The sequence below is a fragment of the Ranitomeya variabilis genome, chromosome 3, assembly GCF_051348905.1.
Source record: "Ranitomeya variabilis isolate aRanVar5 chromosome 3, aRanVar5.hap1, whole genome shotgun sequence".
Classification (NCBI taxonomy): Eukaryota; Metazoa; Chordata; class Amphibia; order Anura; family Dendrobatidae; genus Ranitomeya; species Ranitomeya variabilis.
In genome coordinates, this window is record NC_135234.1 from 232,562,282 (window position 1) to 232,684,177 (window position 121,896).

The 121,896-nt window shown below is 46.1% G+C and overlaps 1 protein-coding gene across 2 annotated transcripts; it reads right to left on the reverse strand.

Annotated features, from left to right (window-relative positions):
- Window positions 1-30,656: 30,656 nt before the first annotated feature.
- Window positions 30,657-100,580, reverse strand: LOC143815709 (glutathione S-transferase Mu 4-like). 2 transcript variants are annotated; one of them, XM_077295233.1, is made up of 8 exons: window positions 100,320-100,580; window positions 100,164-100,239; window positions 41,815-41,879; window positions 41,633-41,714; window positions 36,313-36,413; window positions 34,256-34,351; window positions 34,019-34,129; window positions 30,657-30,909 (listed from the first exon to the last, which is right to left on the reverse strand). In XM_077295233.1, exons 1-8 carry the CDS (start codon window positions 100,350-100,352, stop codon window positions 30,820-30,822), a joined length of 654 nt encoding a protein of 217 aa, XP_077151348.1. In that variant the 5' UTR covers window positions 100,353-100,580; the 3' UTR covers window positions 30,657-30,819. The 2 variants fall into 2 exon arrangements, with proteins under 2 accessions (XP_077151348.1, XP_077151350.1); XM_077295235.1 differs by having other exon boundaries at window positions 41,815-41,873; window positions 100,320-100,491.
- Between the last annotated feature and the right edge of the window lie 21,316 nt (window positions 100,581-121,896).

Genomic DNA, 121,896 nt, shown 5'->3' on the forward strand with positions numbered 1-121,896 from the left:
CCCCAACAGCCCCGCACAGACCCGGAAGACCCCCGACAGCCCCACACAGACCCTTCAGACCCGTGACAGCCTGGACAGACCCGGCAGACCCCACCTCACAGACTCCCGGACAGCCCCGCACAGACCCGGCAGACCCGTGACAGCCCCAGCAGACCCCCGACAGCCCCGCACAGACCCCTGACAGCCTCGGACAGACCCTGCAGACCCCCAACAGCCCCGCACAGACCCGGCAGACCCCAGAAAGCCCCGCACAGACCCCTGACAGCCCCGAACAGACCCAGCAGACCCCCGACAGACTCGGCAGACCCCCGACAGACTCGGCAGACCCCCCGACAGCACTGCACAGACCCCTGACAGCCCTGGACAGACCCAGCAGACCCCCAAAAGCCACGCACAAACCTGGCAGACCCCTGACAGCCCTGGACAGACCCTGCAGACCCCCGACAGCCATGCATAGACTCGGCAAACCCCAACAGCCCCACACAGACCCGACAGCCCCGCACAGACCCAGCAGACCCCCAAAAGCCCTGCACAGACCCGGCAGACCCCTGGCAGATCCCCATCAGACCTGCACAGACCAGGCAGACCCCCAACAGCCCCACAAAGACTCCCGGACAGCCCTGCACAGACCCGGCAGACCCCCGGCAGCCCTACACAGACCCGGTAGACCCACAATAGCCCCGCACAGACCCCTGACAGCCCCGGCAGACCCCCGACAGCCCCGCACAGACCTGGCAGACCCCCGTCAGCCTGGACAGCCCCGCTGACCCCACACACACACATACACGCAGACCCCGCCCGCACACACATACACGCACACAGTCACCGCCCACACACTTCCCTCCTCCTGATCTGCAGTGTTTCCCCCGCAGCTAAACCGCAGATCTTTTTTACATCTGCAGTTTTGCTGCGGATGTGCCCGACTCAATCCAAGTCTATGGGTGCAGAAACGCTGCAGATCCGCCAAAAGAATTGACATGCTGCGGATAAAACAACGCTGCGTTCCCATGCTTTTTTTTCTGCAGCATGTGCACAGTGGATTTGGTTTTCCATAGGTTAACATGCCACTGTACACCTCATGGAAAACTGCTGCAGATCAGCAGCATCAAAAACGCTGCGGATCTGCAGGAAAATCCGCAACGTGTGCACATACCGTTAGAGACCGAGTGCCCAAACTACAATCCAAAACCCACATATTTTTCGCAAAGAGCACTGAATACTGAGGTTTTAGATTAGAAAAACAACTCGTACATTAGCGCGCTATAGCGTCAATATCAAAGAGCTTGTAAGCGCTGCACTCCAAGCCTAAGATACTAGCCACCAATTGTAGTGAAGGTCTGTTCTTGAGAATGGAGAGAATTTTTAATTAACAGAAAAATTGCAAAGTTTTCTGTTTTTACAACCTCTTTGCAATTGTAACCCTTTATCATGATGAGAACAAACCCTTTAAGGCTGCTGTCACACTAGCAGTATTTGGTCAGTATTTTGCATCAGTATTTGTAAGCCAAAACCAGGAGTGGAACAAATAGAGGAAAAGTATAATAGAAACATATGCACCACTTCTGCATTTATCACCCTCCCTGATTTTGGCTTACAAATACTGATGTAAAATACTGACCAAATACTGCTAGTGTGACGGCAGCCTTAGGCAGGGATATCAAACTCAAATACACAGAGGGCCAAAGTTGAAAGCTTGCAGATAGTTGTAGGCCAACCTTGATATTTGTTAAAAAAAATGTCTACAATTCAGGAAGTTTTTCCTTATCAAATAAAACAATAAACTTTTGGCATTATAGTGGAATAATATATGTTATGTAACAGCACTAAAAAGCAAATGGCCCAATGGCCTAATTTAAATATGTAATAACATAACATGATAAAAAACCTTGAATAAAACAGATAATAAAGTACGATGCACACAAAAGTGCTCCCAAACACAGTATGATACCCCCACAGTGAACTCCTCCACACGCACATTATGATGACCCTACTGTACCCCCCTCCCTCAGTTCCCCCAACAAAGAATGGTGACCCTATCACAATATGATTCTCCAACTGTAATCACCAGATAGCCCTCCATACAGTATAACAGGCACATAAAGTCCTCCATACAGTACAATGGCTCCACATAGATCTCCACAAAGTTTAATGGCTCCACATAGTTCTGCATAAAGTGTAATGGGCTCGCATACTGCTCCATACTGTATAATGGCCCCACACGCTGCTCGATACTGTATAATGGCCCCACATGATGCGCCATACTGTATAATGGCCCAACATAGCGTTTCATACTGTATAATATGCTCACATAGTGCTCCATACAGTATAATGGCCTCACGTAAAAAATAAATAAATACCGTATATACTCGTGTATAAGCAGAGTCACCTAATTTTGACACAAAAATCTGGGAAAACTTATTGACGCGAGTATAAGCCGAGTATACATTGTCCCCTAATCCCTATTCTGGAATGCATGGTTCCTCATCCCCATTCTTGTCTGTGGAGCACCTCCAAGGGCTGTGGGGTACTCGGGCCGGGTCAGACAGTTCTTAAGGGGGTTGTTGTCATGGCAGCAGTGACCTGGTCCGTGGCCCTGGGCGTCCAATAGAAGTGAAATTGTAATTAAAGGGAAAAATAAAGTTTATGGGAGATTTGTTCGTGACCACCTGTGGTACTCGGCAATAAAGGTGTTAGCCAACGCTGCTTCAGAGTTCGCTGGGGCTGATGGTGATGCAGCAGAGTTGGTACAGCTCTCCACAGGTCAACTGTATGTATAAGTGATGAGATGACGGTGGTTGTGGTAGGCCGGGCAGGTGTTGTAGGAATAACGCAAGGACACAGTAAAGTGCAGTTTCCACTTTACTCAGTTCTCCAGTCCACAAACGCCAGCCGGATGCTGTGTTCTCCTGGTCAGTGGTCCAGCAAACTCCCAGGTAAATTGGGATGCACCTTTCCAGGACTTCTTTCATCTGTTTTTCTCTGGCCGTCTCACTACACTGGCTTCCACTTCTCCAGCCCAGCACCTTACCCACAGTGTCCCAAGCCAGCAGCCATGAACCTGGTGGGGCGAGGTCCTTTCAGTCCCCTGGATTCTATACAGCTGCCTTTTTGGTGAAGTATGTGTGGATGTGGCTGTGACTCTTGCAAAAGCCACAGCCTCTGGTTTCTTAGCTGCACTTGAAGTATTCCACTAAGTTGGGGCCGGTCCCCTGACTGGGACCTGGTCCCTCCACGTCTGGATACGGGCCCCACGGGTGGCTTCTGCACTACCCGTGCTCCTATGACCCTTTCTGTCCTCCCGGGGCTTCCTTCTGTCTCCCTTTCAATTCTCTCTTCAGGCTGTCAGGAGCTGCAGACCCTCATGTCTGCTCAGCTCCACTTCTCCTCTCAGACTCCTCTCTGCACTGTTCTTCTCATCTTCTAAGCTGCTTCCTTTTTCCTACCTACCCCTCCCACTCCCACCACTTATTCCTATCCAGCCTGGGATGAGGCCTTCCTCCCTAAGGTGCGCCCAGGTGCCCCGACTGAACAGGTGTGTGTTGGATGTGAGTGTTAGAGTCCTGGGTAGTGCTCCCTCCTTACCTGAGAGTGGGATACCACACCTCTGGATGAGCTGCAGTACCTCTGTGGCGACTGGAGCCCAGGCTACATCTGCATGGCTCCTTATCCCCATCCTTGTCTGCATGGCTCCTCATCCCTGTCCTGGTATGCATGGCTTCTCATACCTATCCTTGGATGCATGGTTACTCTGTAGGGGGTATGCTATATCAAGGTTATACCTTTGCATTTCCCTCTTGTCCCGGTGCTGAACATTATCAATGTTGTTCTATTTGTTCACGTATATTGGTACTGCTACATGATTTAGTGTATCGCCACTCTTATACAATGGTACTGCTACACTGTTTGGTGTATTACCGTGTCTTGTTATATATATATATATATATATATATATATATATATATATATATATATATATATATATATATACATATATATATACATATACACACACACACACACACACACACACACACACACACACACACACACACACACAGTATGTGTTATACGGTTGTATTGTTGATATGTATAGAGTAGGGAAAGCGTAGTCAATTATGGCCACTAGTCAATTATGGCCTCTAGATGGGGGAACTATAGTACTCATAGTGTAAGTAGATTGTTAATTGTAGGAGGGGCTGCTGTGTGGTGGTAAGCTAGGAACGTTCCCTTAGAGAAGCAAAAGGGCCTAGGCGCCCGAAGCGTCCACATGGGCACTAAGCCTAGGACACTGCAGCAGCCACGCAACGTTTGAAAAGAGAACCCAGCCATTCAGAGTCCTATAGGGACAGAAGGGCAGCGTACAGCTGCAGAGTTACAGCAGCTTGAAGTGGAGGAAAGGAAGCGGTCCGGGAAAGTACAGGGCGCAGATGATTCAAGTTGTGGCAGATCATTGCATGGACAGATGGTCTCAGATCTGGGGTGAAACGGATGAGGGAAACCTCAGAAATAGTGAATCTGGACAAGGAGAAAGCTGTGGTACCGCCTAAAACATTATTACCCCGTAATGTACTGAAGGATGTGGAACTGAGTACAGGGAAGATGCAGGATGTGTACTGTATGGAGCCTGATGTTTATGCTGATTCTGATAAGAATGTGCTGCAAAGTGTATCAAGTAAAGTTCTTCGTTTTGCATTTGAAATGGACTGTGTTTCAATTCTTGTGAAGTTGATTACAGAAAGTCCCCAGCACCGCAGAGAAGTCCCTGACGGTGTGGTGAGAGAAGACACAGGTATGCTGACTGAAGAATGTTATTTTTCTGTGAGGGGAGGCCAGGACACATGGTCCTGGCTCAACCTTACACTTAGCGTAGTCGGCAGGATAAGACTGCCTCGCAATGCAAAGGAACCGCGAAGAAAGAAGATGATGATGATTTGAGTCCACTGTTGTGACCAGAGAGAACAGCGATGAAGATTTTGAGGATGCTTTTGAAATGCTGGAAGTGACTAACAAACTGGACTTGTCTTATATTGTGAAAGAGACTGACAGTGTGGTGGCCAAGATGGCAGCCATGAAGATGGCCAGAAATGGCATTGAAGAAGACGACAACAGGGACCCCTCCTTCGTGGGCATAACAGTGCAGACATGGTGCCAAAATACACCTGTCGATATTCCCTGGTCCACCCCTGGTGGGTGCAGATGAAGAAAAGAAGACCTCACCCTCCCCTACAGAATTTGAGTAAATGGGTGGTGTTGACAGAAGCGTTCCCACATGGAAACGGTTGGAGCCTTGAAGGAAAACCCGGGTGCAGCTGCGCGGCGCTATTGTGTGATCTTGGACCATCAGCGATGGGGCACTCCTACACCCTTAGCTGTCGAGGCATACGCCGCATGGAGTGGAAATGGTGGCAGGAAGATGCAAGAACTCAGCCAGGTAGACTGTGGGAAGAAATTGTGGAGGACTCCACATACCCACACCCAGAGTTGTCTCGGGTGCAGAGTCGGCGGCCGGCAGAGTCATCTTCATCCCAGAGGCCAGAACATCATGCTGAGCCAGCGTCGCGACATCAGAAGGAGGCATCCTGTCATCCAGAACCTATGTTGTTGACTCAGCGGGGATTGGAACTGGCGTCCACCCTGGAAGAACCGCTGCCGGAAGCCAAGAGCGGGCCTGAGCTTTATCTACCAGCTGACTGGACAGGCGCATCCGCAGAAGGATCCAGCGGTCCCGGGATGGTCACACACATCGGTCCAGTTCCTAAGTGGGTGAGTGCTTCTCAGCCCCTGACTCCGGAGGCATGGTCTCACTCACGATCCCCTGTTGCAGAGGCAGTCGTCCGGCTGTGCGTCCCAGAAGGGAGATCCGTACCACCTCCCTGTCCCGCAGAGGCCCAACCTGTCTCCATTGCAGCCATGTCCCTGGGTGCCTCCCATTTTCCTCCACCAGTGGTGGGCCCTTTTCCCACTCCCAGGCAGGCTGCCTGGTTGGTAGATGTCATTAAGCAGAGGGAGGAGGTCTGGGCCGAGCTGCGACAACCTGAAGGGGGCACTTTGGCTGGCCGACGTACCCATGGCTGGTTGGTGTATACCGACATAGAAGAGGGGTATGGCTTTATTCGGGAAGAAGGGACTGACACCAAGATATAAGTATGTAAATGTGGCGTCAGTCAAGTTTGGCAAACCATTTCAGGAAGGAGACCGGATGTCCTTCTTCAAGGAGGACTGTCCTCGAGGGTACTACGCGATCGCAGTCACTCTCTGCAGCTAGGACAACCTGGGACTTTTTCTGGGCCCGGCGTCAGCAGCACCTACCACTCGGGCTACCACCCTTCCATGACAGAGCATGACCTCTGCAGCTGCAGAGTCAACCTCAGCCCGAAACCGGGCATGCGATTCAGCCACTAATGCAACGGTCCGGGATGTGCGCCGTTATTGAAAAAATTGAACTGTTTAGCGTTCCTGCGGGCAATGGAGCCCTGGAGCACCCCATGAGATGGGTGTAGTACGGCCGGACGGCCTAAGTGAACTATCACTGAATTTTTTTGTTTTTTATGTTTGGGTGTTTTTGTTGCGCCCTTTCTGCTGGAAAGCAGGAACTTGCCATGGGACGGAGCTCTGACTTATGTGTGACTGCAGCAATGGACTGTTTACAGGACAGGCAGTGCACCTGGCATTAAAGTGAAATGCTCAATGTGAAGAGGGGGACACATTCCACCTTAAGGACTGTTGACCTAATGCGTAGGTCTTCTCTTTGTGAACCGTACTTTCTTCAAGGGAAGGGGGAGTTCATCCCCAAATACTTCAGACCCCATGCATGGGTCATGCTGCACAATTTCTGTGTTAACTCACTAAAAAGACTGCATATTGGTAAACTGCACCTGGAGGACTGCGAACCAGGAATTATGTTCTGGCAACACAGACTGCGCTGTGCCATTTTTTCTGGACTTCACTCACTGTGAGTCACCCCTAGTAATATTAAGACTACCGCATGTTACCTCCCTGCGTGGAGTATAAGTTGTAAAAATAAAGGTTTACGTGGTACGGGGATGACCAAATTAAAGGGAAGGGGGAATGTAGGGGGGATGATATATTAAGGTTATACCTTTGCCTTTCCCTCTTGTCCCGAGCCGTATATTATCAATGTTGGTCTATTTGTTCACTTATGTTGGTATTGCTACATGACTTAGTGTATTGCCACTCTTATACAATGGTACTGCTACACTGTTAGGTGTATTATCGTGTCTTGTTAAATATATATATGTTATACAGTTGTATTGTTGCTATGTACAGAGAAGGGAAAGCGTAGTATCCAATTATGGCCACTAGATGGGGAACTATAGTGCTCATAGTATAAGTAGATGGTTAATCGTAGGAGGGGCTGCTGTGTGGTAAGCTAGGAATGTGTATGGTCTCCATAAGAAAAGCATTAAAAAAACCCATCCTATTTACTGTCCCTACGCACCCTCGCAGCATCTTGTTCCGATGCCAGCACCATCTGCAGCTGAGCGATCAAGTGTCCCCGCTCATTAAGGTAATGAATATTCACCTCTCTCCACGCCTATGGGAGTGAAGGGAGGTGAATATTCTTTACCTTATTGAGTGGGCACCTGTGATAGACTGGGCAGCTGCAGAAGCTGGCGTCTGCGACTGAAACCGTGCGCGCTATAAGAGAAATGAAAACTCACTGCAAGTGCAGTGAACATTCATTTCTCTTTAGCAGCGGGCACAGGAGTTAGCTTGCAGCTGCCGGCCCCTGCCTCCTGTGACCCGCTGCTCTGCCGCTCCCCCTGCCATCTTCTAGTCCTGAGATGGCACGCGTGCTCACCAGTAGGGCTCTGCATGCCATAGGATCGCTGCCATTGTTCTATATAATCTGGGTCCTGGCTAGCACTCATTGTCAGAGTGATCCTTTGCTAATGGCTGGAGGTTGTTGGTGGTTGTTATTGGAGGTGTTTGGTGGGTTTATCTGTGACTGCTGCTAGGTTTTGAGTATGTGATAATTCCCTTTCTTCTCCAACTTTGGTTTAACCCATCCTCCACTCCCTGGTGCATTCCTCTGTTATATGTGTGAGTATATTTGTATGTTTGTTATTTTTTGTCACCCCTGTTCGTATTACCTTGTTAGTCTGTCTGGTGTACTACAGTACACTACTACTCCCCTCTTCCCTGGGTGGGGGAAAGGTAGACTGAGGGCAGATTCAGGAGCTAAAGCAAGGTAAGTGGCCGTGGGCGAGCTAGGGCGCTCCTAGCGTTAGCGACAGGTAAGCAGCCCCTTGTCCCGGGACACCCAACAACAGAGCCGTGACACCAGACCAGGCACCTTCAATTGATTCAGAAACTCCCCATATTAATATCAAACCCCAGACCGAACCCCATAGATATATTCAGACCTGGTAAATATAGAGCCGGTTGGAAAAAAAAAAAAGGAGATGTTATGTGGTGATGAGCGAATATACTCATTACTCGAGATTTCTCGAGCATGCTCGGGGGTCCTCCGAGTATTTTTTAGTGCTCGGAGATTTAGTTTTTTTTGCCGCAGCTGAATGATTTACATCGGTTAGCCAGCATAAGTACATGTGGGGATTCCCTAGCAACCAGGCTCGAGAAATCTTGAGTAACGAGTATATTCGCTCATCACTAATGTTATGCAATGGAATTTCATTCATTCTTTTTTTTTTGGCACGTTTTATGGGGTCACACTGGTTTAGTATTATGGCATACTTAAATCTTTCTGTATCCTTAAGGCTATTTGTGCATTGGTGTTCATTTGTGTTTAGTATAGTTGAGCAACAAGATTTATTTTACTTACAAAAGCAGCATATACTGTTACGTATGTATGACTAGTTCACACGACTCAAGTTTCAGCACTCTATGCACATGATTACATGGTCCTCACCAAAAAGCTTAAACCTTCTGGGTAAACTTCACAATGAAATATCCACTTTTTTGTGTGAATTTTGTTGTATGTTTAAAGGGGCTGTCCGGTCTAAGGCTACGTACCCATGATAGCCTGTTGTTTGATGTTTCAGGTTTTCTGCAGTATTTCTGTGCGCATTAAAGGGAACCTGTCACCTGAATTTGGCGGGACCAGTTTTGGGTCATATGGGCGGGGTTTCGGGTGTTTGATTCACCCTTTCCTTACCCGCTGGCTGCATGCTGGCCGCAATATTGGATTGAAGTTCATTCTCTGTCCTCTGGAGTACACGCCTGCGCAAGGCAATATTGTGATGTCCGGGGAGGCGGGGACGGAACTCCGCCCCCGCCTCCCCGGACATCACAATGGGGCAGCGGATGCGTTAAAAAACTGCATCCGCTGCCCCAGTTGTGTTTTTTTTTCACTGCATGCGTCGGTACGTCGGCACGTCGCATTGCGATGTGCGTCGTACGACGCTAGTGTGAAAGTAGCCTAAGACTGCTGCATGTGTGTTTTTTACCTTCGAATTTTATTCTAAGTAAAAAAAAAAGCACAGTGGGCAAGGGTAACAGGAGAAATTGGACCCCAAAAGTTGTTGTACAATTTGTCCTGAGTACGCCGATACCCCATATGTGGGGGTAAACCACTATAACATGGGGCATCATGTTATAGTGTAAGAGCACCGATCTGACACTTTACAGAGCACTGTGTCAGATCAGCGATCTGACATGCAGTGCTCCAGGCTTGCCAGCGCTTGCTCTGAGCAGGCGCTGGTAAGCCACCTCCCTTCAGGACCCGGATGCAGCCGAGGCCGAGGCCATTTTGGATCCGGGCCCTGGAGGGAGGAGACGCACGGTACAACGTGAGCACATCGTGCTGTACCGAGGGTCCATAGCTCCCAACCGTCCCTCATTCTGCGGGACTGTCCCGATTTTCAGGCTTTGCCCCACGGTCCTGCATGGGACTCTGCTTCTCCCGCAGAAAGAAGCAGCTGACACGCCCCCTTGCACGAGGCCATGCCCCTTCCCTTGCAGTCTGTTTATCTTCCAGTGTGCACGGTACAGCTCAGAGGGAGAGAGAGGGGACATGTTTGAGGTACGTGTCACGAAGGGTGTGTGTGTGTGCTGAAATCTTTGCCTTTGTAAGCAGAGCTGCTGGGAGTGGGACACATCTACAGCCGGGAGCCCCGCCTGTACACTGGCATCTAACACCAGGGCTCTTACCTGCCGGACACAGCCTGGGCGTCAATGTAAGCAGCAGTGGCGCTAATGCCTGGCTTATCCTGCGTGGAATGACTGGGGCTGAGCATGGTGGGATGGCCTCTGACAGCCTCCTCTGTTACTGGCCTCTGCTGCTGTGATTGCAGATCGACGTATCAGGTATGGAGAAGTCTGCAGTTAGCCATGTGTGTATGAGGTGTATGGAGCGGAGCCGTGTGTATGAGGCGTATGGAGCGGAGCCGTGTGTGTATGAGGTGTATGGAACAGAGCCCTGTGTGTATGAGGTGTATGGAGCAGAGCTGAATTTGCACAGAGCGGAGCAGTGTGTGTATGAGGTGTATGCAGAAGAGCTCAATGTGTACGAGGTGTATGGAGCAGAGCTAAATGTGTACGAGGTTTATGAAACGGAGCTGAATGTGTACGAGGTGTATGGAGCTGAGCCGTGTATGTATGAGGTGTATGGAGCGGAGCTAAATGTGTACGAGGTGTATGGAGTGGAGCTGTGTGTACGAGGTGTATGGAGCGGAGCTGAATGTGTACGAGGTGTATGGAGCGGAGCTGAATGTGTACGAGGTGTACGGAGCAGAGCCGTGTGTGTATGAGGTGTATGGAGTGGAGCCGTGTGTACAGAGCGGAGCCGTGTGTGCAAAGTTTATGGAGCGCAGCCGCGTGTGTAGGAGTAGCTATGTGTGGTCATTATACGGTACGAAGTATCATGTGCGGCCAATATACAGTACAGAGCATCATGTGCGGTCATTATACAGTATGGAGCATCATGTGCAGCCAATATACAGTATGGAGCATGTGTGGCCATTATACAGTATGGAGGCATCATGTGTGGCCATTATACAGTATGGAGGCATCATGTGCGGTCATTATACAGTATGGAGCATCATGTGTGGCCATTATACAGTATGGAGCATCATGTGCGGTCATTATACAGTATGGAGCATCATTTGTGGCCATTATACAGTATGGAGCATCATGTGTGGCCATTATACAGTATGGAGCATCATGTGCGGCCATTATACAGTATGGAGCATCATGTGTGGCCATTATACAGTATGGAGCATCATGTGCGGTCATTATACAGTATGGAGTCAAATAAGGCAGCACACTGTAGCGCTAAAATATGCAAACATGAAATTCGAAAGTTGAACTGCATTACTGCACTAGAAATACGAAAAATTGAGCGCGTTTAGCGCATAAAATGGCCAATTCATGTGTACCTGGCCGCCACACCAGGGCATCTCTCGTATACCAGGTCCTAGACTTTCCTTTCCTCGCTGAGAATAAATGTCTTCATCTGAATGGGTACCTGTGAAACCTCTTCTTTGACTAAATTTCTCTCTCTCTGTGGAGGGGTAATAGACCTGCTGCGAGTAAAACACCTGTGGCTAAGAGGCAGAGTGCTCGGTCAGGCGGCTAGTGAATACAAATTACAAATTTCAAAAAACTGACCGTCACATCCAAACATAGATCAAGTGTAAACAGGTGCTGAACCTAGAGTCACCAACTCGTACACAGTCAAATAAATAAGGCAGCACACTGTAGCGCTAAACTATGCAAACATGAAATTCGAAAGTTGAACTGCATTACTGCACTAGAAATACGAAAAAACAAGAGCGTTTAGCGCATAAAATTGCCAATTCATGTGTACCTGGCAGCCACACCAGGGCATCTCATATACCAGGTCCTAGACTTTCCTTTCCTCGCTGACAATAAATGTGTGAAACCTCTTCTTAAGGTACCTTCACACTAAACGATATCGCTAGCGATCCGTGACGTTGCAGCGTCCTGGCTAGCGATATCGTTTAGTTTGACACGCAGCAGCGATCAGGATCCTGCTGTGATATCGCTGGTCGTTGAACAAAGTTCAGAACTTTATTTGGTCGTCAGATCGGCGTGTATCGTCGTGTTTGACACCAAAAGCAACGATACCAGCGATGTTTTACACTGGTAACCAGGGTAAACATCGGGTTACTAAGCGCAGGGCCACGCTTAGTAACCCGATGTTTACCCTGGTTACCAGTATAAAATGTAAAAAAAACAAACTACATACTCACCTTCGCGTCCCCCGGCGTCCGCTTCCCACACTGACTGAGCGCCGTAAAGTGAAAGTGAAAGCACAGCACAGCGGTGACGTCACCGCTCTGCTGTTAGGGCCGGCGCTCAGTCAGTGCAGGAAGCAGACGCCGGGGGACGCGAATGTAAGTATGTACTGTTTGTTTTTTTTACATTTTACGCTGGTAACCAGGGTAAACATCGGGTTACTAAGCGCGGCCCTGCGCTTAGTAACCCGATGTTTACCCTGGTTACCCGGGGACCTCGGCATCGTGGTCGCTGGAGAGCGGTCTGTGTGACAGCTCTCCAGCGATCAAACAGCGACGCTGCAGCGATCGGCATCGTTGTCGCTATCGCTGCAGCGTCGCTTAATGTGAAGGTACCTTTAGACTAAATTTCTCTCTCTCTGTGGAGGGGTAATAGACCTGCTGCGATTAAAACACCTGTGGCTAAGAGGCAGAGTGCTCAGTCAGAAGGCTAGTGAATACAAATTTCAAAAAACATCCTGTCACATCAAAACATAGATCAAGTTTGAACAGGTGATGAACCTAGAGTCACCAACTCATACACAGTCAAATAAATAAGGCAGCACACTGTAGTGCTAAAATATGCAAACATGAAATTCGAAAGTTGAACTGCATTACTGCACTAGAAATACGAAAAAAAGAAAGCGTTTAGCGCATAAAATGGCCAATTCATGTATACCTGGCAGCCACATCAGGGCATCTCGTATACCAAGTCCTACACTTTCCTAGAGAGGGGCCATGGATATTGGCCCCCCTGGCTACAAACACCAGCCCGCAGCCGCCCCAGAAATGGTGCATCTGTAAGATGCGCCAATTCCAGCACTTAGCCCCTCTCTTCCCACTCCCAAGTAGCAGTGGGATATGGGGTAATAAGGGGTTAATGTCACCTTGCTATTGTAAGGTGACATTAAGCCTGGTTAATAATGGAGAGGTGTCAATAAGATGCCTATCCATTACTAATCCTATAGTAGTGAAAGGGATAACAAAAAAATTAAAGACACAACCAGAACAAAGTATTTTAATATTCTTAATTTCACCATACTTGCCATACTCGATCACCTGCAAAAAAATGCAAATAATAAACCAACCATATACTACCTGCCCGCCGTAGTCCAATTAATAACGAATGTCCCATGACGATCTCCCCTATAGAACAGTGACATCGGGTGAGGTCACTGTTCTATAGGCCTCCAATGACACAGTGACAGGAGACAATGGCTCCTGCAGTGCATCACTGAAGAGGTTACCTCAGTTCAGGGTCTCACTTTATGGCAAAGCTGCGTGGGAATTTTCCCACACAGCAGTGCCAGAAGTGAGACTAGGGACTATTTTCTCACAGGGGCGTAGGAATACATTGTGGGGAATACAGTGCGGAAGGATACCTTCCATCATTGTATTCCTGGAGCCCCTGGAGAGCGGTCACATCAGCTGATGCTGCTGCTCTCCACGGGAGGTCATCGTGAGACATTCGTTTTAATTGGATATCTGCGTATCAGGAAGTATAGTGTTTGTTTATTATTTTAATATTTTTACAGGTGACACTGGTTTCAGGGGATCAAGGTGATGGTGAGTATGTACTCTGTTATATGTACTGTATGTCTATGTATGTACTGTATGTCTATGTATGTTGTATGTACTGTATGTATGTGTTGTATGTCGCATGGTGTAAGTTGCATGTCACATGTCGCATGGTGTATGTCTGTATGTATGTCGTCTGTCTGTTGTGTGTCTATGTATGTCTGTATGTTGTATGTATGTCTGTATGTATGTCTGTCTGTCTGTACACTGTGTTCCAAATTATTATGCAAATAATATTTCCTCATATTTTCTCTAAATTACCTATCTGAACTGCAGTCATTGTTATTTTCCAGTCATCTACTATTCTAGTATAATTGCAATGTTTTGGAACAAACTGCCTATGAAAACAGTATCTTTAAAAAAAATAAAATAAATAAAACACTCAAAATGCATGTTCCCAATTATTATGCACAGCAGAGTTTAACCTTTTTTTCTTATTTTGAACAAAAAAATGGTCAATTGTGAAGTTATAATCATTATCAGCTTATTACAAAATGAAAATCTAACAGGTTTCAAGTGAAAACTTTATTCTAGGTGATATTACATTTGCACATAGGACCCCTTGTTCGAAAGAAGCTTCTGAACTCTCTCGTCCATTGAATTTGTCAGTTTTTGGATGGTTTCTGCTTCAATTGTTTTGCATGTGGACAGAATACCCTCCCAGAGCTGTTGCTTAGATGTGAACTGCCTCCCGCCATCATAGACACTCCTTTTGATGATGCTCCAGAGGTTCTCAATGGGGTTGAGGTCAGTGGAAGATGGTGGCCACACCATAAGTTTGTCCTCTTATGCCCACAGCAGCCAGAGATGCAGATGTGTTTTTTCCAGCATGAGACGGTGCATTATCATACATGAAAATGATCTTGCTGCGGAAAGAACGGTTCTTCCTCTTGAACCATGGCAGGAAGTTTTGTTTTAGAAACTCCACATAGATTATGGAGTTCATCTTTACCCCTTCAGGGATCATAAAGGGGCCGACAATCTCTCTCCCCATGATTCCAGCCCAAAACATTACTCCACCTCCTCCTTGTTGGCGCCTTAGCCGTGTTTTCATGGGGTGTCCATCAACCAGCCATCCTCCACTCCATCCATCTGGACCATCGAGCGTTGCACGGCACTCATCGGTGAACAAAACAGTCTGGAAGTCAGTCTTCATGTATCATTTGGCCCACTGGAGCCGTTTCTGCTTGTGTGCAGAGGATAGAGGTGGTCGACAGGATGGCTTACGCACAGCTGCAAACCTCTGAAGGACCCTGCATCTTGTTGTTCTGGGGATGTTGGAGGCACCAGCAGCTTCAAAAAACTTGTCTGCTGAAGTGTCTTGGCAATGCTGATTGTAGTCATACCTTGACCTAAATACTCCACAATTTGTTACTTCTCAGCAGCCGACACATCCTTTTTCTTTCCCATTTTGGCAAAAAATGTAGGCTGCTTAAAGGGACTCTGTCACCTGAATTTGGAGGGAACAATTTTCAGTCATATGGGCGGGGTTTTCGATTCACCCTTTCCTTACCCGCTGGCTGCATGCTGGCTGCAATATTGGATTGAAGTTCATTCTCTGTCCTCCGTAGTACATGCCTACACAAGGCAATCTTGCCTTACGCAGGCCTGTACTATGGAGGACAGAGAATGAACTTCAATCCAATATTGCAGCCAGCGGGTAAGGAAAGGGTGAATCAAACACCCGAAAACCCCGCCCATATGACTGAAAATTGTTCCCTCCAAATTCAGGTGACAGAGTCCCTTTAATAATGTGGAACAGCCTTCTTAAGTAGTCTTGCCTTTATTTAGACGCACCTGCCAAACTAATTTGCACAGGTATCTGCAATTGCTTTCAGTGTTAGGCCAGTCTCACACGTCCAGATAATTCCGGTACCGGAGTTATTCGTGTCCGTGTGCTCACGTGGCACACGTGCGGCAGCCGTGTGCCGCCCGAGGACCACACGGACCGTGCAGGAGAGACAGCGCTACACTAAGAGCTGTCCCCCCTGCGTGTGGTGCTGAAGGCGGCATTCATCTCTTCTCCCCTGCAGGAGAGAAGAGATGAAAGATCAAGTTTTTGTTCTTTTTTGCTAAAAATAAAGTTTGCTGGTGACCTCCCACCACCCATGCCCAGTGCGCCGCCCGGCCGCTTGCAGAGAAATACTCACCCAGCTCCCGCGATGTCTCCACTCTCCTCTCAGCGCCGGCAGCCTGTCCTGTGTGAGCGGTCACGTGGTGCCGCTCATTACAGGGATGAATATGCGGCTCCACCCCTATGGAAGGTGGAGCCGCATATTCATCACTGTAATGAGCGGCACCACGTGACCGCTCAGACAGGACAAGCTGCGGCGCTGAGAGGAGGCATCGCGGGAGCTGGGTGAGTATTTTAATGCCAGCGGGCGGGCGCACAGGGGGTAGGAGGTGACCAACTTTAATTTTAAACACAAAAAAACCCAAAAACCTGGATTTTTCATTCCTTCTCTCCAGCGAACGCTGCTGGGGAGAAGGAATGAATGCCGGCTTCAGCACCACACGCAGGGGGGACAGCGCTTAACTCTAGCGCTGTCTCCTGCAACGTCCGTGTGGTCCTCAGTCGGCACACGGGCGGCATACGGACAGCATCCATGTGCGGTACGTGTTTACATGGACCCATTGACTTTAATGGGTCCGTGTGATCCGTGCGCTCCCACGAACACTGACATGTCTCCGTGTTTTGCAAGCGGACACACGGTCCGTGAAAACACGCTGACATGTGCAGAGACGCATTGATTTTAATGTGTCTACATGAGTCAGTGTCTCCGGTACGTGAGGAAACTGTCACCACACGTACCGGAGCCACTGATGTGTGAAACAGGCCTTATAAAGAGCCCTGACCCACATCACCATCAATGAGTTTAAATGACAAAAAAATTTCTAAAATTATCACTCCTAAACTCATTGTGCATAATAATTTAGAACACAGTGTATGTCTGTATGTATGTTGTATGTATGTCTATGTATGTATGTATGTATGTATGTATGTATGTATGTATGTATGTATGTATGTATGTATGTATGTATGTATGTATGTATGTATGCTGTATGTCTGTATGTATGTCTGGGTTTTGTTTTTGTTTTTTACATTCAACACATTAGCCGGACGATGGGACTACTATCCCATCATTGGCTAATGTGTCACTCACTGTCACTGTAGCAGGCATAGCCCGATGGGACGTTTAGTCCCATCGGACGATGCCTCCACAGAGACACACACACCAATGACCCCCCCACCCGAAGCAGACCCCAGCACGGCCAGCGGATCCACTGCACACACCCGCAGACCCCAGCACCGCCCGCACATCCTGGTGCAGCCACGCAGACCCCCTCGCACCCGCACATCCCAGCGCAGCCACGCAGACCCCCTCGCGCCCGCACATCCCAGCGAAGCCCCGCCCATCCCAGCAACCCCCAGCACCGCCCACAGGCCAGTCACTCTTGAAGAGTGATCGCTGTCTGTGGAGGCTGGGTCACTTCTACTGATGACATCACGTCAATTTCCAGAGTCTGGAAATTGACGTGACGTCGGTGGAAATTAGCGGCGGATGCAGCCTGGGGGGTCACGTGACCCGGACTCAGCTGCCGGCATAGCGCCGCTCACAGGCAAAAAAAGGCAACACAAGGTATTTACAAAATTTATTAGGGGCCCCGGGGGGATACATTGGGGTTAATTGAAAGTAGTGGACAACCCCTTTAATTTAAAAAAATCATGTTTTAAATTATCTAGCTGGAATCTATTTATATTTGACAGCTCCTTTATTTTCTATAACAAATACAGGTTGTGAATCTACTCTAACCTATTTAAAAAAATGTAAAATCTCCAATACTCTTTTTGGCCTGTTTCACACGTCAGTGGCTCCGGTACGTGTGGTGAGTTTTCTCACGTACCGGAGACACTGACTCACGTAGACACATTAAAATTGTGTCTCTGCACATGTCAGCATGTTTTCACGGACCATGTGTCCGTTTGAAGAACACGGAGACATGTCAGTGTTCGTGGGAGCGCACGGATCATACGGACCCATTAAAGTCAATGGGTGCGTGTCAACACGTACCGCACACGGATGCCGTCCGTGTGCCGACTGAGGACCACACGGACCGTGCAAGAGACAGCGCTAGAGTTAAGCGCTGTCCCCCCTACGTGTGGTGCTGAAGCCGGCATTCATTCCTTCTCCCCAGCAGCGTTCGCTGGAGAGAAGGAATGAAAAATCAAGTTGTTTTTTTTTTTGTGTTATGTTTCTGGTGACCTCCCGCCTCCCACCCCCTGTGCGCCCGCCCGCTGGCATTAAAATACTCACCCAGCTCCCGCGATGCTTCCTCTCAGCGGCAGCAGCTTGTCCTGTGTGAGCGGTCACGTGGTACTGCTCATTACAGTGATGAATATGCGGCTCCACCTCCCTCCTTAACTCTAGCGCTGTCTCATGCACAGTCCGTGTGGTCCTCAGTCGGCACACGGGCTGCACACGGCTGCCGCACGTGTGCCACACTTATGTGCCACGTGAGCACACGGATAACTCCGGTACAGATTTTTCCGGTACCAGAATTATCTGGACGTTTGAGACTGGCCTTTAGGTATATTTTTATTTATTTTTCTTTAAGATAATGTGTCATATACATTTTTTAAACTAATTGAAACCAGATTGTGATTTTTTTTTTTTTTATAATCTATATTTCTGATTTCAGATTATTATATTCTGTTTTCTGTACATTTATGGAAGCTGCCTGTTGAGAGATATGGACATATGCATTTCTGACCAGCCACTCTGTTAATTTTAGGGGGCGGTTAGAGTTTCAGGGCTCTTGTTTTCATGATCAGTGGGAGCTCTACTTCTGTGACCCCTCACTGATCACAAAATTGGGGCCCCCCTAAATCTAATAGACCGCTGAAATGAGCAAAGCAGCTGATTGGGCATGCATGCAGCTGCTCAATTGTAAGGGCCAGCTCACACAGAAAATTTTCAAACAGAATTTTGGTACGAACAGGTCCTTTCTAGGCACAGCCATGGCTAAAACCCACTGTTCCACAATTCTCATACCTGTCTCTCATAGAGATGAATGGGAAGCATGAAGGAAGCAGCCGCTGTGAATATTCAGCAGAATGTCAGCATGGCTCTCAGTGCCAAACTTCTGCTTGAAGATCCGCTATGTGAACCAGCCCTAATACTTATCCTATATTTTGTGTATAGGTGCTTAAGTACTAGGTTACTAGAATATCCCCTTTAAGACAGGCAATTGTACCTTATTGCAGGGAGGCAAACAGGCAGCAGAGAGTAGGGTTGAACTTAGTAGTACTTAGCAGTTTGCAGACAGGCAGCAGACAGTGATGGCCTCCAATTTCACACTGCACAAGCAGGGAGGGGGGTACAAGAAGAGTAGCAGGTGGGTGGGCTAGCTGCAGGACGAATAGGAGGTCGGATAGGGAAATGGGAGCTTGAACATGCAAGTGGCGAGTGAGTGGGTGTGTGCACCTCCTCACTTTCGGGTCCTCAACTCCTGCATATATATTGCCGCAAGGGCCCGGGCGGCGCCAGCAGCTTAGAATCAGAGGGGTGGTCGGCAGCATCTGAGGTCATTAATATCAGATGGTGCCGTTCCCCTCTGCTGCGACCATACAATGTAAGTAGCTGAGGCTGTGAGGGACTGGTGACCTGGGGCTTAATAAAGCAAAGTAATTAGCCTAGGCCCCAACTTGCCAATCTGTCAGGCTATTTATACAGTGGCTCATGTCTGCTGACTCAGTGGAGTCTGCACAGCGTGTCTAAGGCTATGTGCACACGCTGCGGAATGGTGTGCGGATTTTTCCGCACTGATTTTGATAAATCCACAGGGCTAAAACACTGCATTTTTCCTGCAGATTTAGGGTATGTGCACACGTCCGGATTTCTTGCAGAAATTTCCTGAAGAAAACCGGAAATTTTCTGCAAGAAATTTGCGTTTTTTTAGCATTCTGCAAGCGTAATTAGCTTGCAGAATGCTAAAGTTTTCCAAGCGATCTGTAGCATCGCTTGGAAAACTGACTGACAAGTTGGTCACACTTGTCAAACATACTGTTTGACAAGTGTGACCAACTTGTTACTATAGATAGAATGTTTAAAAATAATAAAAACAATAAAAAATGGTTATACTCACCCAGACGATCTCCTCAGCGGCGTCCGTTCCTATAGATGCCGGTGTGGTTCAGGACCTGTGATGACGTCGCGGCTTGTGATTGGTCGCGTGAGTCACATGAGCGGTCACGCGACCAATCACAAGACAGTGACGTCATCACAGGTCCTGAACCACACCATCTATAGGAACCGAAGAGAGCATGCACCGGAGAGGCGGGAACGCTTCGGGGTCCATCAAAGGGTGAGTATAGGACTATTTTTTATTTTAATTCTTTTTTTTTGACCAATTATATGGTGCCCAGTCCGTGGAGGAGAGTCTCCTCTCCTCCACCCTGGGTACCAACCGCACATAATCTGCTTACTTCCCGCATGGTGTGCACAGCCCCGTGCGGGAAGTAAGCAGATCAATGCACTCCTAGGTGTGCGGAATCCCCGCAATTCCGCATTTTTAATGAACATGTTGCTTTTTTTTCCGCGATGCGATTTTTTCGCGGAAAAAAATCGCAACATTTGCACAAAAAATGCGGAATACCCTGTAAATAATAGGAGGCATATGTAAGCGTTTTTTTCACATTTTTATAGCGAAAAAACCTCGAAAAAAACGCGAAAAATCCTGAACGTGTGCACATGGCCTTACAGCGGTTTTTGTGCAGATTTTACTGCGGTTTTCTATTATGGAGCAGGTGTAAAACTGCTGCGGAATCCGCACAAAGAATTGACATGCTGCGGAAAATAAACCGCTGCGTTTCCGCACGGTTTTTTCCACATGTGCACAGCGGTTTTTATTTTCCATAGGTTTACATGGTACTGTACACCACATGGAAAACTGCTGCGGATCCACAGCATCAAAAACGCTGCGGAACTGCAGTAAAAACAGCAACGTGTGCACATGGCCTTAGGCCCCTTTCACACATCAGTTTTTTGTCAGTCACAATCCATTGTGAAAAACTGTTGCAACGGATCCGTTTTTTTGGATGGATCCGACTAGCTGATCTGGCTATTTGGATCGGAGCATGCCCAGTTTAAAAAAAATATGGAATCCGTCATTTGACGGATCCGGCGCCATAGGCTTCCATTCTAGCAAACGACAGACGGCGAGCTGTCCATTTTTTTCGATGGACACAAAAAACTTCGTCCGTTGTCACCGGCCGCCAGACAAACAATTTTCGATGGATCCGGTGAACGACGGATGAAACGTAAGGCCATCCGTCGCATTCCATCACTAATACAAGTCTATGAGAAAAAAACAGATCCAGTTGCCGGATCCGTTTTTTTTTTTTTAATTTGACGGATTGCGACTGATGGCAAAAAACGGATGTGTGAAAGGGGCCTTACCCAGTACGGTCCCCCACTCTTGCTTCTGCTGAATGGGTCCCATACAACAGTAATGGCAGTACTGCTCTGATGGCAGCCCTGAGGGCAGCTCAAACTATAATTTGTCTTTTCCTTCAAGAGTAGAGAGACAAGGAAACAAAGAAAGTTGTGATATAATCTTATGTGATAATAGGCCTCATGGTGCTATGTGAAAGTACACACGAATATATAACAAAGGTGAGTAAAGTGCAATTTATTATTGCCGATTTCTATAGTGTACATGCTTGTGTGGGTATCTAATGTCTAGGACAAAGGTGAGAACGAGTGTTAACCCCTTTACAAGCTTGGACATATCCATAGGTCCAGATCGGTCGGTTCTTTGGACTGTACGCTCTCGTTCGCTGCCAGGTGTCAGTTGATTCTGACAAATTACACCGGGCACTCAATGCCAAGAGCGGTGCCTGAACGGATCCCGGCATTTTAACCCCCTAGATGCTGTGATCGATTTTTGATCACAGCATTTAGAAGGCAGACAGAGGGAGAGAGCCCCCTCTGCCCTACGATCGGCACCTCTGTGACGTCATCTAACTAAATTGTGTCTGCAGAACGGACAGCTTATAAAGCACTGCAATGCTCGTGAATTGCAATGCTTTCTAACAACGATAACACTGCAAAAAGTGAAAGTCCCATAATGGGACTAAGGCTACTTTCACACTAGCGTTGTACGACGCACGTTGCAATGCGACGTGCCGACGCATACTGTGCAAAAAAACCCCCACACAACGGGGCAGCGGATGCAGTTTTACAACGCATCCGCTGCCCCATTGTGTTGTCTGGGGAGGCGGAGGCGGAGTTCCGGCCGCGCATGCGCGGTCGGAAATGGCGGACACGACGCACAAAAAAAGTTACATGTAACGTTTTTTGTGCCGACGGTCCGCCACAACACGATGCATCCGTCTCACGACGGATGCAACGTGTGGCAATCCATCGCTAATGCAAGTCTATGGAGAAAAAAAAACGCATCCTGCAAGCAATTTTGCAGGATGCGTTTTTTCTCCAAAACGATGCATTGCGACGTGCGTCGTACGACGCTAGTGTGAAAGCAGCCTAAGAAATTTTTTTTTTTTAAAGTTGTAAAAATATTTTTGACAATAATTAAAAATATATTGTACCCATAAATAAATATTTTAATGAAAAAAAACAAACTTAAAAGTACACATTCTTGGCATCGCCACATCCAGAACATGACCTATAAGGGTATGTATACACATTGCAGATCCGCAGCGTTTTTGGAAGCGCGGAATTGCACCGACCGAATCCGCAAAGTAGTGCACAAACAATGTTAATCAACGGGAATTACAGAATTGTTCACATGCTGCAGAGAAATCTGCGGGGATTCGCAGTGTTTTATTTTCCGCAGCATGTCAATTCTTTTTGCGATTCTGCAGTGTTTCTGCACCCATTGACTACCACTGAGTCCGTCAAATCCGCAGCAAAACGCAAGCTTTTTTACACCTGCGTGCCAAAAACGCTGCAGATAGGGAGGAGGAAGAGTGTGTGGGCGGAGACCATGTGTGTGTGTGCGGAGATGTGCGTGTCTGTCTGTGGGTCTACGTGCATCTGCGGGTCTATGTACGCAGGCCCCGTCTGATGGAATTCAGTCAGTTTTCCATTACTTACTTATATACCATTTGTTCTGACTTGGACACCCCGCCCTTCACTATGCTGGGATTTTAATTACATCCTATCACACTTTGTTCCGACCTACCTATATATATAGGCTTTACCAAGACATTAGCCAGAGGTAAGTGTTCACACTAGGCAGTTAGGTCAGGGACCCATCCGATCCATGAGATTACCTTGATGCTGGTGGATGAGCTCACAATTTTTGGCCAAATTTTGTGCTAAGCATCTCATGTGTTTTCTCATAAAATTTCAAAAGCCATTATGCTATTCACACTTTTCATGGATTTCACAGTGACCTTTTTAGTACAATTTAGTGCAACCTTTTTCTTTAGCACACAGGTCCTGCCAGCACACGGTGGTGCCGCCTCTGCAGGTGGACATCTTCCCACCCACTCTATAGCTGTTCACATAAAACCAACCCATGTATGCAATTTGAACTTAACCCTCAGAACAAAGTGCTGAAGATAAATTCTCTGGTTTCACATCACTGACGCCATTACGCGCAGTGACACACATCTCCCCACATATACCGTGCCAGTGACCCAATCACTACATATGTATTTTGACAGGGTCACTGGCGCAGTATGTGAATGGAGATGTCACAAAGGTTATTATCCTGTGTTATGTGAAAGCCATAAGTTTACCTCTAGCCTGATATGTGCGGAGTATAAATCAGACATTCCCAAGGTTTGGCTTTCATGGTGAGTAGTTTAGAGATGGGAGGGACGCCTATTCACCTTATCTCCACCTCAAGGGTGTGGTTGGAGGAAGTTAAATGTTCAGTCAGTGTTTTTTTCCTGCGGTCTGTGTTTTGGAGGAAGGAAACCTCCAGGCTGAGCTCCAGAGAAAGCAGTTGGGCATGTTTGTCCCAAAAAGCGGGAGCCATACTGGGAAGGACTTTATTTTCATTTGTGCCAGAAAGGCTGTGTTTTGTTACTATAATAAACCACCCTGAGACTCCAAACTAAAAGTGTTCCTGTGTCTACCTCAGGGAGCAGCTAAAAGTGAACAGACCTTCCATAATGGTGTTTCACATGCGGGCAACGTTCCAGGAACGCAGGGAGCAGCTGTGGACAAATCATATGTCCTGGGGGGAAGGCGGCTACAGGAATGGAACAACAGTTGGACAACATGGAGGAGCTAATCAAGCACCTGATCCTGAGTCAACAGCAGTAACACCAACTGCATTGAGAGCAGCAGCACCAAGAGCAACAATTTCATGAGCAGCAGCAGGTACAGCAGGAGACTAAAACTCCTAATGCAGCAGATTCAACAACAGAAAAGGCAGATGGAACTCCTGGTGGGAGATGTCAGCAGCAGAGAAGCCACCCCTCCCTAACATCAAGGTGATGACTCTTACATCTGGAAAGCGGTAAGATGAGCCATTCAAAAGATGACCCCAGGGGATGATATAGAGGTGTTTTTGAATGGATTGCAGAGCGGGAGAGGCTGCCCACTATCTAACTGGAGAACCCCAGAAAGCCTATTATGACTTGGCCTTACAGGATGCCTGGGAATACGCCAAGTTAAAAATGGAGAATAACTTCTTTTGGTTGCCGCAACATTGTATTAAAATGCAATAACGGGTGATCAAAAGATCGTATCTGCACCAAAATGGTATCTTTACAAAAAAAAAAAAAAAAAAAAAAAAAAAATGTATCTCGGTACGCAAAAATAAGCCCTCCCCCAACCTGATATCATGAAAAATTGAGATGCTACAGGTTTTTTTTTTTTTTTTTTTTTTTATAAACACAAACTTTGGTATTTTTTTTTCACTGCTTAGATAAAATAAACCTAGACATGCATTGTGTCTATGAACTCAATGACCTGGAGAATCATAATGGCAGGTCTGTGTTAGCATTTAGTGAACATAGTAAAAAAAGCAAAAAAAAAAAAAACAAAACATTTTTGAATTGCACTTTTTTGCAATTTCATCACACTTGAAAACTTTTTCCCCTTTTCCAGTACACTATATGGTAAAATCAATGGTGTTGTTCAAAAGTAAAACTTAACCCGCAAAAAACAAGCCCACACATAGCCATATTGATGAAAAAAAACAAACAAACAAAAAAAAACAAACAAAAAAAAAAACTGTATAGCACCCCCCCCCCCCAAACAGTGGTTTAACCATATGGGGCATCTGCATATTCAGGAGAAATAGCACAACATACTCTGTGGTTCATTTACTTGTGAAAAAAAATAAATAAATTGGTTCTGAAGTAAAAAGGTAAAAAAAAAAAAAAAAAAAATTCATTTATTTCTTCCACATTGATTCAGTTCCTGTGAAGCATGTAAAGGGTTAAATAACTTCTTGAATGTGGTTTTGAGCACCTTGAGGGGTGCAGTTTTTAGAATGGTGTCATTTTGGCCATTTTCTATCATGTACACCCCTCAAAGTGACTTTAAATGTGAGATGGTCCCTAAAAAATAAAAAAATTATAATAATGTAAATTGTTGTAAAACTGATAAATCGCTGGTCAACTTTTAACCCTCAACTTCATAAAAAAAGAAAAAACTGTGCTGATGTAAAGTAGACATATTGAAATTGTTAATTAACTATTTTGTGACTTCTCTGATTTAATTGCATAAAAATTCAAAATTAGAATATTGCAAAATTTAAAAAAATTGCCATATTTTTTTTTTTTTCATAAATAAACGCAAGTATTATCAAAGAAAAATGATAATTACTTACGGGTAATTTGATTTTCCAGAACCATGACAGCACCGCATTAATTCCCGCCCTATCTTGGTGATGGTTGTGTGATTCACAAAAAAAAAAAGTTTAAAAAAATATATATATATATATATATATATATATATATATATATATATATATATATATATATATATATATATATATATATATATATATATATATATTTTTTTTTTTTAAACTTTTTTTTTTTGTGAATCACACAACCATCACCAAGATAGGGCGGGAATTAATGCGGTGCTGTCATGGTTCTGGAAAATCAAATTACCCGTAAGTAATTATCATTTTTTCCCTTCACCATGACAGCACCGCACGTGAGAGGAGAGAATAGAAGACTCCTAGGGTGGGACAACAGCAGATAATACCTTTCTCCCGAAAGACAAGTTTGGTAGACCTAAGTCTAGCCTATAATGTCGGAAGAAGGTAGAGGGTGAAGACCATACTGCCGCTCTACAAATCTGTTCCCCCGAGGCGTTTGCCCTTTCTGCCCAGGATGTGGCAATAGCACGCGTGGAGTGGGCCGTAACACCCTGTGGGGGAACTTGGCCAGAAGAGGAATATGAAAGTGAAACAGCCGTACACAACCACCGTGCAATAGTTGCCTTTTTTTGGCCTTTTTTCCCGTTTGTCCCCTGGAAGGTGACAAAAAGGGCTGATGACTGACGCCAAGATTTTGTGGCTTCTATGTATTGAAGCAGGCAGCATCTATCATCAAGACAATGGAAGGTTTGCTCTCCCTGGGATTTTGGTTGAGGACAGAACGAGGGTAAAATAATTTCCTGGTCCCTATGAAATTCGGTTTTGATAACTACTTTGTCACCCTGGAAGGTAGTGTAAGGGGTGGTTTACCGAAATAGCTTGCAGCTCGCAGGTACGTCGGGCTGAAGTTAAGGCAACCAGGAGGAGTTTTTAAGGTTAAGGATTTTATCGAAATGGAATAGAGAGGCTCAAAGGGGGAAACAGTTAGAGCATTTAAAACTAAATTTAGATCCCAGGGAGCCACCTTAGGTAATAATTTTAAGGGTCTAGATGTGCAGGAGGCTCGGATGAACCTATAGACCCAAGGGTGGTCAGCAAGTTTCTGATCAAACAGCGCACCCAGGGGGAGACTTGCACCTTTAAGGTGCTAGTAGATAGCCCCCTTTCCAACCCTTTTTGGAGAAATTCCAGAATTTCTTTTACCGGGACTTCTTGGCTCGTCGGACAATTGTCGCCCCGAGAATTACCAAAAAATTTGGCAAAAATTCCTGGATTTCTCTGAGGTGACCTTTTTTCTGCTAGCGAGCAATGTGGTCAAAGGGTTTGAGAATCCTTTTGCTAATAGAAGCCCCCTCTCAAGTTCCAGGCGGTGAGATGTAGCCTGTGTACTTGGGGATGTTGAACTGGTCCCTGGTGTAGGAGATCCGAGGCATCCGGGAGGATCCACAGGTCCGAGATAGACATGCGTCTGAGCCACGTGAACCATGCCCTTTTCGGCCAAAAGGGAGCTATGAGGATCACTCGTGCCTTGTCTTCCCGAATTTTCTTGAGGCCTGTCGGGATTAATGGTATTGGGGGAAATGCGTACGCTAGATGGAAGTTCCACCGGTATAGAAACGCATCCACTCCCTCCGGGTGTTCTCTTGGGTTCAGAGAATAGAACTTCTTCACCTTCCAATTTTCTTTTGTGGCGAACAAGTCTATCTCCGGAATGCCCCAGCTGGCACATATTTTCCCAAATACTCCCTGGTTCAGGGACCACTCCCCTTGATGTAATATGTGACGGCTTAGGAAGTCGGCCACTTGATTCTCTGACCCTTTTAAGTATGTTCCGGTTAGTGAAAGGTTGTTTTCGGCCCATATAAAAAAGTTCTTTGGCTTCTGCCATAAGGGATGGTGATCTTGTGCCCCCTTGGCGATTTATATAGGCCATCGTTGTGTTGTTGTCAGACAACACCACCACGTCTTCCTCGTATCCTTTCTTCTATATGAAGTGCTTGCCTTACCGCCGACAATTCTTTTAGATTGGAGGATGCTGCTGTCAATGGGGCCCCCCCATTGACCCTGTAGGACCTGATCCTCCAAGTGTGCTCCCCATCCCCATGGACTAGCATCGGTAGTAAGGACTACTGAATTCTGTACGGACCACGGCACTGCGTTGCTTAAATTTTCTGTTCTTAGCCACCATTCTAGTGAGTCCTGAACCTTTGGAGATAGAAGAATTTTCCGATTCAGATTGCATGGATTCCTCACTTGTTCGGCTAGTATCTGCCATTGTAATTCTCGTGTGTGGCTTTGTGCCCACCGTGTTGCTGGAATTGTTGCCGTTAGAACTCCTAAGAGCGACATTGCATTCCGTAGAGAGATGGTCCGTTGTAGCTGGAACAGTTGTACTTTCTGTTGAATAGATTGAATTTTCCTCTGTGGGAGGAAACACTCCTGTTTGACTCAATCTAATAGGATTCCGAGGAATTCTTGAGACTGTTGGGATAAGTCTTGATTTTTTTCGGGTTTATTATCCATCCTAATTTGGTCTACACCTCCAATACTCTTGCGACCGTTTTCTCGCAATTTTCTTTGTTGTTTGCCATTACCAAAAAATCGTCCAAATAAGGTACCAGCATTATGTCTTTTTTCCTGATGAAGGACGCCACTTAGGAAATAATTTTTGTAAACACGCGGGGCGCTATAGCCACCCCAAAGGGAAGACATTGATACTGTAGATGGGTGGGGTTTTTTGCAAGGTTTACCACTAATCTCAGGTATTGCTGGTGTCGGACAGCGATTGGCACATGGTAGTAAGCATCTGTAAGATCGATCACTGCCATGTAACACTTCGGGTCTAGTGTTTTTAACCGCCGTTCTTAGGGTCTCCATTTTGAATTTCTCTATTTGAATATAATGGTTTAAAGCCTTCAGGCTGAATATCACTCTCAGCGAGCCATCTGGTTTTGGTGTTAGAAACAAGGTGCTGTAGAACCCTTTTCTTATCTCTTGATGAGGTACCTTTACTAATACCTCCTTTTGTATGAGATGAACTTCTCTTTCTAGTGTGGCCTGATTTTTTTTGGCCACTTGGGTCATTATTACACGATTTGGTGGGAGGCTGGAGAACTTGAGTCTTAGACCCTCTGACAATAAGTTGGTTATCCATTGAGAAGCCGGCAGTGCTGCCCAGAGGTGGACAAACCATCGGAGTCTTCCCCCCACTGGAATTTTGGCGTCATGATGTTTCAGCTGCTCCTTAACTGTAGATTTGACTTCCTCCCGTATTATTGTTTTAATATTCTGTAATAAGGAAGAAGATTCTTCTGCAACCGTTTTGTCAATACAGGCCTGGCAGATTTTCTTGCTGTATAGCCTAGGGAGTGATTCCTGTGGACAGACCCTACTTTTTTGTTTGGAGGTGGCTTTCCTTCCCTAAATGACACAGTGTACAGCAGAGGTGTCAAACTGCATTCCTCGAGGGCCGCCAACAGGTCATGTTTTCAGGAGCTCCTTGTATTGCACAGGTGATAATTTAATCACCTGCACAGAATGATTCCAGCACCTTGTGGAATGCCAAGGAAATCCAGAAAACATGACCTGTTGGCGGCCCTCGAGGAATGCAGTTTGACACCTCTGGTGCACAGGGTATCAGTATGTGTGGTTTGCCTTACAAAGGCACTCACCCCTCCAGGACCCCGGATACCGCGGTAGCTTGTGTCTCCTCAGACATTCTGGGCGCAGGCATCATCAGTGTCTCTGGATCCATCGCTGGTTCGGTCATCTTAGCAGGCAGATCGCTTGCTGTAACGGACCAGCAATACCTTTGGTTGCTGTATTATATAGAAGGAGCGGTGTGCGCGCCTCTGGAACAACTTCTGCCCGGAAGTGTCCAGCACACCGGCTCACTCGGCGTGTGACGTCACTTCCGTGCGACCGGAAGTCATCATCCTTCACTTCGGTGGCCAGCGTCAGTGAAGGACACGCCCCTTATCCCCGGACCAGCCTCCTGCACAGAGCGGTCGCCGGGGAGTCTAGCGAGGGGGAAAGGCGGCGCGGACACAGCAGCCTCTTCACCCGGATAGCACCGCATGCAATGCCGCCGAGTATGGCTGGCCCCCCCCCCGCGGACCTCGGCCTCCGGACTGGAATCATCAGAGGGGGATCCCTCCGGAGGTAGGAGCTCTGCGACAGGCGTCCACCTGCAGGAACAGGAAATCAAACTGTGGAGAGAGGGGCCGCCCCATTCTTTTATCTCTGCTGCAGGTTTCCTGTTCCTGGGGGTGGATGCCAACTCTCACGTGCGGTGCTGTCATGGTGAAGGGAACATTTTACCACTAACACGAAGTACAGTATGTCACAAAAAAAAAAAAAAAACACCTCAGAATCAGCAGGATCCGTTAAAGCGTTCCAGAGTTATAACGTCAAAGTGACAGTGGTCAGAATTTTAAAAATTGGCCTGGTCATTAAGCTGCAAATTGGCTTCGTCACTAAGGGTTTAATTAAGCACAGTAAATCAAGGTGTTAACATTCGTAGATTATGCAAATTGTCTCTTCAGAGAGGACATACTCTAGTGCCACATAATGGATGTAGCAATCCTACAAGTCAATGTTGACCCTTTAACGAGCTTTGTCACATGACTTAGGATAATAGCCAAACCAGAATCTCAATTTGCAGACACTGTTTCGGGGTGCTGCCCCTCGTCAGTGCAAAGTGGAGATCCGGTTTGGCTGTGTGAGGCGTCCGACCGATATCCAAGAAGTATTGTTTTTCCTTGTGGAGATTCACATGCCAAGATGAGGAGACTTAAAGCCGCAATGCTCCTCTGGGAAATATGCGAATTACACAAATTGTCTCTTCAGAGAGGAAGAGAACCAGAACTCCATTGCCACCTATTGGAACTAGCAATCCTACATTTGTACAACACAACATAAGACTTTCCACATATACTCTTCTCACACCTTAAAAGTGAATAGATTGGCAAAGATCTTTTTCCATAGGCCTTCTCTCCATTTCTGCATATATTGGGAGTCTCATCATAATAATTTACACTATTGCCAACAACATGTGTTTATTGCTCATGAGGTTTACACTACAGGTAAATATGAAAAATCAAACATTTTAGAATTTCAATGTGCATAATGAAACCAGCAGGCTGTAAAAAAACACCAACAATTTTGCATCTTTTCTGGCGAAACTGCTTTGATGAATTGGGGCTTATTTGTTGGCCCATGAAGCCATTATGCCGTTAATACGGTTTCTATTAAACCGAGGTGTTTTCATGTATGCAGCAATCGCCGGCAGAGCCTGAAAGAAGGGAGAAAAAAAAGGAAGTTATTTTACTCACTTTATATAGGGTGATTCACTTGCTACTTTACCCAGAAAAATAGCTGTAACTTCATAAACAATCGTACTGAAATTTTAAATGTATACACCCTTGGTTCATGAGAAATGTCCATCGTTTGCATGCAAGCACGTGCTGTTCCATATTGTTGAATGTAAAGTCAAAAAGAAAAAAAAAATCCACCTCCAGTGACAAACCAATAAAGTTGTTGTAAGCAAAAAAATGTTTTTATATTATCAAATATATTAAAAAAATTACAAAATATAGTAAAAGAGATAGCCACTCTGCTGTTGACGTCCGAGACTGGGACGGCTCCGTGCGATTCCACTCTACAAGACGAGGTGCATCATGATGTGGTGAGCTGACTTTCCATTTCCCCTTCCCTTATACAGAGAAGGAAATTATTATTTGATCCCTTGCTGATTTTGTAAGTTTGCCCACTTAAAGACATTAACTGTCTATAATTTTAAGGGTAGGTTAATTTTAACATTGAGAGATAGAATATCAAAAATAAAATCCAGAAAATCACATTGTATAAAATAAATAAATTTATTTGCATTTTGCAGTGAGAAATAAGGATTTGATCCCTCTGGCAAACAAGACTTCATACTTGGTGGCAAAACCCTTGTTGGCAAGCACAGCAGTCAGATTTTTTTGTAGTTGATGATGAGGTTTTCGCACATGTCAGGAGGAATTTTGGTCCACTTCTCCTTGCAGATCATCTCTAAATCATTAACATTTTGAGGCTTTTGCTTAGCGACTCAGAGCTTCAACTCCCTCCATAAGTTTTCTATGGGATTAAGGTCAGGAGAGTGGCTAGGCCACTCCATGACCTTAATGTGCTTCTTTTTGAGCCACTCCTTTGTTGCCTTGGCTGTATGGTTTGAGTAATTGTCTTGCTGGAAGATCCAGCCACGACCCATTTTTAATGTCCTGGCGGAGGGAAGGAGGTTGTCACTCAGGATTTTACAGTACATGGCTCCATCTATTCTCCCATTGATGCGGTGAAGTAGTCCTGTGCCCTTAGCAGAGAAGCACCCCCCAAAAAAAATGTTTCCACCTCCATGCTTGACAGTGGGAATGGTGTTCTTTGGGTCATAAGCAGTATTTCTTCCTCCAAACACGGTGAGTTGAGTTAATGCCAAAGACCTCAATTTTTATCTCATCTGACCACAGCACCTTCTTCCAATCACTCACAGAATCATCCAGGTGTTCATTGGCAAACTTCAGACGGGCCTGCACATGTGCCTTCTTGAGCAGGGGGCACTGCAGGCAGGATTTTAGACCTTTACAGCATATTGTGTTACCAATGGTTTTCTTGGTGACTGTGGTCCTAGCTGCCTTGAGATTAACAAGTTACCCCCGTGTAGTTTTAGGCACATCTTTCACCTTCCTCATGATCAAGGATACCCCCCACAAGGTGAGATTTTGCATGGTGCCCCAGATCGATGTCGATTGACAGCCATTTTGTATTTCTTCCATTTTCTTACTATTGAACCAACAGTTGTCTCCTTCTCACTCAGCGTCTTACTTATGTTTTTGTAGCCCATTCCAGTTTTGTGCAGGTCTGTGATCTTGTCCCCGACATCCTTATAAAGCTCTTTGGTCTTGCCCATGTTGTAGAGGTTAGAGTCTGACTGATTGAGTCAGTGGACAGGAGTCTTTTATAAAAGGTGACTATTAGTGATGAGCGAATACACTCGTTACTCGAGATTTCCCGAGCACACTCAGGTGACCTCCGAGTATTTTTTAGTGCTCGGAGATTTAGTTTTTAGCACCACAGCTGAATGATTTACATCTGTTAGCCAGCATAAATACATGTGGGGGTTGCTAGGGAATCCCCACATGTACTTATGCTGGCTAACATGTAAATCATTCAGCTGCGGCAATAAAAACTAAGTCTCCGAGCACTAAAAAATACTCGGAGGTCACCCGAGCATGCTCGAGAAATCTCGAGTAACGAGTATATTCGCTCATCACTAGTGACTATGTAAGGCTAAGTGCACATTAGCGTTCCCGGGCTTTGCGGAGGGCTGCGTACGTCCTCCGCTAAGCCCCGCCTACTTCCACATACATCCTGCGTACCCATCTTTAACATTGGGTACGGAGGACATGCGTTTTATGCGGACGGTGGGCGTGTCAAAACGACGCATCCGCCTATATCCGCATATCCTGCGTACCCAATGTTAAAGACAGGCATGCAGAAGTATGCGGAGAGCGATTTCACCCGCGGCTGATAGGGACACATGTCAGCTGTTCAAAACAGCTGACATGTGCCAGGAAAAACATGGGCTCAGCGCCGGAGCCCACATCATAAGGGAGGAACACGACATGCACAGTACATGTACGGCGTATGTCGTGAAGGGGTTAAAAGTAACAAAAGACTGAATATCCACAGCAAGTCATTTTGACATTGCTATGAATCATGTTCATCCCCGTAGTGTTTTTCTGATTTGTTTTATGTTGAATCCAACTGAAAGACTGTGTACAGAAACAGGAGATTTCAGATGACAGATCAGAAGTGATATTTTTAGTCAGTGTCACCACAAAACTACAGTACAATCACAGTAGATAGCCAGAAACTCAAGGGACATTTCCCTTATGTTATCACACTTCTGTCAAACATTCCAGCATTGATCCTCCATAGGTGGATTAAAACCTCAAACAGTGGCATCAAGTCTGTGTCTTCAAATGAGAAGGAAAAAAAGTGAGCACTCGTGCCCAATTAAGAGTTTTTAGACTGAAAAATATTGACATTGTACCTTTACCTTCCGCTGTACAATTGCAAGTTGTGTGAACAGTGGATTGGACAAGTAAAAAATAATTTAAGAATACTGTGTAAAGCGGCGTGCTGTTCCTGCAAATTGTTCTACGATCTCCGACTGTCACATACTTTCAAAGGAAGAAAAAATAAATGTTCCTTGCACTAAAAAGACAGACATTTGTAAACTCCATGAAGCAAATAAGATTTTGTACTTGACAAAAGTGTAAGAATTGTCCCTAGCAGAAAAAAGGATCAATGTTTGGCTGCCCGCCAGTTCTGTAATTTAGAGGCATAAATACAAAATGTACCTCAAATCTTGCATGGAAGTCCTGCAGGTTCTTGAACTTTTGCAGGCAGGTAGGATCCAATATATTGTGCTGATCCAGGACATCATACATGAGAAAGTCAACAAAAGTAATCTTTGGGGTAGATGCAAATGCAGTAAATGTAAATCGTGATGTATAAATTAATCAGCAAGACAGAAGTATACACCATATAGGCATGCAATCATCTATACTACCCAAGAAATGACCTAATAGATTTACCTTGTCCCCAAGAAACCAGTGTCTTTCCCCAAAAAACTTAGAATATCTTGCCAATACAGTCGGGAGCTTCTCAAGGTATGGTCCCTTCAGCTCTTCCTGAAATATTGAAAGTCAAAAGATTATTTATACATTTTAAAATCAGCAGCCAAGCCCGTAGTCTAGGCAAAGTGATGTGTACCAAGATGCATTACTGGTTCATATTTACACCATTCATACTATAAAACTCAGGATTTAGGCCGGGGTCAGACTACTGTATAACACGGCAAAGTGCTATGTGATAAAACATCCTATAGCACTCTGCCCAGTGTTATACTATGGGGCAGCTCAAATCTGAGATTATGTTCTCATACCGATTCCACATGAGAACAAGCACAGCATGCTGCAATTGTCAGCGAGGCTCTGCTCACTCGCACCCATACAAGTCTATGGAAACATGTGAATCATGCGACTGCAATCTGATGTCATCACCGTGATGTCCGATATATGCAGAGTCAGACCATGGAGGATTGAGATATTACTTTCTCCATCCACAGTGCGAATTTCCTGCGGATTTACCAAAATCAGTGCGGAAAAACCCACACAACATGTGCACATACCCATATAGGTTCTCTAATCAGCCAAACGGTTTTTAGCTGTGCTAACATACTTGCACAAGGGTTTTCAAGGGTATTCTAACCATCCATTAGCCTTCTTACACAGTTAGCAAACACAAAGTATCATAAGAACACTGGAGTGATGGTTGTTGGAAATGGGCCTCTATACACCTATGAAGATATTGCATTACAAACCAGACATTTGCAGCTAGATGTATAGAGTATTTCTGAATCATTTAATGTTAGCTTCATTGGATTGGAAAAAACTGCTTTTCTTTAAAAAATAAGGAAATTTCTAAGTGACCCTAAACTTTTGAATGGTAGTGTAAGCATATGCTGGTTTATTATTTTTGATTGCTTGCAGAAGACGTGAGCGTCAGGGATTAGGTGTTCGGTGACTATGTAAAAGTTGTGGGTTTTTTTTTTTTTTAAACTCACACACAAGCACCAGATGATGAGACTATGCTCCCATAATCGGCTCAAGCTGTCACGGCTATATGTGACAAAGCACGTAGCCGGATTGGCAGTAGTAGTCCCATCAAACGATGCCCACACACATCTCCCTTTGACAAATGGCAGCGTTTTAATCAGCAAACCTTTTTACACCTGTGTTTTTGCTGCGGATTTGATCGACTCAATGGGTGCAGAAACGCTGCAGATCAGCAAAAAAAAAAAAAACTTGACATGCTGCGAAAAATAAAACGCTGCGAATAAGGACGGAAATTTCCGGATCATGTGCACAACACTTCAGGAATGTCATTTATTAACATTGCATTTTTGGAGCATTTCCACGCGCAAAAAGGCAACAAATCCACATAGTGTGCACACAGCCTTACTTTTCCAATCACATTATTCCATTATGCGCAAGCTATTGTGTACATATTGAAATTTTCATTTTTTAAATTGACATTTGGGCTAGGCATACAAATTATCAATACCTAGCCAATCCACACTCACAAAAATCCTTAACTAAATATCAAACATTTTCCTTTTCATAATGAAACTGCATGCACAGCAATTCCTTATTCAGTATATACCGATTATCCTTATTTTACCATAGTTGCTGTGTGCTCACATATGCAAGAGCTGGACTTAGAGCCTCTGAGAAGCCAAGTCATGCTTTTGACATGCTATCAGTTTTAAGGCCAGGTTCACATTGCATTAAAGCAGCCCGTTCAACGCATAGCGTTGACGGGCTGCGTTAATGCTATAGCATACAGATGCTGCAGCCCGTCACTGAATGACGGCTCATCGCTAGCGCATGTCGATTATGGCATGCGTTGACGATGCGCCCGGGTTAATGGCAGAGTTAACAGACTGCGTAACACTGCGGTGTAACGCAGTCCGTCTAACGGACTGCCATAACGCAATGTGAATCCAGCCTAAGATTTCACAGACCAGGACTCCATTCCTTTACACTATCCAAAAAACCCAATGCAAGATTCCTCTGGAGGTTTTACTTACAAACTTGGGGTTGTACGAAATAGCAATAAGCCGCATCCGAAAATCCATGGCTTCATTTTCTAGCATTGACTCAATGTTCTTTTCACTCTCGGAATTAGCACCTGCAAGACACAGTAATCACAGATGGCTCCTACTGTGCTCAAGTGAAAGTTAATTTTATTTTTATGGTGCCAACAAATTCCACAGCACTTTACAATTTAGGGTATGTGTCCACGTTCAGGAAACGCTAAGTTTTTGACGCAGCGTTGAGCAGCATGCATAAAAAACGCAGCGTCCAGATGTTACAGCATAGTGGAGGGGATTTCATGAAATCCTGTCTCCACTATGCAGTAAAAGACGCATGCGGCACACCCGAGAAAACTCACATGCGGCGCGTCTTAAGAATGCAGCATGTCCTTACATTGCAGAAAAAACTCAAGGACAACGCAGGTGACCTGCCAGTGACATCAGGTGCAGATTTGGTCAGGATTTTACCTGCATAAAATCCTGACCAAATCCTGAAGCAATCCTGAACGTGGACACATACCCTTAGAGGGGACATGTAGAGACAAAGACATCACAAAGTAACACATACTGTAGCTTTTACAGTTACACAAGATACAATCTGTAAGGAAATAGGGGGAACACAATAGGTAAGAAGTGCTTGTCATGTATTGTCCAGTCATCGTTCTAAATAGGATTTTTGAAATAAGCTGCATGAGCCGTCAGCCAGTATCTGCCCAAGTACAGTTACCAAGTGATACTGGGTACATGGAAGATGTGGAGACAGATGAGTAGGTTGGACCAGATTCTGAAGAAAATTTAGAAAGAAGGAAAAAGGAAAGCATTAAAATTAGTGAAGTGAGGTGATCGGTTTGTCTAGAGATGCTTTTTTAACTCCTTCGTGACCCAGCCTATTTTTACCTTAATGACCTGGCCGTTTTTTGCAATTCTGACCAGTGTCCCTTTATGAGGTAATAACTCAGGAACGCTTCAACGGATCCTAGCGGTTCTGAGATTGTTTTTTTGTGACATATTGGGCTTCATGTTAGTGGTATATTTAGGTCGATAATTTGTGTTTGTGAAAAAAAAATGGAAATTTGGCTGAAATTTTGAAAATTTTGCAATTTTTAATTTTTATTCTGTTAAACAAGAGAGTTATGTGCCAAAATAGTTAATAAACAACATTACCCAAATGTCTACTTTACATCAGCACAATTTTGAAAACAAAATTTTTTTTTGCTAGGAAGTTAAGGGTTAAAATTTGACCAGCGATTTCTCATTTTTGCAACAAAATTTACAAAACCATTTTTTTTTTTTTTAGGGACCACCTCACATTTGAATTCAGTTTGAGGGGTCTATATGGCTGAAAATACCCAAAAGTGACACCAGTCTAAAAACTGCACCCCTCAAGGTACTCAAAACCACATTCAAGAAGTTTATTAACCCTTCAGGTGCTTCACAGCAGCAGAAGCAACATTGAAGGAAAAAATGAACATTAACTTTTTAGTCACAAAAATGATCTTTTAGCAACAATTTTTTTATTTTCTCAAGGGTAAAAAGAGAAACTGGACCCCAAAAGTTATTGTACAATTTGTCCTGAGTACGCCGATACCCCATATGTTGGGGGAACCACTGTTTGTGCACACGGCAAGGCTCGGAAGGGAAGGAGCGCCATTTTACTTTTGAATGAAAAATTAGCTCCAATCGTTAGCGGACACCATGTTGCGTTTGGAGAGCCCCTGTGTACCTAAACATTGGAGCTCCCCCACGTGACCCCATTTTGGAAACTAGACCTCCCATGGAACTAATCTAGATGTGCGGTGACCACTTTAAACCCCCAAGCGCTTCACAGAAGTTTATAACGCAGAGCTGTGAAAATAAAAAATCATTTTTCTTTCCTCAAATTATTTTTTAGCCCACAATTTTTTATTTTCACAAGAGTAACAGGAGAAATTGGACCCCAAAAGTTGTTGTCCAGTTTGTCCTGAGTACAGTGATACCCCATATGTGGGGGTAAACCACTGTTTGGGCACACGTAGGGGCTCGGAAAGGAAGTAGTGACTTTTGAAATGCAGACTTTGATGGAATGGTCTGCGGGTGTCACGTTGCGTTTGCAGAGCCCCTGATGTGCCTAAACAGTAGAAACTCCACACAAGTGACCCCATTTTGGAAACTAGACCCCCCACGGAACTTATCTAGATATGTGGTGAGCACTTTGAACCCCCAAGTGCTTCACAGAAGTTTACAACGCAGAGCCGTGAAAATAAAAAAATCATTTTTCTTTCCTCAAAAATGATGTTTTAGCAAGCAATTTTTTATTTTCACAAGGGTAACAGGAGAAATTGGACCCCAATAATTGTTGCCCAGTTTGTCCTGAGTATGCTGTTACCCCATATGTGGGGGTAAACCACTGCTTGGGCGCACGTCGGGGCTCGGAAGGGAGGGAGAGCACCATTTGACTTTTTGAATGCAAGATTGGCTGGAATCAATGGTGGTGCCATGTTGCGTTTGGAGACGCCTGATGTGCCTAAAAAGTGGAAACCCCTCAATTCTAACTCCAACCCTAACCCCAACACACCCCTAACCCTAACCACAAGCCTAATCTTAACCCCATTTCCAACCCAGGCCCTAATTCCAACCCTAACCCTAAGGCTATGTACCCACGTTGCGGATTCGTTTGAGATTTTTCCGCACCATTTTTGAAAAATCCGCAGGTAAAAGGCAGTGTTTTTTGTGCGGATTTCAGCTGCGGATTCCTATTGAAGAACAGGTGTAAAACGCTGCAGAATCCGCACAAAGAATTGACATGCTGTGGAAAATACAACACAGCGTTTCCGCGTGGTATTTTCCGCACCATGGGCACAGCGGATTTGGTTTTCCATAGGTTTACATGGCACTGTAAACCTGATGAAACACTGCAACCAATCCACAGCGGCTAATCCGCTGCGGATCCGCAGTCAAATCAGCACCGTGTGCACATAGCCCAATTCTAACCCTAACCCTAGTTCTAACCCTAATTCTAACCCTAGCCCTAATGCAGAAAAAAAAATAATATTTTTTCTTTATTTTATTATTGTCCCTACCTATGGGGGTGATAAAAGGGGGGGTTCATTTACGATTTTTTTTTTATTTTGATCACTGTGATAAGTTTTATCACAGTGATCAAAATGTACTTGGAGCGAATCTGCCGGCCAAAACGGCGGGCGCACTGCACATGCGCCAGCCATTTTGGAAGATGGCGGCGACCATGGAGAAGACGGACGGACACCGGGAGGCTCGGTAAGCATGAGTGGGTGGGATCGGAGCACGGTGGGAGCAGACAGGACGGGGGGGGGGGGGGTTTACGGGACAGAACGGAGGACTGGGGAGGAGATAGGTGGCGGGAGGCACAACAGGGATTGTAATATTTCACCACTTTTCATAGGTGAACTATTACAAATTGCTCCGATTGGCTGTTGAAAGTGAAACAGCCAATCAGAGCAATCGTAGCTAAGGGCTGAAGTACCACTCCCCCTGTCCCTGCAGATCAGGTGAAATTGGAGTAAACCCTTTCACCCGATCTGCAGGGACGCGATCATTCTGTGACACAGCATATGTGTCACGGGTCGGATTGGCACCGACTTTCATGATGCATACGCTGTGTCACAGGTCGGGAAGGGGTTAAAGCATGCTTAAAAAAAATCTGGGGGCTAGGAAGTAGTCTGATCACCTGGAGTAGTGCATTCCAGAAAATTGGTGCAGCACAAGAGAAGACTTTGAGACGTAGGTGCGAGGTTTGGTTTATGAAGGATGTTAGATTATTTGCAGAACTGAGAGCCTAGGTAGGGTGATAAGGTACCTTCACACGAAGAGACGCTGCAGCGATAGCGACAACGATGCCGATCGCTGCAGCGTCGCTGTTTGATCGCTGGGGAGCTGTCACACAGACCGCTCTCCAGCGACCAACGATGCCGAGGCCCCCGGGTAACCAGGGTAAACATCGGGTTGCTAAGCGCAACAAACAGTACATACTCACCTGCGCGTCCCCCAGCGTCTGCTTCCTGACACTGACTGAGCTCCGGCCCTAACAGCACAGCGGTGACGTCACCGCTGTGCTTTCACTTTCACTTTAGGGCCGGCGCTCAAGTGTCAGGAAGCAGAGGCTGGGGAACGCACAGGTGAGCATGTACTGTTTGTTTTTTTTACTTTTACGCTGGTAACCAGGGTAAACATCGGGTTACTAAGCGCGGCCCTGTGCTTGTTAACCCAATGTTTACCCTGGTTACCAGTGTAAAACATCGCTGGTATCGTTGCTTTTGCTTTCAAACACAACGATACACAGCGATCGGACGACCAAATAAAGTTCTGGACTTTATTCAGCGACCAGCGACATCACAGCAGGATCCTGATCGCTGCTGCGTGTCAAACGAAACGATATCGCTAGCGAGGACGCTGCAACGTCACGGATCGCTAGCGATGTCGTTTCGTGTGAAGGTACCTATAGACAGATGAGGGAGAAGATATAAGGTGGTACATAACTGTGGAGGGCTTTGTGGGCAAGAGTGCAAAGTTTATATTGTGTTGTGTAGCAAATTGGAATTCAGTCTAAAAGGCATTGATGTAGCAGCTGGATAGAAATAAGATTCTTGCAGCCACAGAGGACAGATTGGAGAGGATAAAGTTTGGTTAGAGGGGAATATAGGTAGGTTTGTAGAAGAGGGAGGGGGTATTACAAGTTCAGTTTTAGATAAAAATGGGACATTATGTTAGAGATTGCGGAATGACAATCCCTGTATTTTGTAATGTCTTCAGGAGAATGTATAATTGGGAGTTGACGTCATCACAGAGGCACCCCACATGCCAATATTATGCCACCAATTAAACAAAAATCACTGACTGGTGGACAAAAACAATATACGGTATATAAAATATAACTTGATGTCTATCAACATTTCATCCTGATAATCAGGCATAGATTTTCTAGTAGATAGAAAAAAAAAAAAAAAATTATATGTGAAAACACATAGTAAGAAGAAGTGCCAGCAAAGATACAGTGAAGAGCAACAGAGGAGAACGGAGTCTGAGGGCGATAAGAGGGGAACATAGTGAAGAAAAGCTGGAGATCCAGTGCGTCAAGTGTGACAGTTGATACCATGCACCTGAATAGAAAATGCTCAGCTAATGTTTATCACTGTTGTGCGTTTTTAAATAATAAAGTTTAATAACGTTCTTAACCTAAACAGGGAGAAAAGAAAAACCCACAAGCAAAAGATATTGAGCAAACTAGGAACTCTGAACTTTTGCTTTTTGTTTCAAGAGATTTTAGTCTACATTTAATAAACTAGAAGTCCATACTCACACAATCCATGTTTGCGGGCAATGTAGCGCATAATAGTGTTACTCTGTGTCAGCTTAATGTCTCCATCAAAAAGGTAAGGCAGCTGTGTAATACAAAATTTCTGTTACTATTCCCATTAAATAAATCCCCAATTACCAAGTTGCACTTAGAAATAATGATATCCCTTCCATAAGTTCACATACATTTGGAAAGTCCAAGCCCAGATTATCTTTCTCATCAAGCCATTGACTCTTGTCATAGTCTGGGGCTGTATGGGGAAAACAGAGCATTAGCTTCAAGACAAAGACCAAAGTAGGTGGCAGATACATTACATAAACTATGTAAGGCCAGACTATGCTTGAATCACAGCCATGTGGTCATTAAAAAAAAGAAAAAAAACACCACACACCACACAGTTTATGCAAAAAGTGCATTCAGCGGACCAGGAATATCGGCTATAAAATCTAATGCAAATTAATTCCCAATGGTGCAAACTTCAGTTTTTCAGACAAGTCCTGTAGGTAAAACCAAAAATCACAAAATAAAAGGCCAACAGCAAAAGGAAACTGCGATGTCTAAGTGGTTTCATAGAAAGAAGTACTGTAGTTCAATCTGCTTCCACAGTAGGATCTCAGTAGATCACTGGGAGCTATGGAGATTCAGTGCCAGACCGAGGTCCCAAGAACATGACGTGTACATGTGTCCATTAGGCCCTTTGCACATTAAAAAGCACTCTTAAAAGGCTATGTTCGCACATTGGGATTTTGCTGCACTTTTCTCTGCAGGCAAAGCCTGCTCTCTTGGCAGTAAAGAAGCTGTGGTTTTGGCTGAGTTTTGCAGAATCCCAAAAGTTCAGCTTTCCTTCCACCGCAGAAGCAGGGCCGTGGAGTCAGTAAGCCAAACCACCGACTCCAGCTCCTTAATTTCCTTGACTTCCGACTCAGACTCCACAGCACTCCCTCACTATTGAGCATGTACATAAAGTGCAGCACAGATTCATCTACTAAAACTCTTAGCTCCTTAGATTAGGAACAGAACATTTCATAACTTACCCAAATTTTCAAAAAAAGTAGTTCAGCACACACTGCATGATAATATATACATACACTTTTTTTTTTTTTTTTAAATATATAGTCAGTTAGGCAATTTTATACCGACTCCACCAAAATAGATAAGACTCCACAGCCCTGCACAGAAGCATGAACAATGCAAGGTTTGAAGTCACCAATGACATACATGAAACCATAACACCATTTTAGAAAAAAAATTAGCAATCTGATAAAATTATTTAGTGGGGGAAAAAAAATAAATAAAGTGAGACTATTCTAAACAAAAAAGAGTTCATGAAAGAATGCATAATTAGATATTTAACAGCGTGGGAGTTGAATTGCTCAAAAATAAATAACAAAAGACATTGGCAGAGCACTGACTTTGTAGGACACCGTTTAGTTTACACACATCACTAATTTAATTAAACTGAACTAATCCTAATCGCCATTCTCAGGCAAGGACACCAAGACATTATGGTTTAAACATGTGTGAGGGATAAAAAAAAAAAAAAAAAATTAATATCATTAAAATAAATGTGTTTCACAGACTGCTGTACCTGCGTTCTTCCACTAAAAACGTGGCAAAACATGCTACCTGTGTTTTAGCACTTCCTCATTGCTTTCTATGGGTGGGGGTGTGGGGGAAAGCCACACATGCCACTGAACGAGCACAGGATTAAATTGGTACGAATGCAATTAGATTTTTAATTGGAGCGCCTCAATATTTAAAATTGCAAGCGGGTGAGAACCAGATAATGCTGTCCACAATTACCGGGGCAGGATTTAAAGGGAACCTGTCACCCCCAAAATCGAAGGTGAGCTAAGCCCACCAGCATCAGGCGCTTATCTACAGCATTCTGGAATGCTGTAGATAAGCCCCTGATGTATCCTGAAAGATGAGAAAAATCGTAGTTACTTACCGATAACGGTATTTCTCTGATCCCATGATGGCACCACGGAGAGAAAAGTCCGCCCCCAGGGACAGGAAACCTACAGGTGAAAAAGGGCGTACCTCTCTCCCACATCAGTTGGATTACAGAGCCTTATACAGAACTTCAGCTGCAACTCAATATTTGTACAAATTAACTTAACCAATTTAACTTAACAGAGGCACCGTGACTAAAGCTAATCATTAATATATTATAATGTGCACACCTGTGTGTGAAAAGGGAGGGAATATACGGGTGCCATCATGGGATCAGAGAAATACCGTTATCGGTAAGTAACTACGATTTTCTCTATCCCCATGATGGCACCACGGAGAGATTTGCATAGATAGTAATTCTTAGGGAGGGACCATTGCCTCTAGAACCCTTCGCCCAAAGGTAGGATCAGAGGAGGTCAAGTCTAGACGGTAATGTTTGAAAAATGTAGACTGGGAAGACCAAGTGGCCGCTCTACATATCTGTTGTATCGAAGCGCCAGCTCTCTGCCCAAGATGATGCCACTGCTCTGGTCGAATGAGCCCTTATATTCTCCGGGATGGCTGTCCCGCAGGATGAGTAGGATAGGGCGATGGCGTCTCTTATCCATCTCGCTAGCGTGGCTTTCGATGCTTTGTCCCTTCCGTGGACCCTGGAAGCAGACAAACAGAGCCCTATCCTTTCTGCACTCCCTAGTGGCTGATAGAAATTGGACCAGACATCTTTTTACATCTAGGGTGTGTAGTGTTTTTTCCCCCTCATTTTTAGGGCTGGGACAAAAGGAGGGCAAAGATATCTCTTGCGTTCTATGAAATTGTGACGCTATTTTAGGGAGGTAAGCCGGGTCAGTTTTAAGAATGACTCTGTCGTCGAGGATTTGAGTAAAGGGTGGACACGCAGATAATGCTTGTATATCGCTGACACGACGAGCCGAGGTTAGGGCCACTAGGAGTGTGGTTTTTAGAGATAAGATCTTTAACGGTACCTCTGCCAGGGGCTCAAAGGGAGGTTTGGTTAGGGCATTTAAAACAAGGTTTAGATCCCAAGGAGGAGAATTGTGGAGGGGAATAGGTCTGGACCTACTTGAGGCTTTAATAAATCTCATGACCCAGCGATCTCTGGCCAAATCATAATTATACAAAGCTCCCAAGGCTGCTACCTGAACCTTTAGAGTGCTTGTAGCTAGACCTTTTTCCAATCCCTTCTGTAGGAACTCAAGAATTTTCCCTATTGGGATTTCCCCGGATGGGTCTGCGCCAGATACTGACATGAATTTTTTCCACACTTTCCCATATATTTTGGTGGTTACGAGTTTCCTACTCTAATAGGGTGGACACTAGATTGGGTGAAAATCCTTTATCACTTAGAAGCTTCCTCTCAAAAGCCAAGCTGTCATGTGTAGGCTCTTTATATTGGGGTGGAAAACTGGTCCCTGGGATAACAGGTTCGGAGTGTCTGGTAGGACCCAGGGGCTTGATATGGACATTTTTCTTAGCCAAGAAAACCATATTCTGCAGGGCCAGAATGGAGCTATTACTATCACTGTTGCTCCCTCCTCCCGAATTTTCCTCAGCACTAAGGGGATAAGAGATATCGGAGGGAACGCGTAGGCGAGGCGATAGTTCCAGGGAATTGTTAGGGCGTCTAGAGCTACTGGGCCCCCCCGGGGGTCGATTGAGCAGAATGTTTTCACTTTGTGGTTTTGACTGTTCGCGAAAAGGTCTATTTCTGGCAGTCCCCAGAGTTTTACAATTTGACTGAATATCGACTGATTTAGCTCCCACTCCCCCTGTTTTAAGCATGTCCTGCTCAAGAAGTCTGCAGTTTGATTCTCTGAGCCTTTCAAGTGGAGAGCTGTCAAGGACTTTAGACTGTGTTCTGCTATGTGGAAGATGGATTGGGTTACCTCCATCAATGCTCGACACCTGGTACCCCCTTGGTGGTTTAGATATGCAACCACTACCTGGTTGTCCGAAAAGACTTTTACGTGATGGGAGTGAAGGAGATTTAGAAAGTGCGTTAGAGCTAATTTCACCGCTAACAGTTCTTTCATGTTTGAAGAAGCTAGCTCTTGACTTTTGCTCCAATTCCCCTGTGCCACTTGATCGTCTATATGTGCTCCCCACCCCCAGGGGCTTGCATCCGTCGTTAGGATTTTTTCCGTCGGAAGTGCCCAAGGAACCCCCTTGGTTAAATTCACTGGGTCTGCCCACCAAACTAGGGAGTGTATCGTGCTCTGTGAGATACTTAATTGCCCATCTAAATTTCCGTGCAGAGATATGCTTGAATCTAAAGTCTCCCATTGTAGGTCCCGGGAATGACATTGTGCCCACTGCACAGCCGGGATACAGGCAGTCATAGAGCCCAGCAGGGACACAGCTTTTCTCAGGGTAGTGACTGGGGATACCGTCAACTGTAACACTGCCTGTGTCATTTTTTGAATCTTCCCCTGAGGAAGATAACACTTCTGCGTGATCGAGTCTAGGACTATTCCTAGGTACTCCTGTACTTGGGACGGCACTATTTTGGATTTGGGTATGTTCAGCAGCCAACCTAGACTCGACAGTAAAGCCATGACCAAATCCAACTGTTGTTTGCACTGTTGGAATGAGGTCCCTACCACAAGGAGGTCGTCCAGATAGGGAACTATTAGGACATTCTGTTCCCGTATGTGGGCCATCACTTCTTACATTATTTTAGTGAATACCCGAGATGCGATGGCTATCCCGAAAGGGAGAGCCCGAAATTGGTAGTGTTTTACTTCCCCCTGGATATTCACTGCCAGTCTGAGATATTTTTGATGATCTTTGTGGATGGGCACATGGTAATATGCGTCTCGTAAGTCTAGAACAGTCATGAAACACGAGGGAAAGAGTATTTTCACGCAAGATTTTATTGTCTCCATTTTGAAGTGTTGAATCTCTAGGAAACTGTTTAATCTTTTGAGATTTATGATCGCTCTGTACGATCCGTCCGGTTTCCTGTGGAGGAAGAGGGGAGAGTAGAAGCCCGTGCCTCTTTCCTGGTATGGGACTTCTTGCAACACTCCCTTCTGGATTAAGTTCAGAATTTCCTCCTGGAGAGCTGACTGTTCGTGTGACTGTTTCTGAGGTGTTACCATGAAGGAATTGCCGGGAGGAATACGGAATTTGAGTCTGAGACCTTCTCGAATTATACCTAATATCCAGGGACTGTTTGAAATTTTTTCCCAGGCTGGAAGAAACTCGGCTAGTCTCCCTCCGACCCGGGGAGTACCTTCATTGTGATTTTTTACTATCCGGAGGGGGGGGGGGGGGGGGGGGGTTTGTTGAACAGGAAGCCTCTGTTCTTATTCCTTCTGTCTTCCCATCCATCTTTGTTTCCTTTAGGGGGTTTTCTCCGCATGAATTTTTTGTTCCGAAAGGAACGCCTATAAGACTGGTTGGGGAACCCGGGAAAGGATTTGTTCTTATCCCCCACTTTTTCGAGGATGTCGTCCAATGTTGACCCAAACAGGAATTCACCTTCGCAAGGTATTGAGCAGAGTTTGGTCTTCGTTTGAAAGTCCCCCGGCCAGCACTTTAGCCACAGGGCACGTCTCGCGGCGTTTGAGAAAGACGCGGACCTGGCTGCTAATCTAGCCGAATCTACCGATGCGTCGGCCAAGAAGGCTGCCGCACCTTTCATCACAGACACTGAGTTTTGTATTGTCTCTCTTGAGACTTTTCCTTTTAATTGGGAATCCAAGTGCTCGAGCCATACCATTAGGGCACGGGCTGTACAAGTGGCCGCGATGGCTGGTCTTAGACCGCCTCCTGCTGCTTCCCAGGAATTTTTTAAGAAAGCGTCAGCTTTTTTGTCCATCGGGTCCTTTAGGGTACCCATGTCCTCGAAAGGCAGGGCGAATTTTTTAGAGGCCTTTGCTATGGCCACATCCAATTTTGGTGCCTTGCTCCAGGATGAGCAGGCTGGGTCATCAAACGGGTATTTTCTCTTGGGGCCAAGAGAACTTTTTTGTCTGTTTTTTTCCATTCTTTTTTGATCAAAGAGAGAATTTTCTCGTTTATCGGGAATACTCTTTTCTTTTGTTCCAATCCACTGAACATTATATCTTGTGCCGTTCTTTTAGGGCGTTCATCCACCAGACCCATGGTTGACCTGACGGCTTTTACCAGCGCGTCTGTCTCTTCGATAGGGAAGCAACTGCGTCCCCCTTCTGAGGATAGCGAAGAGGTCTCGGATGTTGAGGAATTGCTAGAATCAGATGTTTCACTTTCTGACTCGTCTACACTAGATTCAGGAGATTTGTGACTTCGTTTTTTCTTTGAAGTTTTAATGCCTTTGAGGGCACTCCACCTGACTTTTTATTAGCAATTTTAGGTCCGAGGCAAACGCCGGGGATTCCTCCTGAATTGTTTTCTCTATGCAAGAGCCGCATAGCTTTTTCTCCCAGGAGGAAGGTAGCTCTTCTGGGCATATAGCACACACTTTGTGCTTCGATTTGCCTGTACATTTTCTTCCCTAGGAGAAAGAGTAACCCCGTATTACATCAGTACTTTCACGTAGATCACTCACCCGCTGTGAATAAGAGATACTGTCTCTGGCCTGGGGACTATATCCACTGGATTCGTCACCGGTCGTGTAGTTTTCCCAGAGACCCGGCTGCGTTGCGACCCTGAGCGTCCACTGCTGCTGCGCTGCTGAGAGGAAGTATTTCTCTTGCGCTGTTGCTGTGAGCGCTGGTGCCGCTGTACCTGCACTTGCTGAGGAGAGAATTGTGCACTCTCCTGTGCATCTTGCTGCTCCTTGTCACTCAGTGGCCTCCACACTGCGTTTAGTGAAGAGGAGGTTTAATCCACACATTCCCTCTGGAAGTGCTCCTTTTTAAAATTCCCGCCGTCGGAAGTGGCGATCTGCGCATGCGCACGCACTACTTCCGGTCCCGACCACGGGCGCCCTATAGGGAAGATATAATCCGGGACGCCCGCGCGCGCGCTCTAACGTTCCGCCTGCCGTCTCTGCCCGCACTGTGCTTCCGGTTAGGCGGCCGGCGTTACAGCGGTCCCATGTGTGCCCCGCTTCTGCGCCTGGGACTTTATGGTAGCGTAGCCACCGCTACCTCCATGTACCGTCAGCGGTACGGAGGCTGTATCGGTGACCGCCGTCACCTGCCTCCTTCCCCTTTTTTTTTTTTTTTCGTGGGGAAGGCAGGCTCGATCCTTCCTTCACTGCCTCCCCCCACCACACTCACCCATAGGGCCCGCCAACCCCAGCGGTGGTGCTTCAGGGCCGGAAAAAAAGGGAGGTGAGGGGGGGGGGGGGGGTATGGGAGAAAAAACCTGCTGGACCCAGCCGTAACAGGGCGCCCCGTCAGGAACCGACCGGACCAGCCCCCTGGAATCCCACGAAGAATCCTTCAGGTACGTGCTGTAGGTTCCCCGTCAGGGACAGGAAACCAACTGATGTGGGAGAGAGGTACGCCCTTTTTCACCTGTAGGTTTCCTGTCCCTGGGGGTGGACCCCTCTCTCCGTGGTGCCATCATGGGGATAGAGAAAAGGTTAGATTATACTCACCCAGGGGCGGTCCCGGTCTGGTTCTGGTCTGATGGGCGTCGCGGTCCGGCGCCTCCTATCTTCATCAGATGATGTCCTCTTCTTGTCTTCACGCTGCGGCGCAGGCGTACTTTGTCTGCCCTGTTGAGGTCAGAGCAAAGTACTGCAGTGTGCAGGCGCCGGAAAGGTCAGAGAGGCCCGACACACTGCAGTACTTTGCTCTGCCCTCAACAGGGCAGACAAAGTACGCCTGAGCGTGAAGACAAGAAGAGGAAGTCATCCTATGAAGATGGGAGGCCCCAAACTGCGACGCCCATCGGATAAGACCGCCCCCCAGGTGAGTATAATCTAACCTGTTTTTCTCATCTTTCAGGATACATCAGGAGCTTATCTACAGCATTACAGAATGCTGTATATAAGCCCCTGATGCTGGTGGGCTTAGCTCATCTTCGATTTTGGGGGTGACAGGTTCCCTTTAAGTGGGAATGTGTAAATCTGTCAAATAAATAATTAATTGAAGAAATGTAAAGCAAGTTATTATCAATGGTATGAAATATATAAAAAAAAAAAAAAAGTTGATCTTGTTAACTTTTCTAGAGTGACTAAGGAAGCTGCTGCTGTCATTTTTCGTGATAACCTAGTGTAGTGCAAGCTCACATTGTGACTGCAGTAATAGTGGGCTGTATCTTCTCGCATGTATCTTGAAGGTGAGGAGTGATATCAGAGTGTCTGCAAATGTTGGGGATCACTGCAGTTCCATTTTATTGGAGACAGCAATGTGTAAAAGAAAAAAAAAAATATATAATATGAAACCAGCTCACCTGCTAGGCTTGTGCTCTGGGGAAGCTCGGATACCGTGCAGTCATCACGTAAATAGTAGAGCAAAAACAAGAAAAGAATCCAGCTTCCAAAAATAATCCAATTTATTGAGAGTTAAATGCAAAGTCCAAAAAACGTGGTGAACAAGAGAGTGAGTAGCAGCAGGCTACGCGTTTCGAACAGTGTGTTCTTTTTCAAAGCTGCTCCATATGCATCACAGCAGGATTAAATACCAGCCGTAACCAATCAGAATGATTGGGACTCACATTTGACACATATATGTCCACAAAAAAAATAAGAAAAACATAATATACAAAGTACAAATACACAAGAGACAGATAAAAATATACAAAAGTGATGACCTAATAGTAAAACGTAATTTCTTTGCGAGCATTTAAGCCCGCAGGATAGCAGGCATTAAGACAGAAAATTCAGTAAACTTCATGCATCATTAATCATTTTTTTGAAGTCTCCTCCTATAGCCAATATCACAAATCTCTCAATGCTGGTAATCCAAAGACAGTCCATGTTCCACTAATGACAAATAACAAAATGCTGAAAGCATATAACATAAAACAAAAACTCCCATAGAAATACAAAAAAAAAAAACCCCAAGAGGAAAAAAAAAATAAAAAAAAACTAATAGTGAAACATAATTTCTTTGCGAGCATTTAAGCCCGCAGGATGGCAAGTGTTCAGACAGAACATCCAATAAGCTTCACGCGTCATTAAACGTCTTTTGAAGTCTCCTCCTCTGGCTGACATCGCAAGTCTTTCAATGCCAATGATCCGAAGAAAGTCCGTCTTCCCCTGATGACAGGTAACAAAATGCTTAGAGGCGTATGACATGGAGCGAATGCTATTAGTAGAAAGAAGAATATCAGTGATATGTTCTGAAATACGAGTTTTAAGCATGCGAATAGTGCATCCTATGTAACTCCGATTGCATTTGATACATGTAATCATACTACATTTTTACTATTGCAGTTAATAAACTGCTGTATTTTAAATTCTTGTCTAGTGCTACTGTCATAAAAGGAATGTGCGATAACAGAATGCGCACATGTTCGGCATTTGGCAGCTCCACAATGATAGAAGCCAGTATGATGCAACCAGGTACGAGAAGTATTGCCAGGATTAAAGAAGCTTGGAGAAAGAATGTCAGATAAAGTGGTGGCTTTTTTTGCGACCACTTGACAGCCTGACGCCAATATAGTAGATAAAGTCTCATCTTCATATAGAATTGGGATGTTTTTTAGTATAAGAGACTTGATACTACTAAATTGGGGACTATATTTGATGGAACAAAATATTTTTCGATTTTCATTACCATTTATTGCGTCCCTGGACAAACATATCGCTTCGCTTTTTACACTTTACAATGCTTCTTGCTCTATCAAGAGACCAGTTAGAGTAACCCCTCTTTTCTAGTCTATCACAACATGAATCGATCTCTTGTTTAAGAATATCAGCGTTGTTACAATTTCTGGTAATCCTGGTTAATTCGCCAACCGGTATGGATTTAATAGTATGTCTCGGATGACTACTAGAGGCATGCAAGACGCTATTGCCTGACAATGGTTTACAGTATGTAGAGGTAACAATAGCATTACCCACAATACCACGTAAATTCAAGTCCAAAAACGAAATCACATGAGAATCAGCCTTATAGGTGAAGCGAAGATTAAATTAATTGGAATTGAGATAATTTAGAAATTCTGGCATGGCAGATACATCACCACTCCAAATGAGGAGTAAGTCGTCGATGTACCTACCATACCAGAAAATGTCCAACAAAAACGGATTATCATTGGAGTACAAAAACAGCTCCTCCCAGTATGACATCACCAAATTAGCTACGGACGGCGAATGTTTACCTCCCATAGAGACTCCTTTACATTGAAGAAAAAACTGTTGGTCAAAGGAAAAATAGTTGTGAGTCATCAAGAAAAATACAGCATGCATGATATAATTGCATAAGTCATCAGTGTATTCACTATATTTATGCAAGTGAAATTCCAATGCTGAGATAATGACACTTTGCGGAATGCATGTATAAAGAGAAATGACGTCACAGTCCATCCAACGAAAATTCTCATTCCATGTAACATTGGATAATTGCTGCAAAACATCTTTTGAGTCTCTAAGAAATCCTGGGACTCTTACAACCAAAGGCTGCAACAGCGAATCTACCCATTGACTCAGATGTTCGACAAGGGAGCCCATCCCAGATATAATGGGGCGCATTGGAGGAGGTGTAATACCCTTATGAACCTTAGGTAACCCATACATAGTGGGTATTACAGGGTAGTCAACTTTCAAATACTTCATTTGCGATTTAGTTAACCCCTTCCCGACATGTGACGTAATAGTACGTCACATGTCGGGACCCCCGCTTTGATGTGCGCTCCGGCGGTGAGCGCACATCAAAGTCGCGACATGTCAGCTGTTTTTTACAGCTGACATGTGCGCGCAATAGCGGCGGGTGAAATCGCGATCACCCGCCGCTATTAACTAGTTAAATGCCGCTGTCAAACTCAGACAGCGGCATTTAACTACCGCATCCGGCCGTGCGGCCGGATATGAGCGCATCGCCGACCCCTGTCACATGATCGGGGGTCGGCGATGCTTGTGCATTGTAACCATAGAGGTCCTGGAGACCTCTATGGTTACTGATTGCCGGTGGCTGTGAGCGCCCCCCTGTGGTCGGCGCTCACAGCACACCTGCATTTTAGCTACATAACAGCGATCTGATGATCGCTGTTATGTAGCAGAGCCGATCGGGCTGTGCCTGCTTCTAGCCTCCCATGGAGGCTATAGAAGCATGGTAAAAGTTAAAAAAAAAAGTAAAAAAAAATGTGAAAAAAATAAAAAAAATATAAAAGTTTAAATCACCCCCCTTTCGCCCCAATCAAAATAAATCAATAAAAAAAAAGCCCAACCTACACATATTTGGTATCGCCGTGTTCAGAATCGCCCGATCTATCAATAAAAAAAAAGCATTAACCTGATCGCTAAACGGCGTAATGAAAAAAAAAATCGAAACGCCAGATTTACGTTTTTTTGGTCGCCACGACATTGCATTAAAATGCAATAACGGGCGATCAAAAGAACGTATCTGCACCGAAATGCTATCATTAAAAATGCCAGCTCGGCACGCAAAAAATAAGCCCTCACCCGACCCCAGATCACGAAAAATGGAGACGCTACGGGTATCGGAAAATGGCGCAATTTTATTTATTTATTTTTTTGCAAAGTTTGGAATTTTTTTTCACCACTTAGGTAAAAAAGAACCTAGTCATGTTTGGTGTCTATGAACTCGTACTGACCTGGAGAATCATAATGGCAGGTCAGTTTTAGCATTTAGTGAACCTAGCAAAATAGGCAAGCAAAAAACAAGTGTGGGATTGCACTTTTTTTGCAATTTCACTGCACTTGGAATTTTTTTCCCGTTTTCTAGTACACGACATGGTAAAACCAATGATGTCGTTCAAAAGTACAACTCGTCCCGCAAAAAATGAGCCCTCACATGGCCAAATTGACAGAAAAATAAAAAAGTTATGGCTCTGGGAAGGAGGGGAGCGAAAAACGAAAACGGAAAAAGCTCCGGGGGTGAAGGGGTTAATATACCTAAGGCAATACCTTCATCCACTAAGCAAAATAGTTCTTTTTTTGAAGGAAGCTGTAGGATCCGAAGACAATTTTTTGTATGTTGTACTATCATCCAATAAACGATTCATTTGTTCCTTATACATAGAAGTGTCCATAACAACAATTAGGCCACCCTTGTCTGCCTTTTTTATGGTAATCTTTCTTATTTTTTAATTCTTGGAGAGCTTTTCGCTGCTTTACATTCAGATTTCCATTATAGATTTTTTTCTTGAACAGATATATCCAAGGATTTCAATTCACGTTCCATAACAGCTTGAAATTTATCCATACAATCAACTCTAGATTGAATTGGGTAGAATAGAGAATTTTTTGTATGAAATTGTTTAGCCTGATTTACATCTTTATCAATGGACACATTAGGTATGTTTAGATCATTTAAATTTTTCAGTGCACATTGTTCATTAAATGTGAGATCATAATATTCATTCTGAACAACAGAAACATCTTCAGTAATAGTAGATTCACGTTCAAAAAAATGTCTTTTAACTGAGATTACGAATGAATCTGTTTATGTCCAATAATGTGTGAAATAAATCAAAACGTTGATCTGGTGCATATTTAAGTCCCAAAGAGAGAACTTGCAATTGCTCTACTGTAAGGTCAAAACTAGACATATTAAAAACATTAGAATAATCACCTTTGAAAAAGTGAGGTTATTTTCGGTTCCCTGAAAAATGCCCACACGGAAAATTGCCAATTACAGCATCACAAAAGCTTCAGATCTATGATATTTCAGGTGCAAGGTGAGGATGTTCACATAATATGTGATCAACTTGTGATTTACAGTTGACCTAGTGCAAAACTGCAAAAATGATGATCTGTGGTTTGCAGCAGTCTGTCATTCTCAGCAATAGATAGATCTAGTCTGCTCTCTTCTCTCACTGATTCTGCCTTACTCCCACCAGCCCAGAACAGCAGCACATGCAGAACCAGCAGCAGTATGATCCAGAGGAGCCATCACTGCTATCAGTGTTCACAAAAGTATCACCGCTGCTGGCAGAGATATTTGGTCCTGGAAGCCCAGAAGGCACAGCAAAAAGGTGAGATTCTGTCACTTGTACCACTGTGTTCTTGCTGAGAATGTATGATATGCTTTTGCAGTGGAGTCCGATGGGCCCCAGTGTGAAATTTGGCCCTTCCCCCCACACACGTTGGTCAGATGTATGGGCCCCTGTAGTGTTCTAAATTCTATAAACACGTATGAATTGCCCCCCCTCCCCCTTCATTATGTAGTAATGTCCCCCATACTGGTATATATGCCCATCATCCTGGTGAATATGTCTGCATCCTGGTATATGTCCTAATGCTGGTATATATGGTCCCCATCCTAGTATGTATGGTCCACATGATCTCCATCCTGGTATTAACGCCCCCTTTCTGGTATATATGTCCCTATCCTGGTTTACATGGTTCCCAATCCTAGTGTATATTATGTGTCCCCGTTCTGACCCTAATGCATAATTAAACACAATAAGGGTATGTGCACACGATGCAGATTTAGTGCAGAATTGGTGCAGAACTGCAGCAGATTTTTCTGCTGCAGAACTGCACTGTGATTTACGGTACAATGTAAATCAATGTGAAAAAAAGAGCTGTGCACACGGTGCAGAAAAATCTGCGCAGAAACGCTGCAGATTTCAAAGAAGTGCATGTCACTACTTTTGTGCGTTTCTGCAGCGTTTCTGTGTAGGGGACAGGGACCTGGTGAGCTGTGTAGACGGGTGGAACCATTGTTGCCGGGAGTCGGGGTTCCGGGGGACGGATTTGAGGGGTGCATGGGAAGCCAGGCTCATGTGACAGGAGGCAGAGTGACGCAGGGAGAGGAGAGGATAAAAAGCAAAACGCGCGAAAGCAGGGGCAGAGAAGCGCGGGAAATCTCTGAGGAGAGGAAACTGCAGCGCAGTTGCTGTGAGTGTGCAGGCCGCAGTGAGACTTGCAGGAAGCAGGGGGAAAACGTGCAACAGACACTGCGGGCAATTACTGGAGCCCCCAAAAAGAGACGCATTCGTCGTCAGCGACCCCCCAGGCAGAGGGGTAGTGCTGACCAGCTCAGGGACAGTATTACCGCGCTCCCTGAGAACACCTTGCCAGAGAGTGCTACAGACTCGCATGGTTTCATCTCAGCTGTGACTGATACTGATTATTCTCCTAATCCTCCTCAAAAAGACTCTTCTCTGGACTGGGAGGCTGTTACCTCGGATCAACGTCCGCCTGCAGGAGGGAACGCAGCACCGCAAAAGACATTCTGGACTCGACTCTACGCCTGGGCCCGTCGCCAGAAGACACCTCCTTCCTCCGCCATCAGGACTACGGCGTTGTCGGAGCCTCACCGTCAGGACTACATCGCTGAACCAGCACTGATAAGTGACCGTTGTTGACTTTATCTTAGTAGGGAGTCACTAGTGAGGCGCTGCCGCGTTCTACGGGTGTAGTTCAGGGCGGCCATATAATAATTGGGACTTACTGCGAGATTGTGTTCTTGTATATAAGTTCCCTGCGTGGAAAACGTTTGTTATCTTTTTGGTTGGAAGTTAAAAAGAAAGTTAAAAACGCTATTTGCTTTCTGGCTCCTATTTGTCCCTGCATCCTTCTTTACCTGCGGTCTCTACATCTGCACCCCTCCATTAATAGAAATCTGCAGTGGTAAAATCTGCACAAAAACTGCACAAACAACGCACTAAAAACGCACTAAAAACGCACCTGCGGATTCTGCCAGGAGATGCAGATTTAGTGCAGAAAATTCTGCACATTTCATACGTGTGCACATAGCCATATATACACTAGGATTGGGGACAATGTAAACCAGGATAGGGACATATATACCAGAAAGGGGGCATTAATACCAGGATGGAGATCATGTGGACCATACATACTAGGATGGGGACCATATATACCAGCATTAGGACATATACCAGGATGCAGACATATTCACCAGGATAAGGGCATATATACCCTTATGTATGTATGTATGTATGGGGGACATTACTACATAATGAAGGGGGAGGGGGGCAATTCATACATCTTTATAGAATTTAGAACACTACAGAGGCCCATACATCTGACCAACGTGTGTGTGTGGGGGGGGAAGGGCCAAATTTCGCACTGGGGCCCATCGGACTCCACTGCAAAAGCATATCATACATTCTCAGCAAGAACACAAAGTGGTACAAGTGACAGAATCTCACCTTTTTGCTGTGCCTTCTGGGCTTCCAGGACCAAATATCTCTGCCAGCAGCAGTGATACTTTTGTGAGCACTGATAGCAGTGATGGCTCCTCTGGATCATACTGCTGCTGGTTCTGCATGTGCTGCTGTTCTGGGCTGGTGGGAGTAAGGCAGAATCAGTGAGAGAAGAGAGCAGACTAGATCTATCTATTGCTGAGAATGACAGACTGCTGCAAACCACAGATCATCATTTTTGCAGTTTTGCACTAGGTCAACTGTAAATCACAAGTTGATCACATATTATGTGAACATCCTCACCTTGCACCTGAAATATCATAGATCTGAAGCTTTTGTGATGCTGTAATTGGCAATTTTCCGTGTGGGCAATTTTCCGTGTGGGCATTTTTCAGGGAACCGAAAATAACCTCACTTTTTCAAAGGTGATTATTCTAATGTTTTTAATATGTCTAGTTTTGACCTTACAGTAGAGCAATTGCAAGTTCTCTCTTTGGGACTTAAATATGCACCAGATCAACGTTTTGATTTATTTCACACATTATTGGACAAACAGATTCATTCGTAATCTCAGTTAAAAGACATTTTTTTGAACGTGAATCTACTATTACTGAAGATGTTTCTGTTGTTCAGAATGAATATTATGATCTCACATTAAGGCTACGTTCACACGATCAGGATTTCCATCCTTTTTTTTTCCTGCCCGTTTTTGGAAAACGGCAGCTAAATTCCGCAGTGAATTTGAGCTGCGTTTTCTGATCCTTTTTCTTCAGCGTTTTCCACTGCGGGTTTCCAATAGCAGTTTCCTATTGGAGCTGCTGGAAAACCGGTGCGGAATCCGCTGAAAGAATTGACATGCTACTTCTTTTTTCCGCTGGAAAATCCGCGCGGATTTTCCAGCGGAAAAACGGATCGTTAGCACAGCGGTTTTGGTTTTCCATTGGGTTACATTGTACTGTAACCAACATGGAAAACTGATCCGGATCCGCAGCTGAAAATCCGCTACGGATCCGGATCAAAATCCGGATCGTGTGAACGTAGCCTTAATGAACAATGTGCATTGAAAAATTTAAATGATCTAAACATACCTAATGTGTCCATTGATAAAGATGTAAATCAGGCTAAACAATTTCATACAAAAAATTCTCTATTCTACCCAATTCAATCTAGAGTTGATTGTATGGATAAATTTCAAGCTGTTATGGAACGTGAATTGAAATCCTTGGATATATCTGTTCAAGAAAAAAATCTATAATGGAAATCTGAATGTAAAGCAGCGAAAAGCTCTCCAAGAATTAAAAAATAAGAAAGATTACCATAAAAAAGGCAGACAAGGGTGGCCTAATTGTTGTTATGGACACTTCTATGTATAAGGAACAAATGAATCGTTTATTGGATGATAGTACAACATACAAAAAATTGTCTTCGGATCCTACAGCTTCCTTCAAAAAAAGAACTATTTTGCTTAGTGGATGAAGGTATTGCCTTAGGTATATTAACTAAATCGCAAATGAAGTATTTGAAAGTTGACTACCCTGTAATACCCACTATGTATGGGTTACCTAAGGTTCATAAGGGTATTACACCTCCTCCAATGCGCCCCATTATATCTGGGATGGGCTCCCTTGTCGAACATCTGAGTCAATGGGTAGATTCGCTGTTGCAGCCTTTGGTTGTAAGAGTCCCAGGATTTCTTAGAGACTCAAAAGATGTTTTGCAGCAATTATCCAATGTTACATGGAATGAGAATTTTCGTTGGATGGACTGTGACGTCATTTCTCTTTATACATGCATTCCGCAAAGTGTCATTATCTCAGCATTGGAATTTCACTTGCATAAATATAGTGAATACACTGATGACTTATGCAATTATATCATGCATGCTGTATTTTTCTTGATGACTCACAACTATTTTTCCTTTGACCAACAGTTTTTTCTTCAATGTAAAGGAGTCTCTATGGGAGGTAAACATTCGCCGTCCGTAGCTAATTTGGTGATGTCATACTGGGAGGAGCTGTTTTTGTACTCCAATGATAATCCGTTTTTGTTGGACATTTTCTGGTATGGTAGGTACATCGACGACTTACTCCTCATTTGGAGTGGTGATGTATCTGCCATGCCAGAATTTCTAAATTATCTCAATTCCAATTAATTTAATCTTCGCTTCACCTATAAGGCTGATTCTCATGTGATTTCGTTTTTGGACTTGAATTTACGTGGTATTGTGGGTAATGCTATTGTTACCTCTACATACTGTAAACCATTGTCAGGCAATAGCGTCTTGCATGCCTCTAGTAGTCATCCGAGACATACTATTAAATCCATACCGGTTGGCGAATTAACCAGGATTACCAGAAATTGTAACAACGCTGATATTCTTAAACAAGAGATCGATTCATGTTGTGATAGACTAGAAAAGAGGGGTTACTCTAACTGGTCTCTTGATAGAGCAAGAAGCATTGTAATGTGTAAAAAGCGAAGCGATATGTTTGTCCAGGGACGCAATAAATGGTAATGAAAATCGAAAAATATTTTGTTCCATCAAATATAGTCCCCAATTTAGTAGTATCAAGTCTCTTATACTAAAAAACATCCCAATTCTATATGAAGATGAGACTTTATCTACTATATTGGCGTCAGGCTGTCAAGTGGTCGCAAAAAAAGCCACCACTTTATCTGACATTCTTTCTCCAAGCTTCTTTAATCCTGGCAATACTTCTCGTACCTGGTTGCATCATACTGGCTTCTATCATTGTGGAGCTGCCAAATGCCGAACATGTGCGCATTCTGTTATCGCACATTCCTTTTATGACAGTAGCACTAGACAAGAATTTAAAATACAGCAGTTTATTAACTGCAATAGTAAAAATGTAGTATGATTACATGTATCAAATGCAATCGGAGTTACATAGGATGCACTATTCGCATGCTTAAAACTCGTATTTCAGAACATATCACTGATATTCTTCTTTCTACTAATAGCATTCGCTCCATGTCATACGCCTCTAAGCATTTTGTTACCTGTCATCAGGGGAAGACGGACTTTCTTCGGATCATTGGCATTGAAAGACTTGCGATGTCAGCCAGAGGAGGAGACTTCAAAAGACGTTTAATGACGCGTGAAGCTTATTGGATGTTCTGTCTGAACACTTGCCATCCTGCGGGCTTAAATGCTCGCAAAGAAATTATGTTTCACTATTATTATTTTTTTATTTTTTTTTTCCTCTTGGGGTTTTTTTTTTGTATTTTTATGGGAGTTTTTGTATTACCGTATATACTCGAGTATAAGCCGAGATTTTCAGCCCAAATTTTTGGGCTGAAAGTGCCCCCTCGGCTTATACTCGAGTCACGGTCGGCGGTGGGGTCGGCGGGTGAGGGGGAGAGGGCGCTGATGCATACTCACCTGCTCCTGGCGCTCCCCCTGCCCGTCCCACGGTCTCCGGGTGCCGCAGCCTCTTCCCCTGTTCAGCGGTCACATGGGACCGCTCATTAGAGAAATGAATAGGCTGCTCCACCTCCCATAGGGGCGGAGCCGCCTATTCATTTCTCTAATGAAGCGGTGCCGGTGACCGTAGAGGAAGAGGCTGCGGCACCGAAGACCAGCTGTCCGGGGGAAGGAGCGGCACGCTGGGAGCAGGTAAGTATCGCATATTCACCTGTCCGCGTTCCACCCGCCGGGCGCTGTCTCCATCTTCCCGGCGTCTCTCTCTCTCCTCACTGACTGTGCAGGTCAGAGGGTGCGATGACGCATATAGTGTGCGCGCCGCCCTCTGCCTGATCAGTCAGTGCAGGGAGACGCCGGGAAGATGGCGCCGAGGAGCTGCAAGAGAGGTGAGCATGTGTTTTATTATTTTTATTGCAGCAGCAGCACAGCTATGGGGCAATAATGGACGGTGCAGAGCACTATATGGCACAGCTATGGGGCAATAATGGTGCAGAGCACTGTATGGCACAGCTATGGGGCAATAATGGACGGTGCGGAGCACTATATGGCACAGCTATGGGGCAATAATGGACGGTGCAGAGCACTATATGGCAGAGCTATGGGGCAATGGTGCAGAGCACTGTATGGCACAGCTATGGGGCAACGGTGCAGAGCACTATATGGCACAGCTATGGGGCAGTAATGGTGCAGAGCACTATATGGCACAGCTATGGGGCAATAATGGTGCAGAGCACTATATGGCACAGCTATGGGGCAATAATGGTGCAGAGCATTGTATGGCACAGCTATGGGGCAATAATGGTGCAGAGCACTATATGGCACAGCTATGGGGCAATAATGGACGGTGCAGAGCACTATATGGCACAGCTATGGGGCAATAATGGTGCAGAGCACTATATGGCACAGCTATGGGGCAATAATGGTGCAGAGCACTGTATGGCACAGCTATGGGGCAATAATGGTGCAGAGCACTATATGGCACAGCTATGGGGCAGTAATGGTGCAGAGCACTATATGGCACAACTATGGGGCAGTAATGGTGCAGAGCACTATATGGCACAGCTATGGGGCAATAATGGTGCAGAGCACTATATGGCACAGCTATGGGGCAATAATGGTGCAGAGCACTATATGGCACAGCTATGGGGCAATAATGGTGCAGAGCACTATATGGCACAGCTACGGGGCAATAATGGTGCAGAGCATTGTATGGCACAGCTATGGGGCAATAATGGTGCAGAGCATTGTATGGCACAGCTATGGGGCAATAATGGTGCAGAGCACTATATGGCACAGCTATGGGGCAGTAATGGTGCAGAGCACTATATGGCACAGCTATGGGGCAATAATGGTGCAGAGCACTATATGGCACAGCTATGGGGCAATAATGGTGCAGAGCATTGTATGGCACAGCTATGGGGCAATAATGGTGCAGAGCACTATATGGCACAGCTATGGGGCAATAATGGTGCAGAGCACTATATGGCACAGCTATGGGGCAATAATGGTGCAGAGCACTATATGGCACAGCTACGGGGCAATAATGGTGCAGAGCATTGTATGGCACAGCTATGGGGCAATAATGGTGCAGAGCACTATATGGCACAGCTATGGGGCAGTAATGGTGCAGAGCACTATGGCACAGCTATGGGGCAATAATGGTGCAGAGCACTATATGACACAGCTATGGGGCAGTAATGGTGCAGAGCATTGTATGGCACAGCTATGGGGCAATAATGGTGCAGAGCACTGTATGGCACAGCTATGGGGCAACGGTGCAGAGCACTATATGGCACAGCTATGGGGCAGTAATGGTGCAGAGCACTATATGGCACAGCTATGGGGCAACGGTGCAGAGCACTATATGGCACAGCTATGGGGCAGTAATGGTGCAGAGCACTATATGGCACAGCTATGGGGCAATAATGGTGCAGAGCACTATATGGCACAGCTATGGGGCAATAATGGTGCAGAGCACTATATGACACAGCTATGGGGCAGTAATAGTGCAGAGCATTGTATGGCACAGCTATGGGGCAATAATGGTGCAGAGCACTGTATGGCACAGCTATGGGGCAACGGTGCAGAGCACTATATGGCACAGCTATGGGGCAGTAATGGTGCAGAGCACTATATGGCACAGCTATGGGGCAGTAATGGTGCAGAGCACTATATGGCACAGCTATTGGGCAACGGTGCAGAGCACTATATGGCACAGCTATGGGGCAACGGTGCAGAGCACTATATGGCACAGCTATGGGGCAGTAATGGTGCAGAGCACTATATGGCACAGCTATGGGGCAGTAATGGTGCAGAGCACTATATGGCACAGCTATGGGGCAATAATGGTGCAGAGCACTATGGCACAGCTATGGGGCAATAATGGTGCAGAGCACTATATGACACAGCTATGGGGCAGTAATGGTGCAGAGCACTGTATGGCACAGCTATGGGGCAATAATGGTGCAGAGCACTATATGGCACAGCTATGGGGCAATAATGGTGCAGAGCACTGTATGGCACAGCTATGGGGCAATAATGGACGGTGCAGAGCACTATATGGCACAGCTATGGGGCAATAATGGTGCAGAGCACTGTATGGCACAGCTATGGGGCAATAATGGTGCAGAGCACTATATGGCACAGCTATGGGGCAATAATGGTGCAGAGCACTGTATGGCACAGCTATGGGGCAATAATGGTGCAGAGCACTGTATGGCACAGCTATGGGGCAATAATGGTGCAGAGCACTATATGGCACAGCTATGGGGCAATAATGGACGGTGCAGAGCACTATATGGCACAGCTATGGGGCAATAATGGTGCAGAGCACTATATGGCACAGCTATGGGGCAATAATGGTGCAGAGCACTGTATGGCACAGCTATGGGGCAATAATGGTGCAGAGCACTGTATGGCACAGCTATGGGGCAATAATGGACGGTGCAGAGCACTATATGGCACAGCTATGGGGCAATAATGGTGCAGAGCACTGTATGCCACAGCTATGGGGCAATAATGGACGGTGCGGAGCACTATATGGCACAGCTATGGGGCAATAATGGTGCAGAGCACTGTATGGCACAGCTATGGGACAATAATGGTGCAGAGCACTATATGGCACAGCTATGGGGCAATAATGAACGGTGCAGAGCACTATATGGCACAGCTATGGGGCAATAATGGTGCAGAGCACTATATGGCACAGCTATGGGGCCATAATGAACAGTATGGAGCATCTATTTTTATTTTTGAAATTCACCGGTAGCTGCTGCATTTTCCACCCTAGGCTTATACTCGAGTCAATAAGTTTTCCCAGTTTTTTGTGGCAAAATTAGGGGGGTCGGCTTATACTCGGGTCGGCTTATACTCGAGTATATACGGTATGTTATATGCTTTCAGCATTTTGTTATTTGTCATTAGTGGAACATGGACTGTCTTTGGATTACCAGCATTGAGAGATTTGTGATATTGGCTATAGGAGGAGACTTCAAAAAAATGATTAATGATGCCTGAAGTTTACTGAATTTTCTGTCTTAATACCTGCTATCCTGCGGGCTTAAATGCTCGCAAAGAAATTACGTTTTACTATTAGGTCATCACTTTTGTATATTTTTATCTGTCTCTTGTGTATTTGTACTTTGTATATTATGTTTTTCTTATTTTTTTTGTGGACATATATGTGTCAAATGTGAGTCCCAATCATTCTGATTGGTTATGGCTGGTATTTAATCCTGCTGTGATGCATATGGAGCAGCTTTGAAAAAGAACACACTTCGAAACGCGTAGCCTGCTGCTCAACTCACTCTCTTGTTCACCACGTTTTTTGGACTTTGCATTTAACGCTCAATAAATTGGATTATTTTTGGAAGCTGGATTCTTTTCTTGTTTTTGCTCTAGCAATGTGTATAACTTGTGTTTTTTTTTTCCATTTAACTCCTTTGTGACGGAACTAATTTTGACCAGGCCATATTTTTTTTTCCCCCCACATCTGACCAGAGTCACTTTCTGAGGGAATAACTCTGGAACGCTTCCACAGATCCCAGTGATTCTGATATTGTATTTTTGTAACATTGTACTACGTGCTAGTGGTAAATTTTGGTGGATAGCATTTGCTTATATTTATTTATGGAAAAAAAAACAAACAAAAGAAAACAAAACAAAAAAACACACGAATAAGGCTTCTTTCACACTTCAGTTGTTTGGCGTCAGTCTGCTCCGACAGTGACGGTCGACGGATCCGTCACAATTGTTGAGAAAACTGTTCTAACGGATCCGTTATTTTGACGGATCCGTTACTTGGGGGTTGTCTGGGAAAAGTATCTACTTTTTGGAGCATGCGCAATTGAAAAAGCGGATTGGGGCGACGGATCCGCCGAAATGACGGTCGCGACGGATCCGTTGCCCATAGGCGCCCATTCTATGGAATGGCGGACGCGACGGATCCGTCGAACCGCCATTTCGGCGCAGACAAAAAAACGTTATAATGTCAGTCTGTCTAGATGACGTCCGCCAAATCTCGACGGATCCGTCACATGGCGGATGGAACGGACGACCATCCGCCACAATCCGTCGCTAATGCAAGTCTATGGGAAAATAGCGGATCCGCAAAAAAAAAAAAAAAAATTGGCGGATGCGCTATTTGAGGAAAATGGCGGTTTCAGACTGACGCCAAAAGACTGAAGTGTGAAAGAGGCCTTAGACAATTGAAAATGTTGCAATTTTCAAACTTTAAATTTGTACGCCCTTAATAAAATTATACCACACAAAATAAACATTTGCCACATGTCTACTTTACATTTGCATCATTTTTTAAACAATTTTTTGTTATGACGTTTTAAGGGTTCAACGTTTAATCAGCAATTTCTAATTTTTCCAACAAAATCTACAAAACCAGATTTTATTTTTGTTTTTAAAAAGGGACCACATTACATATGAAGTGACTTTGAAGGGCCTATGACAGAAAATACCCAAAAGTGATACCATTCTAAAAACTGCACCCCTCAAAACCACATTTAAGTTTATTAACACTTCAGGTGCTTTACAGGAATTAATGGAATATGGAAGAAACACTGGTATTACTTATCAGTAATGTGTTTTTTCGTATCCATGACGGCACCACAAGAGAGGGGATCCGACCTTCAAGGACTGGAAACCTTCAAGATAAAAAGGGCAGCTCCTCTCTCCGCATCAGTTGTTTTACAGAGCACAAGAGGAACTCCGCAGATGTGTGAACACACAAAATGACATTCATAACTATATTTAATCTTAACTATCCACACCCAAGGGAGTGTCTAATAATGAACATTCACCAAACGAAAAAGAGTGATCAAAATAGGGAGGGAATATAAGGGTGCCGTCATTGGCTACGAAAAGACAAATTACAGGTAAGTAATGCCCGTGTTTTTCAGTCACCCATGACAGCACCATGAGAGAATTTCAGAGACTTCTATTCTTAGGGAGGGACCATTGCCTCCTCTGACCTCACATTCTGGAGCAGGTTTCTACAGGCTGACAGGTCCAGCCTATAGTGTTTGAAGAAGGTAGACTGAGAGGACCATGTGGCCTCCTTACACATCTGGTCGATGGAGGCATCCGCTCTTTCCGTCCAGGACGTCGCAACGGCTCTCGTGGAATGGGTCTTCAGACCTTCAGGAATGGCCCTACCTGCACTGACGTAGGCTAATTTAATGTCCTCCCTAACCCACCTTGCTATAGTCTGCTTAGACACTCCTCGACCCCTGAAAGGATACAAACAAGGCCCTTTGCTTTCTCCAGGGCTCTGTCACTTCTAGATAACACAGAAAGCACCTCCTAGCATCTAAGGTACCGTTTATACTCAAGTATAAGCCGAGATTTTCAGCCCCCCCCAAAAAAAATGGGCTGAAAGTGCCCCTCTCGGCTTATACTCGAGTCATGGTCGGCAGGGGAGGGGGCGTCAGCGACGGTCACATACTCACCTGCTCCTGACTCGGTCCCTGCATGTCCCATGGTCTCCGGCAGCTTCTTTCCCTGTTCAGCGGTCACTTGGTACCGCTCATTAGGATATGGACTCCACTCCCATAGGGGTGGAGCCGCATATTCATTACTGTAATGAGCGGTACCAGTGACCGCTGAACAGAGGAAGAAGCTGCCGCACCCGGAGACCATCTGTCCAGGAGAGGCTGCCAGGGACCGCGCCGAAGCAGGTATTTCATTCACCTTTCCTCGCTCCACCGTCGCTTCGTCTTCAGTGACTGTTCAGGTCAGAGGGCGCGATGACGTATTAGTGTGCGCGACGCCCTCTGCCTGAACAGTCAGTGCGGAGAGATGGGACGCTGAGGAGCAGGGACGAGAGGCGAGTGTTTTTTTTTTGTTTTTTTTTAAATTGCAGCAGCATTATATGTGGCACATTGTTATATGGAGCATCTATGGGGCCATAATGAACTGTATGGAGCATTATATGTGGCACATTGTTATATGGAGCATCTATGGGGCCATAATGAACTGTATGGAGCATTATATGTGGCACATTGTTATATGGAGCATCTATGGGGCCATAATGAACTGTATGGAGCATTATATGTGGCACATTGTTATATGGAGCATCTATGGGGCCATAATCAGCATTTGTGCAGCATTACATGGGCCATATATCCGTATGGAGCATCTTATGGGGTCATAATCAGCATTTGTGCAGCATTATATGGGACATATTTTAATATGGAGCATCTTATAGGGCCCATCATGAACTGTGTGGAGCATTATACGGGGTTCTTGATTCCATATGGATATTCAAAAACACTTAACCTACTGAGGTCTCAATTAATTTTACTTTTATTGGTATCCATTTTGATTTTTTGACATTAACCGGAAGCTGATGCATTTTCCACCCTAGGCTTATACTTGATAAGTTTTCCCAGTTTTTTGTTGCAAAATTGGGGGGCGGGGGGTTTATATTAGAGTATATACGATATGTGGTCTTTCCTCCTGGTTGCTTGGGTTAGGACAGAAGGAAGGCAACCCTATTTCATAAGTTCTATGAAAGTTTTGTAACCATCTTAGGGAGGTAAGCCGGTCTATCCTTAACACTGCATGAAAGACCAGTCTCACACGTCCAGATATTTACGGTACCAGAAGAAACGGTCCCGGAGCTATCCGTGTCCGCGTGTGCACGTAGGCCGTCCGTGTATTTAAACAATTTGTTCAATTTTAACTCTATGACTTAAAAAAAAAAAAAAAAAAAGCACACGGATGGCATCCGTGTGCGGTACGTGTTTACACGCACCCATTGACTTTAATGGGTCCGTGCGCTCCCACGAACACTGACATGTCTCCGTGTTTTGCACACGGACACACGGTCCGGGAAAACACGCTGACATCTGCAGAGACACATTTATTTTAATGTGTCTACGTGTGTCACTGTCTCTGGTACGTGAGGAAACTCACCACACGTGCCGGAGCCACTGACATGTGAAACCGGCCTAATGAGGTATGCTGACAAAGCCTGCAAATCACCTATCCTATGGGCTTAAGCGAGAGCTACCAGTAGGGCTGTTTTTAATGAGATCACCTTTTCCGAGACCGAGGCTAATGGTTTAAAAGGGCTTTCTGCTAATGCTGACAACACCAAATTAAGGTCCCAAGGAGGAGGGCTAGGAGATGGAACTGAGCTGGATCTACCACAGGCCCTAATGAACCTGGCCACCCATCTATTGCTTGCCAGGTCACAGTTGTATCAGGACCCCCAAGGCTGAAACTTGTACCTTAAGGGTGCTAACTGCCAGGCCAAGCTCCAGTCCCTTCTGAAGGAACTCCAGTACAGTAACTAACAGGACTTACCCATCCCGTACTGCCCCCGCAAAAGGATAGGAATTTTCTCCAGATCTCCCATAGTTTCTGGTGGTCACTGGCTTTCTGCTAAGTAGGGTGGAGATTACCCGAGCCGAGAATCCCTTCTCAAAAGTGACCTCTCAAATTCCAGGCTGTTAAATGCAGCCCGGACATCTGAGGATGAAGAAAAGGCCCCTGGGATAGGAGATCCTGATCTTCCGAAAGGACCCACGGATCCGATTCGGACATCGCCTTCAGCCAGTAAAAGCAAGGCCTCTTTGGCCAAAACTGAGCCATCAGGATCACTGTGGCCCCATCTTCCCTGATCTTCCTCAAAACTGACAGGGTGAGACATATCGGTGGAAAGGCATAATGCAGCCCTGGTGCCCATTTTATCCTGAAAGCGTCTACCATATAAGGCCTGTCTGTTGGGTTCAAAGAACAGAACTTCTGGACTTTGTTGTCCTTTGAGGCAAAGAGGTCTATCTGGGGACGCCCCCACATTGCCACAATCTGATCGAATACCGACTCCTTCCGGGACCATTCTCCCCATTTCAGCTGACAGCGGCTTAGGAAGTCTGCTCTTATGTTTTCTGTTCCTCTGATACGCAGGGCCGATAATGAGAGATGTCTTTCTGCCAATAGAAATATCTGTTTCGCTACTGCCATTAAAGGACGGGAACGAGTACCCTTCTGATTGTCAGACAGCACTCACATGGTGGCCCTGTAGATGAGGTAACAGCCCCTCTAATACTCTTTCTACAGCCAAGAGCTCCCAATTATTTGAGGACAGTATCCTCTCTTGCCTTGACCAGGCTCCTTGCAGCCAGAGGGCGTCTATGTGGGCTCCCCACTCCCTGTTGCCAGAATTTGTTGTAACTACCTTGGATACCATATTCACCAGGGTACTCAGAGCTGAATTGATCTCTAACCACCATCTTAGGAACAGGATAACTGTCTCTGGGAGTGTTAACTTCCCATCCAAGTGACCCAGCAAGGCTAGTTAGTTTTCCAGAACATACCACTGAAGATCTTGTGTGGAACTGGGCCCATTTGACTGCTGACATACAGGCAGTTAGAGACTTCAACAGTGACATTGCTCTCCTGAGGATCATTCTTCGATTTGCCACTGATGACAAGATCAGACTTTTGATGTTCCTTTCTTTTTCTTCTGGAAGGCGACATTCCTGTCTCACTGAGTATTATCAAGCCTAAAAAGACCCGTGTTGTCACTGGCTCTAACCTGGATTTTTGTAGGTTTAGATGCCACCCCAGAGTCTCTAAAGTGTCTGACTATCCTGACTTGTTCCTGACAGTGGAGAAGAGAATCCCCCAGAATCAGAAAATCGTCCAGATATGGTATTACTAAAATGTCCTTATCCTGGAAATGAGCAGCGACTTCCGAGATTAGCTTCGTAAATATCCAGGGTCTATTCCTAGTCCAAAAGGGGAGGGCCCTGTACTGGATGTGCCTTACTTGTGATCGTATCTATACCGCCACTCTGAGGAATCTCTGATCTTACTCGTGGATGGGAATATGATAAATAGGCGTCCTTGAGGTCCAGGACCGCCATGTAACAGTGTGGGAAGAGAACCTTCACTGCAGTCCTCACTGACTCCATCTTGAATGACGGGACCATCAAAAATTTGTTTAGGGCCTTCCAAGTTTATAATGGTTCCCCATGACGCATTTGTTTTTTTTAATTCAGAAACAGGGGGGAATAGAACTCCATTTTCTTTATCCTAGTGGAATCTCTTTCAGTACATTTTTTTTCTTTTAGAGACGGTATCTCTTTCTCCAGGACCAGCTGTTTGACAAGAAAGTTGCACGGGGGTCTCTACATATCTGTGTTGGTGGAGTGTGGATTTTTCATTTTAGGTCTGATCCTACAGTCTAGAGGATTCAGGCATTGGAAGGAATTCTTTCCCAGGCCGAGAGGCAGTAACAGATCCTCCTTCCCACCTGGGAAAAAGTAACAGGGGGGGGGGTGTTTCTTGGTCTCCCGGGCAGGTTTTCCAAAGTAGAAACCTCTTCCCCCTCTGGTCTGCTTGTCTGGCTTGTCCCGGTCTCTGTATGACTGTCTGGTGGACCTGAAACCCCTCTGAAAGGATGGAAAGGGGGGCCTAGGAAGACCCTTCTTATCTCCAGCTTTCTCTAGGTTGTCATCAAGAGCTGGCCCGAACAAGAATTTTCCTTCGCAGGTTCGCAGGGGAGAGATCAGAGTTTGACGCTGGCATACATGTCCTCTGGTCAACACTTTAGCCAGACCGCCTGGCGACCTGCATTGGCCAGTGCCACTGATCTGACAGCCACCTTTGCCGAGTCCACCGAAGCATCTGCCAGAAATGCTGCTGCTGCCGCCTTGATGGTAGGGACAGCCGCTAGGATGGTCTCTCTTGGGACTCGGTGTTCCAGCTGGTCCTCAAGGTTATCTAGCCAGACTTTCAAGGACCTAGCCGTGCATGTGGCTGCAATGGCTGTTGTCAAGCCTTCCACAGAGAATTCCCAAGCTGCCTTAAGGAAACTGTTTTCCAGTCCAGTGGTTCTTTTAACGATCCCAGGTCTTCAAACGGGAGAGAAAACTTCCTTGAAAACCTTCGATATTGCTACATCCAATTTTTTGGGCTTTATCCCAGGAGAAGGATGCTTCCTCATCAAATGGATATTTCCTTTTAAGGGACCTGAGACCTTGTACCTTTCTGTCCGGCCTTTCCCCATTCTCTTTTTATGAGACTCTGAAATTGTTCATTCACGAGAAAGGTTCCGCGTTTCTTTTTCTTTAGGCCCCCAAATATAAGGTCCTGAGCAGATCTTTTAGTTTTTTCATCCACTAACCCCATTGTGAACCATACTGCCTTTATTAATTTATCAGTTCCCGCAACTGGAAAACCGCCTCTCCTATGAACTGCTCTTTGACGACTGTCTGATCAGAGTCTCTCAGCTCTGACCCTGTAGGCTCCTCTGGTGTTGAAAGGGATGGACTGGACCTCTTTCACCATACTGCCACTAACTGCCGGGCGCCCCAGCACGCCAACCGACTTTTCGCACTTCAGATCGTATTAAGGACCTTAGACTGGCCGAAAAACTAGGGGATTTTTCAGATATTGTTAGTTCTATACAGTCCTTACAATCTTTGTCCAGGCCGTCTCAAATTGCTGTCCATAAAGGGGGCATTCCCTTTTCAATTTAGTCCTGCACTTCCCAGGGATCCCTACTCTCCATCCTGCCAATGAGAGAGAGCGGAAGAGAGACAGCATTAGAGAAAAAAAAATAAATTTAATATATAAAACTGAATGTGTGTATGTGTGTATGTATGTATGTATGTATGTATGTATGTCCGGGATTGGCATCTGAACCGTCGCAGCTACAGCCACAAAATTTTGCACAGTCACACGTCTGGACCCCGAGAGCGTCATAGGCTATGTTGTGAGGTGAAATTTTAACCCCGCGCTTTCCAATTCACCAAACAATTTTGCCCCTATCTACATAATGGGGAAAAAATGAAAGGAAAAGTGTTGGAGGCAAATTAACAGCTGCCAGATGTGAACAAGGGGGACTTAAAGAATGACAGCGATGGCGCCAAAGAGTATATACTGTACAGTTGCTAAGGTGGGGCCCCAACATGGGATAATCACCACACCACCACGGGGATATGAACACACACACAAAATGCGCCACACACTACCACGTGCTCGAACACATACCACCCTCAGCGCACATTTCACCACACATACACCAACCTCGCCACATAAAAGTCGAAACACAAAAGTCGCCGCTCAAAACTCGCCACGCGCAAAACTCTCCACATGCAAAACTCGCCACACGTGCAAAACTCACCTCATGGAAAACTCGCCACACGCAAAACTTGCACACGCAGAAAAATTGCCACATGCACAAAAGTTGCAACACATGCAAAAGTTGCCTCACACAAAACTTGCACATACTTAAAATGCACCACACAAAACTCGCCACGCGCAAAACTCGCCATGCGCAAAACTTGCTGCACACAACTTGCTACACTAACCTGTCACATGCAACTCGACACACAAAAAGTTGCTACACGCATGTCGCCACACAAAACTCATCTCACAAAAGTCCCTACATGCATGTCGCCACACGCAACTCAACACACACAACTTGACACACGAAACTCGCCCTAAAACACACACAAGTCTGGTATTATCCTTCAAAAATAAAAATCTGATTAATAAGCAGACAAACTACAAGAGCAACAAATGTACCATATAGGAATCCGGCAGCTGTCAGTCACATGACCAGTCTATTATGTGTATGTGTGAGCTAATATATACTGCCAGGGGGTGGGCTTACTGTTGGCTGGGGATTTATCAGGCTGCCATTTTAGCTTACAAATACTGAGGTAAAAATACTGACCAAATAACGTGTGAACGAGGGCTAATACAGGAGGAGATGACATACAGCTATATACTATATACAGGAGGAGATGACACAGGTATATACTATTTACAGGGGAGATGACACACAGGTATATACTATATACAGGAGGAGATGACACAGATATATACTATATATAGGTGAGATGACACAGGTATATACTATATACAGGAGATTACATACAGGTATATCTAATATATAAAGCTAAATGTGTGTATGTATGTATGTATGTATGTGTGTATGTCCGGGATTGGCATCTGCACCGTCGCAGCTACAGCCACAAAATTTTGCACAGTCACACGTCTGGACCCCGAGAGCGTCATAGGCTATGTTGTGAGGTGAAATTTTAACCCCGCGCGTTCCAATTCACCAAACAATTTTGCCCCTATCTACATAATGGGGAAAAAGTGAAGGGAAAAGTGTTGGAGGAAAATTGACAGCTGCCAGATGTGAACAATGAGGACTTAAAGAATGAGAGCGATGGCGCCAAAGAGTATATACCGTACAGTTGCTAAGGTGGGGCCCCGACATGGGATACTCACCACACACGGGGATATGAACACAAACACAAAATGCGCCACACACTACCACGTGCTTGAACACATATACGACCCTCAGCACACATTTCACCACACACACACCAACCTCGCCACATAAAAGTCGAAACACAAAAGTCACCACTCAAAACTTGCAATGCGCAAAACTCGCTACATGCAAAACTCGCCATATGCAAAACTAGGCTCACGCAAAACTCGCCACACGTGCAAAACTCACCTCATGGAAAACTCACCTCATGCAAAACTTGCACACAGAAAAATTGCCACATGTACAAAAGTTGCACCACATGCAAAAGTTGCCTCACACAAAACTTGCACATACTCAAAACGCACCACACAAAACTCGCCACGCGCAAAACTCGCCATGCACAAATCTTGCTGCACACAACTTGCTACACTAACCTGTCACATGCAACTCGACACACAAAATGTTGCTACACGCATGTCGCCACACAAAACTCATCTCACAAAAGTCGCTACATGCATGTCGCCACACGCAACTCAAAACACACAACTTGACACATGAAACTCGCCCTAAAACACACACAAGTCTGGTATTGTCCTTCAAAAATAAAAATCTGATTAATAAGCAGACAAACTACAAGAGCAACAAATGTACCATATAGGAAATACGGCAGCTGTCAGTCACATGACCTGTCTATTATGTGTATGTGTGAGCTAATATATACTGCCAGGGGGGAGGGCTTCCTGTTGGCTGGGGATTTATCAGGCTGCCAATAGCAACCAATCACAGCTCAGCTTCTATTTTGCTACAGTTAATTAACCTGAGCTCTGATTGGTTAATATAGGCAACAAAGACATTCTCAGTATAACAAAGCTAATATATGTTGTGAAATTCTTCTATTAGCTTAGTTTTTGCCTTTTAATAATTACATTTCTATCTATTTGTTTTGTGGTTTTTGTGTGCAGAATAAATTTTTGTTAACACATTCTATTTTGCTAACAGCAGTCATTAACCCGGGCGAAGCCGGGTAGTACAGCTAGTAAATAATAGAATTAGTCTTGCCGGTAATTCGTTTTCTAGGAACCTTCCATGACAGTCACCTTGGAGGATGATTCCCCGCCCTAATGGGGGACAGGAAACACAAAAAGGTTAAATAACCTTCCCCTTCCTGCTATCTGCAGTGTTTTTTCTGGACACACAAGCATGAATAGTTACCACTAAAGTGCAGGAACCATCCAATAAAACTATCAGATAAAGAGGGAAATTAGTGCTGTCGTGAAGGTTCCTAGAAACCGATGGTCTGCCCGTGTGCTGACCAAGTGGCCCCCACTGCTGCTGCAATGCGGCTGCTGGGGTTCTTGCTTCCTCCTGTCATGAGGACGTGATGGGCACTTTTTGTCCTGCTTCTAGAGCAACTCCTATTGCGCTGGCTGCAGCAGCTCAGCTGACAGCCTCCATTTCGCCAGCCCTTGCCTGCCAGCGATACTCTTTCACACCGCATGGGAACTGCCAGCCAGCATGCCCAATTCCGGTACCACCCCCTCATTCTAGATGACATCCGGCGTGCTCCTTGACCTCACGCGTCACCAGAACGCTACTCCCGGTACGCGCTCTCTGACCCTGCGCGTCGTCAGAACGTGACTTCCGGTACACGCATTCACCTGACGGAGGAAACCCGTGAGTTCAATGCTGCTGCACTCTTACCTCCCCAGCCCGCAGATGCCCCTGGGCTGGATACACCGATGTCCAGCCTCTAACCGTTCAGGGAGGGCAGGATATCCTGGCCTCAGTGGCGCTACCGGCACCTTGGCGGCGGCCGCAGCAGACCCTCGTCGGCCAAACCCGACCGCCCCAGGCATCCTCTTCCATTTCTTCCACCCGGCCACCAATGCGTTTCCGGGTGGCATGGCAGAAAGCCTCCTCTTTCTCACTCAGGGAGGGCACGCAAGTGTGGCCTCTGAGGCACTACCGGCACCTGGTGATGGCCGCAGCAGACCCATGTCTGCCAATCCTCATCCAGCCCAGGCATCCTCTTCCATCTTCTTATCCTGAGGGTTCCCCATCTAGGACAGGAAACCAACTGATGTGGAGAGAGGAGCCGCCTTTTTATCTTGAAGGTTTCCTGTCCTTGAAGGGCGGATCCCCTCTCTCATGGTGACCTCATGGGTGACTGGAAAAAAAAATAAACTACATTTTACACCCCGCCCCCCCCCCCCCCAAACACACACACCCACACACAGAAACTTTTACTTTAGCCCCATGCTTTTTTTTTTTCCACAAGTTTAACAGGAGAAAATTAACCCCAAAATATGTAGTGCAATTTCTCATGAGTGTGCAGATTCCAAGATTTATAGATTAAAACCAACTTTAACCCCCGGAGTTTTTTTCCCCATTTTTCGCTACCCTTCTTTCCAGAGCCATAACTTTTTTATTTTGTCCATCAATAAGGCCATGTAAGGGCTTATTTTTTGCAGGACGAGTTGTACTTTTGAACGACACCATTGGTTTTCCCATGTCGTGTAACAGAAAACAGGAAAAAAAATTCCAAGTGCGATGAAATTGTAAAAAAAAGTGCAATGCCACACTTGCTTTTTTGTTTGGCTTTTTTGCTAGCTTCACTAAATGCTAAAACTGACTTGCTATTATGATTCTCCAGGTCATTACGAGTTCATAGACACCAAACATGTCTAGGTTCTCTTTTATCTAAGTCAGAGGTGTCAAACTGCATTCCTCGAGGGCCGCCAACAGGTCATGTTTTCAGGATTTCCTTAGCATTCCACAAGGTGCTGGAATCATTCTGTGCAGGTGATTAAATTATCACCTGTGCAATACAAGGAAATCCTGAAAACATGACCTGTTGGCGGCCCTCGAGGAATGCAGTTTGACACCTCTGATCTAAGTGGTAAAAAAAAAAAAATCCAAAGTTTGCTTAACCCCTTCCCGACCCATGACGCCACGTAGGCGTCATGAAAGTCGGTGCCAATCTGACCCATGACGCCTATGTGGCGTCATGGAATGATCGCGTCCCTGCAGATCGGGTGAAAGGGTTAACTCCAATTTCACCCGATCTGCAGGGACAGGGGGGGTTGTACTTTAGCCCAACGATGGCTCTGATTGGCTGTTGAAAGTGCAACAGCCAATCAGAGCAATTTGCAATATTTCACCTAAGAAAATGGTGAAATATTGCAATCCAGCCATGGCCGATGCTGCAATATCATCGGCCATGGCTGGAAATCCAGATCTGCTAGATCTGGCTAGAGTTGGGATCAGGGTTAGGGGTGTGTTGGGGTTAGTGTTGGAGTTAGAATTGAGGGGTTTCCACTGTTTAGGCACATCAGGGGTCTCCAAACGCAACATGGCACCACCATTGATTCCAGCCAATCTTGCGTTCAAAAAGTCAAATGGTGCTCCCTCCCTTCCGAGCCCCGACGTGCGCCCAAACAGTGGCATACTCAGGACAAACTGGGCAACAATTATTGGGGTCCAATTTCTCCTGTTACCCTTGCGAAAATAAAAAATTGCTTGCTAAAACAATTTTAGAGGAATGAAAAATTTTTTATTTTCACGGCTCTGCGTTATAAACTTCTGTGAAGCACTTGGGGGTTCAAAGTGCTCACCACACATCTAGATAAGTTCCTTGGGGGGTCTAGTTTCCAAAATGGGCTCACTTGTGGGGGAGCTCCAATGTTTAGGCACACGGGGGCTCTCCAAACGCGACATGGTGTCCGCTAAAGATTGGAGCCAATTTTTCATTCAAAAAGTCAAATGGCGCTCCTTCCCTTCCGAGTCCTGCCGTGCGCCCAAACAGTGGTTTACACCCACATATGAGGTATCAGCGTACTCAGGACAAATTGGACAACAACGTTCGTGGTCCAGTTTCTCCTTTTACCCTTGGGAAAATAAAAAAATTGTTGCTAAAAGATTTTTGTGACTAAAAAGTTAAATGTTCATTTTTTCTTCCATGTTGCTTCTGCTGCTGTGAAACACCTGAAGGGTTAATAAACTTCTTGAATGTGGTTTTGAGCACCTTGAGGGGTGCAGTTTTTAGAATGGAGTCACTTTTGGGTATTTTCAGCCATATAGAACCCTCAAACTGACTTCAAATGTGAGGTGGTCCCTAAAAAAAAAAAAATGGTTTGTAAATTTTGTTGTAAAAATGAGAAATCGCTGGTCAAATTTTAACCCTTAATTTCCTAGCAAAAAAAAAATTTGTTTCCAAAATTGTGCTGATGTAAAGTAGAAACAGGGTGGCGCTCATAGCAATCAGTCACTAACAACCAGAGAGGTCTTCAGGAGACCTCAAGTTGTTATGACAATGCACAGCTGACCACCGATCACATGATGGGGGTCAGCGGTGCGCGTACTTCCGGCCGCACGGCTTGTTAAATGCCGCTGTCAGAGTTTGACAGCAGCATTTAACTAGTTAATGGGTGCGGGCAGATCGCGATTCCGCTCACGCCCATTGCGGGCACATGTCAGCTGTTGAAAACAGCTGACATGTCACGGCTTTGAGGTGGGCTCACCGCCGGAGCCCACCTCAAAGCGGGGGATTCTGCCAGCTGACGTACTATTCCGTCAGCTGGCAGAAAGGGGTTAAAATTCCTGTATTTTTTGGATTATGAAATGTACTTTTCCCAAAAAAATTATGGGGGAATAGCTGGATTAATTACGGTAATGCTCTTTTAATGAGTCCATGACAGCACCCACTGGAGAGATAGGGATCTGCCCCAAGGAACAGGAAACCTACAGAGACATAAAAGGGGGCGGTCCCCCTCTCCTCCTCAGTTTAATTTCAGAGTACCCGGAGGACTGCCAGTGTTAGTCAACCATTACAATGTATCATCAGAATATAAACTTCATAGAAGTAATTACATTGGTTTTTATTAGGGAGGGATGTGACTGGGTGCTGTCATGGACTCATTAAAAGAGCATTACCGTAAGTAATCCGGCTATTTACCCTTCACCATGACAGCACCCACTGGAGAGATTTCCAGAGACCAACACCTAGGGGGGGACCACCGTGCTGAGGATAGTCCTGCCAAAGTGTAGGTCAGAGTCGGAAGACAGGTCAAGCCTGTAGTGATTATAGAAAGTGGAAGGAGCCAACCAAGTTGCAGCCTTACATATATCCTCGATTGGCACGTTCCCTTTTTCGGCCCAGGAAGAAGCCATGGCTCTGGTGGAATGTGCTTTGATACCCTCCGGAGGTTCTTCATTTTTCATGGAATAGGCCAACCGGATAGCGTCTCTTATCCACCTGGATAATGTTGCTCTTGTGACTCCATATCCTTTCTTTTTGCCCTGGAAGGATATGAACAGAGCCCTACTCTGCCTCCAACTACTAGTTTTCTCAATATATTGCAAAACTACTTTCCTGACGTCTAGAGTATGAAATTTTTGTTCTTCAGGAGTAGAGGGGTCTTTAAAGAAAGTAGGAAGATGTATCTCTTGTGACCTGTGGAACTTCCCTGCTACCTTAGGAAGGTATAAGGGGTCTGGTTTTAAGATTAGTCTGTCATGAAATGTGAGAAGGTAAGGTTGATCTATCGACAAGGCCTGAATGTCGCTGACTCTTCTAGCCGATGTTAAGGCTACCAAGAAGGCTGTTTTTAGTGACAAGTGTTTCAAAGATGCTGTGTCTATAGGCTCAAACGGAGATTCTGTTAGAGAGTCTAAGACTAGATTTAGATCCCAAGGAGCTACCCTAGGTATGTGGACAGGAGTAACTCGTTCACAGGCCGTGATGAAACGGGATACCCATTTATTACCAGCAATATTATGGCCATAGAGGGCACCCAGAGTGGACACCTGGACCTTTAGTGTGTTAACCGACAGACCTAACTCTTTCCCTTTCTGTAGAAATTCTAGTATAGATTTAATTGGGACTTCAGAGGGGTTTGAACTAGTATGGAACTGAAGAAACTTCTTCCATATTTTGGTGTAAATTTTTGATGTAGATGGTTTCCTGCTAAGCAGGAGTGTATCAATTAGGCCTTTTGAAAAACCCCTGGAATTTAATATCTGCCTTTCAAATTCCAGGCCGTCAGGTGGAGGCTGTCCACCTGAGGGTGGAAGAAAGGTCCCTGAGAGAGAAGGTTTGGGATTGAGGGAAGGACCCAAGGATCCGTCACCGACATTGACCGCAGGCACGAGAACCATGGTCTCTTGGGCCAGAATGGTGCTATCAGTATTATCCTGGCCTGCTCTTCCCTGATCTTCCGTATTACTTGTGGAAGCAGAATTATCGGAGGGAAAGCATACGCTAGCTTGAATTGCCAGGGTGTTTGAAGAGCATCTAGAATGTCCGGGTGATCTGCACGGGACCGAGATGCGAATTTCTGGACTTGTTTGTTCTGTTCTGTAGCGAACAGGTCTATTTGGGGCTTGCCCCATAACAATGTTATTTTGTGGAAAATGTGAGGATTGAGACACCATTCTCCTTGATGAAGAGTGTGTCGACTTAGAAAGTCTGCTTGTTGATTGTTCTCTCCTTTGATGTGGACTGCCGAGAGGGACAACAGATGCTTTTCGGCCAGGATTAAGGTACTGTTTGCGGAAGACATTAGAGCGTCTGATCTTGTGCCGCCTTGTTTAAATACGCCACTGTCGTAGTGTTGTCTGAACAGATTCTGACGTGGCTTACTCGTAGCTGTGGGAGAAATTGACGCAGTGCATAGTTTACCGCATTCAATTCTTTCAGGTTTGATGAATATAAATCCTCATTTTTATCCCAGGTTCCCTGGCAGAATCTATCTCCCATGTGTGCGCCCCACCCGTGGGGACTAGCATCCGTAGTTATCGTGTGGGATGGTGATATTACCCAAGGGACACCCCCTGCTAGGTTGTTTTTATCTAGCCACCACACTAAGGAGGATAAGACTTTCTCGGATAAAGTTATTTTTGATTCAAGGTGCCCCAGAAATTTTCTCTATTCCCGAAGTATCTGGTGTTGCAACGTTCGGGTATGAAGTTGTGCCCACTGAACGGCTGGAGTACAGGAGGAAAGGGATCCTAGCAAGGACATTCCTGCCCTCAGGGACATTTGAGGTTTGTGAATGGCCGCCACTACTTTACCCTCTATAAGAGATATTTTTTCTTGGGGAAGTAGACATTTTTGTTTTATGGAATCTAGATTGAACCCTAAAAATGTCTGAAGAGAAAGTGGGATGAGTCTGGATTTTTTATAGTTGACGATCCAGCCCAGGTTTTCTAAGGACGAGACAGTGTCAGCTAATCGTTCCGCACACTGAAGGGACGAATTCCCTACAACTAAAAAATCATCTAAGTAGGGAATGATTAAGGTGTCTCTCTGGCGAAGGTAGGCCATTACTTCTAACATTACCTTCGTGAAGATCCTAGGTGCCGTGGAGAGACCAAAGGGCATGGCTGTATACTGGAAATGATGAATCTCCCCCTCAAGAGTTACTGCCACTCTTAAGTATTTTTGATACCTGCTATGGATAGGGAGATGGTAGTAGGCATCTTTTAAATCAATGCCGCCCATTTTACAATTTGGAAAAAGGAGCTTAATGGCCGATCTAATAGACTCCATTTTAAAGTATAATTTTTAATAAACGTATTGAGTTTTCTAAGATTTATAATTGTTCGAAATGAACCATCGGGTTTAGGGATTAAAAAATAATGGAGAGTAGAACCCTCTACCCTCTTGTCCCTTTGGCACCCTAACTAAAACATTTTTATCTATGAGACTTCGAATTTCCAGTTCAAGGGCCTTCTGTTGCACTGGTGAGGAAAGGGCTGTTAAAATAAAAGAGTCATGGGGAATTTGGAGGAATTCTATCTTCATTCCTTCCTTAATAATATTTAGCACCCAGGAACTTGACATGATTTTTCGCCATTGGGGAAAGAAAAATTTTAACCTACCCCCTACTGGGGTGTCTGGTGTTTTAGAATTTATTGTCCCTACGGAAGGGGGGGCCTTTAAACATAGTGCCACCCTGTTTTCCCTCTCTTGTGGCCCATCGTGACGATCTTTCATTTTGTGTTCTTTTCCCGAACGGCCTCTTCCTAAAGGTCTTCCTATAGAAAGGAATTGAGGGGGTGAGGGAAGGCTTTTTTCCTCTCCTTCGCTTTTTTGAGGATCTAGTCTAATGCTTTCCCAAACAAAAACTCACCCTCACATGGAATAGCACAGATCTTAGCCTTTGACTGCGTATCCCCCTTCCAGCTCTTCATCCATAACGCACGTCTGGCATTGTTAATCAGACCCGCTGATCTTGCTGCAAGGAGAAGACAGTCAGCTGAAGCATCGGCCATGAATGCTGCTGCACCTCTAATTAGTGGTATCGCATCCCGCAATTTTTGTCTGGAGACCCCCTGTTCGATCTGTTGATCCAGCTGATCAATCCAAACAAGCATGGATCTAGCTGTGCACGTGCTGGCAATTGATGGCTTAAATATGCCCGTGGAAGCTTCCCATGATCGTTTTAGTGACGATTCTGCCTTCCGATCTAGAGGATCAGAAAGTAGGCCCGCATCCTCGACTGGTAGAGCTGACTGTTTTGAAGTAGAGGCGACTGCAGCGTCCACCTTAGGAATTTTAGTCCATGAAATTAACTCCTCATCATTAAAGGGGTACTTCCTTTTGGAGGCTGATGAGAGAAAACCTCTCTGGTCCTGTTTCTCCCACTCCCTTTTTATCAGTGCCTTAACCGCAGGAATTATTGGGAATGCTCTTCTCTTCCTCTCTGCCAATCCTGCAAACATGATGTCTTGTGCAGTTTGGTCGTCTTTTGCATCCTCACAACCTATTGTATTCCTGATGGATTTTACTAGGTTGTCCACCCCATCAAGGGGAAAACAAGCTCGACCCTCAATGTCCGATTGTGTCGAGGAAGAGGATGACGCCTGCGAGGAGTCTGAGTGGATAACGCCTTCCTCCTCGGACTCAGAGCCGGATACTGCCTTTTCTTTACCGGATTTTTTAGGGGGGGTACTGGTTTGTGAGATGGCCTGTAATTCTTCTCTAATTATGGCCCATATATCTGTGACCGACATAGATGGACTCTGCATTGTTTCAGTCATACATTGATTGCAGAGTTTTTTGGGGTGGGAATCTGGGAGAGGCTCGTCACATAACGCACACTGTTTGTGTTTAGATTTTTGTCTCCTTTTGGCCTGGGTGAATAAGACATTTGTGGAAAAGAGTGTCAGCCTTATAGGCAGAGGGGAATTACTCACCCAGTGAAGCTGTACGGTACCGAAATAGGAGGTTGCGACTTTCTGGATCTTGAATCCTTGGTCTCGCTCCTGTGGCTGGCATCTGAGGACCTTCTGCTGGCTGGCTCACCTGCTGGGTCCACTGTTTTGCCTGGGGACGACATGTTGCATCGCCTGTGCGTTTGAAACTATCCCCTTTTTATAGGCCAAGATCCGGTCAGCTTTTCTTTTTTTTTTTTTCCCATACCCCACAGCGGTGTACTGCGCATGCGCGAAACCGCGCTTTCCCTCACCGCTGTGTGGGTGACCCGGAGGTGCTCACCCGCCCCGGGGCAGTATGGGGATTTTTTTTCACCGCTACCACGCACGCGCGGCCACCATCTTGCCCGGCCTGCGCTATGGAGCGGTGAGCCGGCTGCCGCTGCAGCTGTGCCTCAGATCCCGGACCTCATACCTGCCGGTCCGCGTCTGGAGCTCCTTCAGGGCCGCACCTCTGCCGCGTTGCCTCGTGGAACTGAGCGGCCTCCCCGGACCAGGCGTTCCACATGCCGGCCAGACGAGGGGGGAGCCGTCTAGCGGAGTCTCCCCCGACGCTGCTTCTGGACTGCATCCCCTGCCGTTCTCGCGGAAACCGCACAGGCGGATGCTTCTTGCCCAGGTATGCTGTAGCTCGGAGAATCCAGAGATCCTGTCCCCTGGGAACAGGAAACCTAAACTGAGGAGGAGAGGGGGACCGCCCCCTTTTATGTCTCTGTAGGTTTCCTGTTCCTTGGGGCGGATCCCTATCTCTCCAGTGGGTGCTGTCATGGCGAAGGGTAAAAGTGCGGGTACGTCTAAGGCTATGTGCCCAAGTTGCAGAAATGCTGCGGAAGTGTCCGCAGCATTTCCGCAACTCCCTGCCGCGGGTAAAACGCATGCGGAATTAGCATGTGTTTTCCCGCAAAGCACAAGCGTTTTTAGCTTGCAGAAAGCTTGCGCTTTTCCAAGCGATTTGAAGCATCACTTGGAAAAGTGATTGACAGGTTGGTTACACTTGGCAAGCATAGAGCTTTACAAGTGTGACCAACTTTTTACTATTGATGCGGTCTATGTTAAAAAAAAAAAAACACACATTCTCGCCTTCCGAATGCCCCCAATCTCCTCAGCGGAACTCCCGGTACGTTCCGTTCCCAGGGATGCTTCACACGAGGGACCTGTGTGACGTCACCGCTGAGAGCCAGAAGGACTCCGGGGGGGGGGGGGTTGTCATCAGAAGGTGAGTATATCGAGTATATCCCTATTTTTTCTTTTACAGGAATATGGTAGCCAGGGCCTTGGAGGAGAGTCTCCTCTCCTCCAGACCCGGGTACCATCTGCACATGAAGCGCTCACTTTACGCATGGTGGGCATAGCCACATGCATAAAGTGAGCGTTTCAATGCAATCTTATGGCGGCGGAATCGCCGCGATTCCTCAGAAATAATGAACATGCTGCGGATTTTACCGCTATTCAATACTGCAGCGGGAAAATCTGCAGCATGGGCACAGCAACTGCGGAATCCCATAGGATTGCATGGGAATGTGTTATTGTAAGCGTTTCCGCTGCAGCAGAAACGCATAAAAAAAAAAAATGCAACATGGGCACGCAGCCTTATAATTCAAATCTACCTTACCGGCTGCAATGGCGCGGGGTCCCAGGGGCAAGAGTGGGGAGATCCTGCAGGCTTCTGCCAACATTTTGCGAAAGCCCGAAGCCCTCGCACTTCCAGTTTACGTTGCGGAAAACTCTGAGAAAATGGCTGCCGGGGCAGCAGATGCGAGATCTCGGCCTCAAGATCTTGTCGTTGAGATCTCCATCTGTGCATGCACCACCCCTTGCGGACATTTTCCCGGAGTCCAATGCAATATAAACCATGGAAGTGGGGGGCTCTGGGCTTTCACAAAATATCGGCACCAGTGAACACCCCTTCCTTCCAGCCTGGGGTTCTCTGCATCGCCCCACTCCTGCCTCCACCAGAGCCACCCTGGGACCCCACTCCACGGCAACCGCCACCTCCAATAAGCAATAAGGGTATGTGCAGACGATCTGGAACTGGTAGGGCTTTGGACACAGCGATGCCATCTATTGAACGCAGGTCAATTCATTATGTGTTCACTGAACCGTGTGAATTCACCGGGTCCAACACATTCTATGGGTGAAATTTCTCCTGCAGAAAGACACAGCATGTATGTCTCTACAGGTGATCCACGGGCATCTGTGGATGCATAGTGGACATGGGATTTCCATTATGCTGTAATATCTAGATACTGCGGGTTTGACGCTGTACAAGTACGCAACCCGCAGCATTTACAGATTGTGTACCCCAAGCAGCACGTATAAGAAGCACCCCCATTTTACTAAAAAAAAAAAAAAAAAAAAAAGAAATTCCTATTTTTCTCTCAAAAATTGACGGTGTCTTATAAACCGCAAAATACGCCGTTTGTGGGAAAAACCCTTTAATTTGTCAAATAATTTTTTTATAAGATTAAATGATATTTTATAATATTAATATATTAACCCAACATGGCCAATTTCCATTTCATCTCCTTCTCCCAAGAGTTAACTTTTTTTCCTTTCTATCCACACATACGTATTAACCCCTTAAGCCCCGAGGGTGGTTTGCACGTTAATGACCGGGCCAATTTTTACAATTCTGACCACTGTCCCTTTATGAGGTTATAACTCTGGAACGCTTCAACGGATCTTGGCGATTCTGACATTGTTTTCTCGTGACATATTGTACTTCATGTTAGTGGTAAAATTTCTTCGATATAACTTGCGTTTATTTGTGAAAAAAACGAATATTTGGCGAAAATTTTGAAAATTTCGCAATTTTCCAACTTTGAATTTTTATGCCCTTAAATCACAGACATATGTCACACAAAATACTTAATAAATAACATTTCCCACATGTCTACTTTACATCAGCACAATTTTGGAACCAAAATTTTTTTTTGTGACGGAGTTATAAGGGTTAAAAGTTGACCAGCAATTTCTCATTTTTACAACACCATTTTTTTTTTTAGGGACCACATCTCATTTGAAGTCATTTTGACGGGTCTATATGATAGAAAATACCCAAGTGTGACACCATTCTAAAAACTGCACCCCTCAAGGTACTCAAAACCACTTTCAAGAAGTTTATTAACCCTTCAGGTGTTTCACAGGAATTTTTGGAATGTTTAAATAAAAATGAACATTTAACTTTTTTTCACACAAAATTTATTTCAGCTCCAATTTGTTTTATTTTACCAAGGGTAACAGGAGAAAATAGACCCCAAAAGTTGTTGTACAATTTGTCCTGAGTACGCTGATACCCCATATGTGGGGGTAAACCACAGTTTGGGCGCATGGCAGAGCTTGGAAGCAAAGGAGCGCCATTTGACTTTTCAATGCAAAATTGACTGGAATTGAGATGGGACGCCATGTTGCATTTGGAGAGCCCCTGATGTGCCTAAACATTGAAACCCCCCACAAGTGACACCATTTTGGAAAGTAGACCCCCTAAGGAACTTATCTAGATGTGTGGTGAGCACTTTGACCCAACAAGTGCTTTACAGAAGTTTATAATGCAGAGCCGTAAAAATAAAAAATCATATTTTTTCACAAAAATTATCTTTTCACCCCCAATTTTTTATTTTCCCAAGGGTGAGAGAAGAAATTGGACCCCAAAAATTGTTGTGCAATTTGTCCTGAGTACGCTGATACCCCATATGTGGGTGTAAACCATTGTTTGGGCGCAGGGCAGAGCTCGGAAGGGAAGAAGCGCTATTTTACTTTTCAATGCAAAATTGACTGGAATTAAGATGGGATGCCATGTTGCGTTTGGAGAGCCCCTGATGTGCCTAAACATTAAACCCCCCCCACAAGTGACACCATTTTGGAAAGTAGACCCCCTAAGGAACTTATCTAGATGTGTTTTGAGAGCTTTGAACCCCCAAGTGTTTCACTACAGTTTATAACGCAGAGCCGTGAAAATAAAAATTATTTATTTTTTTTTCACAAAAATGATTTTTTAGCCCCCAGTTTTGTATTTTCACAAGGGTATCAGGATAAATTGGACCCTAAAAGTTGTTGTCCAATTTGTCCTGAGTACGCTGATACCCCCTATGTGGGGGGGAACCACTGTTTGGGCGCATGACAGAGCTCGGAAGGGAAGGAGCGCCATTTGGAATGCAGACTTAAATGGATTGGTCTGCAGGCGTCACGTTGCATTTGCAGAGCCCCTGATGTACCCAAATAGTACAAACCCCCCACAAGTGACCCCATATTGGAAACTAGACCTCCCAAGGAACTTATCTAGATGTGTTGTGAGAACTTTGAACCCCCAAGTGTTTCACTACAGTTTACAACGCAGAGCCGTGAAAATAAAACATATTTTTTTTCCCACAAAAATGATTTTTAGCCCCCCAAAGATAACAAGAGAACTTGGACCCCAGAAGTTGTTGTTCAATTTGTCCCTAGTACGCTGATACCCCATATGTTAAGTGCCACGTATTTCAGTGCCACGTATTTCAGTGCCACGTATTTCAGTGCCACGTATTTCAGTGCCACGTATTTCAGTGCCACGTATTTCAGTGCCACGTATTTCAGTGCCACGTATTTCAGTGCCACGTATTTCAGTGCCACGTATTTCAGTGCCACGTATTTCAGTGCCACGTATTTCAGTGCCACGTATTTCAGTGCCACGTATTTCAGTGCCACGTATTTCAGTGCCACGTATTTCAGTGCCACGTATTTCAGTGCCACGTATTTCAGTGCCACGTATTTCAGTGCCACGTATTTCAGTGCCACGTATTTCAGTGCCACGTATTTCAGTGCCACGTATTTCAGTGCCACGTATTTCAGTGCCACGTATTTCAGTGCCACGTATTTCAGTGCCACGTATTTCAGTGCCACGTATTTCAGTGCCACGTATTTCAGTGCCACGTATTTCAGTGCCACGATATTTCAGTGCCACGTATTTGTGGCACGTAAATACGTGGCACGTAAATACGTGGCACGTAAATACGTGGCACGTAAATACGTGGCACGTAAATACGTGGCACGTAAATACGTGGCACTTAAATACGTGGCACTTAAATACGTGGCACTTAAATACGTGGCACTTAAATACGTGGCACTTAAATACGTGGCACTTAAATACGTGGCACTTAAATACGTGGCACTTAAATACGTGGCACTTAAATACGTGGCACTTAAATACGTGGCACTTAAATACGTGGCACTTAAATATCGTGGCCACTGAAATATCGTGGCCACTGAAATATCGTGGCACTTATATACGTATATACGTATATAAACGTATATTTCAGTGCCACGTATTTCAGTGCCACGTATTTCAGGTTAGGGGTAGGGTTAGGGGTAGGGTTAGGGTTTTTTGTTTTTTTCTTGTTTTCTTGTGTTTTTCTATAAAAACGCATGCGTTTTACCGCGTTTACATGCATTTTTTCACACATGCGGTTTTTTTAAAAAACGCATGCAGATAAAAACGCAAGTGTGAAACCAGACTAAAAGACGCTTTTTATAGCAAAAAAGTTTTTGCGTCTCCACATTTTGAGACCTATAATTTTTCCACATTTTGGTCCACAGAGTCATGTGAGGTCTTGTTTTTTGCGGGACGAGTTGATGTTTTTATTGGTAACATTTTCGGACACGTGACCATTTTTTATCACTTTTTATTCCGATTTTTGTGAGGCAGAATAACCAAAAACCAGCTATTCATGAATTTCTTTTGGGAGAGGCGTTTATACCGTTCTGCGCTTGGTAAAATTGATAAAGCAGTTTTATTCGTCGGGTCAGTACGATTACAGCGATACCTCATTTATATCATTTTTTTATGTTTTGACGCTTTTATACGATAAAAACTATTTTATAGAAAAAATAATTATTTTGGCATCGCTTTATTCTGAGGACTATAACTTTTTTATTTTTTTGCTGATGATGCTGTATGGCGGCTCGTTTTTTGCGGGACAAGATGACGTTTTCAGCGGTAACATGGTTATTTATATCCGTCTTTTTGATCGCGTGTTATTCCACTTTTTGTTCGGCGGTATGGTAATAAAGCGTTGTTTTTTGCCTCGTTTTTTTTTTTTTTCTTACGGTGTTTACTGAAGGGGTTAACTAGTGGGCCAGTTTTATAGGTTGGGTCGTTACGGACGCGGCGATACTAAATATGTGTACTTTTATTGTTTTTGTTTGTTTTTTTAGATAAAGAAATGTATTTATGGGAATAATATATATTTTTTTTATTATTATTTAGGAATTTTTTTTTTTTTTTTTTTTTTTTTTTTTTTTTTTTTTTTTTTACACATGTGGAATTTTTTTTTTTACTTTTTTACTTTGTCCCAGGGGGGGACATCACAGATCGCAGATCTGATAGTGTGCACAGCACTCTATCAGATCCGCGATCATACTTTCATCGGAGCAGGCTGCAGCTTTCATCTGCAGCCTGCTTCGACCCAGAAGTGCTCCCTGCAGGACCCGGATACAGCCCCTCGGCCATTTTGGATCCGGGGCCTGCAGGGAGAAGACGTTCGGTACGAGGTGAGTACATCACCTTGTACCGATCGTCTCAGGGAAGCCCGCAGGGAGCCCCCTCCCTGCGCGATGCTTCCCTGTACCGCCGGTACACCGCGATCATGTTTGATCGCGGTGTGCCGGGGGTTAATGTGCCGGGGGCGGTCCGTGACCGCTCCTGGCACATAGTGCCGGATGTCAGCTGCGATATGCAGCCGACACCCGGCCGCGATCGGCCGCGCTCCCCCCATGAGCGCGGCCGATCGCGTATGACGTACTATACCGTCACCGGGAATTAAGGCCCACCCCACCTCGACGGTATAGTACGTCATATGGGATTAAGGGGTTAATGGCTTATTTTCTGAGGGGCGGATTGTACATTTGAACTAGATGGGCATTTCCTGAAGGAAATACATGGTGCTTGAACAGCGCTGCCAGCTTTACAGCAGCACCTTTCACACACGGGACCAGGGGAGCACTTACTTTTGCACACGGGGCCGGGGGCGCACTTACTTTTCACACACGGGGCCGGGGGGGGGGGGGGGCGCTTACTTTTCACACACGGGGCCGGGGGGGGGCGCTTACTTTTCACACACGGGGCCGGGGGGGCGCTTACTTTTCACACACGGGGCCGGGGGGGCGCTTACTTTTCACACACGGGGCCGGGGGGGGGGGGGGGGCGCTTACTTTTCACACACGGGGCCGGGGGGGGGCGCTTACTTTTCACACACGGGGCCGGGGGGGCGCTTACTTTTCACACACGGGGCCGAGGGGGGGCGCTTACTTTTCACACACGGGGCCGAGGGGGGGCGCTTACTTTTCACACACGGGGCCGAGGGGGGCGCTTACTTTTCACACACGGGGCCGAGGGGGGCGCTTACTTTTCACACACGGGGCCGAGGGGGGCGCTTACTTTTCACACACGGGACGAGAGGGTGTCATAGTCACTTTATTCTGATGTTTGACTTTGATAAATGATCATGTCCTAAAATGGACACCGTACATTTGCATAGCTGCCATCTTTGGAAGGTCAAGTTGGGGGTAATGGAAAGTTCGCCATTATTTCCTATGGAAAAATTTTTTTTTTAAATGCGATTTAAATAAAATCTACATATCGGATCGACTATAAAAGTCATAGCACACCTGTCCCCACCGAGGCCTTCGAAACGCCGCCTGAACATGGTCTCTGCGCCGAGCGGTTCGGGCCGCATTAATTGCAGAAAACGCGGAGAAGAATAATAACTAGATGGGCATTTCCTGAAGGAAATACATGGTGCTTGAACAGCGCTGCCAGCTGCCAATGAACCTCAGGAGCAAGTCTGGCATGCAGGGCCCTGCCCCTGGGTATCCAATTTGGCCCCTTGGTAGCCACTTTGATGTGCGGGGCCCCTTGTTAGCAACTTTGGCCCCTTGGTAGCCATTTTGGCATGCAGGAATCCTTGGTAGCCACTTTGGCCACATCCTCTTATATACAAACATCACTCCTATATACAGACACCACTCCTATATACAGACATCCCTCTATATACAGACACCACTACCATATACAGAAATCCCTCTATATACAGATACCACTCCTATATACAGACATACCCCTATATACAGACAGCACTACAATATACAGAAATCCCCCTATATACAGACACCACTTCGATATATAAAGACATCCCTCTATATACAGACACCACTCCTACATGCAGGCACCTCTCCTATATACAGACATCCCTCTATATACAGACACCACTCCTATATACAGACATCCCCCTATATACAGACACCACTCCTATATACAGACATCCCTCTATATACAGACACCACTCCTATATACAGACATCCCTCTATATACAGACATCTCTCCTATATACAGACATCCCTCTATATACAGACATCTCTCCTATATACAGACACCACTCCTATATACAGACATCCCTCTATATACAGACACCACTCCTATATACAGACATCCCTCTATATACAGACATCTCTCCTATACACAGACATCCCCCTATATACAGACACCACTCCTATATACAGACACCACTCCTATATACAGACACCACTCCTATATACAGACATCCCTCTATATACAGACATCCCTCCTATATACAGACATCTCTCCTATATACAGACACCACTCCTATATACAGACATCCCCCTATATACAGACACCACTCCTATATACAGACATCCCTCTATGTACAGACACCACTCCTATATACAGACATCCCTCTATATACAGACACCACTCCTATATACAGACATCCCCCTATATACAGACACCACTCCTATATACAGACATCCCCCTATATACAGACATATCTTCTATATTCAGACATCCCCCTATATAGAGACACCACTCCTATATACAGACATCCCTCTCTATAGAGACACCACTCCTATATACAGACATCACTCTCTATACAGACAACTCCTATATACAGACATCCCTCTATATACAGACATCTCTCCTATATACAGACATCCCCCTATATACAGACACCACTCCTATATACAGACATCCCTCTATATACAGACACCTCTCCTATATACAGACATCCCCCTATATACAGACACCACTCCTATATACAGACATCCCTCTATATACAGACATCTCTCCTATATACAGACATCCCCCTATATACAGACACCACTCCTATATACAGACATCCCTCTATATACAGACACCACTCCTATATACAGACATCCCTCTATATACAGACATCTCTCCTATATACAGACATCCCTCTATATACAGACATCTCTCCTATATACAGACATCCCCCTATATACAGACACCACTCCTATATACAGACATCCCTCTATATACAGACACCACTCCTATATACAGACATCCCTCTATATACAGACATCTCTCCTATACACAGACATCCCCCTATATACAGACACCACTCCTATATACAGACATCCCTCTATATACAGACACCACTCCTATATACAGACATCCCTCTATATACAGACATCTCTCCTATATACAGACATCCCTCTATATACAGACACCACTCCTATATACAGACATCCCCCTATATACAGACACCACTCCTATATACAGACATCCCTCTATGTACAGACACCACTCCTATATACAGACATCCCTCTATATACAGACACCACTCCTATATACAGACATCCCCCTATATACAGACACCACTCCTATATACAGACATCCCCCTATATACAGACACCACTCCTATATACAGACATCCCTCTGTATACAGACACCACTCCTATATACAGACATCCCTCTATATACAGACACCACTCCTATATACAAACATCCCTCTATATACAGACACCACTCCTATATACAGACATCCCTCTATATACAGACATATCTTCTATATTCAGACATCCCCCTATATAGAGACACCACTCCTATATACAGACATCCCTCTCTATAGAGACACCACTCCTATATACAGACATCACTCTCTATACAGACACAACTCCTATATACAGACATCCCTCTATATACAGACACCACTCCTATATACAGACATCCCTCTATATACAGACACCACTCCTATATACAGACATCCCTCTATATACAGACACCACTCCTATATACAGACATCCCTCTATATACAGACACCACTCCTATATACAGACATCCCTGTATATACAGACATCTCTCCTATATACAGACATCCCCCTATATACAGACATCTCTCCTATATACAGACATCCCTCTATATACAGACACCATTCCTATATACAGACATCCCCCTATATACAGACACCACTCCTATATACAGACATCACTCTATGTACAGACACCACTCCTATATACAGACATCCCTCTATATACAGACACCACTCCTATATACAGACATCCCCCTATATACAGACACCACTCCTATATACATACATCCCCCTATATACAGACACCACTCCTATATACAGACATCCCTCTGTATACAGACACCACTCCTATATACAGACATCCCTCTATATACAGACACCACTCCTATATACAGACATCCCTCTATATACAGACACCACTCCTATATACAGACATCCCTCTATATACAGACATATCTTCTATATTCAGACATCCCCCTATATAGATACACCACTCCTATATACAGACATCCCTCTCTATACATACACAACTCCTATATACAGACATCCCTCTATATACAGACACCACTCCTATATACAGACATCCCTCTTTATACAGACACCACTCCTATATACAGACATCCCTCTATATACAGACATCTCTCCTATATACATACATCCCTCTATATACAGACACCACTCCTAAATACAGACATCCCCCTATATACAGACACCACTCCTATATACAGACATCCCTCTATATACAGACACCACTCCTATATACAGACATCCCACTATATACAGACACCACTCCTATATACAGACATCCCTCTATATACAGACATCTCTCCTATATACAGACATCCCCCTATATACAGACATCCCCCTATATACAGACACCACTCCTATATACAGACATCCCTCTATATACAGACACCACTCCTATATACAGACATCCCTCTATATACAGACATCTCTCCTATATACAGACATCCCTCTATATACAGACACCACTCCTATATACAGACATCCCCCTATATACAGACACCACTCCTATATACAGACATCCCTCTATGTACAGACACCACTCCTATATACAGACATCCCTCTATATACAGACACCACTCCTATATACAGACATCCCCCTATATACAGACACCACTCCTATATACAGACATCCCCCTATATACAGACACCACTCCTATATACAGACATCCCTCTGTATACAGACACCACTCCTTTATACAGACATCCCTCTATATACAGACACCACTCCTATATACAGATATCCCTCTATATACAGACACCACTCCTATATACAGACATCCCTCTATATACAGACATATCTTCTATATTCAGACATCCCCCTATATAGAGACACCACTCCTATATACAGACATCCCTCTCTATACAGACACAACTCCTATATACAGACATCCCTCTATATACAGACACCACTCCTATATACAGATATCCCTCTATATACAGACATCTCTCCTATATACATACATCCCTCTATATACAGACACCACTCATAAATACAGACATCCCCCTATATACAGACACCACTCCTATATACAGATATCCCCCCATATACAGACACCACTCCTATATACAGACATCCCACTATATACAGACACCACTCCTATATACAGACATACCTCTGTATACAGACACCACTCCTATATACAGAGATCCCTCTATATACAGACACCACTCCTATATACAGACATCCCTCTATATACAGACACCACTCCTATATACAGACAGCCCCCTATATACAGACAACACTCCTATATACAGACATCCCCCTATATACAGACACCACTCCTATATACAGACATCCCTCTATATACAGACACCACTCCTATATACAGACATCCCCCTATATACAGACACCACTCCTATATACAGACATCCCTCTATGTACAGACACCACTCCTATATACAGACACCACTCCTATATACAGACACCACTCCTATATACAGACATCCCCCTATATACAGACACCACTCCTATATACAGACATCCCCCTATATACAGACACCACTCCTATATACAGACATCCCTCTGTATACAGACACCACTCCTTTATACAGACATCCCTCTATATACAGACACCACTCCTATATACAGATATCCCTCTATATACAGACACCACTCCTATATACAGACATCCCTCTATATACAGACATATCTTCTATATTCAGACATCCCCCTATATAGAGACACCACTCCTATATACAGACATCCCTCTCTATACAGACACAACTCCTATATACAGACATCCCTCTATATACAGACACCACTCCTATATACAGATATCCCTCTATATACAGACATCTCTCCTATATACATACATCCCTCTATATACAGACACCACTCATAAATACAGACATCCCCCTATATACAGACACCACTCCTATATACAGATATCCCCCCATATACAGACACCACTCCTATATACAGACATCCCACTATATACAGACACCACTCCTATATACAGACATACCTCTGTATACAGACACCACTCCTATATACAGAGATCCCTCTATATACAGACACCACTCCTATATACAGACATCCCTCTATATACAGACACCACTCCTATATACAGACAGCCCCCTATATACAGACAACACTCCTATATACAGACATCCCCCTATATACAGACACCACTCCTATATACAGACATCCCTCTGTATACAGACACCACTCCTATATACAGACATCCCTCTATATACAGACACCACTCCTATATACAGACATCCCTCTATATACAGACACCACTCCTATATACAGACATCCCCCTATATACAGACACCACTCTTATATACAGACAACCCTCTATATACAGACACCACTCCTATATACAGACATCCCTCTAAATAAAGACACCACTCCTATATACAGGTCAGAGTTGTGGGTCACTTACTTTTCACACACGGGGCCGGGGGGCACTTACTTTTCACACACGGGGCCGGGGGGCACTTACTTTTCACACACGGGGCCGGGGGGCACTTACTTTTCACACACGGGGCCGGGGGGCACTTACTTTTCACACACGAGGCCGGGGGGCACTTGCTTTTCACACACGGGGCTGGGGGGCACTTACTTTTCACACACGGGGCCGGGGGGGCACTTACTTTTCACACACGGGGCCGGGGGGAACTTAATTTTCACACACAGGGCTGGGGGGCACTTACTTTTCACACACGGGGCCGGGGGGGCACTTACTTTTGCACACGGGGCCGGGGGCGCACTTACTTTTGCACACGGGGCCGGGGGCGCACTTACTTTTGCACACGGGACCGGGGCGCACTTACTTTTGCACACGGGGCCGGGGGCACACTTACTTTTGCACACGGGGCCGGGGGCGCACTTACTTTTGCAAACGGGGCCGGGGACGCACTTACTTTTGCACACGGGGCCGGGGGCGCACTTACTTTTGCACACGGGGCCGGGGGTGCACTTACTTTTGCACACGGGGCCGGGGGCGCACTTACTTTTGCACACGGGGCCGGGGGCGCACTTACTTTTGCACACGGGGCCGGGGGCGCACTTACTTTTGCACACGGGGCCGGGGGCGCACTTACTTTTGCACACGGGGCCGGGGGCGCACTTACTTTTGCACACGAGGCCGGGGGCGCACTTACTTTTGCACACGGGGCCGGGGGCGCACTTACTTTTGCACACGGGGCCGGGGGCGCACTTACTTTTGCACACGGGGCCGGGGGCGCACTTACTTTTGCACACGGGGCCGGGGGCGCACTTACTTTTGCACACGGGGCCGGGGGCGCACTTACTTTTGCACACGGGGCCGGGGGCGCACTTACTTTTGCACACGGGGCCGGGGGCGCACTTACTTTTGCACACGGGGCCGGGGGCGCACTTACTTTTGCACACGGGGCCGGGGGCGCACTTACTTTTGCACACGGGGCCGGGGGCGCACTTACTTTTGCACACGGGGCCGGGGGCGCACTTACTTTTGCACACGGGGCCGGGGGCGCACTTACTTTTGCACACTGGGTCGGGGGCGCACTTACTTTTGCACACGGGGCCGGGGGCGCACTTACTTTTGCACACGGGAGGAGAGGGTGTCATAGTCACTTTATTCTGATGTTTGACTTTGATAAATGATCATGTCCTAAAATGGACACCGTACATTTGCATAGCTGCCATCTTTGGAAGGTCAAGTTGGGGGTAATGGAAAGTTCGCCATTATTTCCTATGGGAATTTTTTTTTTTTAAATGCGATTTAAATAAAATCTACATATCGGATCGGCTATAAAAGTCATAGCACACCTGTCCCCACTGAGGCCTTCGAAACGCCGCCTGAACGGGGTCTCTGCGCCGAGCGGTTCGGGCCGCATTAATTGCGGAAAACGCGGAGAAGAAGAAGAATAATAACTAGATGGGCATTTCCTGAAGGAAATACATGGTGCTTGAACAGCGCTGCCAGCTTTACAGCAGCACTTTTCACACACGGGACCAGGGGGCCACTTACTTTTCCACACCCGGGACCGGGGCGCACTTACTTTTGCACACGGGGCCGGGGGCGCACTTACTTTTGCACACGGGGCCGGAGGCGCACTTACTTTTGCACACGGGGCCGGGGGCGCACTTACTTTTGCACACGGGGCCGGGGGCGCACTTACTTTTGCACACGGGGCCGGGGGCGCACTTACTTTTGCACACGGGGCCGGGGGCGCACTTACTTTTGCACACGGGGCCGGGGGCGAACTTACTTTTGCACACGGGGCGGGGGGCGCACTTACTTTTGCACACTAGGCTGGGGGCGCACTTACTTTTGCACACGGGGCCGGGGGCGCACTTACTTTTGCACACGGGGCCGGGGGCGCACTTACTTTTGCACACGGGGCCGGGGGCGCACTTACTTTTCACACACGGGGCCGGGGGGGCACTTACTTTTCGCACACGGGGCCGGGGGCGCACTTACTTTTGCACACGGGGCCGGGGGCGCACTTACTTTTGCACACGGGGCCGGGGGCGCACTTACTTTTGCACACGGGGCCGGGGGCGCACTTACTTTTGCACACGGGGCCGGGGGCGCACTTACTTTTGCACACGGGGCCGGGGGCGCACTTACTTTTGCACACGGGGCCGGGGGCGCACTTACTTTTGCACACGGGGCCGGGGGCGCACTTACTTTTGCACACGGGGCCGGGGGCGCACTTACTTTTGCACACGGGGCCGGGGGCGCACTTACTTTTGCACACGGGGCCGGGGGCGCACTTACTTTTGCACACGGGGCGGGGGGCGCACTTACTTTTGCACACTAGGCTGGGGGCGCACTTACTTTTGCACACGGGGCCGGGGGCGCACTTACTTTTGCACACGGGGCCGGGGGCGCACTTACTTTTGCACACGGGGCCGGGGGCGCACTTACTTTTCACACACGGGGCCGGGGGGGCACTTACTTTTCGCACACGGGGCCGGGGGCGCACTTACTTTTGCACACGGGGCCGGGGGCGCACTTACTTTTGCACACGGGGCCGGGGGCGCACTTACTTTTGCACACGGGGCCGGGGGCGCACTTACTTTTGCACACGGGGCCGGGGGCGCACTTACTTTTGCACACGGGGCCGGGGGCGCACTTACTTTTGCACACGGGGCCGGGGGCGCACTTACTTTTGCACACGGGGCCGGGGGCGCACTTACTTTTGCACACGGGGCCGGGGGCGCACTTACTTTTGCACACGGGGCCGGGGGCGCACTTACTTTTGCACACGGGGCCGGGGGCGCACTTACTTTTGCACACGGGGCCGGGGGCGCACTTACTTTTGCACACGGGGCTGGGGGCGCACTTACTTTTGCACACGGGGCCGGGGGCGCACTTACTTTTCACACACGGGGCCGGGGGGCACTTACTTTTGCACACGGGGCCGGGGGCGCACTTACTTTTGCACACGGGGCCGGGGGCGCACTTACTTTTCACACACGGGGCCGGGGGGGCACTTACTTTTCACACACGGGGCCGGGGGGCACTTACTTTTCACACACGGGACGAGAGGGTGTCATAGTCACTTTATTCTGATGTTTGACCTTGATAAATGATCATGTCTTAAAATGGACACCGTACATTTGCATAGCTGCCATCTTTGGAAGGTCAAGTTGGGGGTAATGGAAAGTTCGCCATTATTTCCTATGGGAAATTTTTTTTTTTAAATGCGATTTAAATAAAATCTACATATCGGATCGACTATAAAAGTCATAGCACACCTGTCCCCACCGAGGCCTTCGAAACGCCGCCTGAACGGGGTCTCTGCGCCGAGCGGTTCGGGCCGCATTAATTGCGGAAAACGCGGAGAAGAAGAAGAATAAAATATAAGAAATCGGATTACAATATGTTGCTTGAACCTAGGAGGTTCAAGCACCATAATAATAATAAAATATAAGAAATCGGATTACAATATGTTGCTTGAACCTAGGAGGTTCAAGCACCATAATAAAATATAAGAAATCGGATTACAATATGTTGCTTGAACCTAGGAGGTTCAAGCACCATAATGACACCTTTCATTTAATCTCACAATGTACTGGAAAACATGGACAGGTGGGCTAAGATTAAAGGGAACCGGTCAGCAGATTTTGCCGCTATAAGATGCGGCCTCTGCCTTTCAGGGATTATATAAGTATAATATAACTTATTTTTCTTCACTGCAGGTCGGACCAGGGGCTTATCTACAGTATTATCGAATGCTGTAGATAAGCCCTGAAAGGCAGTGGCTGCATCTTATAGCGGCAAAATCTGCTGACAGGTTCGCTTTAAGAGCAAAAATAATTCCAAGTGAAAGAAAAATCCCTGTGATTCTGACATTTTGGGGAATAGTTTTTACAGTGTAGATTGTGTGGTAAAAATGACCCCGCATTACTTTTCTACAAGTCAGTACAATTACAGTAATAGCAAACTTGTCGAGTTCATGGAGCTATGCGAGGACTTGATTTTTGTAGGGGGAAGTCCTATTGCTACCATTTTGGGAGAGAGATGACATTTTGATTGCTTCCTACAGATTTTATTGCAATGTTGTCAAGACCAACAAGAAAAAAAATATATATTATTATATTCAAAGCAATTATTATATATTACTGTATATATATATTATTACACTAATATATATATATTACACACACATACACACACACACACACGCACACGCGCACACACACACGCGCAATTTTGGAGCTTAGAATTTTTTTTCTGCTTACAAGTCAGGTTAACTTATATTTTGACAGATCAAACTTCTGTAGATGCAGTGATACCGAATGTGTATTTATATTACCTTTAACAGAGGAGGGAAGGGATGATTTAAACTGTTTATGACTATTCTTTTAGGACTTGAACCTGCGATCTTCTGATTGCTCTACATAATACAAGCAATACCACAGTATTACTGTATACAGCAAAAATTATTTTCTGCTTTGAAGCCCCACAATGATAGGCATGGTGGCATTTAACAGACCCCTGGCTGTAACACTTCAGTACCCCTATGGAGGATCACCCCATCAGCCCGCTCCCAACTTGCACTGTACATGGATGGTGGATGTGGGGAAGGTGTTAGTTTTGATACTGTTCCAATATCTGCCATACAAAAAAGTTAAAATCCCTTTTGAAGGTGAAATGCGGAATCTAACATTTATTTTTCTCATAAAGCAACAGAGAAATTATTCCCAGATAGACCATGTAAACCTAGTTGGCAGTTTCTACCTAAAATACACAAAAATCAAATAAAACCTTATAGCTGACTATGGTTCAGTTGCTGTGTGACCCATCTTAGGACCCCCATATACCCAGCATAGAAAAACAAATAATGGAACAAATCCACGTACTGATCTGTGGCTGCAGCCCCAGCCCTGACAAACTCACCATCCCCAATCACATAGCGCTTCTCCTCATAGGGCGTCGCCGTGTATTCCAGCAGCAGGCGGATCGGATGGCCAATCTACAGGCATAAAGAACACATGGAGTGTGAGCGGCGTCCTAGCGCAGGGCAGCAGCCATTACTTGTAGTGCGCCTCTCACCCCGCGTACGTCCCAGTAGCCGAGAATCATCATCTTCCCAGTAACGTCCGTCACCTCAGCCGCTCAGACCGTCACCGTAGACCCTGCGCTTCACAGACTTGGCGCGAACAGGCTCAGCTGTTCATGTAAATGTAGCTGGTATTCCAGCCAATCACATTGCAGAGCTACACACTGCCCTGTGACTCTCTTGGCAGAAGGTTTTGGCGGTAACCGCTGCTGGTCACGAGCTGTAGTGTATCGTTACCACAGATGACAGAGAGCGGCATAGTGCGGGAGGGGCGCTCAGGGTGGTTATACAAGACCCCGGCCCACACATGACACCGGTTGTGTCTTCAACCCACACGCAAAATTCATTCATGCAGAAGGAAAGTGATAGAATGATGGGAGCCCCTATATATTATTAGGTAAGGTGCATCCTGAGGCCCCTCATATGTGGAGATTTTTAAGTCAATTTTATTTATTTTTTTTGACTAGTTGTTGCGCCTTGTTTGTTTGTTTTTTTGCACCAAGTACATGTAATTAATGAATTTTGTGAAAACTCGGAAATGTACTTTTATTTCTGGATTTAATCGATTTTATGACTTTGTATTGTAAAAGGCGCCTAAATACCTGGCGTATATAAATTCACTACAGGGGGACCCGGAATAAGGCTATGTGCACACGTTCAGGATTTCTTGCAGAAAATTCCTGAGAAAAACCTGACATTTTCTGCAAGAAATCTGCATGCTTTTTTGACGCGTTTTTTTTCCGGACATTTCCCAATGCATTTTATAGTGGGAAATCCGCAAAAAAACCGCAAAATTAATAAACATGCTGCTTTTTTTTCGCGGAAAAAAGCATCATGTGCACAAAAAATGCGAAATTCATTCTAAATGATGGGATGCATATTGTATGCTGTTTTTTTGCGGTTTTATAGCGTTTTTATCATGAAAAAAACGTGAAAAATCAGCAACGTGTGCACACAGCCTGAGGGCTGTCCCACACGTCCAGATAATTCCGGTACCGGAAAAAATCGGTACCGGAGTTATCCGTGTCCGTGTGCCCGTGAGCTCACGTAGGCCATACGTGCGGCACACGTGTGCCGAGTGGGTACCACACGGAGCGTGTGGTACCCACGCGTGTGGTACACTGCATCGTGCTGAAGCCGCGATTCATATCGTCTGTGCAGCAGCGTTTGCTGCATAGAAGATATGAATAGTAGTGTTTAAAAGAAAGATCTATCTGTCCGCCGCCCTCCCACCCCCTGTGCGCCCCCCCCCGCTGTTCTGAAAATACTCACCCGCTTCCCTCGTTGGCTGTCGATGCTTCCTGTGCTGGCCGCCCCTTCTACTGTATGCGGTCACGTGGGGCCGCTCATTTACAGTCATGAATAGGCGGCTCCACCCCTATGGGAGGTGGAGCCACATATTCATGACTAATCGGTGGCCCCACGTGACAGATAGATCTTTCTTTTAAACACTATTATTCATATCTATGCAGCAAACGCTGCTGCACAGAAGATATGAATGGCGGCTTCAGCACCATGTGGGGGGACAGCGCTTACTGTAGCGCTGTCTCCTGCACGCCACAGGGACTGCACACGGAGACCGTCCGTGTGTGGTCCGTGTTTTACACGGACCCATTGACTTTAATGGGTCCGTGTAATACGTGCGCTCCCACGAACACTGACATGTCTCCGTGTTTGGCACACGGAGACACGGTCCGCAAAAAATCAATGACATCTGCACAGATGCATTGATTTTTATGGGTCTACGTGTGTCAGTGTCTCCGGTACGTGAGGAAACTGTCACCTCACGTACCGGAGCCACTGACGTGTGAAACGGGCCTAAAGGTGCACAAAATTTTGTGACTTTTTTTTTAACCCCCAAGGGTTTGCACTTTAATAACCCTAAGGCTACTTTCACACTAGCGTCGTTTGGAATACGTCGCAATGCATTGTTTAGAAGAAAAAGCTTATCCTGCAAAGTTGTCTGCAGGATGCGTTTTCTCCCCATAGACTTACATTTGCGACGTATGGCCACACGTCGCATCCGTCGTGTGACGGATGCGTAGTGTGAAAGTAGCCTAAACTCTGAGCCTGTGTTCCTTCCTCACAGACTCCAGAGCTGGCTCACTGTTTACGCGACCTTAGCTGGGCTTCCAGCCAATCACATTGCAGATCTACACCCTTCCCTGTCAGAAGAACAGAAAGTTTTGGCGGTAACCGCTGCTGGTCAATAGCAGTAATGTTGGCTACCTCACCTACAGACTAGAGCGGCATTATGCGGGCGGGGAGCGCCGGGTGGTTACATAAGACCAGCACACGGGACACCGATGGTGTCTTTTTTTTTTTCTGGATTTATTCATAGGAGGGGGAAGTGACAAAATGTCGGGAGACGCAGCATATTATTTGGTTAGTTGCCCCTGGATTCAAAAATGCAGCTTCGTAAATTGCATTGAAATGTCACGATTTTTGACCATCAGTTTTGCCAAAATGTGGCCTCCTATGTTCCAGAAATCTTACTCCAGGCTATGGTTTTATTGGCACTGGACACTTATCAGACAGTCCTGCTTCATTAAGGCTATGTGCACACGTTGCGGATTTGGCTGCGGATCCGCAGCAGATTCACAGCTGTTGTCCATGTGGTTACAGTACCATGTAAACCTATGGAAAAAGAAATCCACAGTGCACATGCTGTGGAAAATACCGCGCTGAAACGCTGCGTTGTATTTTCCACAGCATGTCAATTATTTGTGCGGATTCCGCAGCGGTTTACACCTGCTCCTCAATAGGAATCTGCAGGTGTAAAACCGCAGGTGGAATCCGCACAAAAACCACAGTGAATCCGCAGGTAAAACGTAGTGCGTTTTACATGCGGATTTTGCAAAAACGTTGCTGATAAATTTGCAACGTGTGAACGATCTGCATCGTTTTTTTCCGCACAGAAATGCTGCAGATCCGCAAGTGATTTACAGTACAATGTAAATCAATGGAAAAATAGAAATGCTGTGCAAATGCAGAAAATTCCGCACGGAAAACGCAGCAGATTAAAAAAACGACCATGTCAATTCTTTTTGCGGATCTGCAGCACTTATGAAATCATTCCATAATAGAAATCCGCACAGAATCCGCAGCAAATCCGTAAAAAATGCACAAAATCCGCTCAAAAAACGCGCAGATTCTGACGTGCGTTTTCAGCCAAGAAATGCAGAATCTGCACAGAAAATTCCACAGCCAAATCCGCAACGTGTGCACATACCCTAAGGCTGGTTTCACATTTGCGGTTGTGTCTGCAGCGTTTCGGCCACATACATCCGCATGCGTCGTGTTTTCCTATCTTTAGCATTGTGGACGCAGGTACATGCGTTTATATGCTTTCAGCCGCGTTTGACTGTGCATGCGTCATTGCGGCTGGGCGCGGCTAACGCAACATGTTGCTATTTTGGAGGTGGCAATTTGCTGCCTCTAAACGCATGCGGACGCTTGCGGAAGGAATGCGTTGAAACAATGCATTACAGTCTATGGGAACGCAGGTGTACGCAAGCACACGCGTTCGCTAGCGTTTTTGTACGCAAGTGGTTTTCCAGAGTAAACCTGTCTAGACACAGACTAGCCACCCCCCACACAAAGATAGATAAAAAAAAAAGGTGTGGGCACTGGCAGTCCACTTACTCTACAGACTTGGAACCAGACTGGAACCTCTTCATCTGTGAAGAATCACAACTTTGGCTAATGTGAGTATAAAAGCGAATGTCTGTCTGTCCTTTTTTCTCTCTTTAGTATGTACTAATTTCTGTCTCTTTTCTTGCAGCATTCATAATGTCGTCTTCTTCCTCATCTTCTGAGGAGCGCCCTGGCCCTGAACGTGCTGGACAGGAAAGTGAAGTGAGTACAGTTCCTACTGATTGGTAAGTATTCTCTGTCACATATACACATGTGGCCAAATTTTTTTTTTTCCTTTATCAGAACAGTTCTTCCTGCAGCGGAGGCAGAGCGGGAGCGGCCAGCACAAGTTCGGGTGGCAAGATAGCGTGTAAATATACTTGACTGATTGTACTCTGTTTTTTTTCCCGACTGTACTATTCTTGCCTGTTTTTTATTTCTTCACTTTGCTTCTATCTTCCCTTTTTTGTCTTGACTACTATTTTTTTTTTTTTTTTTATGTCTTTCTTTCTTTTCTAGGTTCCAGAACGGGATAAAGACCTCCTCGATAATGACCTCCTAATTTCCCTGGTCCAGGAGCGAGACGCTTTGTGGGACACCTGGGTTCAGCAGCACTCGGACAACGTGGTGATCCGGCGGCTGTGGAATGAGGCGGCCCGAGCAATGATGGATGGCTGGGACAACACAACGCCACGGGTCAACAAGGAATTTTGTAAGTATTTAAATGTGTGGGCATTGACCTTGGCGGGGATCACACAACTGTGTGTGATGCGATAAACTCCTCCGAGCTTCTTGCATCACACACAGTTATGTGATCCCGGCTGAAAGTGCATTATCTAACAATTTTTTTTCTTTTTTTCACAGTGAACAAAGTCAGAACCCGTTGGTGTTCGATGAGGGATCGCTTCAACAAGGACCTTCGTCAGGAGAGCCAGGTTCACAGTGGTGCTGCAACAAGGATCAGAAAATACAAATATCAATCAGATAGCAATCGCACTGCATTCGGATGTAAATCGGATGCTAGTTGTGAAAAATCACATGACACTTGCATTACACTCGTGTGACTCTCGGCAGGCAGACTCGGACCAATTTTTCATACGTTTAGTGTGATTCTGGCCTAATATGGTGTTTCTACCCTACTGAGCTTTGCACTGTGCCTCGAAAGTAGTTTTTGACCACATATGGGGTATAGGTGAACTCAAATTTGAGGGTCCATTTTCTCCTGTTACCCTTGTGAAAATGCAAAATTTGCAGCTAAAAAAGATTTATCTGGGAAAATTATTTTTTTTTATTATCATGGCTCTACATTATAAACTTCTGTGACGCACCTGTGGGTTCAAGATGCTCAATAAAAATCTAGATAAGTTCCCTAAGGGTATGTTTCCACAGTCAGTGAACGCTGCAGGTTTGACGCTGCATTCATCTGCAGCGTCAAACCCACAGCGGCCAGATGTTACAGCATAGTGGATAGGATTTGAAGAAATACCATCTCCACTATGCGTGCAGGGATGCCTTCGGCTTCCTTGTGGAGACGGATATGCGGCTTGTCTTTCCAGACCACAGCATGTCAATTTATCTTCCGGAGACGCTCCGTCTCCGCAAGATAAATTTCCCATCCAATGTATTGGGCACGGTGATTCCGCACGGTTCAGTGAACACATGCGTAATCACCTGCGTTCAAAAGTCGGCAGGGCTTTTGACGCAGCAGAAATGTGCTGCGTCCAAAGTGTTGCCGATTCCTGACCATGGATACATACCTTAAGGGGTTTAGTTTCCAAAATGGTGTCACTTGTTGGGAGTTTCCACTGTTTATGCACATCAGGGGCTCTCCAAATGCAGCATGGCTTCCGCTAATTATTCCAGAAAATTTTACATTCAAAAAGTCAAATGGCGCTCCTTCCCTTCCAAGCTCTGCCGTGCACCCAAACAGTTGTTTTCCTCCACATATTGGGTATCTGCTCACTTGGGAGTAATTTCACAATAAATTTTATGGCGCGATTTCTCCTGTTACCCTTATGAAAATGCAAAATTTGGAGCTAAAAAAGATTTATCTGAGAAAAATGTGTTTTGTTTTTTTTTTCACGGCCTAACGCTATAAATTTCTGCAAAGCACCTGTGGGTTCAGCGTGCTCAATACACATCTAGATAGGTTCCCTAAGTGTGTGTTCCCACGGTCAGTAAACGCTGCGGGTTGGACACTGCGTGCATCCGCAGCGTCAAGATGTTACATCCAGATGTTACAGCATAGTGGATGGGATTTCAAGAAATCCCATGTTCACTATGCGTTCAGAGATGCCCGCGGCATCCCTATGTAAACGGACAAGCGTCATGTCTTTCCAGACCGCAGCATGTCTATTTACGATGTGGAAACGCTCAGTCTCCGCAGCGTAAATTACTCTTAGACTATCATTATATGCGGTTAAACCGCATTATCTTCTTAGTCACATGCGTTTTTCCAGGTCACCACCTGACAGCACCATGGAGGACGTCCTTCTTATCCATAGTGGGACAGGAAACCACGAGAGTTTAAAAGGACCCTCCCCCTTCCACCCTTCAGTGTTTTTCCTCTCCCACTGTGGATGGGAACGACGAGAGTTTCGTCTGTCCCGTGCAGAGTGTGAGGATCGGGGGGGCTCGGCCTCTTCCTTCCCACTATCCGGTCTCTGCGTTGCTGACACCCGAGTAATAGGGTCCCTCAGCATAACCAGTGCAGCGCTGCTCCTGGTTTAAGGGTCGCTTCCCCCAGGGGGGGCTCTTGACCTTGGAGGATGTCCCCGGTGGTACCTGTGTTCGCTCCTGCAAGGGCGCTCCCTTCGCATGCGATTCTGGAGGCCGAGGTACGCTGACAGCTCAGGACGCCGGCCGGAACATGGCGGCAAGTCACTTCCGGTTCGCCGGCCGCGCGTCACTTCCGGGTCACGGGCCGGGAACTGGAGCGGTCATCCTCTTCCTCCTGCGGAGGTATTTGGGACAAGCAGCTTCGGATAAAGGTAGGTTGTGCGCAGCGATCGCAGCAGCGATGGAGGCAAACCCGGTAGCTTCAGGCAGCGCGGAGGTCCTGGTTACCCAGGCTCACGTGAGTTCCACCTAGTGGAGTCTCCTTCAGGCCTTATTGAACATGCGGTTAGCCTCAATCTTATTTATTTTAGGGGCATACCTCATCCGGAGATAAGAAGAGGAATAAGAAATGCCCATTATGTGCCTCTAAGCTCAGCGCCTCCTGGCAGAAACCTCTGTGCGAGACATGCACTACTCGTATCGTAGGGGAGGAACAGGCATCCCTGATAACAAGCATGAGGGCCATGGTTAGAGAGGAAGTGCAGGCTTCGATCTCTAACTTATCTACGCCTCAGTCTATCCAGCCGGATCTCCAGGATCCTCCCAGGTCTAAGAAAAGACAGAGGGAATCGGATCTGTCCTCCGAGGACAGTTCCTTTGAATCCGACATGGGGGAAGAGGATGTGGACAGAGAGCCTCCTCAGAAGGGGAAGAAGTACCTATTTTCTTCTACTGATATTGATGAGCTCCTGGGGGCAGTGAGACAAACTATGCAGGTTGAAGAGCCTTCAACCACCCAGTCCGTCCAGGATGAGATGTTCGGGGGTCCTGCGGTCTCAGACATCAAAGGTCTTCCCGGTTAATGCACACATTCGGTAAGTCTCAGCCACCGGTCTCTCACGGGGCTCACGGTTGATAGCTGTTAACCTCTTCATCACCTCTTCCCACAGCTCAATGATATTGGAGGAGTGGGAAGAGGCAGAAAGGATTTCTATCCCAAGAGACTTTAGACTACGCCTCCCTTTTGACCATGAGGAGGTCAAAGACTGGGAGGATATACCGAAAATCGACATCCCTTTAGCGAAGGTGTCCAAAATAACTGCCATACCATTTGAAGACTCCTCGAACTTAAAGGAGCCTATGGACAGGAAGGCCGATGGTCTCCTAAAGAGAGCATGGGAAAGTTCGGCTGCAGTGATCCGCACAAATATAGCGGCAACATCTGTAGCAAGATCAATGCATCTGTGGCTGGACGATTTAAAAGAACAGTTGTCAGCCAAAACATCTAGGGAATCTATCGTAAATGCTATCCCTTTATTAAAACTAGCAACGGGGTTCCTGGCAGATGCCACTGCAGAGTCTGTGAGATTCACTGCTAGGGGTCAGTCATTATCAAATGCAGCCCGAAGGGCCATATGGTTAAAAAGCTGGTCAGGGGATGTCCATTCAAAGAACAAGTTATGTTCCATTCCCTTTTCAGGAGGCAGAGTCTTCGGGCCTATACTAGATGACATTCTGGAAAAAGCTTCTGATGAAAAGAAGGGGTTTCCAGAAGAGAAAAAGAAAAAATTCCAGCCCTTTCGTAGGCCCTATTACAGTCAGAGATCAGACTATAGGGGCAAAGGTAAACAAGGCAGATGGAGCTACCAGAAAGGGGGAGATAGGAACCGAAGTAGAGATCCAGGTTCCTCAAATCCTAGATCAGAGTTCCGTAAAAAATGACGCCACCAGGATAGGGGGGCGGTTGCTGAACTACCTGGGGGAGTGGGAGGAGATTACCAAGAGCCCGTGGGTCCTGCAAGTTATATCTCAGGGATACAGGATAGAATTCGAATCCCTTCCCCCAGAAAGATATTTTGTATCCAACGTCCGTCTCTCTTCAGCCTCTCCAATGTGGTTGGACGTTCAGGATCTCCTCCGAATGGGGGCGATATCTCCTGTTCCTCCTCATCAAATAGGAACAGGTCACTACTCGGGTCTTTTCTCTATAAAGAAACCTTCAGGAGAATCGCGAACCATCATAAACCTCAAGCCTCTAAACAGATGGCTACAGTACAAGAGGTTCAAGATGGAGTCCATCCGCTCCACAATTCCCCTACTAGGAAAGGAAGTGGTAATGTGCACTTTAGACTTTAAAAGTGCATATTACCACGTACCAATATTTCCACATCATCAAAGATACTTAAGGTTTGCGGTGGAAAAGGATGGGTCAATCTTCCATTATCAGTTCCGTTGCCTCCCATTTGGTTTAGCGTCGGCTCCAAGAGTTTTCACAAAACTCGTCATAGAAATCGTGGCTTATCTCAGGAAACGAGATATCACGATAATCCCATATCTCGACGATTTCCTATTGGTAGCAGACTCAGTGGGGCAACTCAACGTCGTTTCCCAGTTGGTAATCTCCACACTGCAGAAGTTAGGTTGGGTGTTGAACTGGGAAAAATCACACCTAACTCCAAGATCAAGAAGACAGTTTCTGGGCGTAATACTGGATTCGAAGATCGGGAAGTCATTTCTTCCAAAGGGGAAACAATCCGGACTGATAGACAAAATTCGACGGTTCACAAGAAGTCGAGTGACAATAAGAGATGCAATGAAGATCCTTGGCATCATGACAGCCTGTATCCCATGTGTCAGCTGGAGTAAATTCCATTCCCGTCAGTTACAAAAAGCGGTCCTAGCAGCATGGGACAGAAGACAGTCTTCGTTGGACAGAGAGTTCCTACTATCCCACCGGGTCAGATGGTCCCTACAGTGGTGGATGGTGTCAAAAAACCTCCAGATGGGTGTCTCTTGGGTCCAGACTCCAGCAGTCACGGTGACAACGGACGCAAGTCAACAAGGTTGGGGTGGCCAGGTACTCGGAAAATACTACCAGGGACAATGGAGTCTGGAAGACAGCAGCAATTCATCAAACCACAGAGAGCTTCATGCGGTTTGGAAGGTCTTGCGTTCAGCCCAGACCTTGTTGAAAAACAAACACCTAAAGATCCTATCGGACAACGTGACGACGGTGGCTTTCCTTCGTCATCAGGGAGGTCCAAGGCATCCGAAAAAAGAACAGCACCTGGCGGATCAGATTTTCGCCTCGGGGGCCTCGGTAGATCAAATTTGCAGAGCAGCATCTTGGTCTAATATTAGCACCTTTTCAAAACATTACAAACTAGACGTAGTCTCTTCCCAAGTGGCTTTCGGCAGGAAGGTGCTTCAGGCAGTAGTCCCACCCTAGAACAGGAAGTTTCCTTGGGTACTTCTCCATGGTGCTGTCAGGTGGTGACCTGGAAAACGGTAATTAGTCTTACCGATAATTGTATTTCCAGGAATCCATCCTGACAGCACGGTTAGTTCCCTCCCTAATGTAAATATGTGGTATACTTATGTGAAGTAACATTTGTATTAAACCTGTTATGTTCGAAATAAAATTTCTGTTTGCATCCATCAAGATGTGTTACTTTGGAAGATCACTGAAGGGTGGAAGGGGGAGGGTCCTTTTAAACTCGTGGTTTCCTGTCCCACTATGGATAAGAAGGACGTCCTCCATGGTGCTGTCAGGATGGATTCCTGGAAATACAATTATCGGTAAGACTAATTACCGTTTTTTAGTGCGGGAACACAGCTTGCTATGCATGTGAACTAATTTAAATAATGTCTTACCTTGTGCCACAGCCAGAAGTTCGCGTCCACTGCAGTTCTCGCGATGAGCTGAGCTGACCGCGATAACTGCCGTGCACGTGACCACCGGGGATGGGATTATCTCCGGTGACTTGCCAAGTTCTCACGGTCAGCTGATCATGAGAACTGCAGTGCAGGTGACCTCCAGGGAGCTAGTTATCTCCGGAGGTCATGTAAAGGCTCTGCTGTGTCTGGATGTCAGACTGGATGGTGGCATACTGCCACCGTTCAGCCAAAGGTATCCAGATGTAGCAGAGATTCATCGTGGGACAGTATGTATATTTTCTTAGCGGACAGGTATGGTATACTGTTGCTTTTTTATTTTATTTCTCTTACAGGAGAACGAGTGCATTGGGGGAATTAGACGTTGCAGTAAGTTGGTTTAATTAAGAATATTAAAGGAGTCTGTGTCATTATTTCAATTTAAGGATTTTATTCTGTCTGTGTCTTTATTTACCATATAACTATAGGATTAGTAATGGAGAGGTCTCTTATATACGCTTCTCCATTACTAAGCCATGGGCTTGATGTCACCGGACAATACAAAGGTGACATCAACCCCACAAATATTACCCCACTTGCCACCACTACAGGGCAAGTGGGAAGAGCCCGGTAAAGTGCCACAATTGGCGCATCTTTGGATGCGTCAATTGTGGGGTGGCTTTGGGCTGCTATTTTTAGGCTGGTGAGGGCCAAAATCCATGGGCCTCGCAAGCCTGAGAATACCAGTCCACAGCTGTCTGCTTTTTCCTTGGCTTGTTAACAAAAATAGGGGGACCCCACTATTTTTGCTAACCATCCAAGGTAAGCAGACTGCTGCGGCCTGGTGTTATCAGGCTGTTCAGATTCATGGATATTGGATCCTTACCAGCCTGAAATACCACTCCCAGTAGTCTGCTTCACTCTAGCTGGTCAACAAATATAGGGGGATCCACGCCATTTTTTTTTTTTTTTATTATTATTTGCTTATTAAAAAGGAGGGGACCTCTCTCTCTGCTTTCCACCACTTTCTGTGTCATGTACTACCGGCTGTGTCACAGGATTCACCATTATGTAAATTAGTACACATGCGTAGTAAGCGGCGTTCCCTGTTATGATCCGGTGACCTTGGAGCCGCATGAAAACTTTCTCTGGAGTCGGTGGAACCTATACTGACCGCAAATCCTGAACTAACACCGCAACTAGAAGTAGCCGTGGGGTTTGCCTAACAAACCCTAGACACCTCGACACAGCCGGAGGACTAAATACCCCTATAGATGGAAATAGGAATGCTATCTTGCCTCAGAGCAGACCCCCAAAGGATAGGCAGCCCCCCACGAATAATGACTGTGAGTAGGAGAAGAATAGACACACGCAGGTAGAAAACAGGATTTAGCAAAAGAGGCCACTCTAGCTAAATAGGAAAGGATAGGACAGATTACTAGGCGGTCAGTATTAAAACCCTTCCAAAAATATCCACAACAGATAATACAAAAAGTTCCACAATCTACCTAAAGACATGGAATGTATATCTGCCACTCCAGAGAATCCAGCAAGACTGAGAAAATACTGACACAATCTAAGCTGGACAAGAAAACACAAAGAATAGCACTGAATTGTGAAGCACACAGCATGTGTGCCACAGGAAAAAAAAACAGACACTTATCTTTGCTGATTTGGCAGAAAGACAGGAGGAACCAGGCAGAGGTCCACACCTCCCAACAACAATTGACAACTGGCAAGGACTAATGAATCCTGCACACCTAAATACCCCAGTCAGAACTGCAATCAGCAGACACACCTGACCAGGACTGCAACCCAGGGACAACTGCATTACCACCTACTACCACCGGAGGGAACCCAAAAGCAGAATTCACAACAGTTCCCACACTTAATACGCATGTGACTAGGGAGATAATGCAGTTTTACCTCATCTAATGAAAGTGTATGGGTAATTTACGCAGCGGAGACGGAGCGTCTTCACTACGTAAATTGCCATGCTGCGGTATAGAAAGACGCTTTCTCGAAGAAGCCCCCAAATGTAGTCCCCCATCATGTTTTCGTTTACTGTCCTTGGTAATGACGTTCAAAGTCCAATATATCTTGATGAAAGTGCTCCCCTTGCTCTTCTGAGTAAGCTCCCATATTCTTCTTGAACTTGTCAAGATGAGCGTCAAGGATATGGACTTTGAGAGACATTATGCATTATGGCGTAATTCTTTGTGAGAGTCTGAACCAACTGCACATAGTTTTCAGCCTTGTGATTACCCAGGAAGCCATGAACCACTGTACTGAAACTGTTCCAAGCCGCTTTCTCCGTCCTGTTCAGCAGCTTGGCGAACTCGTCACATTCTATGATCTTCTTGATCTGCGGTCCGACAAAGATACCAGCCTTGACCTTTGCCTCAGACAGCTTTGGAAAGAGATGTTGGATGTACTTGAAAGCTGCTGACTCCTTGTCAAGAGCCGTGACAAATTGCTTGGAGGCCTAACTTGATGTGCAGTGGTGGCATCAGCACCTTCAGGGGTTTCAATCAGTGGCTCTCGACGTTGCTCTTCCCCACTGAGAACTCGGCCCTCTGTGGCCAGTCCTTTCTGTGATAGTGCACCTTAGTGTCATGGCTGTCCCAGAGGCAAAGGAAACAAGGAAATTTTGTGAAACCGCCTTGAAGGCCCATCAGGCATGACACCATTTTGAAGTTTCCGATGACCTCCCATCTATAGTTGTCATACTTCAAGGCACTCAGCAACATCTTGACACTGGTGTAGTCCTCTTTGAGATACAGAGTGAGCCATAGGGAGAGACGGGTAGTTGTTTCCATTGTGAAGCGGAATGGCTTTGAGGCTCCGGGATGAACTGTCTATGAATAGGTGCCATTCACTCGGGTTGCAGGTGATACCTATAGCTGTCATGTTCCCAATGGCAGGGAATTAAACACATAACACGGGCAAAAACAGGACAAGCTCTAGGGTGATGGAACCTGAGCTGACCGCGATCCTGAACCTCAACACTCAACTAACAGCAGCCGGGGAACGTTCCTGGGGGGACTCTAGACGTCTCGCGCCAGCCGGAGATCTAGCTACCCCTATCAGAAGAATCACAGACCTATCTTGCCTCCAGAGAAATATTCCCACAGAAATAGCAGCCCCCCACATATAATGACGGTGAAATGAGAGGAAGGCACAAACGTAGTTATGAAAACAGATTCAGCAAAATGAGGCCCGCTTAAGCTAGATAGCAGAGGATACAAAAGGTGAACTGCGCGGTCAGCTTAAAACCCTTCAAAATACCATCCTGAAATTACTTGAACTCATGTGCCAACTCATGGTACATGAGTGGTAATTTCAGCCCACTAGAGCAACCAGCAGCAGAGAATTACATATCTGCAAGCTGGACTAAAAACATGAAAGCAAACATGAAACAGGGAAATCCAGACTTAGCTTGTCTTGAAGGCCTAGGAGCAGGTAGCAAAGGTAACAGAGACACACTGATACATTGATAGCCGGCAAGGGAATGACAGGAAAGCCAGGTTAAATAGGAAACACCCAGCCTCTGATGGACAGGTGGAAACCAGAGACCGCAACCCACCAAAGTCACCCAGTACCAGTTGTAACCACCAGAGGGAGCCCAAAAACAGAATCCACAACAGTACCCCCCCTTGAGGAGGGGTCACCGAACCCTCACGAGAACCCCCAGGGCGATCAGGATGAGCTCTATGGAAGGCGCGGACCAAATCAGTCGCATGAACATCAGAGGCGACCACCCAGGAATTATCCTCCTGACCATAACCCTTCCACTTAACCAAATACTGGAGTCTACGTCTGGAAACACGAGAATCCAAGATCTTCTCAACAACATACTCCAATTCTCCCTCCACCAGCACCGGAGCAGGAGGCTCAACCGAAGGAACAACGGGCACCTCATACCTCCGCAATAACGACCGATGGAACACATTATGAATAGCAAACGATGCTGGGAGATCCAAACGAAAAGATACAGGGTTAAGAATCTCCAAGATCTTATAAGGACCGATGAACCGAGGCTTGAACTTAGGAGAAGAGACCTTCATAGGGACAAAACGAGAAGACAACCACACCAAGTCCCCAACAAGAAGTCGGGGACCCACGCGGCGACGGCGATTAGCAAACTGCTGAGTCTTCTCCTGAGACAACTTCAAATTGTCCACCACCACGTCCACTCCAGGACAATCCGAAGGCTCCACCTGACCAGAGGAAAAACGAGGATGAAACCCCGAATTACAAAAGAAAGGAGAAACCAAAGTAGCAGAACTAGCCCGATTATTAAGGGCAAATTCGGCCAGTGACAAAAAGGCAACCCAGTCATCTTGATCAGCAGAAACAAAACACCTTAAATAAGTTTCCAAGGTCTGATTAGTTCGCTCCGTCTGGCCATTCGTCTGAGGATGGAATGCAGACGAGAAAGACAAATCAATGCCCATCTTAGCACCCCAAACGTCCGCCAAAATCTAGACACAAACTGGGATCCCCTGTCAGAAACGATATTCTCCGGAATCCCATGCAAACGAACCACGTTCTGAAAAAACAAAGGGACCAACTCAGAGGAGGAAGGCAACTTAGGCAAGGGTACCAAATGAACCATCTTAGAAAAGCGGTCACACACAACCCAGATAACGGACATTTTCTGTGAGACAGGGAGATCTGAAATAAAATCCATGGAAATGTGCGTCCAAGGCCTCTTCGGGATAGGCAAGGATAACAACAACACACTGGCCCGAGAACAGCAAGGCTTAGCCCGAGCACACACTTCACAAGACTGCACAAAGGTGCGCACATCCCTTGACAAGGAAGGCCACCAAAAAGACCTGGCCACCAAGTCTCTAGTACCAAATATTCCAGGATGACCAGCCAACACAGAAGAATGGACCTCGGAGATGACTCTACTGGTCCAATCATCCGGAACAAACAGTCTTTCTGGTGGACAACGATCAGGTTTATCCGCCTGAAACTCCTGCAATGCACGTCGCAAGTCTGGGGAGACGGCGGACAATATTACCCCATCCCTAAGGATACCAGTAGGCCCAGAGTCTCCAGGAGAGTCAGGCACAAAACTCCTGGAAAGAGCATCTGCCTTCACATTCTTTGAACCTGGCAGGTATGAAACCACAAAATTGAAACGAGAAAAAAACAACGACCAACGAGCCTGTCTAGGATTCAGACGCCTGGCAGACTCAAGGTAAATCAGATTTTTGTGATCAGTCAAGACCACCACACGATGTCTAGCACCCTCAAGCCAATGACGCCACTCCTCAAATGCCCACTTCATGGCCAAAAGCTCCCGATTACCCACATCATAATTGCGCTCGGCGGGCGAGAATTTTCTAGAAAAGAACGCACATGGCTTCATCACCGAGCCATCGGAACTTCTCTGTGACAAAACCGCCCCCGCTCCAATCTCGGAAGCATCAACCTCAACCTGAAAAGGAAGTGAAACATCTGGTTGACATAACACAGGAGCAGAAGAAAACCGGCGCTTAAGTTCCTGAAAGACCTCCACAGCCGTAGGAGACCAATTAGCAACATCAGCACCCTTTTTAGTCAAATCAGTCAAAGGTTTAACAACACTGGAAAAATTAGTAATGAACCGACGATAAAAATTAGCAAAACCCAAGAACTTCTGAAGACTCTTAACAGATGTAGGTTGTGTCCAGTCACAAATCGCCTGAACCTTGACGGGATCCATCTAAATAGTAGAAGGAGAAAAAATGTACCCCAAAAAAGAAATCTTCTGGACTCCGAAGATACATTTTGAGCCCTTCACAAACAGAGAATTGGCCCGCAGGACTTGAAACACCTTCCTGACCTGTAGAACATGAGACTCCCAGTCATCAGAAAACACCAAAATATCATCCAAATACACAATCATAAACTTATCCAGATATTCACGGAAAATATTGTGCATAAAGGACTGAAAGACTGAAGGAGCATTAGAAAGTCCAAAAGGCATTACCAAATACTCAAAATGGCCCTCAGGCGTATTAAATGCGGTTTTCCACTCATCACCCTGCTTTATCCGCACAAGATTATACGCACCGCGAAGATCTAAGTGAACCACCTAGCCCCCTTAATGCGAGCAAACAAATCAGTCAATAATGGCAATGGATACTGATATTTGACTGTAATCTTATTCAGAAGGCGATAATCTATACAAGGCCTCAGGGAACCATCTTTTTTTGCCACGAAAAAAAACCTGCTCCCAGAGGGGACGAAGATGGACAAATATGTCCCTTTTCCAAGGACTGCTTGATATAATTCCGCATAGCAGTATGCTCTGGCACTGACAGATTAAATAAACGACCCTTAGGGAACTTACTGCCAGGAATTAATTCTATAGCACAGTCACAATCCCTATGAGGAGGGAGCGAATTGAGCTTAGGCTCCTCAAAAACATCCCGATAGTCAGACAAAAACGCAGGGACCTCAGAAGGAGTAGATGAAGCGATTGAAATCAGAGGTGCATCATCATGAACCCCCCGACATCCCCAGCTTAACACAGACATTGTTTTCCAATCCAGGACTGGATTTTGAGTTTGTAACCATGGCAGACCAAGCACTAGTACATCATGTAAATTATACAGTACAAGGAAGCGAATCACCTCCTGATGAACGGGAGTCATGCGCATGGTCACTTGTGTCCAGTACTGCGGTTTATTCATAGCCAATGGTGTAGAGTCAATTCCCTTCAAAGGAATAGGAACTTCCAGAGGCTCCAGACTAAAACCGCAGCGTTTGGCAAATGACCAATCCATAAGACTCAGGGCAGCGCCCGAATCCACATAGGCATCGACGGAAATGGATGACAGTGAACAAATCAGAGTTACAGACAAAATGAACTTAGACTGCAGAGTACTAATGGCAAAAGATTTATCAACCTTTTTTGTGCGTTTAGAGCATGCTGATATAACATGAGCTGAATCACCACAATAAAAACACAATCCATTTTTCCGCCTATAATTTTGCCGTTCACTTCTGGACTGAATTCTATCACATTGCATAGTCTCAGGTGCCTGTTCAGAAGACACCGCCAACTGGTGCACAGGTTTGCGCTCCCGTAAACGCCGATCAATCTGAATGGCCATAGCCATAGACTCATTCAGACCTGTAGGCGCAGGGAACCCCACCATAATATCCTTAATGGCCTCAGAAAGACCATCTCTGAAGTTTGCAGCCAGGGCGCACTCATTCCACTGAGTAAGCACCGACCATTTCTGAAATTTTTGACAATATACTTCCGCTTCATCATGCCTTTGAGAGAGGGCTAATAAAGCCTTTTCAGCCTGAATCTCCAGGTTAGGTTCCTCACAGGGGCGTAACTACCGCGGTCGCAGCGGTCGCCATTGCGACCGGGCCCCGCAGGTCAGGGGCCCCGGGCCGGCAGGTCTGAGCAGGGCCAGGCTGGCCATCGGGCACTTCTGGCAAATGCCAGAAGAGCCGATGCCAGTAGTGGGCCGCTGCACTGTTCCTCCCCCGGAACCCCCCCAGTGCCGCCGCCGCATTTAACTATACCGGCGTCTATGACACCGGTATAGTTCAATGCAATGATGGGAGGAGAGAGCGTCACCTGACGCTTCCTCTCCCATCATTCCCCGCTCTGCCTCTGACAGTACACTGCGGGTGCGCGATGACGTCATATCATCGCGCACCTGCAGTGTCCTGGGCAGACTGCAGCCGCCAGGAGCAGCGCGGGCAAAAGGAAAGGTGAGGAGAGTTTTTTTTTTTTTTTCTTTTTAACCGGACTGTGGGGCCATTATCGGGGGGGGGGGGGGGGATGAGATGAGATGCGGGCTGTGCTCTATATACCCCTGTGCGGGCTGTGCTGTATATACCCCTGTGGGGGCTGTGCTGTATATATCCCTGTGCGGGCTCTGCTGTATATATCCCTGTGCGGGCTCTGCTGTATATACCACTGTGCGGGCTCTGCTGTATATACCACTGTGCGGGCTCTGCTGTATATACCACTGTGCGGGCTCTGCTGTATATACCACTGTGCGGGCTCTGCTGTATATAACACTGCGGGCTGTGCTCTATATACCACTGTGCGGGCTCTGCTGTATATAACACTGTGCGGGCTGTGCTGTATATACCACTGTGCGGTCTGTGCTGGATATACCACTGTGCGGGCTGTGCTGGATATACCACTGTGCGGTCTGTGCTGGATATACCACTGTGCGGTCTGTGCTGGATATACCACTGTGAGGGCTGTGCTGGATATACCACTGTGCGGTCTGTGCTGGATATACCACTGTGCGGTCTGTGCTGGATATACCACTGTGCGGTGTGTGCTGGATATACCACTGTGCGGTCTGTGCTGGATATACCACTGTGCGGTCTGTGCTGGATATACCACTGTGCGGTCTGTGCTGGATATACCACTGTGCGGTCTGTGCTGGATATACCACTGTGCGGGCTGTGCTGGATATACCACTGTGCGGTCTGTGCTGGATATACCACTGTGCGGTCTGTGCTGGATATACCACTGTGAGGGCTGTACTGGATATACCACTGTGCGGTCTGTGCTGGATATACCACTGTGCGGTCTGTGCTGGATATACCACTGTGCGGTCTGTGCTGGATATACCACTGTGCGGTCTGTGCTGGATATACCACTGTGCGGTCTGTGCTGGATATACCACTGTGAGGGCTGTGCTGGATATACCACTGTGCGGTCTGTGCTGGATATACCACTGTGCGGTCTGTGCTGGATATACCACTGTGCGGTCTGTGCTGGATATACCACTGTGCGGTCTGTGCTGGATATACCACTGTGAGGGCTGTGCTGGATATACCACTGTGCGGTCTGTGCTGGATATACCACTGTTCGGTCTGTGCTGGATATACCACTGTGCGGTCTGTGCTGGATATACCCCTGTGGGGGCTGTGCTGTATATACCCCTGTGGGGGCTGTGCTGTATATATCCCTGTGCGGGCTCTGCTGTATATATCCCTGTGCGGGCTCTGCTGTATATACCACTGTGCGGGCTCTGCTGTATATACCCCTGTGCGGGCTGTGCTGTATATACCCCTGTGGGGGCTGTGCTGTATATATCCCTGTGCGGGCTCTGCTGTATATATCCCTGTGCGGGCTCTGCTGTATATACCACTGTGCGGGCTCTGCTGTATATACCACTGTGCGGGCTCTGCTGTATATACCACTGTGCGGGCTCTGCTGTATATAACACTGTGCGGGCTGTGCTCTATATACCACTGTGCGGGCTCTGCTGTATATAACACTGTGCGGGCTGTGCTGTATATACCACTGTGCGGTCTGTGCTGGATATACCACTGTGCGGGCTGTGCTGGATATACCACTGTGCGGTCTGTGCTGGATATACCACTGTGCGGTCTGTGCTGGATATACCACTGTGAGGGCTGTGCTGGATATACCACTGTGAGGTCTGTGCTGGATATACCACTGTGCGGTCTGTGCTGGATATACCACTGTGCGGTGTGTGCTGGATATACCACTGTGCGGTCTGTGCTGGATATACCACTGTGCGGTCTGTGCTGGATATACCACTGTGCGGTCTGTGCTGGATATACCACTGTGCGGTCTGTGCTGGATATACCACTGTGCGGGCTGTGCTGGATATACCACTGTGCGGTCTGTGCTGGATATACCACTGTGCGGTCTGTGCTGGATATACCACTGTGAGGGCTGTGCTGGATATACCACTGTGCGGTCTGTGCTGGATATACCACTGTGCGGTCTGTGCTGGATATACCACTGTGCGGTCTGTGCTGGATATACCACTGTGCGGTCTGTGCTGGATATACCACTGTGCGGTCTGTGCTGGATATACCACTGTGAGGGCTGTGCTGGATATACCACTGTGCGGTCTGTGCTGGATATACCACTGTGCGGTCTGTGCTGGATATACCACTGTGCGGTCTGTGCTGGATATACCACTGTGCGGTCTGTGCTGGATATACCACTGTGCGGTCTGTGCTGGATATACCACTGTGAGGGCTGTGCTGGATATACCACTGTGCGGTCTGTGCTGGATATACCACTGTGCGGTCTGTGCTGGATATACCACTGTGCGGTCTGTGCTGGATATACCACTGTGAGGGCTGTGCTCTATATACCCCCTGTGCTGGCTGTGCTGTATATACCCCTGTGCGGGCTGTGCTGTATATACCCCTGTGCGGGCTGTGCTGTATATACCCCTGTGCGGGCTGTGCTGGATATACCACTGTGAGGGCTGTGCTGGATATACCACTGTGCGGTCTGTGCTGGATATACCACTGTGCGGTCTGTGCTGGATATACCACTGTGCGGTCTGTGCTGGATATACCACTGTGCGGGCTGTGCTGGATATACCACTGTGCGGGCTGTGCTGGATATACCACTGTGCGGTCTGTGCTGGATATACCACTGTGCGGGCTGTGCTGGATATACCACTGTGCGGGCTGTGCTGGCACCCAACACCATGTTGCAGTGCAGGAGATTCCTGCAACAGTCCGAGGCGTATCTAGGGGAAGCGGGGCGGGGGAAGGTGGGGGGGTTGCGGGGGCGGGGGAAGGTGGGGGGGTAGGGGGGGGGGCCCCATTTGGAAGTTCGCACCGGGGCCCATAACTTTGTAGTTACGCCACTGGTTCCTCATAGAGCAATCCCAGTGCCAGAAAAAACGCATCCACACTGAGCAATGCAGGATCCCCTGGTGCCAATGCAAATGCCCAATTCTGAGGGTCGCCCCGCAGGAAAGATATTACAATCTTGACCTGCTGAACAGGGTCTCCAGAGGAGCGAGATTTCAAAGAAAGAAACAATTTGCAATTGTTCCTGAAATTCAGGAAGGTAGATCTATCTCCAGAAAAAAACTCTGGAATAGGAATTCTAGGTTCAGACATAGGAGTGTGAACAACAAAATCCTGTATGTTTTGAACTTTTACAGCAAGATTATTCAGGCTGGAAGCCAAACTCTGGACATCCATGTTAAACAGCTAAGGTCAGAGCCATTCAAGGGTTAAGAGGAGGTAAGAAGCAGCTAGACAGCAATTAAGGGCTAGGCAGCAAAACTCTGAGGGAAAAAAAAAAAAAAATTCCCTTCAACACTTCTTTTTCTCCTGCTTCAGCCCAAACAATTAACACTTTGTGGGCCGGCTATACTGTCATGTTCCCAATGGCAGGGAATTAAACACATAACACGGGCAAAAACAGGACGAGCTCTAGGGTGATGGAACCTGAGCTGACCGCGATCCTGAACCTCAACACTCAACTAACAGCAGCCGGGGAACGTTCCTGGGGGGACTCTAGACGTCTCGCGCCAGCCGGAGATCTAGCTACCCCTATCAGAAGAATCACAGACCTATCTTGCCTCCAGAGAAATATTCCCACAGAAATAGCAGCCCCCCACATATAATGACGGTGAAATGAGAGGAAGGCACAAACGTAGTTATGAAAACAGATTCAGCAAAATGAGGCCCGCTTAAGCTAGATAGCAGAGGATACAAAAGGTGAACTGC

Bases quoted from the DNA above. Each gene is read 5' to 3' on its own strand.
- LOC143815709 (XM_077295233.1), bottom strand. From the start codon at position 100,352: ATGATGATTCTCGGCTACTGGGACGTACGCGGG. The intron at 41,715-41,814 runs GTATGTGAACTT...TGTATTACACAG, and splicing joins TGGGCTTGGACTTTCCAAAT to CTGCCTTACCTTTTTGATGG. The intron at 34,130-34,255 runs GTAAATCTATTA...TCTACCCCAAAG, and splicing joins ACTGGTTTCTTGGGGACAAG to ATTACTTTTGTTGACTTTCT.